Source organism: Colossoma macropomum, unplaced genomic scaffold (assembly GCF_904425465.1).
Source record: "Colossoma macropomum unplaced genomic scaffold, Colossoma_macropomum, whole genome shotgun sequence".
NCBI classification, from domain to species: domain Eukaryota; kingdom Metazoa; phylum Chordata; class Actinopteri; order Characiformes; family Serrasalmidae; genus Colossoma; species Colossoma macropomum.
In genome coordinates, this window is record NW_023494801.1 from 31,386,563 (window position 1) to 31,530,741 (window position 144,179).

The 144,179-nt window shown below is 39.2% G+C and overlaps 2 protein-coding genes across 3 annotated transcripts in view; both read left to right on the forward strand.

The window, feature by feature from the left end:
- srl (sarcalumenin) overlaps positions 1-3,576 on the forward strand; it is an 18,861-nt gene extending 15,285 nt beyond the window's left edge. For both annotated transcript variants that reach the window (XM_036590282.1, XM_036590283.1), the window contains 3 exons: positions 961-1,077; positions 1,179-1,412; positions 2,520-3,576. In XM_036590282.1, the coding sequence (XP_036446175.1) occupies positions 961-1,077; positions 1,179-1,412; positions 2,520-3,331 (1,163 nt within the window). In that variant the 3' untranslated portion in view covers positions 3,332-3,576. The remainder of the gene's footprint in view (positions 1-960; positions 1,078-1,178; positions 1,413-2,519) is intronic.
- A 27,466-nt stretch (positions 3,577-31,042) lies between these two features.
- On the forward strand, positions 31,043-103,572 carry LOC118821634 (adenylate cyclase type 9-like). The gene is made up of 10 exons (XM_036590340.1): positions 31,043-32,861; positions 90,235-90,410; positions 91,782-91,889; positions 92,032-92,261; positions 93,140-93,242; positions 93,692-93,900; positions 94,029-94,188; positions 97,979-98,121; positions 101,943-101,966; positions 102,099-103,572. The coding sequence occupies exons 1-10, from the start codon at positions 31,043-31,045 to the stop codon at positions 103,348-103,350; spliced, it is 4,224 nt and encodes a 1,407-aa protein (XP_036446233.1). The 3' UTR covers positions 103,351-103,572.
- The last annotated feature ends 40,607 nt before the right edge of the window (positions 103,573-144,179 follow it).

Consider the following 144,179-nt stretch of genomic DNA (forward strand, 5'->3'; position numbering starts at 1 on the left):
CATGCTTCCTTTAAAAAGAGGAAGATATTTAGAGATTTTTTCTAGCATAAGTTTCTTTACCCCGAACATTAAACTGCACAATAAAAATACGATTTTTTCTGTATACTGAAGCCAATAGAAGGATAAGACATGTGATAAGTTCGGGTGCCTGTTCTCTGAAGCTTAGGAGAACTGATCTGAATAATGGTTTTGATGGACTGTATGGCCAGTGATTGTGTAGTATTAATGTGACAGGTAGCAGGGTACAGCAAAGAAGATATTGTTTTCTCTGTGCTGAGTAACTCTAATTGCTCTTAAGATGTTACATTGTACATGCTTCCTCTCAGAGGCTGGACCTGCTTTTCTGATTTCATTCCACATTTAAAGGAATACTTTATGGATTAATGAATGAAAGCCAGTAAGGGGCAGTTAACATCAGGATGGCAATGTTGGCTGTATTTATAGTTGAAGTATTCTGGTAATGTTTCTGATCTTATTTAAGCCTTTTGTGTCCTTGACTTTCCATCGCATCATACTTGTAATTTTTTAACATTATTTGACACCTAGCTGAACCTAATAGTCCCCCAGGATTAGAATAATACAATTTCACTGAGCCCATGTTTATTTTGTCTGTTATTGTATTATGTTGCTTTTGCTTCATGTTAGTTTAATGTGCTTAAAAGTGTTAGCTGAGGCAGATGGCACATTTGCTCTGTGCTTTTGGTCGAGCATGGCAGGGAACATTTAAGACACTTACTCCTGATGATGTACATGGAGTGCATGAAGATGTGTATGTTCCCTGAAGCCTTGTGTTTTGTACTGCTTGCTTTGCTTGCTCTATATCATTGGTCTTGTGAAAGCAATTAGTATGTTGGCTCATGTTTTGGCAATGATGACCACTTGTTCTCGTTTTAGTAGACACCAGAATATGGCAAATTTCTGAAGAATGTTTATTTCATTCTCCACCTTTTTATTTTTCAGATGGAGAGATCACCTCCAAACCCATGGTGCTGTTCCTTGGCCCTTGGAGTGTAGGCAAGTCCTCCATGATCAACTATTTGCTGGGACTTCAGGACACTCCTTACCAACTATACACAGGTTCATTTCAGTCCACACATATATAGCCCTGTTTTGTATTTATCCTCTGATGTTTCCACCTATCTGTCATTATAATTACCTTCAAATGAACTTTCTTACAGGAGCTGAGCCCACTACATCTGAGTTTACTGTGATCATGCATGGTGAGAAGATCCGGTCTGTGGAGGGTATTGTAATGGCTGCTGACAGCTCTCGCTCCTTCTCACCACTGGAGAAATTTGGCCAGAACTTTCTGGAGAAGTTAATTGGCATTGAGATGCCTCACAAGCTCCTGGAGCGTGTTACCTTTGTGGACACTCCTGGAATCATTGAGAACCGCAAGCAGCAGGAGAGAGGTACTATAAAAAAACAAGGGTCAAAAGTCTTCTCCATGTATAGTTGTATGAAAAAGTTTCAAATCCCCTGGTCAAATTATAAGTTTTCTTGAGTTCCTAATTGACAATAAGATAATGCATCAGGATACAAACTTAAACTGTGTATTTATTTTCACTTAGAAAATCAACAAAATGTCATTTGAGTAGAGGCACCTAAATTTTTGTATATAACTAAATGCATAAGAAAAGACTTGATAGACTGAAGGATTTATACAACAACAACCACATTATTATTATTATTATTATTATTATTATTATTATTATTTATGAATCATTGTGATTATCAGTCAAATAAAAACATTTAAATTATGATTTAAAATTAACTGTGCATAAGTCTTTTATAAAGGAACTACAAAATACAAAATAATCCGGGAAAGACAAAATACAATAATAAATAAAGAGGAGGAAAAAGGTATCAAAGACAAAAAGAAAATGGCTACAGATTTACATTCCAATCAAGCAAATCATACCTGGCTTAATCAAGTACTTGTTTAATCATTTGGTCTCAGTCATCAAAGAACTGAATAGTTACGCTACTATGGGCTGGAATGGAAACCTGGTAGAATTAATTAGTATCCTGCAGTGTCAGGTGAAGGTAAGTCATCTCACTGACATTATCAATATGTGATGTAAAACTTAGATCAGAATCAAAAATAATGCTGGTGCCCACCAGAGGGCGATGGGTTCCCCCTTTGAGTCATGGTTTCTCTCAAGGTTTTTCTTGCCCCTGCGCTTGGGAAGTTTTCCCTGCCACTGGGGCTTGGACCCGGATTTTTTGTAAAGCTGCTTTGTGACAACACCTGTTGCAAACAGCGCCACATAAATAAACTTTGACTTGACTGTCCTAGGTTCTTCAGAAACCTATGAATCGACAATTCCTACTTTACTTTTTGGTTTCTCTCTTTCTGCATTTAATTACTTTCAGAAAATAATGATTCATCCAATTTATACTATACTAGCCAATCACAAGCACTGGTATGATCTAGCATCACCATCATTCACCAATGATCATTGTTCTAATTGTTCTTATAATGATAAACATTCCACCAACCTTCTTTATCTTCACAGGCTATCCATTTAATGATGTGTGTCAGTGGTTCATTGACCGTGCAGACCTGATCTTTGTGGTATTCGACCCCACCAAGCTGGATGTTGGCCTTGAGCTTGAGATGCTTTTCAGGCAACTGAAAGGTCGGGAGTCCCAGATCCGCATTATCCTCAACAAGGCAGACAGCCTGGCCACCCAGGATCTCATGCGTGTGTATGGTGCCCTGTTCTGGAGCTTGGCACCTCTTATCAATGTGACAGAACCCCCACGGGTGTATGTCAGCTCCTTCTGGCCCTACGACTATGCTCCTAACACCAGTCGTGAACTTTTCAAACGCGAGGAGATTTCCCTCCTAGAAGACCTGAACCAAGTGATTGAGAACCGCCTGGAAAACAAAATCGCCTTCATCCGTCAGCACGGCATCCGCGTGCGCATCCATGGCCTCCTTGTAGACCGTTACGTGCAGACATTCAAGGAGAAGATGAGTTTCTTCAGTGACCCTGAGTTAGTGTTCAAGGAAATCGTTGATGACCCAGACAAATTCTACATTTTCAAGTCTATTCTGGCAAAGACCAATGTTAGCAAGTTTGACTTGCCCAACCGTGATGCTTACCGTGACTTCTTTGGTATTAACCCAGTGACCAGTTTCAAGCAGCTCTCTGCCCAGTGTTCATACATAGGTGGCTGCCTGTTGGATAAGATTGAGAAGGCAATTACAGAAGATCTGCCTGGCCTTCTTAGCAGCATCAACTCCAGTAAGAACCCCACCTTGTCCTCCTGTGAGGCTACCGGCTGTGGGGAGAAGCCCAAGAATCGCTACCGACGAAACTGAGGTTAAGGTGTATAGAATGAAGGAGAGAGCAAGAAAAGTGGCAGTGGAGTGACAAACAAATCCTGTGCCAGACACAGTCCATCTCAGAGGCTAACGAGATTCAGTACAGAAGAATTGTTTTGGGTTATTTTTAAGTGGAGGTGGGGTGGGGTGGTGTCTTCGAGAAAACAGGACTTTGGAGATTCTAGAGAAATTACAAAGCAAGAGAAAATAAGTTTACCAAAATAAAACTCTCCATGTAGTTTTTGTAAACTGTATGCAGTTTGGAGGGAAAGGTGTACAAATGGAAAAAATATAGCTGACACACATAAAAGAAAAAAAATCCTGGGACAGACAAATTCAATATAAGCTGCCTTCAATGTGAATAAAATTTTAAAAATACAAATAAATAGCTGTCACAGTCATGTTTTGTATAAAATTTAGGTTGTAGTTTTGTAAACAATGTGTTTATGAAAAGAAAATTAGTAGGTCAGCTCATGACATTTTTTTCTTTCATAGGTGTGAATTTTGTCACTTTCACAGAAAAATTAGACTTGTGTCTTGCTGCTGTAAGATTCGTCTTGGTAAAACAAAACAAGAAAAAACTTTTCACTGAGCTGCATGTTCAGCTAGATGTAACTGATACTAACAGAGGACGTCACATTCTCATTTTCTGTTTGTTCTCTTTATAAACACTTTCAGGATAAAGTATATGTATTCACAGTTCTGTTTTCAGGTGTTTCCAGGTCTTCTGTAATGCTCACTGAAGGCCATTTCATTAGGACTTCTTTGTTTTCTGTGTTTTTGTGCCTACTTGGCTTAGATGTAATGTTAGTGATATGTAAAATTAGCCTTAGAGTATTATTTGCCCATGTATTTTAGCAGTAAGGAAGTGGGAAGTGAATAAACAGTACAATAGGAATCTTTTATGAACAGCAATAAAAGTGTTTACTATCATAAAACTGTCTGTTCATTCAGCATGAGGTCTTCGCAGTAAAGAGACACAGTTTGCATGAGTGGTCTTGTTAAATTTTTGCACAATTATAGGTGGGGGTGATGGAAGAGGCAGGTGCAAGCTGATAATACTGGTTAATATTATTTGTCCCTACCTGCTGGTGCAAGGCGAGGTAATCAAAACTCACATTTGATTCACACATTTCTGAGGTGTGCAAAAGTGACCACACTTCAAAGATTACAGAAAAATAAATATTTTTTTCATTTAAACAATATATGATAAGTCATGCCTAATATAACCAAGGGCATCAGTGTAAAAAATGCCTATTTTGATTTTTTGGTTTAATGTAACAATGACACAATTCAATCCATAGCATGGCTTTTTATTAGTATACTCACAGTATCACTAGCAATACATGCCAAGTTACAGGTTCTTCTCATCCTCCTGTCAATAAAGCTGGGTATCCAGTGATCCACTCTTTACAAATAGATGTAATTTTCTGTACTTCCATTCCAAATTATCTGTTGAAGATTTTTGAAGTAACATCTTCCAGGACTTAACTATAATGTCAGCTAAAAAAAGTTGCAGTTGCAATCATTCCTATATTTAGCACTGCGAAATCTCATAGGATGAAAGGATACCTGGGTAGAGGATTAGAAACCTACCTGCCCACTAAGCAAACTGAAATAATCACACATACTCATACACACTACACACCCCATATAGAGTTATTTTTGAAGTTTCAGATTGCCTTTGTTGTCTGAGGAGTCTAAAGAAAAACTCTGGTAGCTGCATTGCAGTAACATCTAACATTTACTGTTGTGTGTGTGTTGCATGAGAAACAATGTTAAAGAAAGCTGCCTCAAGTAATTACACAACAAGTGTGTTAGCTCTGCCTAGTACTGAAACTGTTGGGTAAGTGTGAGTTGCCTATATAACCTGGAGGTTAATCTTTGTGTGTCTTTGAGTGCATCATCATCCACATATTTCTCTGGTATTAATTAAGTAGCATGTGCCTGCCAAGAGACATTCATTCTGAGAGTAAAATAACCTATGTGCAGTGCCCAGATCTTCCCTTTTTGGACTAGACTAAGTTGCATTCATTTGGCACTGTCTCAGATCCCTGTGAGATTCTAAGCATGTTTGCCTATACCTCACAAAGATTCCACAAGGTTTATGATTAATTAATTAAACAAAAGGTAGGCACATAAAGTTTCCATTTACACTATATAGACAAAAGTATTGGGATACATACACATTACACCCACAGAAGCTTTTATGACATCCCATTCTAAAAGCATTAATATGGAGTTGGTTCCACTTTTTGCAGCTATAGCAGCTTACACTCTTCTGGGAAGCTTTCTACAGGATTTTGGAGTGTGTCTGTGGGAATTTTTGCCCATTCATCCAGAAGAGCATTTGTGAGGACCTTACCAAAAAAGTATACTTGAAGTTTTTATTAAGTAAACTTAAGTAAAGTTCAAGTATATTTCCCAAGTATACTTTATGTAGTAATTATAATACTATTAATGTACTAGTAGTATACTTGCAAGTGTACTATTTCAGTACTTTTTAGGACTAATTTGGCCCATTTTTTAGTTTATATAAGTATACTTTGAAGTATACCACAAGTAAAATTATATATATACATTGGCCTGACCATGTGTCTTTGGACTGTGGGACGAAACTGGTGTACCCGGAGGAAACTTCACACAGAAGGGACCCTGGTCACCCGTCCAGGGAATTCAACCCAGGCCCTTCTTGCTGTGAGGCAACAGCGCTGCCTGCTGTGCCGTAATGCTACTCTGTTGCATTAGAGACTGTAACTTTATACTTATTTATACTTTTCTTAAGTACATCTTGAACAAAGGATTAAGTACAAGTATAGGCTGAATGTATGTACAAATGTAAGTATAGGCCAAGTGTACTTAAGTATAATTTTGTGTAGTATATCTCTGATAAGTACATAAAAGTATACTAAAAATACTTTTCCAGTTTTTTTAGTTTGAAAGAAGTATACTAATAGCACACTTGATTAAACTTCTTTTTTGTAAGGGAGGTCAGACACTAATATTGGATAAAAGGGGCCTGGCTTGTAATCTCCACTCTAGTTCATCCTAAAGGTGTTTGATGGGGGTGAGGTCAGGGCTCTGTGCAGGTAAGTGACGTTCTTCCACACCAAACTCACCCAACCATGCCTTTATGGACCTTGCTTTGTGCACTGGGGCACAGCCATGCTGGAACAGAGACAGGCCTTCCACAAACTGTTACCTCATAGTTGGAAGCATACAATTGTCCAAAATGTCTTTCTATGCTGAAGCATTAAGATTTCCCTTCACTGGAACTAAGGGGCCTAAGCCAACTCCTGAAAAACAACTACACAGCATTATCACACCGCCACCGAACTTTACACTTGGCACAATGCAGTCAGGTAGGTACTGTTCTCCTGGCATTCGCCAAACCCAGACTTGTCCATTACTTGCGATAGAGAAGCATGATTTGTCATTCCACAGAATACATTTCCACTGCTCCAGAGTCCACTGGCAGTGTGCTCTACACCAGTCCCCCAAACACTTGCCATTGTACATTTTGATCTTAGGCTTGTGTGTAGCTGCTCGGCCATGGAAACCCAAGTTCCTAACACACAGTTCTTTTGCTGATGTTGCATCCAGAGGCATTTTGGAACATAACATTACACAATGTACACTTCCCCCAACTTCCTGCCATCTCATAGCTTATAACATTAGTTCAAACTGGCGTTACTACACAATGTACATTGTAGTTGTACAATTACAGACGGTAGTCCATCTGTTTTTCTGCATACTTTGTTAGCCCCCTTTTACCCTGTTCTTCAGTGGTCAGGACCCCCATGGACCCTCACAGAGCAGGTAATATTTGGGTGGTGGATCATTCTCAGCACTGCAGTAACACTGATGTGGTGGTGATGTGTCCAGCCAACAGCGTCCTGTGAGCAACGTCCTGTGAGCAACGTCCTGTGAGCAATGTCCTGTGACCACTGATGAAGGACTAGAGGATGACCAACACAAACTGTGCAGCAGCAGATGAGCTATCGTCTCTGACTTTACATCTACAAGGTGGACTGACAAGGTAGGAGTGTCTAATAGAGCGGACAGTGAATGTCAAGGTGGTGACTCAATATCTACTTCCTCCTTAAATTTCATAAACAATTTCCATATTTTACGAAAAATCTCATTTTCCTTTTTATCTTGTAAGTTATCCTTTCCAGGATTAGACAGGAAGACAACTCTTTCAGCCATGCATTCACCGAAGGTGCCGATATACTTTTCCAGTGTGTGCTAATCAGGCACTTAGCATATATTAGACAGAGGTCTACCATTTTGCTTTCATGTTTTGTAAGCGATAGGGTCTCTGGGTAAAAACCTAGAATACACAGTTTTGGACAAGTTGTTATTTCTTAGGAGAAAATCCTGGAAATGCCTTCAAAAGTTATGTATCTCTATACACTCCCATAAACAATGAAATAACGTTCCCTTTGTATGTCTGGGATATCTGGGTTCATTTTGCACAATTATTTTTGAAGTAATATAAGTTCTCATCAACCAGTTATACTGAATTTATTTAAGACCTGTATTTATTGAAAGATTATGAGTGTATAGGCAACTATATTTCCAATCTTCTTCACTAGTAGCACTTTGTAAATCATCACTCCATACTAGTTTCTTAGAATTTGTAGGCAATGTACAAACATATACCCTTTATATCTAAGCAGGTTCTGATTGCTATGGTGAAAGGTTCCATTGTTAAAATGAAGAGGTGGGGTGAAAGTGGACATCCCTGGTGTGTTCCTCGTGTTAATTCGAAAGGTGGAGATAAAATTGTTAGTGATGACTTCTGCTGTTGGCCTTGTGTACAAAGTTTTGACCCAGTGACAGAACTGAGTGCCACACCTAAACCGAGAGAGAACTTCAAACAGACATGGCAATTCGACTCTGTCGAATGCCTTTTCAGAGTCAGTGACAGAATACAGGAGTCTTCAGTTCCCTCTCGTTCATACAAAATGTTCAGGACCCATCTAATGTTATGAAAGGCCTGCCTATTTTGGACAAAGCCACACTGATCATCGTTTATAATAGAAGGTAGGTATTGCTCTAATCAGAGTGCTAAAACTTTAGAAATAATCTTAATATCTGAGTTTAAAAGAGATATTGGCCTGTAGGAGTCAAACTTCGTTGGTGTCTTATCTGGTTTAAGAACCACCATTATTAAAGCGGACCTGAGGCTGTACGGAAAGGATTCATTATACATGTCTAACAGTGGGGTAGCAATTTTGTCTTTAAAATGTTTGCAAATATCGATAGGTATACTATCTGGTCCAGCCACTCTTCCTCCATTTAGTAATAGCCTTTATGATTTCTTCTTTAGTAAGTGACATATTTAGCTTTTCTTTAACTTCTTCAGACAGTACTGGAATTTGGAGACCATCTAAGAATGTAGATTGTTCTGTTGAGTATTCAGGTGTTTCAGATTTATAGAGGGATTGATAGAACAATGCAAATGTGGTATTTTTTGTTTTAGGGTCTGTAGATATATTTCTTGATGGAGTTTGTATACTAGTAATCACCCTATTTGAATCCAGCTTTTTGATCTGCCACAACAGAAGTTTTCCTGCTTTCTCCTCCTGTTCACAAAAATTTAGTTTTAAACGTATAAGGCTGTGTTCTGCCTGTGCAAGAGAGAGCTCATTATATTGTGTTCTAAGAGAGGTAAGTTCTTTTTGTAGATACTGTGATCTTACTGTGTTTGTATAAACTTCAGATTCTTATAATATCTTTTTCTAAAGACAGCATTTTCAATTGGAATTTCTTGGTTTGTAAACTAGTATAGCTAATCATTTGGCTTCTTATATAACATTTAAATGCCTCCCATCGAGTGGAAGCCGAAGTTTCACTTTGGTTAATTTAAAAAAATAAATCAATGTGAGTCTCTATATACTTCATGAAGTCAGAATCAAAGAGCCAGTAGTTTCCATCTTGATGGGTTAGGTGCAAGTTTAGAAAAGTTTAAAGTAAGGGAAACTGCACCATGGTCAGAGATCACAATAGAGTGGTAATTACAGTCATGCACTAAAGGGAATAAATCTTTTGAAATTGGGAAATAATCAATTCGGGGGGGTGATTTTGTTGCAGAAGAACGGCAGGAATAAACTTTCTTATACTGGTATTTTCTTCTCCAGGGCTCACACAGATTCAGATCTTTCACATAGCAATGCATCACTTCCCTACACCGAGCATGGGTATTATCTATACCCGTGGATTTGTCCAAAATAGGGTCTAATGTACAATTAAAGTCTCCACTCATAAGTAATTTACCTGATAGAGAAGCTGCAGCTAGAAATAAGGTATCGTAAAATTTGGGTGAATCGTCATTTGGTCCGTAGACATTGACCAAATATATATCTGTTCCTATCAGTGAGCCTTGTACCATAAGAAATCTTCTATAATTATCTGGGGTAACTTTAGTCACTTGGAAAGGAAGTTAATTTTGGATTAATATAAGCACCATACGTGCACAGGATGAGTATGATGCGGCAAACACTGGACAAGGCCACCTCCTTCTTTTTTTCAGTAGATCCCCTGCTAACAGATGAGACTCTTGTAAAAATACTATTGAGGCATTACTATTTTTGATACATGTCATGACTTATTTTAATTTTGTGAGTCTGTCCAATAACTAGTTGTTTAAAGCCGTTGCATCTGTATTAACCTTTAGAAATGAGCAAAATAAATAAGTTAAAATTAATGTCAAAATGAGTGAGTAAAAGACAAAGTTGTAGGTCAATTTGTAAATTTTCAGTAGGGTTAGCTGAAACGGCGCTAGAACATTTGTACTCTGAGTAGAACAGCAAATTGCCCCCTTCCCTTCAATTATACTGTTTTGTGTTTGTGCTGTTATCCAGTGTCGACCAGAGGAGGATGGTGTCCCCTTTTGAGTCTGGTTCCTCTCGAGGTTTCTTCCTCCTGATGAAGGAGTTTTTCCTTGCCACTGTCGCCATGGCTTGCTCAATGGGGATGTGGACCCGGATTCTCTGTTAAGCTGCTTTGTGACAACATCTGTTGTAAAAGGTGCTATACAAATAAATTTGACTTGACTTGACTAGTTAACAAGCGAACAACTGGCATTAGCGATCTTATTATAAGGAACAGTCTTTAAACAAGCTGAACGTCGTACCACCCCCCAAAAGGGCTAAATGATAGGACAGGTCGTAAGTCACCAAGTAGCACCATCATCTAGTTTTGTGACATATAGCTTAAATAGACATCATATCGTTTGGTCCATCACAACATAAAGTAAAAATTGTCCTTTCTTCCTCATCAGGCTGACCCGAAAAAGAAAATAATAATAATAATAATAATAATAATAATAATAATAATAATAATATATGTATATTGTTCAATGATGACTGGTGCGGGGAATGTGGATGGGCCCAAAATCTCCAGTAGCCATTTCTCGAGGAAAGAGACCAGGTCATTCCACTCAGCTAACTGGGGTAGGTTGACGCGACGTACATTGGATCTTCTATTCCTATTTTCGAGATCATCAAGTGAAGGTGAGCTTATTCACTTTTTTCTCGAGGCTTATTACAGTTGTTTGCAGCTTGTCAACGTTGTCCTCTGTGTCACTGATTCGTTGCTCTGCCTGGAGTATTCTGCCTGAGAATTTGTCAATGTCTTTCTTTAAATCTTGCATGGCACACAGCATTCCTTCAAATTTAGCTGAATTCTCTCCTCATGTCCTTTATTGTGCTCAACAGCTCACTTTCCCCTTGAACTGCTGTCGTTTTGTCCTTCTCAGTTTCATCGTCGGTGACGGTTGCTTCATTATCATTTTCAGCCATATTTTCCAAGTTGTCAGTTCTCTTTTTTGTCACTCTTGGCATTTTGCCATTTAAATTGTTTCATCCTGTGATGGCAAAGTTAACAAAGTTATCCTACATGGTGCACAGAAGGTTAATTTTCTGCCGTTTTTTGGGAGCGCAAGACTCACATGTCCGCTCACCTTGCCACCATCTTGTCCACCCCCCTGGCACTCATTTTGGAACTCTTTAGTGAGTGCTTCCACAGAGTATGGGGACTTTGCACTTCAGTACTTGGTGGCTCCACTCTGTGGGTTTACGTTGTCTACCACTTAGTGGCTAAGCTGTTGTTGTTCCTAGGTGCTTCCATTTCACAGTAAAAGCACTGTCTATCGAGACTGCAAGGCTATGTGCTTAATTGTATTGCCCTAAGCCCTAATATTAAACGCTAGTGATAAATGCCACCTTACACATCTTTAACTAGCTTAGCTAAATAATATTTAAGGTCATGGATGAAGCCTAGTCACTTAAGTCAAATCAAGTCAAAGTTTGTTCATACCAATGCAACAGGCGTTGTCACAAAGTAGCTTTACAGAAAATCTGGGTCCAAGTCCTAATAAGTAAGCCAAGGTCAACAACAGATAGTGAAACAATTACACAACAAGGGCAATATATATAGACAATAAGATTTTACAATTAATATACAATATTGAATACACACACACACACACACTCACACACACACACACACACACACATTTTCTAAGCCGCTTATCCTGCTGGGTCACGGGGGGGTGCTGGAGCCTGTCACTGCGGTCATTGGGTGGAAGGCAGGAATATTGCACAAAAAAAGAAAAATGAAACCAGCCTGTCATTGGACAGAAGTGTTTAAATCAACCAATGATAACTGATGATTACTATTAGAGGCCTATCAGAGTAACAATAAAAAATGGATCTATGTAAATCATACTCATAGTAAGCCAGCACCTTGTGACCTAAGTAGGTGTGATAATTCATAATAAGAACTAACTTCACTCATGTACTGAAGGCGTGAGGCCATTTAGAGCTTTATACGTCTGTAGCAGAATGTTGTACTCAATGTGGAATTTAACTGGCAACCAATGTAGTGTTGATCAAACTAGGCTGATATGGTCAAAGATTCTAGTTCTTTTATGGAGTCAGCATTCTGGAATAAATGAAGCTTGTTACGGCTTTCGCTAAAACATTAAGACAGCAGGGTATTACAGTAATCCAGCCTCAAGGTAATAAAGGCATGAGATATCTTATCTGCATCCTGTAGAGACGCATCCTGAAGAGTGCATTTCTTAACTTCCTTAAGATGAAGGAAAGCTATTTTAGTAATATTGATTATATGTACATTGACAGATAAATCTATATCGATTGTGACGCCAAAGGTTTTTTACAGATGCTAAATACAGGGTTAAATTAGACAGTTTGTTTTCTAGCAGCTTTTGGACCAAGCAGAAGAACTTCTGTTTTTTTGTCCACATTGAATGGGAGGAAGTTACTTGACATCCAACAGTCTTTTACACAGTCTTCAATATTATCAAGGCAAAATTAATGGTTTGGTTTGCTGATATATACAATTATGTGCCCTCAGCATAACAGTGGAAATTGATGACATGTTTACTGATACCCGGAGGTAGCATCTGTAATGCAAATAATATAGATCCCAAAACATAGCCTTTGATATGAACAGATGATTCACGGTTTACATTCACAAACTAATAGCAATCAGTCAGGTAAGATCTTAACCAGGAAAGAGCTATTCCTTTTGTAAGTTTTCTAGCTTGTCTAGTGGGATAACGTGGTCTATCGTATCAAATGCTGCTCTCAGATCAGGCACAACTAGCAAAGATACATTTCCCTGGTCAGAGAATAATAAGAGATGGTTTACAGTTTTCAATAGTGCTTTCTCTGTACTTTGATGAGCAGGGCCATTTAAAAAGTGAGGGGGACACAGTTGTCAATACACCCCTCAAACCCAACACCCCACACTTGTAGGTTGAATATTACTACTATAAGCCTGTAGCAGTACCTGTATTTTAACAAGCCGATTACAGCAATATACAAACACGCAATATACAATATACAGCAATATACAAACATACCCCACAGAGAAGTTAACCAGCTCACATCTGGTCTAAAATTAGCCTTTCAAAGGTTTTAGCTAGACACATAACTTAGGTTATGCTCCAAAACAAGAAGCTGACCCATCGCTGACCTGTGGTGAGGTAGTTACTCAAAAAACATTCCATTCCAAATTACTACTTCTTTCAAAAATGGGATCACTTTACTTATTACCTCCACAGAAAAATAATGTCACATTTCTCATGACTTTACATCTGCATTACTTTCTAATCAATCTCACATGATTTAAAAGGCATCTCACCATCTCATAGGCTAAGTGGGAAATGTGGGAAGTAGGGCTGTAGTTAAGACCACCTTTGGCAAGTCCAAGACCATCATTAGTCGAGGCCAAGTCAAGACAAATCAAAGCGAGACAGTTTATACCAAGGGTGTAGGAGTGAGTTTGACATTGGGAGGTACACATTTGCTACTATGAATCTGCCAATGATCGTCACAGAGCTGAATAGCTGCTTGAAAACAATTCCGATAAGGCTTATGAGAAACTAAGCATATAGTATTATTTCTGTATATTGGTCTGAGAAACTAACATTAAACAGTATGGAGGCACTCGAAGAAGTGCTTACTTCTCTGACAAAACTAAAGTCGACTTCTTGTTCAAATTTTCCCACTCCACCTTAAATGCTGTGGCATTTAATAGTGCCAGAGTTTATTTGGATACTATAAGAATGAGTTCTGTTTTAGTACTATTTAGTGTGAGGAAGTTGTGCTTCATCCAGGTTTTAATTTCCGTTAGGCAGTTTTCTAGGTGAGTGAGGGGTGGGTTTCCAATAGATTTAGTGCTAAGGTAGATCTGTGTATCATCCGCATAGCAGTGAAAGTTCAGCATAAAGCTACGTACTATGTGACCAAGAGGAAGCATGTACACAATAAACAAAAGAGGTCCAGGGACTGACCCTTGAGGAACTTTCTGAGTAACATCATACCTAGGAAGCATGGCCACCAAGGGTAACAATGTACTTTCTATCAGTCAGATATGATTTGAACCAATCCAGGGTGGTGCCCCTAATGCCCAGATCATTTTGAACAGGAAAGAGAGGTTAGAGATGGGCCAATAATTACTGAGATCAAGACTAGGTTTTTTAATTATGGGTGTGATAGGAGCAGTCTTGTAAAGAAAGAGTATCTGTCACTGAAGAAGTGATTCATTGACAAGAATTGTGAGATGTGGGACTAGGGCAGTTAAAGATTTCAAAACATTTTTTCTCCCCTGCAGTATAATTTTGGGGGAGACAAATGTAGCTGTTTCCAATACTGGGTGCATGGCTCCTATGCCAATGGGCCCCCGTAGATTCTAACAGTGAATATAAAAATCCTGCTTATTAGCCTAACACTTTTCTACCTATGCCTATAAAGCAGAACTCTTGTGTGGCACTTTTGCTTTTAGAATATACTTTTTGCAGAGTCTGCAGTCTTTGTAAAAGAACAATGTCACAGCAGTGCATTTTGTACATGATTAAAAAGGGTAGGAGAATTTGGCCATTTATGCTAAGGACATCAAAATTATTTAATGGGACCTTTGTGGCAAACCTGGTAAAATAGCATTTAAGGGCTGCAAGAGTGAGTAACACAAAGCCTTACCATTAGTAGTAAATGTATGCTGGTAATGTATCATGATTTGAGGGTGAAAATTCTATAAAACTAGCCATAAAATTTTCCCTCAAAGTGCAATTAACTTTGTAACTTGCCATGTACATTTTGAATCCCTTCTCTCTTTTAGTCATCGGTGCTGATGAGGATGCCTGAATGATTAATTGTGATCTTTGGCAGAACCTACTAAAATCTCATGTAGAAAGTCATTGTGTAGTACCAGTTGAGACCAGCAGATGCTGTTATGCACACACTGCAAATACCATAAACTGCTGCATCTTGTCTACTAGCCCACAGGTGAAGAAATGGTTGATATTTGTGGTGTTAAAATGTGTAGATTATTTGGGTGTTGTCATGAACAAATTTTATGCGTTAGCACGAAATTCTTTTTACATGTTAATGTGGGTATTCTCATGTGTATTGGCTCCAAATGCCTGATATTTGTTGTTTGACATGGCACAAAATTTTGGGTTCTAAGGCTGCAACAAACTTATAAACAAAGAGTTTATAATTTATTCAAATTACCTCTTTTTTTTTAACCACATAAAAAGCAAATGAAATGACTAATTGCCCATCACCTTTAACCAAACATGTTAGCAATTTTGGTGTCTGTAACCACTGACATAACTGCCTAGATATTTTAATAGCCCAGGATTTAGGCTTTCCTTACATTCATAATAGCAAAATTAAAGAAATGCTGCTGCACTCACTGCAACGTTGATAAACTTCAACTTAATAAGATTGAAGTCCATGTAATAGACATAAAAGACTAGAAGTCGAGTAACTTCCCCCTACTCAACTCAGATAAAACAGAGGTTCTTCTTCTTGGGCCAAAAGCTGCTAGAAACAAACTGTCTAATTTAACACTTAAACCTAGTATCTTCTCAGTTGCATCAGGTACATCTGTAAAAACCCTTGGTGTCACAATCGATCCTGATCTGTCCTTCCATGCACATATAACCAATATTACTAGAATAGCTTTCCTCCATCTTTGCAGTATTGCCAAATTAAGAAATGAAATCTCTACACTGTCACTATACTACTAGAAAAGCTAGTTCATGCCTTTATTACCTCGAGGCAGGATTACTGTAATGCCCTGCTGTCCGGATGTTCCAGCAAAAGTCTTAACAAGCTTCAGTTATTCCAGAATGCTGCAGAGTCCTTACAAGAACTAGACAGTTTGACCATATAAGGCCAGTTTTATCAAACCTACACTGGTTGCCAGTTAAATCCATTAAGTACAAAATTCTTTTACTGACACATAAAGCTCTAAATGACGTCGCCCCTCAGTACCTTAACAAACCTAAGTGAACTTATCTCTTATTATAACCCATCATGCCTATTTAGATTACAAGGTGCTGGCTTGCTTGCTATTAGTACCTATAATTAGTAAAATTACATCAGGGGGTAGAGCCCTTTCAGAAAAACACCCTCAGCTTTGGAATAGTCAGTCAGTGTTTGGGATTAGACACAGCCTCAGTCTTTAAGTCTAGGCTGAAAACCTACTTCCTGCTGTACAACGCTGTGCAAACCTCACCTTCTGATGATACTGCTGCATGCACAGAATCAACCTACTTCATCATAGCCATTGCTTCACCTGCTTTTTCCTTTTTTTATATTTTTCATAATTTATACTAATGGTTAAAATTTATTCTATGTTCATATTGCTTGTGTTATTATTTTGCTTTTTGGTATCGACCAGAGGAGGACTGGTTCCCCTTTTGAGCCTTGGTTCCTCTCAAGGTTTCTTCCTCTTGGTCTTAGGGAGCTTTTCACTGCCACTGTCGCCATAGGCTTGCTCATGGTAGCTTGGACCTGGATTTTTTTTGTGAAGCTGCTTTGTGACAATGCCTGTTGTAAAAAGCGCTATATAAATAAACTTTGACTTGACTTGAAGCAAAGCCACACCACACTTGAGATGATTCCGATTGGCTCAGTCCTTGATGTTGGCAGGCTAGTCCCACCCCTGTCATGTAGTACGGCACACGGCTTGTGTCGCATTCTGGATACTGTACAGTATTCTACTGTTAAAGAGCAGCATGCAGTATTCAGTATATACTGACACAGTACACAGTATACAGTATGATATTTTGAACGCAGCCAGGGTTAAGCACCTGGTTAAACATACAGATGTGATGAATTCATTGATCTTTTATGGGCATTAATGTTGCGCAAAACCGATATTTGACAAAGGCAAAGGGTAATAAACAATCAGCTGTCTTTTCTGAGGGCTGTTTCAACAGGCTACACCTTTAAACTAGAAAGGGAAAGTTTGTGAACGAACTTTAAGTTGGCTTGAAAAGGCCAGTTAATTACATTAAAACAAGAAAAATTGTGTTCATTGTGTGTAGTATGGGGTGTGTTGAGTGTGTGTGGTGTGTTAATTGTGCGTGTGGTGTGTTGAGTGTGTGCTGTTTGTTTATTATGTGGGGTGTGATGAGTGTGTGTGGTGTGGGGTGCATATGAGGTGTGTTAATTTTGTGTGGTGCTGGGTGTGTTGAGTGTGTGTGGTGTGGGGTATGTTGAGTGTGTGCTGTGTGTTAATTGTGCATGGAGTGTTGAGTGTATGAGGTGTGTTAATTGTGTGTGGTGTTGGGTATGTTGAGTGTGTGTGGTGTGTGGTATGTTGAGCGTATGCTATGTTAATTGTGTGTGGTGGGGCTGTGCTGAGTGTGGGGTGTGTTGAGTGTGTGTGGTTTGTTGGTTATGTTGAGTGTGTGGTGTGTGTTAATTGTGTGGAGTATGTGTGATGTGGGGTGTGTTGAGTGTGTGCTGTGTGTTAATTGTGTGGAGTGTGTGTGGTGTGGGGTATGTTGAGTGTGTGCTGTGTGTTAATTGTGTGTGGTGTGTTGAGTGTATGAGGTGTGTTAATCATGTGTGGTGTTGGGTGTGTTGAGTGTGTGTGGTGTGGGGTATGTTGAGTGTGTGCTGTGTGTTTATTGTGTTGTGTGTGTGGTGTGTTCATTGTGTGTATGTGGGTGTGTTGAGTGTGTGGTGTGGGCTGTGCTGAGTTTGTGTGGTTTGTTAATTGTGTGCGGTGTGGGGTGTGTTAAGTGTTTGTGGTGTGTTTATTGGGTGTGGTGTGTGGTGTGTTGAGTTTGTGTGGAGTGTTTTTGTGTGTGGTGTGGGGTGTGTTAATTGTGTATTGTGTGTTTATTGTGTGTGGTGTGGGGTGTGTTGAGTGTGTATTGTGTGTTTATTGTGTGTGGTGTGTTTATTGTGTGTGATGTGGGATGTGTAAAGTGTGTGTGGAGTGTTGATTGTGTGCGGTGTGGGGTGTGCTGAGTGTGTATTGTGTGTTTATTGTGTGTGGTGTGGGGTGTGGTGTGGGGTGTGTTGAGTGTGTATTGTGTGTTTATTGTGTGTGGTGTGGGGTGTGCTGAGTGTGTGTTGTGTGTTTATTGTGAGTGGTGTGGGGTGTGATGAGTGTGTGTTGTGTGTTTATTGTGTGAGGTGTGGGGTGTGTTGAGTGTGTGTGGTGTGGTATGTGTTGAGTATGTGTTGTGTTCATTGTGTGTGGTGTGAGGTGTGTTTAGTGTGTGGTGTGTTTATTGTGTGAGGCATGGGGTGTGTTCCACCTTAAATTCTCTGCCACCTTAAATTTAGTTCTACATTAAGGAGAGTTCCACCTTAAATTCTGTGCCACCTTAAAAGAAGATCCACCTTAAATTCAGTGCCACCTTAAATTAAGTTCCACTTTAAAGTCTGTGCCACCTTAAATTTTGTGCTATGTTAATTGCAGTTCCACCTTAAATTCAGTGCCACCTTAAAAAAAGTTCCACCTTAACTTCTGTGCTATGTTAACTGAGTGTGGGGTGTGTTGAGTGTGTGTGGTTTGTTGGTTATGTTGAGTGTGTGGTGTGTGTTAATTGTGTGGAGTATGTGTGATGTGGGGTGTGTTGAGTGTGTGCTGTGTGTTAATTGTGTGGAGTGTGTGTGGTGTGGGGTATGTTGAGTGTGTGCTGTGTGTTAAATGTGTATGGTGTGTTGAGTGTATGAGGTGTGTTAATTGTGTGTGGTGTGGGGTGTGTTAAGTGTTTGTGGTGTGGGGTATGTTGAGTGTGTGCTGTGTGTTTATTGTGTTGAGTGTGTGGTGTGTTCATTGTGTGTATGTGGGTGTGTTGAGTGTGTGGTGTGGGCTGTGCTGAGTTTGTGTGGTTTGTTAATTGTGTGCGGTGTGGGGTGTGTTAAGTGTTTGTGGTGTGTTTATTGGGTGTGGTGTGTGGTGTGTTGAGTTTGTGTGGAGTGTTTTTGTGTGTGGTGTGGGGTGTGTTAATTGTGTATTGTGTGTTTATTGTGTGTGGTGTGGGGTGTGCTGAGTGTGTGTTGTGTGTTTATTGTGAGTGGTGTGGGGTGTGATGAGTGTTTGTTGTGTGTTTATTGTGTGAGGTGTGGGGTGTGTTGAGTATGTGTGGTGTGGTATGTGTTGAGTATGTGCTGTGTTCATTGTGTGTGGTGTGAGGTGTGTTGAGTGTGTGGTGTGTTTATTGTGTGAGGCGTGGGGTGTGTTCCACCTTAAATTCTCTGCCACCTTAAATTTAGTTCTACATTAAGGAGAGTTCCACCTTAAATTCTGTGCCACCTTAAAAGAAGATCCACCTTAAATTTATTACCACCTTAAAAAGAGTTCCACCCTAAATTCTTTGCCACTTTAAATTTATTGCTATGTTAACCGCAGTTCCACCTTAAATTAAGTGCCACCTTAAAAAATGTTCCACCTTAAACTCTGAGTCATCTTAATTTTGTTGCTACCTTAAACAGAGTTCCACCTTAAATTCTGAGCTGTCATTCGAAGTTCCACCTTAAATTCTGTGCCACCTTACATTTATTGCTATGGTATTTCAAGTTCGACCTTAAATTCTGTGCCACCTTAAATGTAGTGCTATGTTAATTAAAGGTCCACCTTAACTTCTGTGCCGCCTTAAGGAGAGTTCCACCTTAAATTCAGTGCTAACTTAAATACAGTTCCACCTTAATTTCAGTGCCAGCTTAAAGTCAGTGCTAAGTTAACAGCAGTTCCACCTTAAATTCAGTGCTACCTAAGTGCAATTCCACCTTAAAAGCTGTTCCACCGTAAAAAAATCATTAGTGTGCTGATACTGCTGAGCATTAGGCTGTGAGCCTATGGGTTCCGTGCGTGAATGTGTGTGTGGGAGGTGCCCATTGTGACATCACAAATTTGAATGTCGGCAACATTCCGCCCATTCATTCCCTATGGGAAAAAATATCAACTTTGAACGTTCATTTTCTGAAAACCGTATGTCGGATTCATTAGAAAAGCACAAGCAACCTAATGGGGTATAGTACTACGATCCTGCAAGTTTTGTGGTTCTAGCTCTAAAACTGTGGGACAAGAAACCTTTTATATTTTGAGCGTAGAATAATAATAATAACTAGAAAGGGAAAGTTTGTGAACAAACTTTAAGTTGGCTTGAAAAAGCCAGTTAATAATGTAAAAATATTTAAATAGTTGAAGACTGTTGATAGTTGTTAAATTATTGGTGAAATGTTGCTAAGCAGAAGCTACAGTATCTGTGGTGGATTCTAATTCATTGCTAGATGCTACCATGAATGAAGTTCCACCTTAAAGTCTGTGCCACCTGTTAATTTCAGTTCCACATTAAATTCTGTGCCAAATTAATTTTCGTGCTACCTTAAATGGAGTGCCACCTTAAATTCTGTTCCACCTTAAATTAGGTGCCACTTTTAAAAGAGATCCACCTTAAATTCTGTGCCACCCTAAATTTAGAGCTATGTTGATTGAAGTTCCACCTTAAATTTAATGCTATTTAATGATAATTCCACCTTAAATTCTATTCCACCTTAAATTTAGTGATATGTTAATAGCAGTTCCACTTTAAATGTAATGCTGTGTAATGATTATTCCACCTTAAGTTCTGTTCCAACTTAAATATAGTGATTGTTAATAGCAGTTCCACCTTAAATTTAATGCTATGTTAATTGAAGTTCCACCTTAAATTCTGTTCCACCTTAAATTTAGTGCTATGGTAATAGCGGTTCCACCTTAAATGTAATGCTATGTTAATTGAAGTTCCACCTTAAATTCTGTGCCATCATAAATTTAGTGCCACATTAATGGAAGTTCCACCTTAAATTCTGTGCCATCATAAATTTAGTGCCACGTTAAATGGAGGTTCCACCTTAAATTCTGTGCCATCATAAATTTAGTGCCACGTTAAATGGAGGTTCCACCTTAAATTCTGTTCCACTTTAAATTTAGTTATATGTTAATTGAAGTTCCACCTTAAATTCTGTGCCATGTTGAATTTGGTGCTATGTTAATTAAAGTTCCACCTTAAATTCTGTACCATCTTAAATTTAGTGCTATGTTAATTGAAGGTCCACCTTAAATTTATACTGTGTAATGATAATTCCACCTTAAATTCTGTTTCACCTTAAATTTAGTGACATGTTAATAGCAGTTCCACCTTAAATGTAATGCTATGTAATGATAATTCCACCTTAAGTTCTGTTCCATCTTAAATATAGTGATTGTTAATAGCAGATCCACCTTAAATTTAATGATATGTTAATTGAAGTTCCTCCCTAAATTCTGTTCCACCTTAAATTATGTGCTATGGTAATAGCGGTTCCACCTTAAATTTAATGCTATGTTAATTGAAGTTCCACCTTAAATTCTGTGCCATGTTAAATTTAGTGATATTTTAATTTAAGTTCCACCTTAACTACTGTGCCACCTTATTTTTACTGCCACCTTAAAGAGAGTTCCACCTTAAATTCTGTGCCTCCTTAAATTTTGTGCTATGTTTACTGAAGTTCCACCTTAAATTCAGTGCTTAAATAAATGCTGTTTCACCTTAATTTCAGTGCCAGCGTAAACTCAGTGCTACCTTAAAAGAAGTTCCACCTTAAATTAGTTGCTACCTAAGTGCAATTCCACCTTAAAAGCAGGTCCACCTTAAAAAATCATTATGTGTGCTGATACTGCTGAGCATTAGGCTGTGAGCATGTGAGACTAAGTGCTCGTGCATGAGTTTGTATGTGTGTGCATGTTGCCAACATTCCGCCCATTCATTTCCTATGTAAAAAAAATACCATCTTTTGAGCGATAATTTTACGAAAACCGCACTTCAGATTGGTCCAAAAAGCACACTATTCCCGTATATGAGGACGGGAATATGTTTGTGCAAAATTTGGTGGTTGTACGTCAAAAACTGCGGACCGTGAATAGTTTACAACATTTGAGTGTAGAATAATAATAATAACTAGAAAGGGAAAGTTTGTGAACGAACTTTAAGTTGGCTTGAAAAAGCCAGTTAATTACGTTAAAACGTTAAAATGAATGAAGACTGTTGATAGTTGTTAAAATGTTGCCAAAATGTTGTCAAGCAGAAGCTGCAGTATCCGTGGTGGAAGGAAATTCTTTGCTAGTTGCTACTGTGAATGAAGTTCCACCTTAAATTCTGTGCCACCTTGAATTTAAAAGAAATTAAAATGGTTAAAATGGTTAAAGTTAAAATGGTTGAAGACTGTTGTATGTATGCAGTATCCCTGGTGGATAGTAATTCTTGGCCAGTTGCTACTGTCAGTGAAGTTACACTTTAAATTTTGTGCCACCTTAATTTTAGTGCTGTTATTTGACGTTCCACCTTAAATTCTGTGCCACCTTAAATTTAGTGCTATGTTATTTGAAGTTCCACCTTAAATTCTGTGCCACCTTAATTTTAGTGCTACCTTAAAGAGAGTTCCAACTGAAATTATGTGCCGCCTTAAAAGAAGTTCCACCTTAAATTCTGTTCCACCTTAATTTTAGTGCTATGTTAATTTAAGTTCCACCTTAAATTCTGTGCCACCTTAAATTCAATGAAATGTTAATTGAAGTCCCACCTTAAATTATGTGCCACTTTAATTTTAGTTTTACCTTAAAGAGAGTTCCACCTTAAGTGCTGTGGCACCTCAAATTTAGTGCTATGTTAATTGCAGTGCCACCTTGAAAGAAGTTCCACCTTAATTTCTGTGCAATCTTAATTTTATTGCAATGTTAATTGAAGTTCCACCTTAAAATCTGTGCCATCTTAATTTTAGTGCTACTTTAAAGAGTTCCACCTTAAATTTCCACCTTAAATTCTGTGCCTCATTAAAGTTAGTCCTATGTTAATTGAAGTTCCACCTTTAATTCATTGCTAACTTTAATGCAGTTCCACCTTAATTTCAGTGTCAGTGTAAACTCAGTGCTACCTTAAAAGAAGTTCCACCTTAGAATTCAGTGCTACCTAAGTGCAATTCCATCTTAAAAGCTGTTCCACCTTAAAAAATCATTATGTGTGCTGATACTGCTGAGCAATAGGCTGTGAGCATGTGAGACATTTGGCTCTGTGCGTGAGTTTGTATGTGTGTGTGAGAGTGGTGGCCATTGTGACATCGTGTGGCATGCTGCCAACATTCCGCCCATTCATTTCCTATGGGAAAAAATATCGACTTTCAATGTTAATTTTCCGAAAACCGTACATCGGATTGCTTAGAAAAGCACAAGCAACCTAATCGGGTATAGGATGTACGATCCTGCAAAGATTCGTAAACTGCAAAGTTTTGAAAACTGTAGGAGGAGTAGCATTTAGTTTTTTGAGTATAGAATAACAATAATAATAAGAAGAAGATTACAAAGAACATTAAGTTGGCTTCTTCAAGCCAACTTCATAATAATAAGATTACGAAGAACAGTAAATTGGCTTTTTCAAGCTAACCTAATAATAATAAGATTACGAAGAACAGTAAGTTGGCTTTTTCAAGTCAACTTAATAAGAAGAAGAAGATTACGAAGAACAGTAAGTTGGCTTTTTCAAGCCAACTTAATAATAATAATAAGATTACGAAGAACAGTAAGTTAGCTTTTTCAAGCCAACTTAATAATAAGAAGATTACAAAGAACAGTAAGTTGGCTTTTTCAAGCCAACTTAATAAGAAGATTACGAAGAACAGTAAGTTGGCTTTTTCAAGCCAACTTAATGAAAAGAATAATATAAATCGGATAACAATATCGGATAACTATGCTAAAGCAAGGCGCAACCATAATAACTAGAAAAGTGCATTTCCTAAAGGAAACACGGAATGTTTGTGCCGCGGTTACTATGGAATTCTATAGGAGGAATGAGGGATGAAAAAAGTAAAATAGAGGAGTGTGGGTCAGTATGGCTGTGGATTAGAGCTTGGAGACCTGATCTGAAAGAGTACATGTACTTTGGAGGCTGTTGAGAAAAAGAGAGATTAGGGCTTTGTTGCGAAAGAAAATAAATGGGACTCTATGGAAGGAACGAGGGATGAAAAAACGACAAATAGATGATTGCGGGTCAGTGTGGCTGTGGAATAGAGCTTGGGAATGTGCCCCTGCATTTCGGTGTCTGTTGCACAATGGAAAAAACAGGGCTATGGTTTGGCCGAAAATGAATGGGATTCTAAGGGAGGAATGAAGGATGAAAAAACGACAAATAGATGATTGCGGGTCAGGCTAGCTGTGGATTAGAGCTTGGGGATGTGCCCTGAATGAGTACATGCATTTTGGTGACTCTCAGGCTAGGAAGTAATAGAGTTTGAGTGGTGGCAAAAATGAATGGGACCATATGGGTGGAACAAGGGATGAAAAAATGACAAATAGAGGAGTGCGGGTCAGTATGGCTATGGATTAGAGCTTGGGGATGTGTCCTGAGTGAGTACATGTAGTTTGTTTGCTGTCAGGTAAAGAAGCAATAGAGTTTGAGTGGTGGCGAAAATGAATGAATCTCGAAAGCTGCAGGACTAGTTACACGGCAAGGAAATGGTAGAAGAATAAAAAGAAGAAGAAGAACTAGAAAAGTGCATTTCCTAAAGGAAACGCGGAATGGTTGTGCAGCGGTTACTATGGACGTCTTTATGAGGAATGAGGGATGAAAAAACTACAAATAGTGCGGGTCCGTATGGCTATGGATTAGAGCTTGGGGATGTGCCCTGAGTGAGTACATGCATTTCGGTGGCTGTCAGGCAAAGACGTAATACAGTTTGAGTGGTGGCAAAATTGAATGAGACTCTATGGGAGGAACGAGGGATGAAAAAACGTCAAATATAGGAGGGCGAGTCAGTATCGCTGTGGATTACAGCTTGAGGATGTGCCCTGAGTGAGTACATGCATTTCGATGGATGTCGGGCAAAGACGTAATAGAGTTTGAGTGGTGGCGAAAATGAATGAGACTCAGTGGGACGAACGAGGGATGATTAAACAACAGAAAGAGGAGTGCAGGTCAGAATGACTTTGGATTGGAGTTAAGGGACCTGCCCTGAGTGAGTACATGTAGTTTGTTTGCCATTGGGTAAAGAAGCAATAGAGTTTGAGTGGTGGCGAAAATAAATGGGACTCTAAGGGAGGAATGAAGGATGAAAAAATCAGAAACAGAGGAGTGTGGGTCAGTATGGCTATGGATTACAGTTTGGGGATGTGCCCTGAGTGAGTACATGCATTTCCGTGGCTGTCGGGCAAAGAAGTAATAGAGTTTGAGTGGTGGCGAAAATGAATGGGACTCTATGGGAGGAACGAGGGATGAAATGACAACAAATAGAGGAGTGCAGGTCACTATGGCTATAGATTAGAAATTGGGGATGTGCCCTCAATGAGTACTTGAATGTTGGATGCTGTTGGGTAAAGTAAATAAATGGGACTCTATGGGAGGAGTGAGGGATGAAAAAATGAGAAACAGAAGAGTGTAGGTCAGTATGGCTATGGATTAGAGCTTGGGGATATGCCCTGAGTGAGTACATGCCTTTCAGTGGCTGTGGTGCAAAGAAGTAATAGAGTTTGAGTGGTGGCGAAAATGAATGGGGGGACTCTATGGGAGGAACGAGGGATGAAAAAACGCCAAATAGAAGAGTGCGGGTCAGGACGGCTGTGGATTAGAGCCTTTGGACCTGCCCTGAATGAGTACATGCATTTTAGTGACTGTCGGGCAAAGAAGTAATAGAGTTTGAGAGGTGGCGAAAATGAATGGGACTCAATGAGAGGAACGAGGGATGAAAAAACGCCAAATAGAGGAGTGCGGGTCAGTTCAGTATGGGGGTGGATTAGTTCTTGTGCTAGCTAAGCGCAATTCCACCTTAAAAGCAGTTCCACCTTAAAAAAATCATTATGTGTGCTGATACTGCTGAGCATTAGGCTGTGAGCATGTGAGACATTGGGTCAATGGGTGAGATTGGATGGGTGTGTGAGTTAAGGGCCCATTGTGACATCACGTCTGGCATGCTGCCAACACTCAATGTAAGTCTATGAGAGAAACGAAGAATGGAATAAAACGACAAACGACTGAGTGCGGGTCAGAACAAGAGTGGATTCATGCTCGGGGGCCTGCCCTGAGATAGTGTATCAAAAACGGTGTCGTTCAGGCAAACGGAAGTACCATAGATTGGCATGCAAATGTTCACCCCATTCATTCTCTATGGGAAAAAATTCAGCAAAATTCCCTTGCTACACAGAATCCGAGCATCCGATCAAAAAGCTGTATACTTGCTAAGGCAAGGCACAACCATAATAATAATAATACAAGTTGGGTAACAATATAGTTGCGCCTTGCTAAAGCAATGTATAATGCTAAAGCAAGGCGCAACCATAATAATAATATAAGTCGGATAACAACCATAATAATATCAATCGGATAACAGCATAGTAACCATAATAATAATATTATTATGATTATTAGTATAGTAACCATAATAATAATAATAAAGCAAGGTGCAACCATAACAATAATATAAGTTGGATAACAATATAGTAACCATAATAATATAAATTGGATAACAATATTGCTAAAGCAAGGCGCAACCATAGTAAGATTATGAAGAACAGTAAGTTGGCTTTTCCAAGCCAACTTATTAAGAAGAAGATTACAAAGAACAGTAAGTTGGCTTTTTCAAGCCAAATTAATAATAATAATGATAAGAAGAAGATTACGAAGAACAGTAAGTTGGCTTTTTCAAGCCAACTTAATTAAATTATTAACCACTGAAAATTTTTCAGGCACTCCTTTGAAAATAATCAAAAAGGGCACAACGCACGTCACGCACAACTCACTGACACCCCTCCTCCAATAGTACCAAATGTTACAACTGCAGAGCCGCAGCACCACTGCTTTAGCCCCCACACGTTCAACTCCCCACGCATTAGGTACTGCAGCACTTTCGGCTTTCAAGAATGCGGGGGAAAACAGTGGATTTAACTTCTACTATATTACTCTTAGTAGATGAAAAAAAACTTTTTTTAACAAAGATACTAAATGACTGGCGCCCGGTTGCTCTGACTTCCATCATAAGCAAGTGCTTTGAGAAGCTGGTCAGAGACTTTATCTGCTCCTCACTACCTGCCAGTCTGGACCCACTGTAGTTTGCATACAGACAGAACAGATCCACTGATGATGCAATAGCCCTGACTCTACACACTGCCCTCTCCCATCTGGGCAAAAAGAACACATATGTGAGAATGCTGTTTGTGGACTACAGCTCAGCGTTCAACGCCATTGTGCCCTCAAGGCTCAACATTAAGCTTCGGGATCTGGGTCTGAACAGTTCTCTGTGCAGCTGGATCCTGAATGTCCTGACCGGCTGACGCCAGGTGGTAAAGATGGGCAACATCACCTCCTCCTCACTGACCCGTAACACCAGGGCTCCTCAGGGCTGTGTGCTTTTCTCTCTTGTTCTCTCTGTACACACCCACGACTGCTCAGCTAGACACATCTCCAATGTCATCATCAAATTTGCAGATGACATCACAATTGTGGGCCTGATCTCCAATGACAACGAGGAGGCCTACAGAGAGGAGGTCAGCTTTCTGACACACTGGTGCCAGGAAATCAACCTCTCTCTCAATGTTAACAAGACCAAGGAGCTCATAGTGGACTTCAGGAAACAAGAGAGTGTGCACACCCCCATCACCATCAACGGAGCCGCTGTAGAGAGGGTCAGCAGCTTCGAGTTCCTCTGTGTTCACAGGTTTGGCATGAACCTCCAAATCCTCAGAATATTCTACACATGCACTGTGGAGAGTATTCTAACAGGCTCCATCACCACCTGGTATGGAAACTACACTGCCATTGAGCGGAAAGCTCTGCAGAGGGTCGTGCGGACAGCCCAGCACATCACCGGGGTCCAGCTCCCAAACCTCCTGCATTTATACACCAGCCGCTGCCTGAGGAAGACCAAGAGGATTCTAAAGGACTCCACCCACCCAAGCCACTGTCTGTTCTCACAGCTGCCGAGCGGGAGATGGTACAGAAGCATAAAGTCCAGAACCAGCCAGTTCCGAGATAGTTTCTTCCCCCGGGCCATCAGTAGTGCTGGTGTACCGGTCTATAGGCCCGTCACTGCACCTCTGAGTCATCATCTCCAGGGACATCATCTCCAGGGCCCGTCACTGCACCTCTGAGTCATCATCTCCAGGGACAATCTACACCCCATCCACATCTCATCAGACTCACCCTTATCCTCTGCACCTTCAATCTAGCAAATTTGTACTTACACATATAGATTGACATCTTGTACATCTCATATCCATATCTTGTATAATCTGGAAGATTTCTATATCAGTATCCTATCCCTGTGTACCTGCATCTCATTTATCTACCTCAGACTAACTGCACATAGGGAATGTGTACAACAGTACATTTCATAGTTTTATTTCATAACTTATTACTGTACAACTGTACATTGGAATAGTGCAATACTAGTGTATATTGTGTATATGTGTATATTCAGAGTCGGTGTATATATATATTTCTTCTTAGATATTTATATTTTTTGTATTTAAATTCTATAAGGGGGCTACGCACCTAAGATTTTCACTCACTTTCCACCTGTGTAAATGTGATGTGACAATAAACGTGATTTGATTTGAATTTGATGTGTATTAATGGTAACATTTTTGGTTCTTTCAATACCCAAGTGTGTTTTTGTACTGCAGGCTGTCATTCAGCGTGCTCAGATGTAAATCATTACTGATTGTCTGCTTGTTCACACGGCCAACCATGCTCAACCACGCTGCAGATTTCATGTTTTATTTCATGATCACATAGGCTAGATTTCAAATTACCCCCTAGTCCCTATGTAGTGCATTATGTTGGTTATAAAATAATTTTCGAATAGAAAGCCATCTATTTTAGCTATGCTCTACACTTCTAATTGTATAATATTCAGAGAACTGTGTGCAGAAGCCATCATTTCCTGACAGTGCACTATGTAGGGAGTAGGGAGTCATTTGAGATTTAGCTTAATTAGTATTTGAGGGTTTCTGAAAAGGTTATGCACTACATTCCCTGCCCTCCATGTAATTCAACACAAGAGCTGAGAGGTGTCTAAAAGCCCGGGTTTGTGAGTGCGGTACTGCGGCTCTGCAGTTCTCTTCCTCTCTCCTGCCGGACAAACGCGTTCTAGAACTGTCAGCCATTAATTTGACATTAAAATTTCACGGCAAGGCAGTTATAGTTTCTGAAGTTAGGCGCTGCAGTTGCTCTTCATCCGCTCCACGAGCTGCAATACGCCTTCGAGACCTCAGAACATCACCCTGGTTGGCTGGAATCTCAAATGACAAACATGACGTGTGTGTCACTTATGTTACCCAAAGGGCATTTACTCCTTCTGGCGGGTCGTTATTATTATTTTTTTTTTTTTTTGCATATAGTAGCTACATACGCAGAATGTGACCGACTTGACAGCAGTGTTTTTATACCCCACTGTGGCAGTGATCGGCAGTTCTCGTTAGCCATCAACGCCAAGTCGAAAACGAACGCGGTCTGTGTCTCACCCACAAGTCCCGCCCTCCTGCGCCAGGATTGGCTAATAATATCCTAGGATTAACTACTAACCAATCCTAACAAAAGTCGCGTTTAACGATTGAGCTATTGGCCAGCTCCTACGGCATGCGAGCGGATGAGAACCAAAAACACTTTCATTATATCGTAGTCGCTTTTCGTCTCGTCACATTTGGAGGCAAAGGATGTAGGATTCTGATTTTTGCAGCTGCGCAGCGATCAATGACCTCCTCAGCAGTGACACTATAAGCCAAATATTGCGGCATATATCAGCCTGTAATCGCCTGCAGTAGCCACTCGCCATATTGTGGGAAAAATGACCTGGGTAGCCTGCTTTATGCTGGAAGGAAACATCAGGCTCCAGGAGTGCAAAGCCATTATACAATCCGGAGGGGTCTAAGGAACGCAGTTGAATGTCACGCGAAAAAAAGGCAAATTAATTTGAATGAGCAGCTATACCCAAGGAGACATGGAACGTGGGCTGTGGAGCTTGCAGAGAGGTTCACCTTTATGAAGCAAACACTTCCCACGCTTTTTGCTTTTTGCTGATGTGGACGACTGTGGCGTGAGAAAGCTTAAGACTGAAGCAGTTACGACCACGAAGCAGTATTCAGAATTCAGAACCCCATAAATTGTTTATTTCAGGCGAAAGAATTGGCATATGTTGACATTTACGATTTTTGTGTTTTTTTTAAGCCGACAGTGTCACAAAAACGTAAGCGCTCTTTTGTATTGAAGATAATATGCATCCTTGCTCTGGATTCCTAGATCTTTGGATATGGAATGTGGATTCAGTAAAGGTCGGGTCTCTGTTGAGGGAAGACTGAATCGGCCCCATTCAGTGCATGAAGGATAAAAAGGTAACCGGGTTCTTTACAGAAGTGTTTCGCTTCCACACATTCAGCAGGAAGAATGGTTCTCAGTAAGCAACTGCGGAAGTAATAATATTGTTTAATAATAAGATTTTTATGTCGTATCGGATGTTTTTGCCTATTTCATTCTACATTGTGTCATAAAAGACTTATAAAAACTCAAGGTTGAAGCTAACAGATGTAGACAAGCCTTGACATCTCAGAACTGTACAGAAAGACACTTTATTTAAGATGTCTTTGGCCGTGTGGAAAAGTGTTTGGTTAACCTTAGGAAGACATAGGAGTTTTTTAATTTTGGCTTTAGAAGAACTTTGAGTCATAACAAGGAAAAGTTGTGGAATACATCTGCTGACGTCATGAGGTGGCATAAGGAACTATTTAAACTGCAACTGTCTGTATAAGTATCACAGGCTGTTCATCTGAGCTGTGTGTTTTCCTCTTTTTCATGTATTTATTTTTAATTTTCTGAAATTGGCTCCTAACTGGAGAACCCAATTGGTTAAAACCATCAGCATGGCTTCTCCACACCATCTTCAGCTACACAACAGTGAGGTGTGCTATGACTCCAGTGGGGATGGTGCAGTGTGTGTACGAATCAGCAGTATCAAACAGCCAAAACAGCAGCGCTGCTCTGAGAGCTTGGGCTCCAACACAATGTGCGGTTTTGTAGGAGGATCCAAATATTGCAAGTATAGCATTTCCTCCAGCTGTAGTTCAGGTGAGTCTGGCATTCGTAGGCCAGCTGTCAGAAGCCTACGAAATCAGAGGAAAATGCCCCAGCTATTTGAGAGGTCAGTTGGGCCATTCTGGAACCCGAAGTTTGATTCCAGTATTCTTGAGGATGCGTGTCGTAAGCACTGCTTTCCCCAGACACAGAGGCACTTCCGCTGTGTGCTCTTCTACTTAGCTGTGGCTAGTCTCCTTTGGGGGGTGTACTTTAGTGCCAATGCTGATCGATGTGACTATATCACCTTCTTAGTGCCCACAGCCTCCTTCCTGTTTTTCTGTTTTCTTCTGTTCCTCTTCACTTTCACCCGACACTATGCCCACTGCTACGATCAGGCCTCACTCCTGCTCATTATAGTGACATTTACTCTCACTCTAGTGCCACAGACCCAAACATCGGGCTTCAGGGACTTATACGCTTTGACATTAGGAGATGGAAATGATGCAGAGGACTTAAATGGCATTGAGGGCAAGAACCTTACCCTAGACACTGCCTCTCACGGAAGTTTTTTGGCCACATGCTTGTCTCCGGTAGGCACCTTCTCCCTTGGCATGGAGGTGCTTATGTTGCTCTATAGTGTCCTTCATGTTCGTCTCTATGCCTCAGTGCTGCTGGGTTTGCTGTACTCCGTTTTGTTCGAATCACTAGGTTGGATGCACTTAATCCATAAAAATAAATGGAACCATCCCAGCGAGGATCAGGCTGCTGACTGGGAAACCCTTCACTGGTTGGCCCCTGCCAAAGCCCTTTTACACTTGTGTGCTCATATTACTGGCATCCATCTTTTCATCATGTCTGAGGTGCGATCCCGCAGCACTTTCCTCAAGGTGGGCCAGGCCATCATGCACGGGAAAGATTTGGAAGTGGAAAAAGCACTCAAAGAGCGAATGATCCACTCTGTGATGCCTCGCAGGGTGGCAAATGAGCTTATGAAACAGAGTGATGAGGATGAAAACACAGTTAAGCGCTACTCAACAGGTACTGCCCTGGCATCTGTCTCCAGCCCCAGGGGCACCAAGCACAAGAAGACGTCCATTCCCCGTGGCCAGATAATTTTCCGACCCTTCAACATGAAACGCATGGAGCCAGTCAGCATCCTTTTTGCTGATATAGTCGGCTTCACCAAGATGAGTGCAAATAAGACAGCACATGCCCTGGTTGGTCTCTTAAATGACTTGTTTGGCCGCTTTGACCACCTGTGCGAACTAACATGTTGCGAGAAGATAAGCACATTAGGGGACTGTTACTACTGTGTGGCCGGCTGCCCTGAGCCCCGGCCCGACCATGCCTACTGCTGCATAGAGATGGGGCTAGGGATGATCCAGGCCATTGAGCAATTCTGTCAGGAGAAAAAGGAGATGGTTAACATGCGTGTGGGTGTCCACACAGGCACTGTGCTTTGTGGCATCCTGGGAATAAAGCGCTTCAAGTTTGATGTCTGGTCCAACGACGTCAACCTTGCTAACTTAATGGAACAGCTGGGTGTTGCTGGGAAGGTCCATCTGTCACAGGCCACTGCAAAATTCCTGGATGACCGGTATGTGCGGGAAGATGGGAGGATCACAGAAAGGATTGGCCAGAGTGTGGTTGCAGATCAGCTGAAAGGTAAGAGACTGGTTTGAATGAATTGTGATAAAGGATTACGGATTTCTACCTGGGTCTAAATTATGTTTTCTCAATTTTAGTATTTAATTTTTTTTTTTCTTCTGAAATCTATGTTTACACTTGGAAAGCAACGGTATATCTAAGACATGTTCTGGATACAGATAATACAAAGTCATTCACTATGGCCATGTGTACACCAGAGAGTCAACTGGAAATCATTTTCATTTTTCTTTGCCAATCAAATTAATTTTATATGTCTAGATATGGTAATCCCGTGTAGGTGGATTTAGCATATTATTAGCTCAATTTACAGCCTGTGTGCTCCTGTGATGTTTGCATGTTCTGTGATGTCCATTATATCATCTCTACTGGGGACAGTAGGAATAAACTAGCTGTTCCAGGAATTGGAGTGGACATGATAGAAAAATCTTGTCTGTGTGGGGATGAAGGTAGGTGAGTTTTCTGAGCTACCCTTTGTGTTGTGGATATAATGAGGCACACTCAAGGTTGTGTCTCCCTACTTCTCTTCATCTATCCTGCCATCAAGTAGTAACTGCCCTACTATCCTGAATATTGCTGTTTTACTTTCTTTGCTGTCCTTGATTTCCCTACTCTGAATTAAACTATGTCTGTTGCAGTGTATAGTTCTTTTTTCTGCACTTGCAAGCTAAAATAAATGACAAGCTGTAATAATTGGTTGTTGGATTGGATACATGTTTCTTAGACATACCAGAAGTAACAACTTACATTTCTCCAGTGTTTTTCCAACATTTTTCATAAGTTATTGCATAACAAGACATAACCTTTTTTCCACTACATCTGCTAAATTTTCCTGCTGCTCAGACCACTTGGTGTAATGCATATCTTTTGCCACTGTGTCTCGAAAAATTACCGTATGTGGGCCCTGTTGGGTATTGTTGTGTTGAGTGTTTGTGTGGTGGGGAATAAGAGCTGTTTTTGTATGAGGAGTGTATAGACCATTTTTTCACACCAGCTAAAAGGTGCTGTGAAAATGACAAAATCATGAATTTCTTTTTCTCCCAGCAGTGCACAGAGGTGGGTCATAACTTGTTACAGTTACATACACAGAAGTAAAATTTCAATGGTTTTGTATTTTCCTGAGTTTTTTTTTTTATAAAAAATCTTTTACCTTTACAAAGCATTTGAGAGAAAAGAATTATCTTTTTACTCAGTTATATTTAGTTACTCACATTTAGTTACTGATTCATTGCTTCTGTTTTCATTTCATTCTGTTGTGTTGGTAAAAGTATCTGTGCTGCTTTGCAATTTTCTCTGACCTTTTGATGTTTATCATTTTATTTTTGACCAAGAGTGCATCAGAAAGAGTAACAGCAATTAACAAACTTCATTTCTAATACTGATTGATGCTGGATATACTAAGAACTTCCTCTGCACTTCTATAACTACCTCAATACTTAAGTAGTTTTTTTGTACTTCAGGTTGTTTGTTGGAAAATACTCTTACTTTTGCTTGAGTATGGGATTTTTTTCTCTTATTTCTGGCAGTGCAAAAATCTCTTTGCTGTAGGATTTCCCTTCACTGGAAATAAGGGACACAGCCCAAACTATTAAAAAACAGCCCCAGAGGCTGTATTACAGAAACTGCTTAAGTCTGAAATCTTATCTGGTTAGTCACCACAACAACTTCAGTTAGCACCGAATTTAAGACAGAAGCTATTACAGAGCAACAGTTCTGAAGTTCATAATCTCATCCCAACTCCAGATAAGAAAACAGTATGACAGAAACATAACTAAATACTAAATAACTAAATAACCTAAATTCTGTCCTAACTATAAGACAACCCTAGAGGTGTCTTAACTTCTGTTTTAACCGTTTCTATCATTTTTTGCAGTAACAGGCAGCATAGTTTACTATAACTGGCATAATGACGTTACATCTATCCACACTGAAAAAGGTTGTTAATGTTGATGAAAACTCATCATTTAAAATATTACAGTGATGGCAAATAATGAGGAGACAGAGCTGAACATGTAGGAATAACGTTAGTATGGTCAGCTAAAGCATTTGGGGAAACTGAAACTGGGGAATGGCGACGCTCTGATGAACAGAATGGACAACTGTCCTTGGTAACAATAGCCAGCGTTGATTTTGATTACGTGTTTACATTTATGGTAGGTACTAGGGCTATTAATAAGTAACAGACATGACAGTTGATTGTCGACTTCCATGGAGTACTTTAAGATTTCCTAACTTGAGATAAGATGCTGTAAGATAAGATTCCGAAATTAAGATATGCTTCTGTAATACAAATTTGTGAAAAAAATTTATCTTGACCTGTCAGATCTTAAGACAAAAAGATAGGAAGTTACTGTAATATGGCCCCAGTACAATATTTTCTCCTCCACCAGACCTCACAGGCAAAGTGCCTTCAAGCAGGCAGCATTCTCCTGGCATCCACCTAGAGTCTAGATTTGTCTAGGTTTGTCTGACAAACTGCTAGATGGTGTAGTGTGATTCACTGCTCCAGAGATCACACTTACACTGCTATAGAGTGCTCCAGAGGGTGTGCTCTAAACCACTTCAGTCAATGCTTGCCATTGTTTTATGGATCTTAGGCTTGTGTGAAGCTGCTCTACGTTGAGAACCCAACACGTGAAGCTCCTGAACAGTTCTTGTGCTGACTAGGCTTCCAGATGCAGTTTGGAATTTCATAGTGAGCCAGATTAAGCCATTCTGTGGCTCTAGGCTATGAAAAAAAATTGGCTACATAAAAAATGGTGATAGCTGAATGGGGTTATCGACTTAGGTGTGGTGACTGCAGTGAGATTTTCAGGTGTCTGAAGTGAAACTGGATTTTATCAAATTTTGCATTTGCATGTGCTTATCCTTTGATGGACTGCTTAAAACACTAATTTGAACCATGACTCATAGTCTTTAGAATTCTTAAACCAGCTCACCCACTGCTCACACACAAAAGAAAACTCACTCAGTGTCCCATCCACTGGCGATTCTAGTATTTTTTAAGGAGGGGCCATAATGGGGCCATTCAAATTCAAAGAGCTTTATAATTATCTCTAAACACATTTGTTGTTAAGGGAACACTTTATTAAGCATCAACTACACTACTGATATAGCTCATTCCATATATTATTCAGCATATTTTACATTCAGTGGCAGTTGTGGTAAAACATCTGATCATAAGGCTAATAATGATAATAATAATAATAATAATAATAATAATGACAAACAACTACCATATTCAGATATGCAGGCTTGTGAGCAGTGAAAAAGGTGAGAAAGTTCAGAAACCAGCCCCTGTTGAGAGGTCTGGAGGCTTGGTTTTCCAAGAGAAAAATTTAGTGATTTTAACAGGAAAATTAAGCATTCTTTTGCACTTTGAGAATAAAATCCATTAAAAGAAGGAATTGTTATAGAAAGATTCAGGTACTTGAGTTAAACACCTATGCCAATGTAAGTATTGTTTAAAAGTGTATTGCTTTTAGGTATGAGACTTGTTTGTTTAAAAACCTATTGCTTACCATTGCTTAATAATAATCTCAGTGGACAGTCCACATAAATTGATAGGTTCTACATCGATTTCAGACAAAACCAAAGTGGTAACTGCTTGTCTTAAGTGCATCAATTGATAATGTACACATATCAAAACATATTTGTACATATTAATGTACACAGTTTTCCACCACCATTTGAAAGCTTTTGACAAATCATATATGTAAAAACTAAACCAACTTTTAAAGGTGTCTAAAACTACTCTGTAAGTGTAATAAGTGACTATAATCTGCTCCTGAGAATGGTGATTCTTCTTCAGAATTCTCCTTGGTGACAGCAAGGGTCAAAATTAAAAACTCAGCAGATAATGAGGAGCTAAAGTTGACTCAAGTACAATTTGCTATTTGGTTTAACTTTAGCTCCTAATTATCTGCTGAATTTTAAATTTTGACCCTTGCTGTCACCAAGGAGAATTCTGAAGAAGAATCACCATTCTTCTCAACACTTGAGTCATGATGAATGTGGCACGTTGTGCTTGTAGGATGGAGTGGTATGAAAGCAGTCTTGGTATGAAAGCAATCTTGGAGCAAGTGAGAACCCCACCTCTCCCCATCTTCACTCCCCAAAGTGCTGCTCTCCTCTCACTTTGCACCACTCATTCTGTCTGCATTAGTGGCATAAAAGAGGCAAAAAAATATATGTATAGTGTCTTCTCAATATACAATAGGACTGAATTGGTTGTCATGCAAAAAGAACAAATATAGGTGTTTTTCTGAGTGCGTAGGTAGTTTTCCCTGAGAGCTTGAGAAAAGACCCAAAAGCTTTATTTAAAAAAAAAAATAGCCAAGTACTAAACAAAATGAAGGATATATGATTTTTTATTAGAAATTTGATATACTGACTTGCTGTAGAGGTGGCACCTAGGGCTGGCCCAAGTAATCTTTATACTTGACAATTTGTTATGTTGGTGTTTGTTTCACTATTTAGAAGATTTTCCTAAATGACAATACATTTTTATCAGTAAAGTCATTGTTAATAAATGAAACATGTTAAAAATAAATTCATGATGGGCATCTATGTCATGTCACCTCACCCCAGTGTGCAACAAACTGCATTGCCTTCCTTCACATGTGTGGAAGCGCTTAAAATAATCAGTCAATAAGAAAAATGCTCAGTGTAAAACTTGAAGTGAAAGGTTGCTGTGCCATTGAGGCACGACAAGTTTTATGATTCATTTTGAATATGTAAGTATAGTGATGCTTATCTAAGTATCTTATCCGAGTACTTATATGAGAACCGCTTGGTACTGCCAGTATCTATGGAGATTGCTTATCCATGTGATTGTATGATTTAATTCAACTACTAGCAATGGTTGTGGCTGACATATCCAAACCCACTAATATGAAGAGGTGTCTTTTGGCAAGGCAGTGCATCTTAAACCTTTTTAAAGGGAAATCTACAGTTACTATCAGATCTCTGTCCTTTGGTAACATTGTATTCAGTGCTCAGTGAAAAAAATAGACACTAATTAATATTTAGTATTTTCTTCACATTGGTCCTTATGCAGTACATCTTTTATTATCTCGTTATTATTTTAATGCACTGTCAATATTGCTTCTGCATACTATAGTATAAATTTTTAGCTAATAGCCAAATCAATGTGTGTTAAAATAGAGTTTAATGATTAAGCATGTATTTCCCTCTGCATTGATCTCTGCAGCCCTGTTTGTGCCCAAAGTGCTTGCTACAAAGGCTAATAATATGGCAAGCCCTGACCTTCACAAGGAAAGGAACAGCTAGCGTTCTAAGGAGTGTGGAAATGAGCATGGAAGTGTGCTTCTCTGTGAAAATGGAAGAGGATAAAATAGAACATGCTCTGTCAGTAGCCCTCAGGATGCAGTCATTCAGCTTGGCTCTTGCTGCAGTTCCAGGCTAGCCAGTTGAACAAAAGGATATATTTATACATGGCCATGATTGCTGCAGTAGTTGGTGCCAGTTGTCACTAAGGTACACTATGAGTCAGATAGAAGGGTGGGGTGAGTTGGGAACAGTGAGAATAGATAGAAAAGTAACATATTTGAGAGGCTTAATAATGTATCATACCTTCTCAATGCTATGCAGTGCAGCAACAATGGTGTATGGCCATGGGGGTGCCACAGCTGCAGGGGACAACCAGAACACCCCCTCTTAGAAAAGCGCACAGTGTTGCTCAGTATTATTCTTTTCACAGTGCAGAACTTTTCAACAAGCAATACTAAAAGTGATTTGTTCTTTTTTGTTCTAAACACCGTTTTGCAGTGTGCTTCATTTCAAATTGATGACTGAAACTCTTTTTGAATTGATAGCTGAACAAGGCTTGTAAGTCTAGGTCACTTTCCCATTTTAATCACTGGTCATTCTTTTTCAATAACTTGAACTTTTAGGGCAAAGTAATATTATGGCTGTGGCAGAGGTTTGTTGTTCTTGATGGATTAATGGTTAATTCACAGTGAGTATGTAAGCATGATTGATCACAGGTGAATCTGGCTCAGGTGAATCTGTTTATGAAGTCTTTTCTTAGAGACACAATAGAAATTGGCTGTAGAGATATTTTAATATCCACAAGTATAGTACTTGGACATTTATTAGACATATAATATTCATGTGTGATCTTTTAAAAATATATTATTTGTACTATAATGCATGCAGCTTCCTAACTGTAATACTTTGCATATTAAACTACTGGCTTAACCATAAATTGTAATATGTGATATTAATAAGACAAGCGATTGGTAGATAATCAGTGTATAATGTGGATGCCAGTAAGGCACAGCATTCACACTTTTTACTCTTTTCTATTTTAGAAATGCAAAGTTCAATGCATTGCCTTTAAAAAGGGCTCATTCATGAGGTCTTTGTGTTCATACAGATGGCACAGTACAAAGAGCCTCCTCCTCAGCCAAACACACATCTCATCATCCTTTCTCATCATGCTGCTTCCAGGGTATGGACTTTCCATGGAAACTTACTTTTGTTGTTGTTTTCTCCCCCCAAGGCATCTGACCACTGTTCCTGTAGTCTCTTTTAACTGTACATGTAAAGAATGGCATAGATACACAAGCATAATTCTAACTGTGATTCATGAAAAAAAAAGTTTTATTTTGAAAATGGAAGTGACATCATACCACTCAGGCACTGAGTTTTGTCCCTCAAAACTCAGCATCAGAGCAAGAAGCGGGCTTGTGGGAGATGCCACAGGTCAACAATCACTCTGAAGGAGTTAAGTGGCTGAGACTGAAGTGAAGGTGCACCACTCAATGATATCCAGAGCTCTGCATACAACTTGCCTGTATGGGAGAGTGGCTAGAAAGAAGCCATTACAGAATAAAAAACGTCAACGCACGCTTGGACCCAGCTAAAATGTGAGATATGGTTTTGTGGTCAGATGAGACAAAAAAGAGCTTTTTGGCCAAATTTAAAACACTATTTAAGCACAAACAGTGTCTATTCCTCAACGAACACTATCCCTACAGTGAAGTGTGGGGGCAGCAGCATCATGTTCTGGAAATGCTTTTCCTCAGTGGTCACTAGGCATCTTGTTAAAATTCAAGGACAGATGGAGGGTACAAAATACATTGACATACTGCAAGACAACCTGCTTTAGTCTTTTAAAAAACTAAAGCTTGGGCAACATCTTATGTTTTAGTAGGACAGTGATACCAAGCACAAGGCCACAGATTCTCAATTGGATTGGACTTGGCCATTATAGGACATTGACATTTTTGCTGTTCAACCACTCCTAACGCAGGCCTGTAATGGTGTAGTTCTCTTGAAACATCTCTTCACATTGTTGCAATTTCCACTGAATCATTAGTCATCCATTTTAATTTGTTTGATTAGTTTTTGTAATGAACTCTTGAGTAACTCTCCTGTTTGTCTTTCAGCTATGTCCAGCATCTGAAATCAGTTTTTGCTGTGTTCTCCAAATCATATTTTGGAAATGTTTTTGTTTTTGTTTTTCTGTCTCTGCTTCATTTGAAGCTTGCACTTCAGAAGTTGGTGATCTGTTCTGCAATCAGTTTCAGGCCATGTCTGTGCAATTTAAATGGTGCTGTTCCATCCCCTGGTGCAAAGAATACAGTCTATTTGGTTTTGGTGAACTCCTTCGGAGGGAATAGGCGTAGGAACTGGGGGCTATGCTGAAAACAGCTGCATTTGTTCCACTCAAAAATTATTCCATGGGGGAACATGTTTTGACTGCAAATCAGACAGTCTTCCCATTTCATGCTACCTTGTGTGTTTGGTTGTTAAGGCTTGTGTTGAGTTGCCTGTTCAAAAATAAAGAGCTTTTGCCTAAAATGCTGTGTTTGAATATCCTCTAATCTCCAGCTTCACTGGCCTTAGCATTCGCCTTGTTGGAGTCTGGTTGGTAGTGAGGTTAGCTTAATAGCAACAGCAGCTGATTTTAGCTATGAAAATTGCTTGTGTGTAACTTCTTGTTACAGTAGCCTATTAGGAGGGTTTGGGTTAGCTACCCTTAACATTAGCTTATACTCAAGTTGTCAAAGAAAACACCCTGAAACGTCAAGTAATGTTAGCCTCTGGCTGCGTCCCTAACTGCATACTGCTACACCAAATAGTATATAAAAAAAAAAATACACCACCGTTAGAAGTGCTTTCAGTAGTGTTGTATGTAAAGTTTTAAAGTGTGTTGTTTGGGACGCAGCCGCAATGTCTTGTCTCAGTCTTGTAACCCTAGAACCACCTCAGTGTTAACCTTAACGTAGATTGTTTTGTGTCATTTCAGCATAATGCCACCAAAAAAAGATAAATAAAACCATCACAGGACACAACGTCTTTTGTTTTGTTTAGTTTTGTCAAGAATAGCTTTAAGCCCTATTCGTTTCTCGGTGGGGTAATGCTAGTTTACCTTAGGACATCTGAAATGTTCAAAACATTTAATTTTGCCCTTTTGTTTACCTTCATGTTTCCATCTTAAGTGAATGCAGTGTCATTAGCCTCACCATTAGCTTGGGAATTCAAGCCAACTTTATAGCATAAAATAAAAATACAAAATAGTTGTAACCGTGAAACAGGACAGTAAATATCACATAATGGCCTGGTTTAAGCCACAGAGAACAATAAGGTTGAAGTCAGCTTCCTGATCACCAGCTTCTTGTTCGAATGCCTGTTCCACCTTAAATTGTGCTGTAGTTACATTCTGGCGCTAATAACTGCCGCACCATTTAAGGTGGACCGGGAAATATGAGTATGAGAAGGTGATTTCAGCTTTATCAGGGAACATAAGTAAATGCTTCTTCGAGTGTCTCCGTAATGTTCAATGCCAGTTTCTTAGATCAATACACAAAAATAATATATGCTTAGTTTCTCCCAAGCCTCTTCAGAATTGTTTTCAAGCAGCTATTTATCTCTGTGACTGTCGTTGGCAGATACCCCCACCCCCTTCTCCCCGTCACACTCACTCCTACGCCCTTGTGTCTAGATGTAAAGAAGCTGTCTTGGTTGCTTAAAAAATTTATTAGTAATAAAATGAAAGTAACTGTGTTTCCCTCCTGTATTTTCAACCTATTATTCCAGTCTTCCATCACCAACAGTATGTCCTGTTTGTAGGTCTCATCAGTTTCATTTAAAAAATCATAAAATCATCTTCACTTGTCGCTGTTGTTGGGGCACAAACTTGTATGACTGTAATGTTCAATGGTTATGCATGAATTCAGATTAACATCAGTCGGTCAGTCATTAAATTGCATTATTGTATAATTGTATTCAAAACTGGTCTTGTTCACGTCCTTATTGATGATGAAAGCCAGTACATTTCTTCTTTGTTATTCATGGCCTGAGTAGTAGATGGTGTGTGAAAGTTTCCTAATCAGGTCTCTTTAAGATTGCTGATTCCTAGGATATTGATGTGTATTTATTATTATTATTATTATTATTATTATTATTACAATCCCAATTCCAAAAAAGTTGGGATGCTGTGTAAAATGTAAATAAATATAAATAAAAAGAGAATGCAATGATTTGCAAATCTCATTAACCCATATTTTATTCATATCTTCCTGTACCTGTTGTGTAAATGCCAGTAGGCTACCTGCTTCTACTAACAGCCTTTGTTTAGTGAGCATGGGGCCGGCAAGTCAGCCTTCGTCTGATCAAGTGAGCAGCTAAAAAACACTCGATGTTATCATTTGAATTCATTCATGGATTGGTGGACTTTGAGAGAGAAGTTTTTGACAAGTTTGCCCAGATGAAAGATCGTCGTGCATCTTTTCTTTTCAAGCAGTGGACATCATTGGTGAGTCATTTTGCATTATTACAAGTCGTGTTAGTTGTAATGCCTGGGAAGCATGTGTTTCCGTGCTCTGATATGTTGCTTTGGCTATGTAGTTGGATATGTACCAGACCACAATGATCGTACACTGCTATATAACTCTGGATTTGTAATGCGATGCTGTATAACAAGGTTTGGTAAGATGTAATGTCGTTATCAATTTATTCATATTCCTGTCTCCATTTCCACTAACTCCTGCATCACGTTACGATAATTTGTGATTTCATTGATGGGGTGCACTTGTGTTTGGATCAGGTTTGTGTGTAGTTTTATTGGTGAGTTGGCTGCTGCCCCTAGATGCCACTGACTTCAGCCTATGTCTATCTTGAATTTTACAGGACTACCATTCACTGTTAAGTGTGACTGAGTATTTGCTGTACATTGAATTGACTATACTGTGCATTGGGAAGACTTTCCTGTCACTTCTTCTAAATAATTTGTCCTCTTAGTACCGTTTTTCTCTCTGATGTAGTTTGTTTTTCCTCTTTAGTGTCACTTTTATAACTGTTTTCTTTTCAAGTGTCCTACCTTTCCACATTCTCCAGGAAACTTACTAACTTTACTTACTGCTTACTTACTAACTAACTCAATTTTGCAGCAAGGTCATTTTCACCATGTCAGTAGCATTTCCCAGGCACCCCCTTCACTACTTATCTGCATTCCCAAGCATAAACATTTTTGGGGGGCAAGTGTACAAGGAAAGAAGGGCAATGTGAAATATGGATTAAACTTGACTTTTAAACTTTAATTTACAGCAAACGTTTTCTTCATTCAAAATGCAAACTTTGAGAAGAGTCTTAAGAACATGGGTACTCCAGCACCCAACGCCTACCATGAGCTTATCCGTAGTATGTCAGAAAGCAGACCGGCTGACGCCGAAGTAGTGCATTGTTTACTTTCTGAAGAAGTTCAGAGTGATGCATCTGAAAGGAGTGTCCAAAAAAGAGCTGGTTTGATGAAGAGGACAGTCACAAATGAACATGTTGAGTTGGCTGTTGCCACTGCTGTGTGAGAGGTATAAACAGGCTATAATTGTTCTTTTCTTGGTTCCATAAAGCTTTACTTATGAAGAGGCCCGTGTTGTTCTGTCACGTCTATTTCAGCTAATTCTTTCATTCCTTTACGTAGACGGGGCCAACTTTTGGCCACAAATTAATGACAGAATGTCTGTCATCTAAAGGTCTTCATGCATCAGAAGTAAGAATGGGAAGAATATTGCGAGCTACACATCAGACACAGTGCCAGGTGAGGTGCCAGACTGATGTTATCCAGTGTCCCCAATGACCACATAGGAAACAAAGAAAGACTGACTAGACACAAATATAAGACTCATGCCTTTTCATATTATTTCCACATGACAATGTGGCAAATAAGCAAAAGATTTTATAGCCATTCACCGTTTAGAAGTTGGTTTTAACTTATTTGCATATAGTGTGTATGTTTGGAAATCAGTGCCGGCTGAAATTCTCAGGTTGCTATAATATGGATAAACCCCCTAGTCTTACGTTTTATTCATGAATAGGCAAGCATAAATCACTGCAGTAAGCACGACATTTAGTGCCTGTGTTTGTGTGTTAAGTCTGAGTGTGATATTACTGTTAATGCAGTGTTTTAATAACAGTTCTCATAATCAAGTGAAAATGATTAACTAGACATAAACTCATATAATAATATAATATTTGTAAGCCTGGATCTGTAACCTTTTTTGCTCTCATCTCCTGAAAAAAGGCCTGTGACACTTTCTCATTGTTTCTCACTCAGGGTGCAAGAAATCTCAATCCTGTGCCTTACAGTGCTGAGTATGTGGGGCACAAAATCCATTTGGATCAAAAGGAAAAGTTTGGGATGTTTGGGGTGACCCACGTACTTGCAGTTAATGGATTCAACAGCAAAATTGTAGGGTATTCTACAATGCCTGTCAAGAATAATCTCATATGGAAAAGTCTACAGGTAATTGGCCATCATTTGGTTACAAATTGACATAAACAATGCAACAGGCTCACTGTACTAACCACAACCATTTCATACCATGGACTTAAAAACTGTGTCAGTTAAAGTTGCAATAGATTTATTAATCCCATTGAGAAATATTGTCCCTGTTTTTTTGCAGACGTGCAGTTCTGTCCTGTAGATTATGGGACCAAGTATGAGTTGATAATGGGAAAGAATTTTATCTGCCACTTTTAATGTAAGAATATCTTGTGAACTACAGACACAATCAATCACAACTTCTTTATCTGCAAACTCAGTCAACAAAGGTGATTTTGGTTGTGTCCAAAGCATTCCCACATCTACAGCACATTCATTTAGTTCTGGGCCTGTATTCACAAAGCATTTCAGTGTAGGAGTGCTGATCTGGGATCAGATTTCTCTCTTATTTACTATGACTTTACTGACAGAAACAGATCCTAGATCAATACTCCTACTCAGAGAAGCCTGGGCCCTGATGTGATGTGAAGTTTATTATTTTGTTTATACCAATAGTATTGTTGTTATTTTGTTAATGTTTATTTGACATAAAGTAAAATTTTCCTCCAACAGAACCACATAGTTGAGAGAATGTGGCCAGAAGTAAATAATCGGGTTAATTACCCAGTCAAGGAGGCTCTAATTCAGTTAATGGACAAAGATGAACTAGACATGGAAGATAATGTGACCAGATACTGCATGTCTAACCTGTTTTGCCGTGTTGCCCATCTTGGACTTACCAGGGTAGTCCAAGCATGGAATGCACAAAAGATTCCAGGTGAATGAGTCCAATTAAATGTTAGTTTCTTACTTTGGCACATCTTATAAAATACATTATAATCTTTGTATATTAAGAAGAAATTACTGTCAAAATCCTATTACAAACATCCATCCCAGGGAAAGGAATACCAAATGTTTTAGGTAGACATGGCTGCCACACAAAACTTTCAGTAGATCTCCTACCAGATGCCCCAGTTGCAGCAGATCAGTACCAAAAGGAAGTAGGCTCTTCACTGACAAAATTGTAATCATTTGCTGTAGACTTTTTTCCCTTAGATACAGACAAAGAAGACATATGTCAAGATGCTTTGAAAAAGTACCTGATATAATTTTGGACCACCTGAGAATATCATATTGAAAGCTTTTTTTATCTGGAATAAACACACCATCACTAGAATAAATACTAATATACAATTTGATTTTATGTCAGTTTTATTAGATTAACCATTTCCAATTTTGTCCTTGACAAATCATTGTATTTGTAATTACAATTCACTGCCTGGTTTAGATAAACAATCCTTCATTAACTGTTCTTTAAATTTAATCAAGTGTGCTTATGATGGAATTTAACAAATCCCTAAAATAGACAAAGAAGGTAAGAACCAGACCTTTGTTCTTCTAATTCAGTTCTTCTAACCTACCTATTAATAACCTTTTTGAGTTAAAGGCATTCCTGTTACCTTCTGCTGTATTTAAATTTAAGGGTATATAGAAGGGGTTACATATCCACAAAGAGCTGGTGGAGCTGCAGGTTTTCATTCCTACCAAGCAGAAGCACATATCTGTTTAAATATTGAGACTAGCTGATTAAATCAGTGGAATCAGGTGTGCTTCTGCTTGACTGGAATAAAAGCCTGTAGTCACACCGGCCCTTTATGCTTGAGAACATGTCTTAATTAAATTGAACATAATAATTAATATGTGTGTCAAGTATGCATGTTGGAAAAACTGCCAACAAACATTAAATGCCTAATTGACACTAAAATAACCACTTCCTACAATTAAGTTACTTACCTTTGCACACCACACAAGCCACCTTCATGGTTTTTGCCTGCCCGTCAGTAACAAACTGAATGGCTTTAATGCTGCCGGCTAGTTCTGCAAGGACCTTGATTGATTTGGTCACCTCCACTGGTGCTGCCACTTTGGCTTATTACAATAGAAAATAACAAAAAATGTCATTAATGAAGTGTATCATTAAAACCAAAGTTAATTCTTCAATTGGAAATGTAACGTTAGCTACAGAAGGCTGTCGACTAACTCTTGCTGTACATTTCAAATGAGGAGTAACATTTAAATTAACATTAATGTAAACATTAAGGAAACTACAAACCCATTTCCAAAAAAGTTGGGACGCTGTGTAAAATGTAAATAAAAACAAAATGCAATGATATGCAACTCACTTAAACCCTATATTTAATTGAAAACAGTACGAAGTCAACATATCAAACATTGAATCTGAGACATCTTATTGTTTTTTGAAAAATATATGTCCATTTTAAATTTGATGCCAACAACATGAAAAGTTGGGACAGGGGCAACAAAAAGGCTGGTAAAGTTGTGTAATGCTAAAAAAACACCTGGTGGTTAATTGGCAACAGGTCAGTAACATGATTGAGTATAAAAGAGCATCCCAGAGAGCCTGAATCTTTCAGAAGTAAAGATGAGGAGGGGTTCACCACTCTGTGAAAGACTGCACGATCAAATAGTGCAACAATTCAAGAATAATGTTTCTCAACATAAAATAGCAAATAACTTTTGCTTTTCATAATCTAAGATACATAATAACATTAAAAGATTCAGAGAATCTTAAGAAATCTCTGTATGCAAGGGACAAAGACAAAAACCAGTATTTGCTGGCAATGATCTGAGGCAGCACTGCATTAAAACAGATATGATTCTGTAGAGGAAATCACTGAATGGGCTCAGAAACACTTCTGAAAACCACTGTCTGTAAAAACAGTTCATCACTGCATCCACAAATGCAAGTTAAAACTCTAAAATGCGAAGAAGAAATCATATATAAACAGGATCCAGAAATGCCACCATCTTCTTTGGGCTCAAGCCCATTTAAAATGGACTGAGGTGAAGTGGAAAAGTGTCCTGTGGTCCGCCAAATATAAATCTGAAATTCTTTTTGGAAATCATGGAAACTGTGTCCTCTGGGCTAAAGACCACTTGGCTTGTTATCAGTGCACAGTTCAAAAGCCAGTATTCATGATGGTATAGGGGTGCATTAGTGCACATGCCATGGGTGATGTGCACACCTGTGAAGGCACCATTAATGCTGAATGATATATACATTTTTTGGCAACATATGCTGCCATCCAGATGACATCTTTTTCAGGGAAGGCCTTGTTTATATCAGCAAGACAATGCCAAACCACATTCTGCATGTATTACAACAGCATTGCTCCATATTAAAAGTCACTGAAGCATTTGGTGCATTATGAAATGAAAAATAAGACCCCGAACTGATGAGCAGCTGAAATCCTATATCAAACAAGAACAGGAAAACATTTCACTTTCAAAACTGCAGCAGTCGGTCTCCTCAGTTCCCAAACACTTACAGAGTGCTGTTAAAAGAAGATAAAACACAGTGGTAAACATCCCCCGTCCCAACTTTTTTGGAACGTGTTGTTGGTATCAAATTCAAAATGGGCATGTATTTTTCAAAAAACAATAACATTTTTCAGTTTCAACATTTGTTATGTTGTCTTTGAAAGGAATGTACACGGAGATGCTGTGCCTCACTGAAACAGATTTAAAAGAATGGACAATAAAATACAATTACACAATCGACTTAAAGTGCACTTGCACAGTGTGAGAGCGAAAGACCTCCTCCGGGTTCTAACTGTGCATGTGCGGTGGTGTCTTGAAAACAAAACTTGGATGATGGCAAAGATGTGAAAGCATAAATTTCCAGATCACACATAGCATGTGATAAAAGACAGTACTAATAATAAATGAAAGTGAAATGGCACATTTTGGAGGGGATGTTAAAGAACAGTAGCAAGGTCATTTGCTTCATGGTTTTATGCAGTAGATGTTCATTAAAGACCAATGTAATTGTGAAATACCTGGAAGATGCCCAAGGGCAACACCCATTTTAATCAGTTTTCAAAATTGTCTTTGCAAAATTTAGTTTTTATGTAGTATTTAAACCTATGAATGATTCATTTCTGCATGGATAAATGTGAGGCTACATCCTGAGTTCAAAATTTCATCACAAAAAATTAATTGCAAAGGCTCTTTTAACCCCATATTTTCTTTTTTTTCATTTGCATTAAGCTTTTTTCAGAACAGGGACAGCTATGTCTCTAAATAAAGAGGAGGCATAACATTTACAAAGACGTTACCATTATCATCTAATATTGGACCCTAGCCACCATTTTCCATCATAATGATAAGCAGTGTGCTTTGATATTTTCAAGGACTATGTGCTGTAAAAAAATGTTGTCTCCTGGTGTTCTCATTCCTTTCATGATCTTTTCTGCAGCTGAAATGTAGAAAATAATATTCTAATGGCTAGTAGGACTGGGTATTTGTCTGCAAGAGGTTCTGAGCATAAAAAAGAAAAAGGGGAGAATATACCTCTCAAACAGGATACAGGCTTCCTGGAACATTTCTCTGTTTCTTTGTATTGTATTTGTTAGTCAAATACCTAATGTTCAAAAGATGTTCAAACCAAGAAGGAGTCATGGCACATATATAGTTGCCCAACAGGACAGCTTGTGAGGGTCGCCGTCTGTTACTGTTCCCTGTCATTGCAGTATACACCTAGCTAAAGGAACAGTTTGTTGAAAACTTAAATTTACATGATTTTCTATTTACCCCAAAAGCAGTTGATCAGCCAAAACATGTTTGGTGTCAAGTTTTGCTTCTTTAGTTTAGAACTGGAGCTGTTAGGCTTATGATGCTAAAAAACACAAAGTAAAATGTCTCAAAAACAGTTTTCACAAATTCACCCTACGTAAACTGGTTTAGAAAAAAAAAGAATTTGGTAAAATGGTATGAACAGACCTTATTTACACACGCAAGCTAAAATTTGAGAGCTTAGAACCAATGGGACGCAAGTGACATTTTGAGTGAAATGGATATCTTTCTCACACTCTCTCTCTCTCTCTTTCTTTACATATATATGTGTTGTGTTCATATTGTCACCAGATGCGCCCATGTTTTATATTCAGAATGGAATTAAAAATGTCACTTAATGTAGAAAAAATTTTTTTTGAATGCATGATAAAATATTGTTCATTAAGTAGACTGTCATTCATGTGTGTATAAAATTTAATTGTTAAAGGCTGAAATAAGTACACAAAGTCAGATCAAATTATGGTCATTTTTTGTTTTGGCCCTCCTGTAAAATTGGTGAAATGTCACTTAACACGCCTTTTGGTTCTAAGCCCTAATTGGAACTACATACACTATATTGCCAGAAGTATTCGCTCGTCTGCCTTCACACGCATATGAACTTGAGTGACATCCCATTCTTAATCCATAGGGTTTAATATGATGTCGGCCCACCCTTTGCAGCTATAACAGCTTCAACTCTTCTGGGAAGGCTTTCCACAAGGTTTAGGAGTGTGTTTATGGGAATTTTTGACCATTCCTCCAGAAGTGTATTTGTGAGGTCAGACACTGATGTTGGATGAGAAGGCCTGGCTCGCAGTCTCCGCTCTAATTCATCTCAAAGGTGTTCTATCGGGTTGAAGTCAGGCCAGTCAAGTTCTTCCACACCAAACTTGCTCATCCATGTCTTTATGGACCTTGCTTTGTGCACTGGTGCGCAGTCATGTTGGAACAGGAAGGGGCCATCCCCAAACTGTTCCCACAAAGTTGGGAGCATGAAATTGTCCAAAATCTCTTGGTCTGCTGATTAAGAGTTCCTTTCACTGGAACTAAGGGGCCGAGCCCAACTCCTGAAAAACAACCCCATACCATAATCCCCCCTCCACCAAACTTTACACTTGGCACAATGCAGTCAGACAAGTACCATTCTCCTGGCAACTGCCAAACCCAGACTCGTCCATCGGATTGCCAGACAGAGAAGCATGATTCGTCACTCCAGAGAACCTGTCTTCACTGCTCTGGAGTACAGTGGCGGTGCTTTACACCACTGCATTCAACGCTTTGCATTGCGCTTGGTGATGTAAGGCTTGGATGCAGCTGCTCGGCCATGGAAACCCATTCCATGAAGCTCTCTACGCACTGTTCTTGAGCTAATCTGAAGGCCACGTGAAGTTTGGAGGTCTGTAGTGATTGACTCTGCAGAAAGTTGGCGACCTCTGCGCACTATGCGCCTCAGCATCCGATGACCACGCTCTGTCATTTTACGTGGGCTACCACTCTGTGGCTGTCATTCCCAATCGCTTCTAATTTGTTATAATACCACTGACAGTTGACTGTGGAATATTTAGTAGCGAGGAAATTCACGACTGGACTTGTTGCTCCTGAGAGCAACCCATTCTTTCACAAATCTTTGTAGAAGCAGTCTGCATGCCTAGGTGCTTGGTTTTATACACCTGTGTCTATGGAAGCGATTGGAACACCTGAATCCAATGATTTGGATGGGTGAGTGAATACTTTTGGCAATATAGTGTACCATCTGCATAATGTCCTGCTTTCCAGTACTATTGTGCTTTCAAACTCCAGGAGGATGTAGCGCAGGGGCTTGTCACTATGGAGGTACATAGTGTTTGCATATTAATGCCTAAGGTTTGCTTAATGTAAGACAGCCAGAAATTGCATGCTGAAAAATGAAAATTAGATGTTACAATCCATTTTGCAAAAACAGAACAAATAAAATTTAAAGGTACTCTGAAGGGCTGGGTGATTAATCAGTTTTATTTTCAATTACGATTTTGGCTTCTAACAATTATGAAAACAAGATGATCGAGATAAAATTATTATTGTGCCGCATTCCATTGCACATTGATGCTCTCGTTTTGTCTTGTGTTGTAAATCCAGCGCACCCCTTTCCTTTACAGTGCTTAAAAGCCCAAACTCATCTCTTCAATCTATTTAGGTCTAATTTATTTTAATTTATTATTTTAACATATTTTTTGTAATTGTTAGTAGGTTGTGGAAGTGCCCTTAAACATAGTTGATCTTATTTATTTTGATCTTATTCATCTTGTTTTATATGAATATGTATGTTTTTCAGTTTAATTATATTTCATGTTCAAGGAAATTACCAAAATAATTGTGATTATGATTTTTGGCATAATGGAGCGGCCCTAGTGCACTGGGACTTTACCACCATTTTCTTACTCATGCAGACACATGCAAACTGTGACTCTTGGCAGTGAACCACAAACTAACAAGAGACATTCAGTAATTTTATCATGCAAATCTGTGTATGTGGTGATCATATTACACCTGACCGTTAGAAGGAAGGTCTCTAGTGGGATATTGTAAAATCTACAGCTGTACCAAGTAAACTTTTATGTATGACACCTCAAAGACATGAATCTGGAGTAAGCGCTGTTTGCTTTTTCTCTGTCTTTGTATAGGCTACATTCACAAGGACCTTTTGACATCTGTCCAAAAAAAATTGATGATGTTACTGTTCTATTGTGGGTTGAGATCAATGTGAGCGAGAAACTCATGTAATTGTGAAACCTATTTTTTTTTTAATAGAATGAAGCATAAATACATGTTAATTTTAATTTACCTGACTGACTGACTGATGCTTTAGACTAACCTATTTTGTAATTAGTATTAACTGTCATATAATTAGTAATAAGAACCATATTCATAAAAAATAACCATAATAAGAACCAGTATTGCATTCCTGTTCCAACTGAAATTTCACTTTCAAGGTTTTGGCAGCAAAGTATATCAGTCTGTTTGCCAAAGCAGTTTTACATTGCTTACCAATTAAGGCAGCTGCAAATTTTTCAGCTGCTGTGGATAGACCATCTTGGGAAAAAAGATATACTGGTCTTGCAGAATTTGCCACGAACAATTAATTTTTTGCGCATGCACATCAGAAATTGCTTCATGGTGTTGGTCATAGCTACAAGTATCCTGATCGCAGATACCAATACTGTGTTTAGGGGCCAGTGTCGGTGTCAGTGCAACTCTATTTAAAAGTATTGTAGTCCATCCAAGGCTTATTGAGAGAATTTATTCCATTTGTCCTTAATGGCTCCCCCTTTTTTAGCTACATGGAGAATGTCTTTTGTAGTTCATACTAAGCATTAAGATGGTCGAAACCACATTAACTTGTCTGAGTTGAGACCTGGATGCGATTTGAGCAGGTTGAGAGTTTTGGGAATGTTCTTGTGGAAATAATTTCATATACTATTTACTTGCACTGTTTGTTAGCAACATTTGCCCCATAATAGCTCCAGTTCAAAACCAAAGAAGCAAAAATTTTACACCAAACATGTCTTGTCTGAATGACTGCTTGTGTGACTTTTTTGCCAAACTATTCCTTAAAATGAACTTCATAGCATACTCCTTTGGGTAAGTGCTACATATAATGCATTTTTTTTTTTTTGTATGAAGGAGAAATGCATTAGCATAACCTCAAAGTAACAGTAAATCATGTACAGTCAAATTTAATCACCATGTATGGCTAGGTAATACTAATACTTTTATGACTGTATTGACTTCTCTGTGTAAATAAAATTTAAATGTTAATTAAAATAACTGGAATATCCCCCACTTTATTTTATGTTCACTTTTTCTATATTGGTCTAAATCTCTTCATGGCTCTTAGTTGAGTGGGTTTCCCTGCTCCCAACACAACTGATTCAACTACTCAGCTTGTTGTTCCTTTGTGACTTGTTTTGGGAGCTGGGATAAACTAAAATGTGCAGGACAGCGGGTACCCCAGGACTAAGGTTGAGCACCAGTAAAAAAGTTAGGGTACTAAACTGGCTTGCCTGCACTCCAGACATGTCACCCACTGAAAGCATTTGGCACTTTATGAAACAAGAAATACGACAAAAAGACCCTGTCTAGATGAGAGGGACATAGTTAGAAAAACAAATTAACCAAAGGCTCGACTAAACAGGTAAGTTTTTAGCCTAGACTTAAAGATAGAGGCTGTGTCTGAGTCCCGAACACAGACTGGTAGGTTATTCCAAAGCTGGGGGGCTTTGTATGAAAAGGCTCTTCCCCCTGACGTAACTTTATTTATTCTGGGTACTAATAATGAGCAGCACCTTGTGATCTAAGTGGGCGTGTCGGTTGATAGTAGGAAATAAGGTCACTGAGGTACTGAGGAGCAAGGCCATTCAGAGCTTTATACGTCAGCAGAAGAATTTTGTACTCAATGCGGAATTTAACTGGCAACCAATGTAAGGTACACAAAATTGGGCTAATGTGGTCGAATTTCCTGGTTTTGGTGAGAACTCTGGCTGCAGCGTTCTGGACTAACTGAAGCTTGTTAAGGTTTTGGCTGGAACAACCAGAAAGCAGAGCGTTACAGTAATCTAACCTGGACGTGATGAAGGCGTGAACTAAAGTTTCTGCATCCTGCAGCGACAGTGCATTTCTTAATTTAGCGATGTTACGCAGGTGGAGGAAAGCTATTCTGGTAATATTGGTAATATGCTGATCGAAGGCCAGACAGGGATCAATCGTGACACCAAGACTTTTTACAGATGTGCCTGGTGCAATTGAGAAACTATCGAGATTAAGAGTAAACGTAGGCAGATTATCCCTAGCAGCTTTTGGACCAAGAAGAAGAACTTCTGTTTTGTCCGAATTTAGTAAAAGGAAGTTGCTTGACATCCAGTCTTTAATGTCTTTTACACAGTCCTCTATCTTATTAAGTTCAGTTTTGTCCTCTGGTTTAGCTGAAATATATAATTGTGTATCATCGGCATAGCAGTGGAAACTGATGCCATGTTTTCTAATGATGGTACCTAGTGGTAGCATATATAAGGTAAATAACATGGGTCCTAAGACAGAGCCCTGTGGAACACCATACTTTACTCTTGTGAGAGCTGATGGTTCACCATTTACATTAACAAACTCATAGTGATCACTAAGGTAAGATTTGAACCACGAAAGAGCTTTACCTGTCACTCCTACTAGTTTCTCAAGCCTGTCTAATAGAATGGTCTATTGTGTCAAATGCTGCACTAAGATCGAGTAAAACCAGTAAGGATATGTTTCCTTTGTCAGCGGATAATAAAAGATCATTTACAATTGTCACTAACACTGTTTCGGTACTATGGTGAGGCCTGAAGCCAGACTGAAATTTTTCATATATATCACTCCTATGCAGATGGGAGCATAATTGTTTTGCCACTGCTTTCTCTAAAAAATTTTGATAAAAAGGGAAGATTTGAAATAGGTCTATAGTTTGATAGCTCAGAGGGGTCAAGACTAGGTTTCTTTATTAAGGGTTTAATTACACCTAATTTAAGAGATTTTGGAACATACCCAAGGCTGAGAGAAGAGTTTATTATAATTAGAAAGGGCTTAGTTATTTCTGGCAAAACATCTTTAAGTAAACCTGTAGGAATAGGATCTAGTATACAAGTTGTTGTTTTTGTAGAAGAAATAATTTGGACGAGCTGTTTGTTGGAGTAAAGTAAAAGACTCCAGCGTCTCTGTAGTGGTTATACTGCACTCTAGATCTAGATTAGGTTTATAGGACGCTGTACTGCAATGCTGCGCATTTTGAATTTTGTGCCTAATCAATTCAATTTTATTATTGAAGAAGTTCATGAAGTCAATGCTGCTGTAGGCTGATCGTATCTGGGCTTCAGTAGCTGCTTGATTATTAGTTAATTTAGAGATAGTACTGAATAGTAGCCTAGGATTATTCTTGTTATTTCCAATCAATGACGAGAGATAGGCTGAACGTGCTGACTTTAGTGCTTTTCTGTAGTCTATAAGACTCTCCTTCCAGGCAGAATGGAAAACCTCAAGTTTAGTCTGACGCCATTTATGCTCTAATCGCCTAACAGTCTGTTTCATAGCTCGAGTATGGTCATTGTACCATGGAGCGAGCCTTTTCTACCGTATTCTTTTACTTTTTAATGGAGCCACATTATCTAAAGTGGAGCGAAAAGTGTCTTCCAAACATTTAGTCAGTATATCTAATTCATTGGGTTCAGACGGACAACTAATTAAGGACGAAAGATCTGGAAGGTTTTTAATAAAGCTATTGGGTGTAGACGATGTTATAGTACGTTTAACACTATAGCGTGTGGATGGACATATATTACGACTAAAACTGATTTCATATGAGATTAAGTAGTGGTCTGACACTGCTGTGGTCTGAGGAAGGATGGCCAAATGCTTAATGTCTATACCTAAGGTCAATATTAAGTCTAGAGTGTGGTTACGGTAATGAGTAGGCCCCATAATATTTTGAGTGAAGCCAAAACAGTCTAAAATAGATATGAATGCCTTACTTAGCGGATCCTGTGGTTTGTCTATGTGGATATTAAAATCTCCAACAATTATTACTTTATTCGAGATTGTTATTAAACTAGATAACAGGTCAGTAAATTCCTGTAAAAACTCAGAGTAAGGCCCCGGTGGCCTGTAGATTATGATAAGTGAGAATGAGCTCTCATTTGTTCCTCGACTGCTAACGTTGAGAAACTGAATTTCAAAGGAAGAGAAACTACGGTCTGCTTTCTGGTTTAGTCCTAAAGTATTGGTGTAAATGGTTGCTATGCCTCCACCCCGACCGTATAAGCGAGGACTATGTACATAGCTATAGCCTGTTGGCGTGGCTTCATTTAAAGTCAAGTACTCTTCAGGTCTAATCCACGTCTCTGTTAGACACAGTGCATCAAAGTCGTGATCAGTAATAATTTCATTAACAATGACGGCTTTATGTGTGAGAGATCTTATGTTAAGCAGTCCTAGTTTTAGACCAAAGGTGCGGTCATGGCAGAGTGGTACAACTGGTCTGATATTAATCAAGTTACTAGAGCAAACACATCGAGGCTTTTTGATACTTTGTTTTATTCGGGGAACAGACACAGTCTCTATTGGGAGAAACCTATGAGCATTTATATTTATAGAATAAGCTTTTATATCAGCACTTGCCTTATTTACACTATAAGTGCTAGTAGTCGTCTTATTTTCAGTACTAACACTAGCATTAAAAGCTGTAGCGTTTCTATTTTTGGCGCTACTTACGTGGCCTTTGCTGTGTAGTCAGTGGATGGCCCTCTCGATGTTCTGTGAGAGGACAACAGATACTACATGACTGGGGTGGAGGCCGTCCCTCCGGAAGAGCGCTGGCTGTTCCCAAAACGAGGCCCAGTTGTCCACGTATCCCAAGCCGTTGAAGGCGCACCAGCCGCGGAGTCAGGACTGGAGCGCGAACAGCCTGCTGAACCGCTCGGATCCCCTCCTGTAGGTGGGAAGCGGTCCGGAGATGACGATCCTGGTGTGCGGAAAGACGAGGCCGGCGCCACCACCGAGGGGGAAACTTCCCGGGCGGCTTCGAGCATCGACTTCTGCCGAAGGAGCTCGTCCTGCTTCTTCAGTAGGGCGGTGATCTGCAGATCCAGCCGGGCCAACTCTGTGCTCAGGGTCTGGAGGGCGCGTTCCTGGGCGGACGCCATGGTGGATGGGCTGAGGGAGTAACTGTGAGAAAGATAGAAGGAGAGGGGGAGAAGACAAAATAAGAGGGAGAGGCGTGAGGGGGTTAGCGGCCTGCTAACTGCAGAATTTTTAACTAATTTTCAAGTAAAGTTTGGACGCTGCTTGGTCTGAGGTTCTAAGGTGTGCTGCTCGCTCGCAGTGACGTGCTCTCTGTCGCTCGCAGTGACCTAACAGAGTGTTGTTAAAAGAAGAGATGATGAAACACAGTGGTAAACATGCCACTGTCCCAACGTGGAATGTGTTGCTGCCATCAAATTCAAAATGGGCATATATTTTCAAAAACCAATAACATTTGTTGTCTTTGTACTATATTTGAATAAATATAGGGTTTAAATGATTTGCACATCATTGCATTTTGTTTTCAATTACATTTTGCACAGCATCTCAACTTTTTTGGAAGTGGGGTTGTAGATATTTAATCAAATGTCAAACACAGCATAGCCATTCTACAGTGGCACATCAAAATATAGTGTTGCCCTGAAAATATATTAAATTAAATATCCACTAAAAGTAGAAAAACTCATAAAAACTAAGTGTCTCTAAAGTGGGCTGGACTGACACTAATAGAGTAAATGATTTCTTTAAAGTTAAGATGAACTATTTTCATGTGTAATCTGTCTATGTTATATATATATATATATATATATATATATATATATATGAATTGGTATGCACCAGTATCTTCACTCTTTGTTGATTGTGGTTTGGCTTCCTGGAGCTGTAGCCTTTAATAGCTGAAAGTTGAATGCTCGGATAAGAGGTTGTCTATCATAACGCAGTCACGACACATGACGAACACTGCAGTTGTTCTTTTTATAATTGTTCTTTTTGAGAGTTGTAGAGTGGAGTTGACACTGAGAATCTCTCAACATTGGCTCCCCAGGTGAGGTAGACAGGATAGGCACAGGGATCCACATTGTCAGGTGATTATGGTGGATGGGAGGAAGAGTAGGGAACTAGACTGAAGTGTTACACTCATGTCCTCTTTTCCTTTGGAGATAAAGGACATGAAGTGCACAACACAAAGTGTACAACAATACAGTTGGTAATAGATGGGTCAGGCTATTCTACTGGCACAAACTGCTGAAAGAAGTGGGAACACAGAATATATTTCAGGTTATAACTTTTATTAATGAATTATGTTACTAATTGTCAAATATCACAGAAAGAGAAGATTAGAAAATGTATCCAGCGTAATTTCCAAAAGTAGAAGCTTATTGAATTAGGGCTTAACTTTGTGGTTTTAAAAATAATTTGAGTGATTATTCCCCAGAACAGTCAATGACATGCAACACTTTGAAATGTTATTGTAAAGTGGAGGGGACACACAGAAGAAATGTAGACAATTTGGTATTTACACTCATTATTTATGCTTTTATTTAGAATTGACTTGACAGCCAGAGTACAATAGAGGAAAATTGCTCTTTTTGCCAGAGGGAGGAAATATGCTTTTTAAACCTGTAGCATGGCCAAGGCCAGCTGCAGAACCCCTGCTGGGGGTTATGAATCAAGGGCGGTATTACAGAACCTTTCTATCTTTTTGTCTTAAGATCTGACAGAGCTGTTGTTCTGTAATAGTCTGAAGTTAATAGATGTGTAAGATTGTGCACACTGTGATGTGTGTAAGAAAACTATTCGCTACTGTGGCAACACCACCAGTTTATACAAACATATGAAAAACCATAAAAAAAGAAAAGTCTGAGCTGCAAAAGAAATGAAAGAAGGAGGAGGGAAATATCTCAGACAGACCTAGACCCGTGGCACAGAGATGGAGGTCACTGGCAGAGTCCTTTCAGAAAGGCAAAGATTAACCAGGTAGTTTATATAGTTCATAATCATTAATCACCATTAACCACTTAATCCAGAAAAGGTTGTGGTAGCAGTTGGGAGAGCAGAGAATCCCAGAATCCAGCTCGTTCTTGGGGACCCCAAGCCGCTCCCAGGCCAACTTGAAGATATAATCCCTCCAGCATTACAGTGACTGCTTACTGCTGCCGCCTGTCCTAGCCTGCGACCGATCTCACGATCCCTCTTCCCATCACTCGTGAACAAGACCCCGAGATACTTTAACTTCTCCATCTGGAGCAAGTCCTTTCCCCTTACCTGGAGTGGGCATGCTATCCGAGCTAGGACCATGGACTCAGACTTGGAGGTGCTGATCCGCATACCAACCGCTTCACACTCAGCTGCAAACTGCTCCAGTGAGTGCTAGAGGCATCCATGCGATCCAGCCAAAGAATAACATCATTTGCAAATAGCAGAGACGCCACCCTTCGGCCTTCACACATAATGCCCTCCTGACCTCGGCTATGCCTTGACACCCTGTCCATGAATATCACAAACAGGAGTGGAGACAAGGCACAACCTTGGCGGGGATCAATGCTAACAGTGAACGAGCTTGACTTAATTCCGAGTGTACGAATACAATACTCTCACTCCGGGAGTACAGAGTTTGAAGGGCCCAGAGTAGTAGCCCCGGCACCCCATACTCCCAGAGGACCTCCCACAAGATATCTTGGGGAACATGGTCGTAAGCCTTCTCCAAGTCCACAAAATGTACGTAGACTGCATTGGCAAACTCCCATGCCCCCTCAACAATCTATGAGAGGGTGAAAACCTGGTCCATTGTTCCACGGCCAGGGCGGAATCCCCATTGTTTCTCCTCAATCTGTGGTTCGACTATTAGTCAGAGTCTCCTTTTCTTATAAATAGGCACCACCACCCCAGTCTGCCAGTCCAAGGATACTGTTCCTGAGGTCCATGCAATATTGCAGATGCGCGTCAGCTATGACAGCCCCACATCATCCAGAGCCTTCCAGATAAATCTCATCCACCCCGGTGTCTTGCCACTGAGGAGCTTGCCAAGAACTTAGTGACCTCCACCAGGGAAATGGAGCCTGACACGCCAGAAGCCTCTAGGCCTGACTCCCATGAGGGAGGCAAGTCTCGGATTAAGGAGTTCCTCATAGTGCTCCTTCCACCCACTGATAATATCCTCATTTGAAGTTAGAGTTCCTCCACCGCTGCTGAATACAGCTTGGGCGAAGCCGCCCCGATCACTCTTGAGTCGCCGGACAGTTGTCCAGAACCTCCTTAAGGCTGACTGAAAGTTTTTTTCCATGGCCTCGCCGATCTCCTGCCATGCCCTGGATTTTGCTTCCACCACCATTGCCTCTGCCACCTTTTTTACCTGCTGAGTCGGGAGTCTTTCAGGCCATCCAGTCCCCAAAGGCCTCTTTCTTCAGCTTGACGGCCTCCCTCACCACTGGAGTCCACCAGGGAGTTTTTGGGTTACCACCCTGACAGGCACCAACAAGATTTTGGCCACAGCTACGCCTAGCAGCTTCCACAGTGGAGATTTTAAACAGGGTCCATTCAGACTCCATATCCCCTACCTCCTCCGAGAAAGATGAGAAAACATGAGAAAGGCTCTCCCGGAGGTGGGAGTTAAAATCATTCTGAACAGGGGCCTCTGACAGTCGTTCCCAGCACATCCTCGCTATTTGCTTGGGCCTACCGGCTCTGACCATCAGTCTTCCCAGCCATCTGATCCAATTTACCACCAGATGGTGATTGGTTGACAGCTCAGCACCTCTCTTCACTCGAGTGTCCAGAACATGTGGTCCCAAGTCAGATGAAATGACAACAAAGTCGATCATTGACCTTTGACCCAAGGAGCTCTGGTAGCATGTACACTTATGAACATCTTTGTGTTCAAACTTGGCATTCGTTATAGACAATCCATGCCCAGCACACAAGTCCAATAACAATTCACCATTCGAGTTTAGATCAGGCAGGCCATTCTTTCCAATCACACTTCTCCAGGTCTCCCAGTCACTGCCAACATGAGCATTGATGCCTGCCAGCAAGACTGTGGAGTCTGTGGAGCCCTTTCCAGAACCCCACCAGAACTTTGGAGCCTTTTCCAGAACCCCGCCCACTCACAGAATACTCCAACCTGTTGTTTGTTGCATAAGCACAAACAACAGTCAGAGTTTTCCTCTCAGCGATTTTAATTCGCATTGAGGCAACGCTCTCGTCCACCGGGACCAACTCCAACTGCATGGCAGCCAGTTGGGGACTTGTGAGTATCCCCACACCCTACCGGCACCTCTCACCCTGTGCAACTCCTGAGTAGTAGGGAACAACCCCTTTCAAGGAGTTCAAGGAGTTCCAGATACTGTGGGTGGAGGTTAGCCCAACTATATCTAGTTGGTACTTCTCAACCTCCAGCACAAGCTCTGGCTCCTTCCCCCCCAGTGAGGTTACATTCCATGTACCAAGAGCCAGTTTCTGCCGCAGGGGTCTATGCGGCCAAGGGCCTTCCTGCCATTTCCCACTGCCTATACGATACTGCACCAGTCCCCCATGCTGGACCTTGCGGGTGGAGGGCCCTCATGGTCCCTCCACATTGCCTTTTTGGGCTGAACCCAGCCGGGTTATGTGGGCTGCCCGGCCACCAAGCGCTCGCAGAGGAACACTCACCCCAGGCCTGGCTCCAGAGGTAGGTCCCGGTAACCCTCTCCCGGGCAAGGTACACAATTTTCTGCGTCCCTTTGTCATGGAGGACTTTTGGGTCGAGTTAGGCTGGGACCTGTTCACCTTGAGAGACCCTACCAGGAGCATATTGCTCCAGACGACTTAGCTCTGAAGATCCCTAGACCACAAAAGCCCTTCCGCCACAGCAAGGCTTTATATTGTGGTATATTATATAATTTTTTCTGAACAAAAACCTCTGACTGAAAAAGAACTTAAGTTTTAAAACATCCGTTTTCCAGTAATAATTTTGTATGCTTTTTTTATTTTACAAAAAACCAGAGTAGTGCAACAAAAGAGGGAAATTGTTTTCTTATTATTTAATTGTTCCTGAACAAAAACCCCAGGCTGAAGGAAAGAAAAATGTAAGTTTTAAAACATTCATTGTTCTCCAGTAGTAATTTTGATGACGGTAGCTCACACTCCCAAACACGGTACCTAACTGAACTGCTCCAGCACATTACATTATTATTTACATTATTATAATTTGTGTTGTTTCTGTTTGTTCTAATGTTTATATTAAATGTAATTAATTTAATTAATTAGCTTGTTTAATATTCATTTAGAGTAAGTGATAAATTTCAGTGTTTTTATGTGTTCTATCATAATAGTATTTGATTCTTGTATAATTAAAATTGTAGCTTGTTAAATATTCAGTTACACCAAGTAACTTAAACATCCTTTCAATTGTTTTAATTAAAAACAAAAACAGTGCCACTCATTTTTAGCTGATGCACATTATATACACACATACAGACATACACACACGCATATATACACACACTTCTTGTTTCAGTTACAATTTGTATTTATGTATTTATCTCATACTCCTAATACCCCCATTAATTCTATGATAGCGTTTAGAATCCATATACTTTATTCATGTAGCGCTTTTTACAAAAGGTCTTGTCACAAAGCAGCTTTACAGAAAAATCTGGGTCTAAGCCCCCATGAGCAAGCCAATGGCGACGGTGGCAAGGAAAAACTTCCTAAGAGGAAGAAACCTTGAGAGGAACCAAGACTCAGAAGGGGAACCCATCCTTCTCTGGTCGAAACTGGTTAGCAAACAGCTGGTTGGTCTACAATATTAAAATACAGAAGCGGGAAAAAAAGGTGAAGCAATCGTTATAATTAAATAGACTGAGTCTGTGCAGTAGCAGCAGCAGTATAATCAGCAATGTCAGTTTATGCAGGTGAGGTTTTCACAGTATTGTACAGCGTGAAACTCCTTGGTGGTCAAAACGGTCCAGAAGGCTGGCAAACAGTAGGTACCCGATCAAAGCAGAAGAAGCAACAGCATCAGGCCGCACAGGATGGGCAAAAGAAAACACAGAGAGTTAGTTCTGTAAAGAGTGACTGATTACAGTTTACAGGGTTAACAGAGTGCAGCAGAGACTCTGACAGGTCTAGTTATCACAACCTAACAAAGAGGGAGAGCCAGAAAAGTAACAGAGACATGAGGATACCTAAGATGTCAGTGCCCCTTCGCTCCACCATCAGCAAACTTGAGTGAATGCATGAGAGCAGCGGGATGACAGCAGCAACACTCCCAGTTTACCATAATACTCTATGTCTATGAACCTCCGGATCTGCACCTTTTATCTAACAGGAAAAAATAATTACCAAAAGCTTAACTAAACAAGTAGGTTTTTAGCCTAGACTTAAAGACTGAGGCTGTGTTTGAGTCCCGAACACTGACTGGAAGATTATTCCGAAGCGAGGGGGCTTTAAATGAGAAGGCTCTACCCTCTGATGTAACTTTATTAATTCTAGGTACTAATAGTAAGCCAGCACCTTGTGATCTAAGTAGGCGTAATGGTTCATAATAAGAGAGAAGTTCACTTAGGTGCAGAGGCCGTTTAGAGCTTTATATGTCAGTAAAAGAATATTGTAATCAATGCGAAATTTAACCAGTATAGGTTTGGTAAAACTGGACTGATATGGTCAAACTTTCTGGTTTTTGTGAGGACTCTGGCTGCAGCATTCTGGACTATTTGAAGCTTGTTAAGGCTTTTGCTAGAACATCCAGACAGCAGGGCATTGTAGTAATCCAGCCTTGAGGTAATAAATGCATTTAATGCAATAAATGCTTTTCTGCATCCTGTAGAGACAGTGAATTTCTTAATTTAGCAATATTGCGGAGATGCAGGAAAGCTATTCTAGTAATATTTGTTATATGTGCATGGGAGGACAGATTGGGATCTATTGTGACAGCAAGATTTTTTACAGATGTACCTCAAGCAACTGAGAGTTAAATTAGACAGTTTGTTTCCAGCAGCTTCTGGACCAAGAAGAAGAACCTCTGTTTTATCTGAGTTGAGTAGGAGAAAGATACTCGACATCTGGTCTTTTATGTCTTTTATGTCTTTCATATAGTTCTCAATCTTGTTAAGTTGAAGTTTATCATCTTGTTTGGTTGACATATATAACGATTCATCAGCGGAGAAGTGGAAATTAATGCCGTGTTTACTGATAATGGTACCCAGTGGTAGCATGTACAGGGTAATTCAAAAAGATTCATCCAATTTTAAAGCGTCATATTTTTAGAACCATAAGGCGCCTAGGAACCACTTACCAATTGAAAGAGGGGGTCATAGAGTTTCTGACTGTCACCGGAAGATGGCTGCCTTCAGTCTGCAAGAAGATGACGACCCCTGAGCAGAAAGCGTTTTGCATTCTCCACTTCAATAAGAGTGAATCCATCATAACTGTACAACATGATTTTCGTCAGCAGTGACTAGCAAAGATACATTTCCTAGGTCAGAGATTGATAAAAGATCTTTTACAATTTTCATTAGTGCTGTCTCTGTACTATGATGTGGCCTAAAACCAGACTGAAATTTGTCATACATATGATTCTTATGTAAATAGGAACGTAATTGTTTTGCCACAACTTTTTCCAAGATCTTTTTTATAAAGGGAAGATTCGAGTCTATAATTTGATAGTTTGATAGAGTAACAATCTAATCAGTTGGCACAATGTGGTGAACCCCCAAAGCATTAAGCAGGTTAAATATACATACTATACAAAAAGACATCCCACTTGTTTTCCAACTAAAACAGACTACAGTGAACTGACTTTTTCTGAGCGCTTCCCTGTCCGTCTTCTTTATAGTTGACATTATGATTGCCATCTTTCAGCCAGGAAATCACCAGTCCAACTGCTCCGTCAGAGGGGAACTTATAAACTCAGAGTAAAAAATGTATTTTCTATATATATCAAATTTAGTCGCTATGCTGACATAGTTAAGGTTAGTGTGCCGCTGTGATTTAACTGTGGCTCAAACAGGCTACTACATAATCAGAAATATTACTAAGGAAATTACAACAAAACATCATTCCATACTCACCCACACATAATTCCATGTATATATTAAGTAGCTTGTGATAGTTATCAAGCAGTACACGATCATTGTGGTCTGCAACTACATATCCAAAGCAACATTTCAGAGCAGGGAAACACATGCTTTTTGGGCATTAGGAATAAAATGCCTTGTAATAATGCAAAATGACTCACCAGTGACGTTCACTGCTCATGACAGTCTTTCATCTGGGCAAACTTGTCAGAAACATTTCTCTCAAAGTCCACCAATCTATGTATGAATTCATTTTCAACCGATAGCATAGCAAATACATATAGCCTCTGTTGCCCCATGATGTTGTGTGTAAAAGGTAAAAGTTTCAATCAACTGCTTTCGTGTTGGCCAGTCTTTCTGAATATGTTTCAAATCATTGAATCCTTTCCAAGTTGCCCACCCAGAAAAAAGAGCAGGCAAGGAAAGCAAAACGGTCCCAAACATTTAATCTTTAATTTCTGCTCTGGTATTTATTTGGATGGTCCATTTTTGACAGTAAATGGACTATATATTAACTATCAGTCAAATGTCAAAAGCTATTCTACGACCATCAGTTTATACTGCCATAAATGTTATCAATGTATAATATACAGACAGTGAGATGACTGTCAACTACCTCTCAATATCTTTTCTACAGCAAGTGAGCTGTATATCAATACGTTCTCAGCTACATCTAGCAACATTCTATCTATTGATTATCAACTAAGTGTCATAAGACATCTATGTATTTCTTTTAAACCTATCAATTGACTCTCAACTTTATGTATATTAACTATACAGCACAAAATCGACATGGTCACCTGGCATGTCAGTTGACTTTCAACTTTATGTATCTCCACTATATCTCATGCTTGTTGACACTCCAAAAGATTAGATTTAAGATTTAAGTGTATTTTAATTGTCATTTGGACCATCCCTTATATAAATACAAAATACTTAAATACTAAAACTAAAATAGCCTAAGAGAGTAAAACTCATTGTTACTGATTTCTGAAAAGCTTACCGGAAGGGACCTTGATGGCCTAACATACAAGCTCCTTGATTTAAATACTTTGTGGATCATAAATCCATTGAGCTCCTGGCCTTCACGTAACTTGTAAACAAGCATGTTTCTGCAGGGCATGAGCAATTCCAGGCTTATGAAAAAGAGAGGCACAGAAAATTAGTTCATATTAGTTCATTTTTCACACTTCAGTATTTCAATATTTACAGAACAAATAATGAGAACTTTATAAATAACATACAATAACACGACATAAGGTCAAATGTGCCTATGTATTTATAAACAAAGTGCAAAAATTTCACATTCAACACACATGCAGCATAATCAAACAGCGTTCCTTGGGTGTGTCAATAAATCACAGTGAGTATAGGCCATATACCAATCCTTACTGTAACTGCTGCACCAACTGTACTGTGGTATTTATGCCACTGGTAGTTGTAATACACTCTTTAAAAATGGTTCTTCAAGAGTTCTATAGCAAAGATAATGGTTCTACATAGAACCATAAGCACTGAAAGAACTCTTTGTATGATTAAAGGATTCTTCACATCATCAAAGCGTTCTTCAGATTAATGGAGAATGTGCTGTAGAGGTTTCTATTTAGAACCTTTCTTTAAAGGGTTCTATATAGCACTAAAAATGATCCTTATATTGTGATGTCAAGCTTGTAACACTTTTTGGGTGCTATATAGAACTTTCTTCAAAAAGGTTTTATATAGAACCAGCTGCAGCACATTCTCCATCAATCTGAAGAACCCCTTCATGGTGCGAAGAATCCTTTAATCATACAGAGGGTTATTTGAGTGCCTATGGTTTGACATGGAACCATTTTCTTTGCTGAAGAACCATCTTTAAGAGTGTACATGGTTTTATCCTAAACAAGCATTAAGTGACAGACTGTTAACAGTATAATTAGGGGTGGCCCATAAAGCAAAAACATCATATCACAATACTTTTTCATGATATATGATCTGCATCACATTATTTTGAGACATTGACATGAAACACTAGTGGCACTACATTTAAAAACAACCATCAAAAAACCTCACTAAATTCACTAATATGCGCTCTCTTTGTAATTGAAACATGGTGTTGGTCACTTTTCCACAATACGCTTAGAAAAGCACATTGTTTATGATAATTTATCACACTAATGATTAAAGACCATTATATTGCCCACCTCTACGTATAATGTTGCTAGCTATCTATATTTAGAAAGCAGACTAATGTACCTCACATCCTCAGGAATCTTGTCTTTAAATGCATCTCTAATTTCATGGATGACAGTCCTGTAGTCCCATGTTTTTCTCATTTCAAATGCGCTCAAAATATGTCCACCCTCATGAAGTTTGGTTCACATCCCATACTTGCACACAGATCCCCATGTAGGGTGAGGAAGCAATATCACATCTTTGTTGAAAGTTGTGTGATGCTGGATAGTAGAGATCAATTAGAAAGATAGCAGACATTAAATTTAGTAACTTAACAAGTTAAAGTTTTAGAGTATTTTGGGCAGTTACATGAATGGAATGTGTGAAGAGTTTTAAAAAAGTGAAATCAGTAATGCAAAAATAGGCTATTTTAGCAAATATAAAAGAGCAGCTATATACTCCAAACCCCGACACAGCCTAGTTAATTCCAACAGTAACAGATAACATTACTTTTGAAATATTAATACAAGCTGCTTAAAATTGTCAGTGATTTTGCTTTAGCATGCATATTTAACTAACCAAAAAAGGAAGTTATTCATATCACAGGTTTTCTCACAGTCACTTTTTCAAAACTCTTCACAAAGCAACAGTCCATAGAACAAACCATGAAGTTTTGGTTTTCTGTAGTTTAAACACAAAATGCATGTTACACAGTCTCAAACTCCCGCAACTGTGCATTTCTATAGCTAATTTTTGCAAATGCTTACATGCAATATTTCAAAATATTTCAACATTACACTAAGTCAAAGTGTAAAATGAAAAATGAACAGCAATTTGCCAAGTCAAAAATACTGCAGGCCATCGAACAAACACTGGCAATGGCTAACGTTAGTTAGGTGGTACATTGTTGGTAAGACAAGTAAACTAATTGACCTATTTAAGTTTGCTTTTTCGAATTTAGGGATACAGACGACTGCAATGAAATGAACATGCAAAAAATTATTCACCTTCGTTGCGGCCTTGAAGCCCATCCAGATAAAAACTGCTGTGTTTGGTATCGTGGTGCTGGGATTTGGCAGATTTTCCCCAACAGCATCTAGTTTGTTCTAGCACCATCATTAATTCTTCCCGCAGTGTTGAAAAAACGACACAGCTCCTCGTGTTGCATTGGCAGCTGGTTGTTGCTGCTGTCGCAACGCATTTGCCATAGTGTTGACATCTTCAGGTGAATTTAATATATTTGTTAAGAGACCAATAGCCTCATTAACCGGGGTCTGAGGTCTTGGTTCCATTTAACGTGTCCTACAGGGATTTCCACTTGTTAGGACATTAACCACACGTGGGGGAGGGGCATATTTTACAATAAACTGATCAAAAACTGCTAATTTAAACAACTGTCTAGGCCAGGGGTGCACAGTTCCGGTCCTGGAGCAGCACAGTTTGGTGATTTTCTGCTCCAACACCTGATCACACTTACCTGTTAATTACCAGGTTTAATGGGTGTGTTTGAGCACGGAGTTATGCACCCCTGGTCTAGGCTAATCAGAAAACGTGACAATCAACTTCTCTCTACACTCTATCAAGCTCTCTCACATTCACTATCAAGAGTGCCTTAAAGTTTGATAGTGAATGTGAGAGAGTTTGATAGTGAGTGTGAGAGGTTTGATAGCGAGTGTGAGAGTTTGACTGTGTGTGTAAGAGGTTCAATAGTGTGTATGAGAGAGTTTGATAGTGAGTGTGAGAGGCAAGTTAGAATTTTGGCCTAAAGTGCCTCTCATAGGCTTGCATCTTCAATCCTGCAGCCATCTACCTAATGTAAGTGTAATCTTGCTATCGTCATACAACAAATTACAAAGAGAAATTTCGGAACACAACATTAAGCCACTTTGTATATCCAAAATGAATGAATTTGTCCAGTGTTACTGAAAGTTAATAGCAGAAAAACACTTAATTAACACAATTAACACAATTAACAGTGTTGTCACTGTTTTGAACGGCGGTAGAAAGTGACTCTCCAGCTGGGCGGGAGTCCTAGCAGCCAGTCATAGCGCATCTTTGAGAGCCATGTGAGTGTAAGAGACTGTCATAGGTTCAGTCCAGCTAATGGAATAAGAGTGTGCCTATGCCAACGTCAAAATTCACTACGGTGGTAAAGTAGCCAAGTTTCTTGAGTGGAAACAACTGACACAATGCGTCTAATAAGAAGATGAATGAAAGAGGTTTATGTGAAAGAAACTAAAAAATCGTCCTATAATCTAATCAAGTGCACGCAAAAGAAAAAAATACTAAAAGGTGCTTTCAGATGCAAAAGCTGTACGAAGAAGATGAAGGTGGTGCATTTCCATTGCACTGACAATTTCATATGGTAAGTTGAGATTAATTTTGTCTCATACGAATTCCCTGTGAATTCATAAGTGTCTGCAGTGAACAAAGTTACATTAGCTTATAAACCTATAAATACTAAATTCTAAATATGTACTAGTCTTATCTTAATATCAAGGACTCCAAACCAATATTTAGGTCATATCAAACAGCATAATTCTCTGTCTCTGTTTATATATGGTACTATGTAAAGTACTGTGTGTTGATATTTTAAAAGATAGTAAGAAGGTTTGGTTCCCAGTTTGTCTTTGGATGAAATGTGTGTATGATATTATAATAATAACTGTACTGGTGATGATTGGCGACCTGACTAGGGTGTAGTCAGTAGTCTAGGTGTAGTGCCTTCCCCCCAATGACAGCTGGGATAGGCTCCAGCATCCCACCACAACCCAGAAGGATAAGCAGTTTAGCTGATTCTTATTATTAAACAATTAACTGAATTTTCTATATGTATTCTAGTGCTGTATGGTGTGTTCAGAAGCAGACAACTACTTATTACCAAACAATTGAAGTACCTACTCCACATACTATATAGGTGCACTTTGTAGTTCTACAATTACAGACTGTAGTCCATCTGTTTCTCTGCATACTTTGTTAGAGCCCTTTTACCCTGTTCTTCAGTGGTCGGGACCCCCATGAACCCTCACAGAGCAGGTACTATTTGGGTGGTGGATCATTCTCAGCACTACAGTAACACTGATGTGGTGATGGTGTGTTAGTGTGTGTTGTGCTGGTATGAGTGGATCAGACATAGCAGCGCTGCTGGAGTTTTTAAACACTGTGTCCACTCACTGTCCACTCCTAGACACTCCTACCTTGTCAGTCCACCTTGTAGATGTAAAGTCAGAGATGATAGCTCATCTACTGATGCATAGTTTGTGTTGGTCATCCTCTAGTCCTTCATCAGTGGTCACAGGACGCTGCCCACAGGACGCTGTGGCTGGATATTTTTGGTTGGTGGACTATTCTCAGTCCAGCAGTGACACTGAGGTGTTCAAAAGCTCCAGCAGCACTGCTGTGTCTGATCCACTCAGACCAGCGCAACACACACTAACACACCACCACTACATCAGTGTTACCGCAGTGCTGAGAATGTCCATGAAGGTCCATGGGGGTCCTGACCACTCAAGAGCAGGGTAAAAGGGGGCTAACAAAGTATGCAGAGAAACAGATGGACTATAGTCTGTAATTGTAGAACAATAAAGTGCACCTATATAGTAAGTGGAGCTGATAAAATGGACAATGAGCGTAGAAACGAGGACATAATGTTTTGCCTGATCAGTGTACATACATTGGTGAGTCTTTACATTTCAGTAATATACATGGCCAATCGATATATGATATTGAGGTTTCCATCATGATTCATGAATTTTTTGTACAAGTCTAACTTACATGTTTACATTTTGTAGGTTCTCACAAGGCTTGCAAATGCAACAGGTGGATATGATTCAAGATGGAATCACAAAGAGCACCACAACTCTCTCCATGATGTCCAAAAAACAAAAATCAGTGTTAGAAGCCTGAAAAAGTATTGTAAGAAGAAAGGACAAAGAGTCGGGGGAGCTAACATCCTTGTTCAAATTGATGAAAACAAGTTCTGTCACAAGAGAAAGGTATGCATGCTCCATACCCAGTTTACATGGCCTTAGAGCAGGGGTGTCCAGTCTTATCTATAAAGGGAACACATGGCTTCAGTGTGCTATGTAAAAAATTGGTTGGTCAAAATCTAAATACTATTTGATCATGTGTGCTTCTGCTTTGTTAGAATGAGACCCTGCTGCCACATCAACCCTTTGTGGATGAGATTGGTTACCCTTGGTTTATATTCACAGTTGCTTTTAATCTGAAATTGTGCTGCATAGGGCTGCACCATACATCATAATTATTGTTATCGTGATATGAGTTTCCACAATCAACACATCATTAAGAATTGTGATGACAGCACAAATGACCTCACACATGCAGTGATATAATTAGATTAATTAGATTGCCAGCAACATAACGTTGCAAGCCCAACAAGTACTGCTTGCTCACGTGGGGAAAAGTAACTTAACCATTCAGATGAACAGCCATGAACTACTAGCCTATAAAAATGTTTGAAATGTGATGATTATTCTCTCTCAGTCTGGTATGGTAAAATGTATGAAGCAGTAGTGGCTAATGTCATAACAAATCTGCATCATCATAAGGAGCTTTTTAAGGCATTAACTCTACAAAAAGACGGTTCTTCAAGGGTTCTTTAGTAAAGACAGTGGTTCTATATAGAACCATGAACAGTCAAATGCTTAAATGGTTCTTTGCATGGTGAAATAGTCCTTCATATTGTTTGAGAATGTGTTCTACATGGTTATATATAGCATCAAACTCTACTTTTGTTACTTTTGTTGTTTGTAACAATACAAGAACGCTTTTTGGTGCAATATAGAACCCTTTTCAAATAGGTTTTATACCATGCAAAGACATTTTTAAGCATGCAAAAGGTTCTTTGAGTGTTCATGGTTCTATATAAAACCAGTCTTTACGAAAGAATCCTTGAAGAAACATATTTTTTTAAGATTCGATATTCATTTTCTAAGGCCTGTATTGAAAAAGGGGTGCTGTCAGTAGTAATATATCTATTGATGTATCATTAAAGCAGTGATTCCAATCAGTGACACTGTATGTCCTTGTGCACAAAAATGTCATTGCAATTCTGATATATTTATTTTGCATAGTAGTGAATGTTTTTTGCATTTTTATTTATTTTGCCATTTGTTTAAAGCAGAGGTTAGTTAGATTTCTGTTTACACAGCAAAAAAAGTCTGTACTTGCAGCACATTTAGTCAGAGGCACACGATTCTAATAGTAGTTTATCAATTTTCATAGTTTTAATGATATCCATCAGCTTTATCAAACATCGTATTTTATGTCCATACTGTGCAGCCCTAGTGCTGCTCTTTGAGTATGATTTATAATGATAACACTCAAATTATTTATATAGTAAAGTTGTGTAGCTGGCATTGTATTTCATGATGTGATACTAAAAGTGCTGATTTGAATGTTGACTTTGTGCAAAAAGGAGATGTGGCATATGAGAGGAAACAGGTCTGAGAAATCTTTGAGAAAGCATCTCTGCTTCATAGAGTGGACTTACTGATTGGGCAGGACACATAAACATGGGGTGCTTGGTAGACTTTTTAAGGGTATCATAAGTGCATACCCTTAAATAAGAAGCATTTCCATTATCTCTGACACAGTTCTGTTCAAAGGCCCATATACTAGAAAAACAACTTTCCCTAGCTTTTTGAAATACAGGAGTTTGATGTAGTTTGCAAACATTGTTAAAGTTTCAAAATGTATCATGCACTCTTCAGTCTATACAATTCACATATGGAAACCATGCCGCAAAACAACCTGTTTTAAATGCAGTCATCACCAACTCATTTACATATATACACATTTACAGCCTATACAAGTTTAGCTCTTTTTTACGCTGAAGTTCTATGGAGGCTGTTTAAATCTAAAAGCTAAAGAAAGATTGGTAAATGTTCATGTCAAAATGAAAAAATGGAAGCTCACAAATGTGATAAGTGGAACTTGGGCAGGGGGGAGGTGTTGATGGCATAGAACACATTAAAATGCTTGCTTTTGCAAACTTGCTTTTCTTCCTGTTGTTTTTCCTGTAGTGTCTGTTTTTTCTAAAAAGAAAATCTGTAGCACGCTTAAAGGGAATTCCATTGATTTGTCAGAATTTCTGTTTAATTAAAAGGTTAAGATGTAAACAGAGTCATTCAGAGAGGTTTGGTGTGAAACGCTCTGTTTTAAAGAAACTTGTTGGCCCAGAATTGTTCATAGTGGAGGTAATGGGAACGAGACGTCCACCTCTAGAAGCTCCCTCACAGAAAGTTATTACCTGAAATTGTTATAAATACAGTGCATGATGTCTGAGACATTGTTTTGCAACAGTTTTGAGAAGAATTTGGTCTCAAATGTATTTTTAAATCAAATCATTTTGGAGGGATGCATGCAGGGCAAAATAGTCCTCCAAGAAAACTTATTTTAGATTTTCCACTATTTTACCATCATCAACATGCTATATAAAAACTCAGAAGATGTGTGTAGGTTCACTGCTGGATTTGGAAAGTAAATAAAATGTCTATATTTGTATTGTAGTCATGGCGACCCCTGGTTCCTATCACCACCACTGTAAAGAAATCTGAACCATTTCACACCAAACCACTCTGAATTACTCTGTTTACATCTCACACACTGAATTTTTAAAAAAAATAAAAATTGGTGGAATTCCCCTTTTACATCTCAATGTTACTTCAGATGTAATTCAAAGTGTTTAGTGTTTCAGGAAATGAGAAAACAGCCAATGCTGTAGAGAGAATCTCGTTTTGCAGTTTTGACATTTTTGATATTTAACTGACATGTATCTGTGCATATGTTGAAATGTGGATGCAACTAAACACCTCTCACTTTTTTCAGTGGTCCAAATGTACATTTTGATACTATAAGCAAGTGAATTTTTTAGAGATTCAGTGGATAGATAACTTACTCTTTGTTGATTGTCAAAAGAAATGCAACATACACCATGTTGAGAGTTAACTGATCTGTGGCTGATAATAAAAACAATGCTGCACTGTTAAGGTTGACTGTGTTTTACTTTATTTGGATGGTCCAAATGACAATTAAAAGACACTTAAAATATGATCTTTTGGAGTGTCAACAAGCATGAGATATAGTGGAGATACATAAAGTTGAGAGTCAAATGACACTCAGTTGACAGTAAAAAAAGACATGACGTTCTCTTAAGGATGTCAGTGTTTTACTTTATTTGGATACATAAAGTTGAGAGTCAACTGTCACGCAGGTGACCATGTCAATTTTGTGCTGTATAGTTAAGATACATAAAGTTGAGAGTCAACTGACACGCAGTTGATCATATCAATTTTATGCCGCTAAACATTATTAGGAGGTTTAAAAGAGATACATGGATGTCTTATTACACTTAGTTGATAATCAATAGATAGAATGTTGCTATATGTAGCTGAGAATGTATTGATATACAGCTCACTTGCTATAGAAAAGATGTTGAGAGGTAGTTGACAGTCATCATACTGTCTGTATATTATAAACTGATAACATAGAATAGCTTTTGACATTTGATTGATAATTAATATATGGTCTGGCTACTGGCATTTCCCCAACAGGTACAGGAAGATAATTTGAATGCATCGGACAGTGCTACCATTGTCATATTTAATAAATGTGCCACAATGTTAGTTACAAAGAAAAAAAAAATATATGTAAGTTATTATACTGAATTATTGATCACGTCGTGCACTGCTCTACAGCGGCATCTAATGTAGAGATGCCCCTGTAACAGAACCCTTTTTGGTGCTATATAGAACCATTGTCAAAAAGGTTCTATACAGAACCATATACAACACATTCTCTATCAGACTGAAGAACCATTTCACCATGCAAAGAACCATGTAATCATGAACTGGTTCTATATAGAATTCAAGGCTCTAAATAGAACCATTGAAGAACCGTCTTTTTAGGTTGTGTTGTGGCTTTTCATAAATAGCTTCTTGTCACAGGATCACTGTTGGCTGGCTGTTTTGAGATGGTGGACCACTCCCAACCTAGCAGTGACACTGCTGTGTATGATACACTTGTACCATGTCAGTGTCATTGCTGTGCTTAGAATGGACTACCACTCAAATAATATCTGGACCAGTAGTCAAAAACTAATGGGAAAACAAACTGTTAAAGTAGCAACAGATGGGCTATAGTCTGTAAATGTACACCTACAAAAAACATCTGTATCCCTAAAAATAAGAGTCCCAGCACCCCTAAAAATAAGAGAAAAAGTCCTTTTAATTGCTTACTTTTCCCCCGCCCCGCTTTCCCCGAAGCCGTGCAGTAGCTGCGCTGAACGCACGTGCGCACACACACAAACACGCGCGCACTAGAGCCAGTTACAGTGTAACTGTTTGGCGGTGGCTCCAGTAAATAGCGCAGACGAGGATTTCATATCACTCAGCACAAACAAATTACAATCAGCAGTCCTCATTTTTGCTGCACTGAATTACAGATTCCCCTCCCCTTTTTCCCCCTCAGTCCTCTTCAGTCGTCAGTTGACTTTGACTGTAAAACTTGCTGCTGCTTTTGAGGTAAGGTATGTTTTTTATTTTAAATATTTGCACATTTATTAGAATTACGATCAGGTATCTTGGATTTTATCGTTTAACTTTTAATATGTTATTCAGTTTGACAAGCAAATAAGCTGAATGGTGGAGTTGCTAGAGGGGCGGACGTCAGTGCTAGCTAACCTAGAATGTTAGCTGAGGTAGTGAGTCAAAATGTCTAATTCCAACCTAAAATAACATTCGAAATTTCTCTTTAATTATGTTTAATAATGACATACTCTTAATCTTACATTATCTCCCTCGCCCGGCTGTGTAACTAGCTAGCTTAGCTGGGTTGTACTGTAAGAGGCAACTGGTAAAATTCATTGGAAAATGTGAAAATGTTCTAAGAGCAGCTTTAATATTTCTGCCTGTTTTAGGAAAAAAACGTAATGTAAGAAACATCCATTAGCTGGAATCCAAAGTAACCCTATATTGTGGTGTGGAGCTAGCCAGCTAACGTTAGCTAACTAGCTAAGCTGTATTAGCCGTGCAAGCACTAACGTTAGTTTAACCACCTTATTTTTTATTTGCTTTTTTGTAGTGTCGGATTTTACTATTTTTTACTTAAAAAATGGTAGGTTAACGTTACTTTTAATTATTTTTTTCTTGAAACTGCTGAAATAACAAAAAACAGTAACACAGTCCTCGTATTTGGTTAAAAGTGTGTAAAATAACCCTCAGAAACATAACGGGTTTCCCTTTGCTTAATCTTTTATTAGACGAAGCTTCAGCTCTCACACTCCTGCTCCCGCGGCCGCTTCAGACTCAGGGTCAGTCTCAAAATTCTCAAAATTGCGAAAAGAAAGTGTTTCTGCTATCATTACTAGCATTATTATTATTGTCTTTGTATGTACATCTGCTGATGTGTTCAGAAGCATCAGCAGAGCTATTTACAGAGATACTAAAGCTACTACTACTAGTAATAATAATAATAATAATAATAATAATAATAATAGCTTCACTTGTTTCGTGTTGTAATTTTGAGACGGTCTCTGACTCTGAAGCAGACGCGGACAAGCACAGTGATAGAGTTGAACCTTTTGGCAAAAATAAAATAATAGAAAAAAGAACAAGAAAATAATGGCGTTCAGTACAAACTGGGTTTGTTGTGTTTGTTATCTTTACCGTCCGATGTGGTGTGTGTAGCCTGATTGTGTGAAAGCTGAGACATGGCCGTGGTGGTCTGAGGTGATCCTAAAACGGTCACAGTAACGTAGCCGGTGTTTTTAAACATACATGCAGCTGCCTGCAGCACCGAGAACTACCGCAGCTCTGTCATGTTCACGTGTCGGAATACTGTTTCACGCTATGGTTTGCATTAAATAAACCAATAAAGGAACGTGTTTTACCGTCATTATGGGCTGTTACTGCGGTAGCTCGGTAACTCTTACCGGGCTCAGGCCAAGGCCCGACATATAAAATGGACGCGCCTAATTAAAAAACATCCCCCTTTCTTTTTTCCTGCTCAGCGGTCTACAGTCATCCGTTGATATTGACCTATAAAGTTTGCTGCTGACTTTGAGGTAAGTTAATCATTACTTTCGATATCTGCACATATGTGATCAGGTATCACAAATTATTACATTTGTTTAAATTATTACATTTATTTTTAAATATTTTATTCAATTTGACAATCAAATAAGCTTAATGGTAGAGGAGTACAGACAATTTTAGTTCTGTTAAAACAAATTACCGTTAGCGTCTTCTCTTTGATTGTCTTTAAGTTAAAAACAAATTTTGCCTCTCCGCCAGGGCCAGCCTCCTACACCTCTCCGCCAGGGCCAGCCTCCTACACCTCTCCCCGCCAGGGCCAGTCTCCTACACCTGTTTGCAAGGGTCAGCCTTCTACATCTCTCTGCCAGGGCCAGCCTCTTTCACGCCCTTTTTTTAGCAACTTTATCTAGACTGGCCTCTGTTGTTTTCCTCTGTAACCAACCTCTTTCACCACTTCTTTATATCCAACTTCCTCCATGTCTGCTATAGGGTGAACATTCTTCTAAGCTTTCTCCCACCCTTTGAAAGGTCATGACCCCAATAAAACTGTGGGCTGCAAATATTGGCTGATTTGGGCCAACCAATGACTTGGTCGGACTCTTAATGGGACAGTAGTGCCAGTACTCCTCTGGCAGCAGACTCATTCTTATCATGTATTTTCAGTGTTGTAATTGTAATGGCTATTACAATTTCAGTATACATCAAAAAATCTAGATTCATTCATTACTCAATTACTAAAATAATCGATAGTGACAGCCCTGTTTTAAATAAAGTTATTAATATGTTGGATAGACGAAAACAGTTAAGAACTTTTTTTTTCCTGCTTTCTTGCTGCAGCACCAGTCATTGCATGGATTTGTTCAATTTCATCAGCAGCACACTTGGTTCAGTTTAATGTAGGGTTGGCTGAAGCAGGTACTGGATGGTAACTGTAAATAATGGGCTTCCTCAATGAGAGCTTGAAAAAGGGCTTGTAAAGATCGTGACCATTCAGTTCACCGTTCAGCTGTCGACCGCAGCAGTGATGAACTGTAAGAATTTTAAGTGATTTGAATTCCAGAACATGGATTAGAGCCCAACCAATATGAAAACTGTGACTGATACCAGTAATGATTGTTAAGAGGCTGGAAATTATGTTAACACTTAACAATATTTGCTGGTATTATTTTATATTGTAGTATTTTATATTGTATTGTTTTATACTCCAATTCATTTTAGTTGAACTGTGCTTCACTGATACAATTGTCACTTCTCAATGGTCACACTTCTTAATTTGACATTGTAAAACTCAGCATGGTAGTATTTAGTATTCAGATTGCCAGTTACCCTTTATTATTGTGATGACATGAGCAGAGTTTATCAGTCTCTATCAGTGTTAAAGTCTGTTTTTTGTCAGTTTATTACAATTGAAAGTAAAGCAGCTAATTATCGCTTCTTTAATGGCAGGATTTTTTGCTGATAAGTCTACACCTGGCATTGTATTTTTTCTTGTTTGAATTCATTTTTCAAAAAAATGCTGTGTTGAAAACATAATGATATTCAATAAACTTTTTTTTGAGGTATTTGGTTTTATGTTTCCCTTTTTGAAATGACCGTTTTCTGAAAACATTCATTATTAATGATTTGTGAATAATTATGTGGGATATGGAGCTGTTGTTGACTCTGGAACGGATCCGGTGCAGATGCAACAAGTCAGCGCGGGATCCGTTCCAGAGACAGCTGCTTATAACAACTTGAGCTTGGACCTCTTCTGAACTGGGTTTGTGCCACATTCGGGCCAGATATGAAGATAATATTCAGACCTGCACCAATTCAGGGCCAGATGTAACGCTGTTCTTTGCTCATCTGGGCCAGTTTTTAATCTGTTTTGGCGCAGATCCGTAAAACGGATCAGTTCCGGTATTGGGCCGTTGTGCAAAAAGACACCGGGCCAGCTCTGCTTTGCGGATCCGGACCGGATGCAGCGCTACATTTGGCCCTAATCAGGCGCAGTGTACATTTGTTGTCTGGGTTTGGTACTTTCGCTTGTGTGTATGATCTGTGTTTTGACTTTTGGACTGTTTTCTGACTACGATCTCTGTTTTTCCCCTTTTGACTACGGAAACCACCTTCACTCATCGTCCACACACGTCTGGTTTTCTGTCCGAGCGTTACAACGGTATGTATATTTCATGAAGAATGGACTAAAGAATGACCCAAAATTACTTGGAAAAAAGTCTGGTTCAATTGACTTACATTAAAAATAAAGTTTCCTTCTCCTGTGGAGTTATCATTTTGGAGATGCAACGTTTTCTTCCGACAATAGTGATGGTATGAACGGTAACAAAATTGGGTTTTTATAAATTGCTGTACAGTTTTGAATGAAGTGTTTCATTTGCTGAGGTGTTCGGCTACTTGTGTGTGTGTGTGTAGCTGTATAAACTGTGTGTAGTGGTTGCACAAAATGAGCCCTGTTTTCAAAATCGTGCTTAAGCAATCGTGAAAAACTGTACTCACTGAACGTTACTTACTAGAGCACAGCGACGGTTTCTCTAAGCTTCACACGCGCTATTTGTTATTTCATTTTAGTCATTATTCTGGTATTTCATGGTCATATCTAAAATGAAAAAGCTAATAGAGAAAAGAAAATCCAAGCTTCCCTTTGGCTTTGTCTTTTTTCTTGAAATGCATAATACGTGTCAAAACTACAATGAAAATGCAATGTTTACGTTCTTGTTTCCTTTTCATAGCAATAGGCTCCATATCTGACAAAATGAAAATGCAAAATGGATAAATCAACAGCAAAGTGATGTTTGCAATTCAGTTTTCAGCATGGACTCGCTTTAAGTGTCAAAATAAAAAAGCAAATGCAAACGAACACAGGCACCATCTTTACTTTTCATTTCCCACTTTGTTTTCTCATTTTCAACTTGACCAACATGCAAATATATGTTAATAAATACTAGGCGTGCCTACGGTATACATTTTAGGACATCCTCAGACCTCAGCCTCGGGAACACCAACGTCATGTCTCAGATCTGGTATAACTGAATATCAGACTAAACGCCGTCAGACCAAACAGCCTCAGAAAAAAGGTATCAGACCAAACACAAGCTTGGTTGAGCATATGCTGGTGCGTATAACTTAGAAAATTATTGTGTATTCTCATATAACATTTACAAAGTGTTTTGAGGGTAAATTAAATCAGATATGGCTCACCTCTCTCCACACAAACCGCTACTTGTAATGATTGAGGCAATTTTGTATGATGGTGTTCCATTTTAGATATGGCCATGAAACACTAGAATAATGACTAAAATGAAATGACAAATATCTGTTTTATATTTCCCCACAGCCCAGAAGGATAAGCGCCTTATGTGTGTGTGTGTGTGTGTGTGTGTTTGTTTGTGTGTGTGTGTTTTAGATTTATTTTCATTTTTGTCACAAATGACTGGTGCTTATGTAAAAAATGAAATTGTAAATATAATTTTGCCGTATTTGCGCAGATGTTTGCAAAAAGAAATAGCAAAAAGAGGTTTGCATTTACATTTTTATTGTTTTTTTTATTTCTTTTTTGGCTGGATTTGCCTTCCATATGTTCGCAAACCTCTTTAACTTCTCCAGCCTTCGCTCAATGGACACAGCATAGTTTGTTACTGCCACCTACTGGCGACTAAGGTTCTGTGTTTCAAATCTTGCCAGAGAACGTTACAATTTTCTGTTTGAATTTAGGTGGATTAAAGCAATTTAGTGGATTAGTTTCAGCAAAATGGGCCAACCACTTATAAATCTAACTTCTGTTTCTACTTTTAATAATTTAAGTAGCATTTAAGGAGCATTTATAACATTTTCCATTTTAAAACAAACATTGTTTCCTGTTGCAGATTGTAAATCATTTACTATAAGACTGATATTTTTTTAAATGTTAAATTTTCAGTTTATTTTATTATTTACTAATTTTTAGCAACACCTTACCAACCACTTAAAATAACATATGAACTGCTCAGCAATACCATAGCAACTGTAATGTTTCAATTTTAATGTTAGTAGCTGTCTTTTCCAAGCCAACTTAAAGTTTGTTCACAAACTTTCCCTTTCTAGTTTTATTATTTTATTTTGCAATCATTTCATTTATTTGAGTAATTAAAAATTTTATTTGATCTTATTTCTATTAATGTTCATTTTATTTTAACTTATTATTTTTACAATCCTTTTGCTTCAAACCCTTTTACTTCCTTCAAGTTTTAATTTGTTTTATTTATCCTTTTGTGTTGAAATGTATTATCTGGTTTTAACTATTATATTATGGAAGCATATCAGTATCAACATTAAAAAGAAAAAATATATAATATGTAATATGTAAAATGGCAATGTATTTGTATGTTTTTCCCACTCATTTCCCACTCATGTATGCAATGTTGAGCTCAAAATAAAACTTAAATACCACAATTTTATTTTACCATTTGATATACTAGTATTGACATTTCATTCACTTAAGATTTAGATGCTTCATGTGTAGCTTTATTTAAATTAAAATGTATTTCCAGAACTACATATTTATGCTTAATGTGATTATGCAATAACTGTGTCAAAATTTGTTTATTTGTGCAGATACACACACACACACACACACACACACACACACACACACACACACATTCACACCTAGGGGCAATTTAGTATGTCCAATTAACCTGACTGCATGTCTTTGGACTGTGGGAGGAAATGATGATTAAAGTAGAATTTGTCTTATATGCATTATCACTTTCTAATAATGCATTTATTGGAAATTTAAACTGCACTATCAAAGAGAGCATAAAGCTTGAAAGACAGCAAAATTCAAATGTAAATGGGAAACAGCGCCTCTCCTGTTTTCAATTACATGTTCTGCCTACTGAGCTCATTTTGTGTCAAAATGTATTTTTAAAAATGCAATGACAAGATTGCACTTTTCATTTTCATAGACTGCCCAACCTGTCCATCATCCAATCGGGGCGGGGCTACAGTATACTCAGCGGAAAAGGCTTTATCTAAAAACATGGCGGCCGAAGAGTTTATAGCCAATCTTACGTTAGCAGATGAGGTGAAGAAGAGAGATAGCCACTTATGATTTTAATGTCTTTATACACAGCTCCATGAGAAAGTGTGGTCAAGTTTTCTGGTCTATCATTTTGGTTGATAAAATGAGGCGGAAATTGGCTTCCTTCTCGAATTTTCTAGTCCATCTTAAACAATGTAGCAGTTACATTCTGGTGTTCCAATGCGCCTGACTGTTACAGCAGCACCATTTAATGCCAGCCACACCAAACAACTTTACAAGGCATTTCACTGGTGCAGACAAATTTCCCATGTCGGAATAAAATCATGAGGTTTTTATATTTGTTTTTTGACGCTTTGAAAACACCACTTCATTGTAAAACGCAGTGTCTTTGTGAATTATAGCTAATGCGGCCGACACACCTTAAGCAAAGTAAATGTGGCACGAAAAGAGAAACGCAAGCGATTTCACTGCATTTGGAGATGCGTGTAATGTTTCCTGTTTATGTCAGGGTTTTTTTTTTTATTGATGCAATTATTCAAAACAATTATAACACACATCACCACAACATACACCACTGCTACACTAAATGGGTAAAATAACACCAACCAAAAATACTCTAAAAAGCAAAATGAAAGTTAGACAAATAATAGATACATAAAAAAAAAAAAACTTAATGATCATCAGACATTAGGGTGTCACGCATTCGGCTAGTCAGCCAACGAACTACATTCCCTAGAATACACTGGGGAATCAGGAGACGGAGCTATTTCCTTCGCTGGCCAGTAATGACTTAGACTCCATTTCCCAGAATCCTCAGCCAGCTCACATAACTCCGCAGAGTTGCTCATCATCCTATTACCGTTCAACATCACCTGAATACTAATACTGTGCACCTGTGTATTTGTCACATGACTCAGATAGATAGTATTTTAGCCCGGGCTATAGCTAGAATCATTGCGAGGTATTGCTTTCCTTAGAGAAACTACTGAGCGTTCTTCCTGTTATCCATCGTGTGTATGACCTGCTTTCCGTTTTCTCTGACTGTTTTTGGATTTGCTCCTGTGTACTTTTGCCTGGTTTATTGGATTTATGGTTTTGACCCATCGCCCGTTTTTTGGACTTCGCTCTGTTTTCCCCTTGTCTGTTATGGTAGCCATTTCTCTACTACTGTTTATATTGGAACTGACCCATGCCTGTTTGCTGACTACGTTATACTTGCCTGAATCCACAAGTAAAACTTTGTGTTTTTTAACCGCGAGCGTCTGCTGACTGGTCATATGTTACATAGGGGAATTAAAATATATTGCAAAGTTCCAGATGTCTGAGGAAAGTGTTGCTATTTTTATCATTTAACATTTTAAGAGGGGTAATCAAATATTCTCTTTCTATTGTAAAAACTTACATTCTAGGAATTAAATTAGAAAATTTGTTTTATGAACAAAATGTTTGGCATATACAATAAAATAGTAGACAACATATTCAAGAGCAGTATCAGAATCTGTGTAATAACAAAAGATATCTTTCATGGTGAAGGTGTGACCTTGATTTACAGAAAAAAAAGAAAGCTGAAACCAGAAAAGAGACGCAAATATACAGTAATAAAACAAGTCAACTATTGATTCACTTTTTTTTTTTCACATAAGGTATGTGATTCATCTGTGTCTGTAAATTTTGACAAGAGAGAATTACAGGGATATATTTTATGGAGAATTTTGAAATGTATCTCTCTAGTCTTGTTGGGAATACAAAACTGTAAAGTAAAAAATGTAAGTAGCCAAGATTTTTACCAGTCAATGTCTGAGATAAGGAAAGAATTTCCCTCTCGGGGTAATATTATGTCTGTACTGAAATAAGATTTGAATATACGTATTAATACATATTTTGTCAAAAATAGAGACTCCATTAAAGACCATGGTGTCTTATATAGAGTCTTTTATAGATTTGTCTGCAAAGCAAAGATAACTTTTCATCAAAAGAAACAAACCAGATGGGATTGCTTTGCATACAGAGATAAACTTCATAAAAATGATGGGAAAGTATATTTTTTCATAAATTGTTTATACGCAAGAAAGCTACCATCATCATTAAACAAATCCTTTAAATGAGCAATACTGTTGTCATGCCAAAGTGACAGAAATAATTATTTTCCTTTGATAACAATGTCTTTATTATTCCTAGGCATGGATTTATTAAGAGAAAATTTGTGCATGTAGCACAGTTTCCAGGCTAATAGAGTTTGCTGGTGGAAATGAGAAAGTTTTATGGGTAATCGAGAGGGTAAGTAATTACATCTCAAAAGCAGATCACCAGACACCAGTTTTCCTAAAGAAATGGTGGGGGGATGAAGTACCACATAGAATCTGCATCCTGCAAACATCTTCTCAACCAGTTCACTTGGAATACATTATTGACAACAAAAAAGTCTAAGCTTTCCATTCCACCTTCCAATTTTTGCAGGACATCAGAGCTTTTTAGTTGATGATGCTTGTTCTTCCATACAAAATTTAAAAAACATTTTTTCTCAGAAATGTATAGATATAAAGCTGGATCTCTCTGAAGCCAGTTATTAAAAATGTAGTTTTGTAGATGTAGTTTCTCCTAGCCTACAAGAAAAATTGCTGCCTGACAATGAGATCTTTGCTAACATGTATACCCAGGTATTTCACACTATTCTTAACCATGGTGCTTTTTTAACCTGAGTACAAATACTCGCATTTGTTTAGGTTTAAATGCAAGCCAGAGGCAAGAGAAAAAGTTTTAATAGTCTCGAGAGTGATTGGCATTTGGTTCTTATTTTTTAAAAAAACAAAGTCATATCATCTGTTAGCTGAGAGATTTTAATTTCCTTTTCAAAAATTGAGATACCTTTCATTAGAGGACACTTGTGAATAGTAATAGCAAGTAATTTGACAGACAGAATGAAGAGAATGAGAAAACATGAAATTGGCCATCCTTGTTGAACACCATGACCAAGTTTAAATCTTTTAGACGTATGCTTATTAATAATAACAGAGCTATTTATATAATTATGAAACATGTCAATTACAGACAGGAAACTATCACAAAAACCAAATAACTTTAAAGATTTGAATAAGAATTCATGTTCAGTTGTGTCAAAGTCTAGAAAAACAATGAGACAGTCTGAATCAATAAGATGTGAATAGTAAATTATATCTAGAACTAAGCGTATATTATTGCTTATATGGCGCCCATTCATTAAGCCAGTTTGATATTCATGAACAATATTGTGTAGGCTGTTTTAAGTCTGTTAGCATACGTTAATACCAGTAGCTTAATCAATATTTAATAATATGGTTGGTCTCCAATTTTCTATGGAAAATAAATCTTTTAGAATCAAGGAGATGATGTCTTGCTTCATAGTGGTTGTCATATTGAAATTTGTTATGTAGTGTTTAAGAAGAGCAAAAAGAGGCTTCTCTAACAAATCCCCAAAATTAAGATATCTACCATAAGACCGTCTGGAACAGGGGACTTTCCTTTTTTCATCAATTTCATGGACTCTTTTAGCTCCCGTATGAAAAAATCTGACTAACAAATCTCCTTAAACTCTTCAGAAATTATGCCTACCCCTCCACTGACCTGCTGCAAAAAACTGTCACAATAGGAAAGGCTAAAATTAGTCTTATATAATGATTCATAGAATGCTCATATCTGGATATCTGTTTAGTATTTTGACATAGTTTGTCGTTGATTTTCGAACTGGACAATGACTTACTTCTAAAATGTCTTTTTTCCAAAGCAAAAAACTAACTAGTATGCACCACAGTATATGCACCATATCGACTGCATTCTCAAGCTTGCTCTTGATTCAAGGGGAGATCATGCCAAAGATATCAATTACAACTTTCTTGATATCTTCATTTTCATTCTCTTTCGCACCATAGATTTTCATGCACCTCTGATGACTGTAACGTTGCAATTCGTAAAGCTTGGTGTTCTGCAGCTTAAGGGTGCAAAACTCTACTTCAAGATTCGCAAGCTTCTTGGAATGTGCACTCACTTCTGTTAACAGCTTTTGTACAGTCAGTAAGAGACTGCACCGCTGCTGTAGTAGCATTGGCTTTCTTTTCGATGGAGGACAGTTTCTGAAGAGAAGCTTCTTGTTTTTTCATGAGGCGCTCAATCTCGAACATGAGGTCGTCCATGTCAACACTTCTCTGAACAGCTCTTACACTATATTGCCAAAAGTATTCACTCACCCATCCAAATCATTGAATTCAGGTGTTCCAATCACTTCCATGGCCACAGGTGTATAAAACCAAGCACCTAGGCATGCAGACTGCTTCTACAAAGATTTGTGAAAGAATGGGTTGCTCGCACGAGCTCAGTGAATTCCAGCATGGTACTAAATATTCCACAGTCAACTGTCAGTGGTATTATAACAAAGTGGAAGCGACTGGTAACAACAGCAACTCAGCCACAAAGTGGCAGCCCACGTAAAATGACAGAGCGTGGTCATCGGATGCTGAGGCGCATAGTGCGCAGAGGTCGCCAACTTTCTGCAGAGTCAATCGCTACAGACCTCCAAACTACATGTGGCCTTCAGATTAGCTCAAGAACAGTGCATAGAGAGCTTCATGGAATGTGTTTCCATGGCCGAGCAGCTGCATCCAAGCCTTACATCACCAAGCACAATGCAAAGCTTCGGATGCAGTGGTGTAAAGCATGCTGCCACTGTACTCCAGAGCAGTGGAGACGTGTTCTCTGGAGTGACAAATCATGCTTCTCTGTCTGGCAATCCGATGGATGAGTCTGGGTTTGGCGGTTGCCAGGAGAACGGTACTTGTCTGAGTGCATTGTGCCAAGTGTAAAGTTTGGTAGAGGGGGGATTATGATGTGGGGTTGTTTTTCAGGAGTTGGGCTTGGCCCCTTAGTTCCAGTGAAAAGAACTCTTAATGCTTCAGCAGACCAAGAGATTTTGGACAATATCATGCTCTCAACTTTGTGGGAACAGTTCGGGGATGGCCCCTTCCTGTTCCAACATGACTGCGCACCAGTGCACAAAGCAAGGTCCATAAAGACATGAATGAGCGAGTTTGGTGTGGAAGAACTTGACTGGCCTGCACAAAGTCCTGACCTCAAACTGATAGAATGCCTTTGGGATGAATAAGAGCAGAGACTGCGAGCCAGGCCTTCTCATTCAACATCAGTGTCTGACCTCACACTTCTGGAAGAATGGTAAAATATTCCCATAAACACACTGCTAAACCTTGTGGAAAGCCTTCCTAGAAGAGTTGAAGCTGTTATAGCTGCAAAGGGTGGGCCAACATCATATTAAACCCTATGGATTAAGAATGGGATGTCACTCAAGTTTCTATATATATATATATATTTTTTTTTTTCATGAAAATTGGTCACACAGCTGAATGGTAACCGCAACCCCGAAAAAGCTTGAGAGACAGCTTAAACGACATGTTAACACAGCACCATCTTGGTCTAACAAAATCATAAGTGTCTTGCTAGAGTTGCGTCACGCTCGCGTCATCTCGATCGTTTAGTGTTAGGCGGTCAGGATTACTGTTTTAAGTCAGTCTTTTTGTCATCTTGACACTGCAATAACCAGTGGTGGACAGTAATGAAGTAAATATAATTTGTTACTGTACTTCAGTAGTTTTTTCGTGTATCTGTACTTTACTGAAGTATTTCCAATTTTGGTGACGTTTTACTTTCACTCCACTACATTTCAAAGTCAAATATCTTACTTTTTACTCCACTACATTATGCGAAATCTGTTGTTCCTTTTGGCTTATGTGTGCATAAAAACTAAAGAAGCGCGAAGCAAGCACACCAATCAGGGTACAGCACACACTTTGTTTTGAACTTGTTTTGACCGGTTGGACATACCTACCCAGTGCAAGCATACGGTTCAACGTCAGTGCAACAGCGTAAAACTTTGGGAGTGCCTATTCCTACATAAATGATAGAAGAAACTCCTGACTCTATCCTAACTTTGTGTAAATAGACCACAATATAGAAATATGTACACATATGCAGTTGTGACTGGCATATTTCTTTTTTTCTGAATTTATACAAACACTATTTCATTTTATAGTAAATTTGTTTTGGCTAGTTTACGTTTATTAACAGAGACCTACAGATGCAATATAGTAAAGGAAAACTCATTTGTGAACCTGTGTTTAAAGCAAGTTTTTATTAAACTTGTTTAAATTTAAACTAATTTTTATTTAAACTAAGTTGCAAATAAATGTTAAACTAAAACTTTACTTGTTCACAAAAGGTTATTTCATGGCCACTTGGTTCTACCTAATGGAAATTGTTTGGAAATTGTTTAACGTGATCGGTTAAACTTGGTATACACATAGATGATAAGCTTCTCTTTCTGTTTTTCTGTGTTCATGGTGATGAATGTGAGAGTAACAGAGCACTTGCATCCCTCCAAAACTTTTGATCAATAAACAAACACACACATGTGAAATTTAGTTCACTTTAGTCCCTGCAGTCCACCATCCAAACCAAAGGAAAAAGATGAAAAAAAAAAAAACCTGTGCTGCTGTCGTTGGAAAATGAACTGGGTATGATAACAGCCTGATGTTCTTCAAAAATGTTAGCTAACAAATATTGCTGTCTAAGCCTGCAGTTACTAAAGCAGCATCAAAACAACTACTGGCACTGTTCATGATCAGGTTCAGAGGTGGGTAGAGGAGCTTAAATCAGTACTCAAGCAAATGAATTGATACTTGCATAAAGTTAAAGTTAAACTACCTTCCCCAAAACAACTTGAGTAGAAATACAAAAGAAGCAGGTCAAAAATCTACTAAGTACTGCAGTGGATCTTCTTGCTACATCCAGCATTTATCAGCAGCTCTATATTTTTTTGGTCTAAAATACAAAGCTCCAAAGTCAGAGATGTAACTGATCACAAAGCAGTACAAGTATTGCCACCATCAAAACATATTGAAATTAAACACAAATAATGGAATTAGTAACTAAATACGAACGGCTAAAATGTAACAGAGTAAAAAGATTCCTTTATTCTCTTCAGTACAAGTAAAAGTAATATGATTTGAAAATACTCTGGGGAGTAAAAATCCATCAATAGTTTACTTAAGTACATGTACTTGAGTAAATGCAACTAGTTACTACCCACATCTGAATAGGTTCATAGAGACAATGGCAATTTTAGTCAGTGGCCTAGTTGCATTGTGTCACTCAGCCAGCTGCTTTTTTTTTTAAACATGTTTTGCCCCACCACTTTAGGAGGTGTGGGTCAATCAATCAACCTTTATGTTCACCCTGAACTGATTAAATTAAATTAAACTGATCAGGGTGAATATAAAGGTTGATTGATTGACTGATATATTTTTAGTGACAGATTGAAGATCATTGTTTAGGGTGTCAGCTAGAGAGTCAGCAACACAGACTTGAGTCGCATGTTGGCATCTTGACTTGGCTCATGAAATTTCAGCTTGAGAAAAAAATCATAAATAAAACTGATCAAATTAGAACTGCCTGAAGCTGTGTGGAACTTGACAGATTTTAGTAGGGGTTTACTTTTGGTCAATACAATGCCTGTGGCTAATAATAATACAAAACTAAGACTCGATTTCGATCTATTCAGTAAATACGTGAGTCTACTTAGGTACACAAAAGTACTTGCGTACACACAAATTTTGCATAAAGCAGACATGATTTTTTTAAATGGTAGCCTTATTATATTTATGTGCTAAAAAATATAAAATTGAACACAAATTAGTTATACCATTTGAATGTAATAGTAAAGGCCAGCGCAGAGGAGCAAAGGAATTAAATATTTGTGATTCTCATTATCATTCAAATGGTTTGTAAATTTATACTTTGGTGCTTTGTTGAAGGCCAGTTTGGTCTGGAAAAAATAGAGCCTGTAGCCATCTAATATTTCTATAATTTATTAGCTTATTGATTATTATTCCATTTATCAACTGACCATATTGTTTTCTTTGGATCCTCCCCTTTTGCCACTGCCATTATTTCTTCATTTTCATCAAACTGTTAGTGTGACAAGCATTTTAATATAAACTGCTGGGACTTTCTGGATGATGGTGAGCATGTGTTTTGCCTACAGGCCTGAAGACCTACCTGATCTCTGGGAGAAAGATGGAACGCTCTCAGTGCAGCTGCTCACATCTAGGCTTCACTGAAGCTGCGCAAGAGGAGTCTCTGAGCAGCAATCTACACACCCAAAGTCCTGACCTCCCAGGTTCAGCCTCGGCACTGCTACCCAGTGCAGACAGAGCTAAGGTCAGTCTTTGGTCTTGGGACCATGGAGAAAACATATCTCTTCCATTTTGTGGGTTTGTTTAACTTATTATGAGTAGAATATATCTGAATGTTCTGCAGTCTATGACATTACTTTGTTGTGTTTAATTTCATTTTTTGCATTTACTAAGTTTGTTATACTAAAGAGGGTTTACAAGCTGTTCTCTAAACAATTGGTGTTATTTTATGGGAAGCTTTGTTCAGTGAAGCTGTTATGCCATTGCTATAATGTACAGTAAGTGAGTTGATTAAAGACAACTAAAAACACATCAGTAACTGAATGTGCTAAGCAAATCAGGTTCGGTTGAGGGTCTGTCACATCATAATACTTTCACATTCTATTTTTGTTCCATTAACTGTTAGATCTGTTGCACATTTTGAAATTATAACACAAATATTGGGGTTTGCATCTAAATCAGCATTACTTATTTTTCAGAAATCTTTCAGAGTTTTGCATGTCTTCTGGTTGGATATTTGTGAATTTTAATGTTTGTAGTCCATTCTGATTTTCTGATTTTCCTTAAAATATCCATCAATGTTTATTATTTAAATTATTCCATCATATGCTGACTTAATGATGCACTGGCATGACTAAATATCCCCATGACTATTTTTTTTTATTTGTTCAGCCCATGCCACAGTCAGCGAGCAGCAATTCTTACTATTTCCAAGTTTGTAACTACAGATTTTATTGCCATTATACACACCTAATCTACATTACTTGTCTAAAAGTGTGTGGACACTTCTTCTAGTTAGTGAGATGGCTGTTACAGCCACACCTATTGTTAACAGATGCATAAAATCAAGCATATATCCCTGCAATCTTCATAGGTATAGCATGCACAGTGCCAGGCACTGACTGGAGTGTTGTAAGGCACACCATCATTGGACATCATGGAAATGTGTTCTCCGTAGTGAAGAATCAGGCTTCATCATCTAACAGTCTGATGTGCAAATCTTGGTGTGGTGGATACCCAAATGCAAGCCATGTTACAAAATATGGAAAGCCTTCCCCAAAGATTGGAGGCTATTAAAGCTTTGATCTGAAGGTTGGATCAACTCAATACTAATGACCATAGTTTTAGAAAGAGATGTTCAGTAAACACAAATGAATGTGTGTTCACATACTTTTAGCCATGACATGCTGTGTGATGAAACACAACATTTAAATCTATACACTATATACACTATATTGTCTATACACTATATACACTATATTGTCAAATATGTGTCATTTGCCATGACTTTTTTTTGTTCCCTTTTTATACCAGAAAACTTAACGTTTCCAGATTCTCTTTTTTAGCTTCCATATGTAATTTCATTTCATCTTCTGATTTGTCTCAATCCCTCCAGTCTCCTTGTCCCTCATGCAATGTGGTCCTGATTTCTGCAGAGGATCTGAACTTTGAGAAAGGAGCTGTTCATAATGCTAGTAGTGATGAAAAGACCAAAGACACAAAGGTAAAGCTCCAATTCCTCTCATGAATTTAAAGTTCTTGCTTTAGTACCAAAAGATGATGTATTATTTGGCCCAAATTACCACAGATGAATTAATTTGCAACAGCTGTATATTTTTCATTTTTAAAACCTGGATCTCCCTCAGATGACTTTAAACAGGAACTCACTGACCATGAATGGCCTCCTTAGCCCCCACCGAGAGGAGGCTCTGGCCAACAGCCATGCTTTGCTGTGTAATATTCTACATGAGAAGGAGAAAAAGCGAGGAGGAGGCGTGGTCACCACAATGAACCACTCTGCCCTCATTCCACTGCGCTCCAAGAACTTCAGAGAGAGGAGTGATGCACATTTTGTGGATGTTATAAAGGAGGACAGGTAGGATCGGATTTTTTTTTTACTGGGTATATAAAGAGTTCTCTGGCCTGGAGACCACAAGAGCACAACTGGCTAAGTTTTCACTTAATGTTCTCTCTCCCTATTGATGTATAATGATGCTTGCCAAAGAAATGAGAATAAATAATGTGCCGTGTTCAGTTTCAAGCATTGTGAAGCTATCTCAAGTGTTGTGGAAACAGCAGCTCGAGGTGATGAAGTAATTGGCTTTAACTCGATCAAGTTAGTAGCTGCTGTGTGTCTACAGCTGGTGGGAATTGGCTATACTGTTGTGATAAAAATCAGGGAATTACTAAAACAGAAAAGAAAAGAACATTGCAATCACATGAGTTTATCTATGCTGAAAAATATGACATTATAAAGTGGGTTCTGCAAAGGTATACTTATGATAGCATTGCTTGCATTGTATTATCTACAAATGACATTGGAAGGTTCATTGAAAATCTGCAATGTATTTCTACAACTGTAGTTTAATCTGCTAAAATGTATAGAGGAATGTTTATAGAATAACTTGATTCTGTATGGGACTACAAGCTATTGCTTAATTTGGTAAAATTAAATGTATAATAATCTGTAAAACACATTTTTTGTCCACTTTTTTTTTCAAGAATGGCTCCGGTTAATAGTAGAAATCAGAATTGCAGCAGATTGCATTTTAATGCAAATGAAAATAGCATTTTACTTTATGCTCCCCTCAGTGGCTTTAAACCGCTAGTCATCTATGTGTTTGTAGAGAAATGTGTCTTTTGATAACCTGCACCAACTTACCTGATTAAAGCTTTATTTCATTCAATCATTTGAAAACCTGCTCATCACTATTTTGTGTTTCAGTACATTGGTTTTTTTTCTAAATTTTCCAGTCTGATGAAGGATTACTTCTCTAAGCCCCCCATCACCAAGCTGAGCCACAACTTTTTAGATAAATCCTTGGAAACATCTTACAGGACCAGCTACCAGGAGGAGGTGAATACCTGTCTAGTTTCCTGTCTGCCTGTCTTTTACTTAATGTCTCATTGCTTTCAGTCTCTTTTTATGCACCTCTGACAATAGCTAAACTATACTCATGTTTGTTGGACCAACATAGATTTGGAGCTCTCACAAAACACAAGTGCCAAACACTGGTTATTCAGGGACAGTGTTAGGAGAAAAATCACTGCAGGGCTACTGGAGCCTATAAAAAGCCCATTTCCAAATTTTCAGTCTGTGCTGCCCTCTGCTGGAGCAGATTTAGAAGAAGGCTTGACTTTAAATGCTTTCAAAAAGGCTTAGCTGATTGTTCACATCTACTTCTCTCTCCTTTCCTTCCTTTCTTCCTTTCTTCTTTCCTTCCTTCATCCCTTTCTTCCATCCTCTCTCTCTCCTTCCCCTCCTTTCTCCATCCCTCCCTCCCTTCCTCTCTGTCTCCTTTGCAGGTGAAGACACAGTCCCCTGTCCAGACCTTTGCTAGTCCGACATTCAGCTCTTTCCTGGACATGCTTTTGTGCTGCTTTGTCCTTCTAGTTCTCTCATTGTCCTGTTTCCTCCAGCCTCTGGTTACCCACCAGTCCTTGCCAGTTGATGCGCTCATTGTGACTGCAGTGACTGTCATGATAGAATGTCTGGCACTTGTACTGGCTATTCAGTAAGTAAGAAAACTGGGTAAAATGGTTATGAGATGTATTAATGATGGAATGTGTTCTTCCTTTAGAACTTTTCTTAATGTTAGTCATAAATGGGGTTTTACACTATCACTCTGTTTTTACTTTTTAGGAGAGCCTTTTTTCTGGACAAGGTGTTGAATTGCACCAGAACCCTGCTGTGGTTTACCTCTGGCTGGGTCCCCCGCCATCTGATTGGAGCAGTACTTGTTTCATTACCTGCTGTGACGGTCTTTTCCCACATTACATACAATATGCACCCCTCCATTCAGGTGGGCATGTGCCTAGACCACAGGGGCAGTATAAATGCAGTATAAAGATATGGGTACAACCCCATTTCCAAAAAAGATGGGATGCTGTGCAAAATATATGTACAATATATATGTGTTTTGGCAATATAACATGTATATATTGTCGTTTTCAGGGAAGGCCTTGCTTCTTTCAGCAAGACAATGTAAACCACATTCTGCATGTATTACAACAGCATTGCTCTGTATTAAAAGAGGCTGGGTGATAAACTGGCCTGCCTGCAGTCCAGCCCTGTCACCCACTGAAACATTTGGTGCATTATGAAATGAAAAATACGATCCTATATCAAAAAAAGAATGAGAAAATATTTCACTTTCAAAACTACATCAATTGGTCTCCTCAGTTCCCAAATGCTTACACAGTGTTGTTAAAGAGGTGATGAAACACAGTGTTAAACATACCCCTGTCCCAACTTTTTTGGAACATGTTGTTGGCATCAATATCAAAATGGGCATATATTTTTCTTTTCTTTTCATATATTTCTCAGTTTCAACATTTGATGTTGTCTTTGTAGTATTTGTCTTTAAAAATATGGTTTACATGATTTGCATATTATTATCATATATTTTTATTTACATTTTGCACAGCGTCCCAACTTTTTTGGAAATGGGTTTGTAAAAAAGCATATTAAAAGTAAATCACCACTGAAAAATTCTTTGATCAGTATTCTGCACTTCTGGACGTACTCTGTTTGAAACAGAGCTGCCTTGATGCATTGTTGCCCATGGTAACAACAAGAATAATTAAAATATATAGCAGTAATATATTTACCAGACTAGTAATGTGAAAATCTTACAGGATACAGTATTAATATCCTTTTGGAGATACTCACCAAAGTCCTATTTAAACATGAATTTTGTCCATTTAACAATTTTTACAATATGTGTTCTCTCTTTAAAATTAGTGCCTCAACTATATTAGCAGTCTGTGTTATGTTGGCCATGTCGACTAATCCTTACCAGACAGTGAGACAGCTGCAAGAAAGTCCCATTGTAGAAAGTACTGAGGATGGAATGGAGGAGGTTTGCTCTCTTCATCCATCATAGGAAGTGACTTTCTTGGCCATGCAGGTATTGTTGAGTGTCTAGGTGAGGGTGTCAGCGTTTTGCACACAGAGGAACTTTTGACTCTCTCCACAGTTAAAACATTGATGTGCAGCAGAGAGTGGTCACCACAGGCCCACAATCAAAACAATCAAAGTCAAATCAAAGTTAAACACCGTCAGGATTCATGTCTCTCATTTATCAAGATTAAGAGAAAGATTATTGTCCCTGCACCACTCTGCAAGCCTTTCACTTCCTGCCTGTATGCTGACTCATCACTGTTGGTAATGATGCCCACGCTTGTAGTATCATCAGCAAACCTTATGTGATTTGAATTATGCTTTGCTCCACAGTCGTGAGTCAGCAGTGTGAATAGCAGGGGACTGAGCACACAGCCCTGGGGAGTACCAATGTTCAGTATGTTGTGCTGGAGATGGTGTTGCCAATCCTGACAGACTGAGGTCTCCCTTGCAGAGGGAGGTGTTCAGGCCCAGCAAGCTTATTTCCAATGAGTTGCTATGGAATAGTGGGCTGAACGCTGACTCAAAGTCTATGCATAGCATTTTCACATAATCGTCCTTTATGCTTAAGTGGGTCAGGGAGAGGTGAATAGCAGAGAATATGAAATCCTCTGTAGACCAGTTGGGGCGATACACAAACTGAAATAGATCCAGAGTGGAACACTACTCTTTATGTGTTTTATCACCAACTGCTTAAAGCACTTCATGATGATCAGAGTGAGCACACTACAAACCATTAGTCATTGTGACAGAACATAGACAATTTCAGGAAAATACTGAAGATGTCTGTTAGGCCATCCACAAGCTGGTCAGCACATCCCCTGAGCACCTGGTCAGTCCTGCCGACATCTCTATTTTGGTTGGTGCTACCAGCGCAACACACACTAACACACCACCACCACAACAGTATTACTGCAGTGCTGAGAATGATCCACCACCCAAATAGTACCTGCTCGGTGAGGGTCCATTGGGGTCCTGACCACTGAAGAACAGGGTAAAAGGGGGATAACAAAGTACGCAGAGAAACAGATGGATACAATCTGTAACTGTACAACTACAAAGTGCACCTATATAGTAAGTGGAGCTGATATATATATATATATATATATATATATATACACACACACACACACATAGAGCCCCCTTGTGTGTTTACGACAAAATCTAAACAGCAACTAATCTAATTCTTGTGTTATGCCTAATCAAAATCCTGATACTCTTTACATCATTTCTGAAGATCCATTTCATTTCCATCACCTATCCACTGTTGTGAGACAAGAGAGATTCTTGTTGAGAGAGAGATTCTTCCTTGTGTAGCATGGCACACCCTGCAGCCCAGTCCCCCAAAAAAGTGACATAAAGTAAGGGAATATAGGGAAACTAGCATTTGCCAGAAGAACCCTGCACCATGAACAAAACTGGGAACGTTTAACGGTTCTTCATTATTATTTAGAAAAAATAATGATGTTCAGAAGGTAAAACATCAAAATATCTTTTATATGTCCTGTTTACATTTAAATAAAGGTCAAAGTGAATTGACAAATTCGAATCACTGCTTTCTATTTTATCTAAGTATTAGACTAGATTTCTCTTTTCTATTAGCACTATTTCACAACCCAGGCCTTCAAATGCACAAATGTCAAATGATCAAGTGTTTTTTCAGTGCTTGTTTAGTTCTAGTGCACACAGTGATGCTGGTTAGAGTACAGATTTTGAGTTTGTAGTGAATTAGTAGAATGTGTTGACTTAGTAAAGAGAAACAGAGAAAATAAGCAAACATATTGTCATTAGTAACAATCTGTTAAAGAATGAGGTGAGGTATGATGCATGTATGAGAGAGATATTGTAAGGAATCTGAGAGTCAGTAGCAGCCCAAGGAAACATGTAGGCATGTATATATTGAAAGAAAGGAAAGCAAACTAAACTTATTTAACAATCCAATGGTGTATCGTGTCACTTTGCAGTCACTCACTTCCCAAAATACTGGCCGTTCATCTTCAGTACTCAGACACGTTGGCTCTAATGTTATGCATTTTCCCCAAAAAGTTGGTTTTCTAAAGTTGATATTTTTTAGATACCTGAACAAGTAATTGCATGTTTTTAATTTCAGGCTGAAGTTGATCCAAGACATTGTTTAGTTGTCTCCAAGACCTAGTTTAGTTAGTAATGGTCTGTGAATTCACTCAGCACAAGTCCACCTGGCTTTTTCTAGAGTGTATGCGAACTCTGACAATAATACCATAGATGTCACAATGCATCTGTCTGTAGGTACATCAGTGGTATTTATCTGTTTTACATCACCACACTCATTCACAGGTTTAGACTTGTAACTGTATTGTCCACGACTGAATATTGAAAACAGCTGTGTTGCTGTTGAGTGAGATCAGAACTTTATTGGTTTTCCAGCTCACCAACAAATATTGGATTTTGACTGTTGGGTTTATTGATAATTAACTTTTATTTGCTATATATAATTGGTCCACTGAAAAATAAATAAATGTTCATCTTTGAATAACCAAAATACCAGTGTAGCGGGGTGTAATATAAGCAGACTAATTAAGAGTGGCACACAATGAAGACAACAGTTTCAGTCTGTTTAAACTTCAATCATGTGGTGAATTTAGTTGGTAATATATGATACAAAGGCTGTTAAAAGAAGTCTGAAAAACACTCTCACTTCTGTTCTCCAGTTCACTGTATTCATCTGCTGTACGGTCATTATAACCATCATCCAGTACTGTAACTTCTGCCAACTGAGTTTTTGGATGCGCTCATCCTTGGCAACCATGGTGGGGCTTGTGCTTCTTGTGGTACTTTGGAGTCACCCTAGCAGGTTGGAGACTCAAGAATTTGCAAACATTCTTTTCACAACTTTGGTGTTTTGAGCTGAATTGTATTTTTAATTTTTTTATGTCCTGGATTTTTATTCATATTTAAAAATAACCCATTTAATTTATGTTAATAAGTGTTATATCACTACTGCACTATATTATACTGCCGTGTTCTTCCTCTGCAGTTTGAGTGTAGTTTGAGAGAGTACACCATATTAAAGTACACTGATGTGCCAAAAGTCATTGTGGAGCAATACATAAATTGATTATGAAGGGGACGGCTTGGGAACAGCCACACCTGTGTAAGTTGTGAGGTGTTATCTTGTGAGTGACCACTGGCCAGCGTGCTGATGGCAAGGCAACATGAATTATCAGAGTTCGAACGAGGTATGATAGTGGGTGACCGAAAGACCGGACGTTCCATTTCCGAAGTTGTCTTCGATCCACAGTGTCATTTGTGTACCGCGGATACGTCATAGAAGGCAATACCACACACAGTGGACAGTGCAATGGCCACCCATGGGTGCTTTATGATCCTGACCGGTGGCGTCTGGCTAGAATTGTCTGTGTGAACAGACAAGCAACTCTGGCAGAAATCACTTCCAAATTCAATGCAGGAAACCCCACACACATATTTTGCAGGTCAGTGTAGCGTTCTTTAGCTTCCATGGTGTACGGGAGCAGAAGACCCACCAGAGTGCCTCTGTTAACACCAGCTAGGCTTGTGAGGTTGCTAACTGGACCCTAGAGAACTGGCCAAATGTGGCATGATCCCAAAACAAATGTACCAGTTTTTTTGGGCTGTTGATAGGGTTCGTGTGTGGTGCAAACCCAATGAAGCCATGGACCCCATTTGTCAACAAGGCACTGTGCAGGCTGGTGATGGTGGTTTCATACTGGTGTGGGGTGTGTTTTCATGGCATGTATTGGGTGCGTTGGTCCATCTAAACATGTCATGACTGGTGACCACTATGTTTCACTGACCATTGCAGTCCTTCATGGACTTCATGTACCAAATCAAATCAAATCAAATTTATTTGTATAGCGCTTTTTACAACTGATGTTGTCACAAAGCAGCTTCACAGAAATCCGTTTAGAACAAAGTTTCAACATGAAATGTAAATCCTCCAGGTGAGCAAGCCAGGGGCGACAGTGGCAAGGAAAAACTCCCTCAGAGCTGAGGAAGAAACCTTGGGAGGAACCAAGGCTCACATGGGGGGACCCGTCCTCCTCTGGTCAAACTACGTACAAAATTATTATTCTACTAATATTAATAGTAGTAGTAGTAGTAGTAGTAATAGTTAGGAGGTAGTAATAGTTAGGAGGTAGTAATAGTTAGGAGACTTCAGTGTAGAGTGGGCAGCCAGTCCAAGGCAGGTGGCGGTGACTGGGTTGTGGGTAACTGGTCAGAAGCGGGTAGCCGGAGAGCTCTACAACTCATCCAGCAGTGTCCGGCCGGACAGGTGGGCAGTCGTTTTCTCGGAAGAAAGGTAGGGAAATGGAGTTAGTTTAGTTCTGTATGGGTGTATGTATAGTAGTATGTAAAACATTTCCAGAGTGTGGCTAATGACTCCGGCAGATCTGACTATAACAGCTTAACTAAAAGGAGCGAACCAAAAGGGCACACAGACACGGGAGCACCCTGAAACAATTTGGCATCCCTCCGCTCCACCTTCCACAAACCTGAGTGTTCGCGTGCGAGCGGCGAGACGACAGCACCAGCGTCTCAGTTTACTATAATTCCCTGCGTCCATGGACCCCTTCTTCTGCTGCCTTTATCCAAGGGGAAACATTAGCTACCAAAAGCTAAACTAAACAAGTGAGTTTTCAGCCTAGATTTGAATATTGCGACTGAGTCTGAGTCCCGAACATTTTCTGGAAGATCATTCCAGAGTTTGGGGGCTTTCTAAGAAAAGGCTCTTCCCCCAGATGAAACCTTCTGAATTCTGGGAACTATTAAAAAGCCAGCACTCTGTGATCTGAGTAATCGTGGTGGCTCGTAACGGGAAATAAGGTCTTGCAGGTACTCAGGAGCGAGCCCATGTAGGGCTTTATACGTCAATAAAAGAATTTTGTAATCAATACGGAATTTAACAGGCAGCCAATGGAGTGATGATAGAACTGGACTGATATGATCAAATTTTCTAGTTTTAGTGAGAACCCTGGCTGCAGCATTTTGAACTAGTTGAAGTTTACTTAAATTCCTGCTGGTGCATCCTGATAGTAGTGCGTTACAGTAATCTAGCCTTGAGGTAATAAAGGCATGTACTAATGTTTCTGCATCACGCAGTGATAAGGCATTTCTTATTCTGGCGATATTGCGAAGATGTACAAAAGCTGTCCTAGTGATACTGTCTATGTGTTGATCGAATGATAAATCTGGATCGAGTATTACACCAAGATTTTTTGCTGCTGAACCTGGTATAACAGGAAAGTCAGCGAGATTTAAAGTTAAACCTGATAATTTATTTCTTGCCACTTTTGGACCCAGAAGGAGAACCTCTGTTTTGTTACTGTTTAGGAGGAGGAAGTTACGTGACATCCAACCTTTCACATCTTTTACACAGTCCTCTATTTTCTTTAACCTGTATTTGTCATCAGGCTTGGCTGATATGTATAATTGCGTATCGTCTGCGTAACAATGAAAGTTAATGCCATGGCTACTTATAACTGTGCCTAACGGTAACATGTATAATGTAAATAATAATGGTCCTAAAATAGAGCCTTGCGGAATTCCAGATCTTACTTGTGAATAATTGGAAGATAAGTCATTTACCTGTACGAACTGATAACGTTCCGTTAAGTAACATTTGAACCACGATAGGGCTGTCTCTGTGATTCCAACCATGTTTTCTAACCTTTCTAGGAGAATATTGTGGTCTATCGTATCGAAAGCTGCACTGAGGTCAAGTAGCACCAACAGGGATATGTAGCCTTGATCAGAGGCAAGAAGAAGATCATTTGTTATCTTAACTAGAGCTGTCTCAGTGCTGTGATGTGGCCTGAATCCAGATTGGAATTTCTCAAATATGTGGTTCTTATGTAGATATGAACTAAGTTGTTGGGCTACGGCTTTTTCTAAGATCTTAGATATAAATGGCAGGTTAGATATAGGCCTGTAATTAGACAATACGCTAGCATCAAGGTTTGGTTTCTTGATCAGAGGCTTAATAACTGCTAGTTTAAAAGCTCTGGGTACATGGCCCAGGCTAAGGGACGAGTTTACTATAGTTAAAAGAGGATTAATGATAACTGGTAGTACTTCTTTGAGTAATTTTGAGGGGATTGCATCAAGTGTGCAGGTTGTACAATTTGCAGAGGAGATAATCTTCTCTAGTTCTAGCTGTGGGAGTGGGTAGAAATTTTCAAGCCTTTCTTCTGCAGCTATGTTATGTTTTATATCAGCCATGTCAGATGACAGCCAAGCCATGTCAGATGACAGCCAAGCCATGTCAGATGACCACCACAGTGAAGGGATATTCCAGCAGAATAAAGTATTCTGAAGAGTTCCAACGAATGGTGTGACCTGCATTGAGCCCAATCAAGCATTTGTGGGATATGGTGGAGAGGTCCATTCACACCCGAGATCCGGCACCTACAAATACCATGGAGCTGTGGGTGGCTATCCAGACACCATGGCTCAACATCCTTCAAGACAGCCAGGCTTGAGAGGGTCCTACATGATATTAGTTCCTGTCCAATGACTTCTGGCACATCAGTGTGCATTCTCCATTGCTTTTATACTCCCTAATCCTGATTTGTATAATTATTTTAAAGAAATAGAATGGTTATTGCTGTTTCCTCTGTTGTTCCCATATTTCAGTGCATGGGAAAGGTTCTTCCTCAGGTGAGTGTTAAAATTTAACGTGAGAAATGAAGGTTACTGTTTACTAATTTTTGATTCTGACATTTTATACCTTTAGTTCTCCTACTAAGTTAAGTGGATGACTTCTGTTTTGTTTTTCTGTCTTTTCTCCAGATCCGTTGGCTCCAATGACAACAACAGCAGTGTAGTTCAGTCTTCCATGGACCCTGGGCTCAATTTCCAGAATGTGCTGGGGAGTGAAGCTGTGCTGTCCTTCTTTCTGCTGTTGCTTCTTGTCTGGTTCCTTAACCGTGAGTTTGAAGTAAGCTATAGACTCCACTACCATGGCAACATGGAAGCCGACCAGCACCGAATTAAGATCCAGAACATGAAGGACCAGGCGGACTGGCTCCTGCGTAATATCATCCCAATCCATGTGGCAGACCAGCTCAAGGTGACCCAGAGCTATTCAAAAAATCATGATAATGCGGGTGTCATTTTTGGCAGCATTGTCAACTTCAGTGAGTTCTATGAGGAGAGCTATGAGGGCGGCAAGGAGTGCTATCGTGTGCTCAATGAGCTCATTGGTGACTTTGATGAGCTTCTGCGTAAACCTGACTTCTCCACTATTGAAAAGATCAAGACCATTGGTGCCACATACATGGCAGCATCAGGTCTCAACACACAACACTGTAGTGACCAGGCACATCCGCACGCTCACCTTCGTGCTTTGTTCGACTTTGCCCTGGAGATGATGCGTGTGGTGGATGATTTTAATAAAAATATGCTGGGCTTCAAGTTCAAACTGCGAATTGGATTTAACCATGGGCCTCTCACTGCAGGAGTCATAGGCACAACAAAACTACTGTATGACATCTGGGGGGATACGGTGAATATCGCAAGCCGAATGGACACAACTGGAGTAGAGTGTTGTGTTCAGGTTAGTGAGGAGAGCTACTGTGTTCTTAGTGGAATGGACTACGAATTTGACTATCGGGGCACAGTCAATGTGAAGGGCAAAGGCCAAATGAAAACTTTTCTGTACCCAAAGAGTGGGGACAGCGGACCTGTTCCTGAGTACCAGCTTTCTGTCTCACCAGAGATCCGAGCACAGTTGGATGGCAGCATTGGTCGGTCCCCCACTGATGAGATTGCAAACACGGTGTCTGCTGCCAGTAGTAATGGCATGGGTATGTCTGTTTCTGTTAGCTCAGGGCTTGTGAGGCAGGGAGGTGCTGTCAAAGAGTTTAATCACAAAACAGCTGGCAATTGGGCTCTTTCTACAGAGTCAAAAACCCAACATTCTGCATCTGCTGGTCGCTTAAGTTCTGTTCCAGAGACTAGCATAAGTGGAGGTCTGACAGTATTCGTGAAACAAACAGACCCTAACTTAATTACTCCTTCTCTGAGTCCCTGTCAGATTTAAACTAGTGAAACAGAGACAGTAGTGAAGGACAAAGAACAAGGGTCTATTTTGAAACGGACCCAACTTTAACACTAAGCAGTTACACAATACACAATACTCTTTATTGTTGCCTCCAAACCTTAAAATATGCACTGGAAAAAATCCTGTAAATGTTACAGTAAACAACAGGCAGCAGAGTTTCCAGCCTGTTTTTACCTTTGATAAGATAAATGCATTCTCACAAAAAGAATTTTACCGTAATCTGCTGTATTTAAGGATACAGGAGATTGTTGCAGGATTTTTTCTGTAAATTTACAGCAGTTTTTTTTTACAGTGTGGTCTTGCATCCCTGCTTGCTTGCAGAACAGGTCTGCATGGGAGTCTATGTGCATAGGCTTGTGAGGCTATCCTATGTTGCCTTGCTGTAAAACACCATGGTGTAGGGTTAGCTTAGCTGTAGATAAGTCCATTCCCACTCATACTTTGCCTGTTGTGCTTATAAGTCTACTGCTCACTTCATATTACATTAGCTCTCAACATTGTTTACCTCTGTTAAATAAAGTGTCTTTCAATTAAGTGCCTGAGGACATTTTGAGCCAGAGGCACTTTTGAAAGTGGAAACGTTTTAGTAGAAGTTTATATTTTGCCATTTTTATCTTTTTATTGTTTTCGTGTTGTCACTAATTTTATGGTTTAAGAAGCTGCCATTAGAATTCTGATCTTAAACTGTTTATTGTGTAGAAAATATCAAAAAGAAGGTAAAGGATCTAGCAGTATTAGCAAAGATCACTAATTTGATCTGATAACATAATTTCAGATCATCCTTAACTAGTGTGTAGGTTATGCTATACTTTTATATATTTGTAAAGTTCAGCATGTGTACTGCTATAGGAGTTTACCTTCTTACTTGACTACTTGAAAATACATCAGTCTCTGACTGACTGACTTCAGCACAATTATTGCTGGTCTACTCTGGTGAAATATCAATGTTTATTTCTTCTACCACTGATAAAAAGGTGAAAGAGATTAGTCTTTGACATTGCAGGCATGAAATAATTAAACCATTGTTTTCTGTTTTGCTAGACGATTTTTTTTAAGTAGGTAAAGTTTAGAGTTCATTAATGAATGTGGCTTGCTAATGTTACAGTGAACTTTTGAATGTTTTGTGTGTTATTATGGACCAAGATTACCTATTCTGTTATTGAAAAAATTATCAAAAGATTATGAAAAATAAGCATTTTGTGTGTAAGACATTAATGAGCTGCTGATGCTGTGATTAAATGACATATGTGAGAATATACACAACCATTTGGAGAACATTAATTTGGGCTTGTATGGATAAAATTTGTGCACAAACCTGCAGGGCACCAAAAATGGAATTTTTAGTTAAGCGAGTTTGTAAATAGTTTCAGAATTGTCATGCATATCCAAGCAAAGTGTAATGGAATAATGCTGGCATATTGCTATTTTTTGTCAAAAAGCACATTTTTGTCTAAAACTGCGATTGCACTACCACCTCCTCAGACCTACTCTTAGCACAAACACAAGCACAAAATGGTGTTTTCCTACCTGAATACCTGAACCACTCTGGAGGTAATTTTCCCTGGTAAGAAACTAATCATATTTTCTACAATGTTTCCAAACATGTTTGATAACATTTCCAAGTAATTAACAACTTCTGCTTGTTCACCCACTCAGCTGATTAACCAATCTATTTAAAAGACACAGATTGGTCTTGGCCAATCTCCACATCATGGCTAATCTAACTGCTAAAGTTTTATTTACATTTTGCATGGCATAGCACTATTACCACACAGTTTTACGTGTGAGCACATCCACACTGGCCAGGGTGAAACATAGGAATGTGTAGAAGTGATGCTTTCTGTGTGGTAGTGTGTTTCAATTTCTATATAAAAGATGCATAAGCCTTGATTAATTGCTGGATGCACTGTATTTTTTTTCTAAGTCAAGTTTATATCTGTAGTACTTTTTACAACAACCATTGAAACAAAGCACCTTTATAGAAAATCTGTGTCCAAGCCACAAAGAACAAGCCAAGGATGACAGTGACAAGGAAAATGTCCCTAAGAGCAAGAGGAAAAAAAAATTGAGAAGAACTATGACTCAAAAGGGGAACCCATCCTCATCTGGTCAACACTGGATAACAAAACAATAACACAATAAGCGCAATATAAATAGAGAATAGGATTTTTACAATTAATATACAATATTGAATACAGAAACTGAAAACGAAACCAACCTGTCATTGGACAGAAGTATTTAGATTAACCAATCATAAATAATGACAACTGTTAGTGGCCTATCAGAGTAACAATGAGAAATGCACCTATGAAAATCAGTTACTGTTTCCAGTGAAAACCAGTGAGAGCAATAGTGAGAGTTTCATTTATGAACATCTGGAATTGGCTCTGGAGTGATTAAAACACAGAGGACAGGGGACACTTGAATCTATTCTTTCTTTATTGAAGAATCTGGTCAACAAGGCACATGGTTCACAGTCCTGTTTTACACAAACATGAGGTAATTCACACAGACTGGATGTACACAGTCTGGTTGGTTTAAATTCACTACCATACAGAAAATAAACCAAGCCATATCATCAGCAATCAAATACAAACTCAAGAAAGAAATCTATAACACAAATCTTAAATAAAACGAACCATTTCAATGAATATAACAAACTAACATTATAAACATTTAACTCGTGTCAACATACCTAACTCAATATGGTCAATTTACCTCACGCATCCACACTGTGTAAGGACAAACACAGTCTGCTCATGCAGCCAGCTGGTGAAAGCAGCAGAGACACGGGGTTTAGAGATAGATGCAGAGGAAGGGGCGGAGCTACTGCTCCTCAGGTGAGAGCAGTTTACTAAAGCAAATGGGGAGAGCTTAGTGGGACAGAAAACCAGGAACAGCCTTAGAGTTTCTTTGAGATATATTTGCATGGATATGAGGAGAGCTCATCCTATTGTGAGGCAGGTGAAACAATGTTTATGATTCAATAGTTTGAGCCTGTGCAGATACAAGTATCATCAGGAGGGTGAGTGGCATCCAGGTGGGGCTTTTTGCACAGCACTGGACAGCAGAAACCTCCATGGTGGTCAAACAGATGCAGAAGGTGGGCGAGCAAGGGGCATCCAATCAAGGCAGACGAATCAACAGCATGAGACCTCAAGGGATGGGCAGCTATTCAACTTGGCAAAGAAATATCCAGACAGTTAGTTCTGTTTGGAGTGACTGAAAAGAATATATAGTGTCAACAGAGTTACTCCAGCAGTCCTAGCTACTAAAGCCTAACTAAAAAGAGAGAGCCAGAAGGTAGCAAAACCATGATGGCTCCCTAAGATGTCAGCACACCTCCACTCCACTGTAAACAAACTTGAGTGAGCATATATGTCATATTATCACAGTGTAGCAGTAGAAATTGGTGCATAGCATATATAATGTGAATGATAGAGCTCCTACAACAGAGCCTTGTGGAGCACCATACTTTTGTACAAACAGATGATTCACCATTTACCTTCACAAACTGATAATAATCAGTCAGGTAAGATCCAAACCAGGAAAGAGCCATCCCTGTTACTCCTACAAGGTTTTCTAGCCAGTGTAGTAGGATAGCCTATCATATCAAATGCTGCACTGAGATCAAGAACAACCACCAAAGATACCTTTTGGAAAATACTAAAAAATTGTTTACAGGTTTCACTAGTGCTGTCTCTGTACTATGAGACCTAAATTCAGACTTAAAGTTTTCATGTACGGTAAAACGGTAAGATGTCTGGCAGCAAAAGTTGCCAAACAGTTCCCATAAATTTACATTAAAATACTGTACAGTGGACTACTGTAAAATTACAACTTTTCCCTGTAAATATTCTGTGTAATTTTACGACCAACATTTAGCAGAATTACAAATTTTCATTGTTAAAAAAACATCTCTAGAATGTATTAAAGTCACTGAGGTACTGCATAAATACACTTAAAATCTACAATTTGAAGGTTGCTATCTTTTAAATAACAGTGTAATTGTTATTTTATAGAAGTATTTAATTAATCTACAACATACACCTGTCAAAGTACAGATTTTTTAAAAGCAAAATAAAGAAAAGTTATTTCAGTTAACGGTCACTTTGTCTTCTAAATCCTATTAAAACATTTTCAACAGACATAATCTGTCAATAAATGTTAAATATAATAAAAAATTATATAATAAAAAACTATCATGAAAAAATACATCTAAAGTTTAGTTGTTCCAAAAGTTTTAAGTTTAATTTAACATCAAATAATCTATTGAACACTTTCCAATTAATTTACACTGCTTGGGATGTAATAATATTTTAAAGTTTCTGTTAAAACTACCTTAGTACCTTAGATCTACATTTTTTTTACAAAAAAGTCCTATAGTATATATTTTTGTGGTCATTTTGTTATATTCCAGTTTACATTTCAATTACATGAACATTACATGACAATTGCATAACTCCAGGCTTTGGACACTGCAGGCTTTTTCTCCCAATGATCTTGTTAGCTTCCATTAAAGCAGTGACCACTGCCTCATCTGTAAAAAAGAAAATCAAAAATTTTCAGTTTTAGCCTGTAACCTGACACATCCTGTGCACTTTTCAATCAATTTAGCATACATATTGTAATGTAAAATGCAAAAAATCTGAAATCATGATGACTGCTGTTGTTTCTGTTATCATCAGTAATTGTAGTATTAAAGAGTAACTACATATTAAGACCTTTTTTTCATTAATAGCTGAAATGTATTGGTCTGTAAAAATAAAATATGCACACATCTTTCCAAACTGTAAAAATATCAGTTCCGCCTCTGCAGCGCCCCTCTGGTTCAACTCTGCTATAGGCGCGGATGACCTGTCTTCTTACTTTGGTCACAGTATGCAAATCAGTCTACCAGTGTTACCGCCCCCTGATGACACTCCCACCCCTGTCACGCCCCCTAAATATGAGAATCACACGAGACTAGAGCGAGGGAGAAGTCCGGCGCAGTTTTGAATTGTTTTCTATACATATCGTCTCATCGGATTTAGCTTGTTATGCAGTGTTCTAGTTAGTTATTATTGTTAGTTCGGAGTTATTGTGTTTGTAGATATTGTAGTTCTTAGCCTTTTACTCTTAGCTAGGTTATGTTATCTCGTCAGTTAGCTAACTATATTTACTATTTAGTGTTTCAAGTTTAGTTTTTTAAATTGTTCACTGCGCGGCCACTTCACCACCACTTTTATAAGTGACCACCACTTTGCCGGCAGTGTTATTAGCGGCCGCTCTGCACCTGACAGGTTTATTAGCCACTTCCCCTGGGGCATATTTTGTGGTAGCTGTCACATCATCTGCACAGCTACGATGAAGGATTTCTAAAGGGATTTGCCATGGGCTCTATGTTTGTGGCGCTTAGAGTTTAGGGATTTTAGGAGATAAGGAATTACTTGAACCCGCTACATTCCTTAATAAGTTGCATCCTACAAGCATTGCAGGCTATAATTTTTTTACGAAGTTAATTGGAAAAAATGTCTAAATAATAGTAACCCATCACATATGAATGTATAGCTTCACTAAAATGCTGTGTAGTTCTGTTAGCCGCGTTATTTTGGTTTTGTACAGAGAATATTTAGTGATGTGGCAACTAAAATTTACTTCTTCCTGTGATGGTTGTTCGATTGATGGGATGATTTTTGATTTTTCTGAATTTTTCATTTCAGAGATTTTTCTGAATTTTTATCATTTCATTTGACTCATCAGTGAATTATCCAGCACTATATTATTTTTATTTTTTAAAGTGCTTCTGCTTTTTTTCAGGTGCATTTATTCTGTCCTGTTCACAGAAGTATTCTGCCACCTGAGAAATTTGGTAGATTGGTGTAGGGGGACCAAAGTCAGAAGCCCCTCAAAAGGCTGAGACTGAGAATGAAGTGAGAGATTTGAAGGCATGAAAAAATACACGATACCTGTAAAAAGACATGGTAAATGCTGAATTTGCGTTATAGTTCTTAAACATTATATATTAAATGAAATAGTAAATATTAACTATATACAGTTGTATTGAGTTATTGACATTAATAAATCCAAAGATGTAAACAAAAAAGTAAAAGAAAAAATGTAAAAAGTAAAAAAAAAAAGTCATAGATAGAATAAACATGATATAATTCAAGTGTTCTTTATTTAATTGACACTAACAAACATAAATTAATAACTTTGAAGTTAATACAAATTCACTTCAAAAGGTTTCGAAAGTATTTTGGTCATTTTCATACATTTTCAAATGTACTTCATAAATACATTTACATACATGTATTTTTCTATAGTACATTTCTATGTGTAATATTTCCTCATAAATTTCAACATAAGTGTATTTTATAATATATTTACTAATATTATTAACATGGCAATATATTTTGGAATGCATTTTTGTGTTTGGAATGTATTTTGGTGTGGATTGCAATTTATTTGAAAAGTAAATGTAAATTTAAAAGTCACAGAGCAGTGACGGTGAAGTAACTAGCGGTGAAGTGGCCACGCAGTGGCGGTGAAGTGGCTGCTCAGTGGCGGCCGCTAACCCTGCATTCACACTGGCAGCAATGCGATGCGACAAAACGGCCGGAGTTCATTCATTTTCAATGGGAGCTGGCGATTTCCCGCGGGGTGGCGTGAACGGTGGCAACGCGAACTGGGCGGAGTCAGCGACGGGACAAAGTTGAGTGGAGTTTAACTTTATGCAAATAAGGAGCGAAGTGATGTGGCAACTACCAATAGGAATTGAGCATTGAGCAGCGTAATAAGTGCTTTATCTCCGCCACTGTGAAACGGTACGGTCCTTTTTTGGTTTCTAGATAATTGTTCCTAATAGAGATAGAATAATGCTGGCAGTGCTTTCGCCGCAAATAGAGTAATCACAAAGACCAAATAGCGTTTTCCTCACAAACTGACTGCACAGACACACTAAATAAAAACAAAGCACACAAACTATTTCTCACCGGGATTTTTAGCAGGAATGCATCTGATTTGCGATTGGCATGAAATCAACGGTCCGCTTGAGGTCAGAAACACCCACAGGCGATGAAAGATCAGCGATTTGGGCGACAAGAGGCGAAAAGTCACTGCCGGTGTGAAGGTAGGGTAATAAAAGTGGCCACGATGTGGCTGCTCAGTGGCAGCCGCTAATAAAAGTGGAAGCCACTTCCGCCCGTCACCCGGCACGCAGAGATCCAACTTCTACTCGGGTGCGGTCTGATAATAATATAATGCCATATGTGGATGATGCCATTTGATAGTTTTTTTTCTCTGATAAAGAGTTGGTGCAATTTTTCACCACATTTTTCAAATGTCAGCGAGGATAAGTTAGCCCTTAGCTAGATAAAAATACAGCCAATGTACAGCTAACGTAGCAAATAAAGTTACTATCGCAGTAGGTTTACAGAAAGTGAATGCCAAGTCATATTTTAGGGATGGGCATTTCAAGTAATTCTGTGGTCGAGTACTCAAATGAAACTAGGACAGCGTTTTAGGGCTATTGTTAATGAAAAAAATAGTTGACTTTGAGAATAAAGTCGTTATATTTCGAGAAAAATAGTAATATTTCAAGAATAAAGTCGTAATATTTTGAGAAAAAAATCTTAATATTTCCAGGATAAAGTGGGCTAACTGTAGAGGGGCTGCCATGACGCGTTGGGGTCTCTTTGCTGTACTAGTGACGGCGAAGACGCTGAGCGTGCCAGAGTTCCACACACTCCGGTCTCCTTGTGGATCTATCATTTTGATCATCATTCTCATTGTCTGTGAAAGTTTCCTGCACAGCCGTTTCAGCCGTTTCTTATACTTACAAAAGTATGGTGCTGATCTGCCAGGAGAGACAAGGAGCCTGAATATTTCTTTATGGGTGAAATCGATATGAATGAATAACTCCGCCAACTCGACGCCCCTCATTTTAACACGAGGAAGTGCTGACTTCCCTTTGCAAAGCCTTTGGCCACAATATTGCAATGGTTCCTGGTAATATCCATCTTTAATGTCGTAATTCTACGACTTTTTCGTGAAATATTATGACTTTGTGTCTTTTTATTTGTATTAACAGTGCTCCTAAAGCGCCATCATACGAAACCGCCTGAAAACGAAGAAGAAAACGAACTTGTGCTAGCTAACGTTAGCAGTAACCTGCATTTGCACCACACCATGCCGGCCGTGTTAACCATGAGCCTTTCGGTGCAAGATACAGTCGCTGTACTACAAACATTATGAAGTTCACGGCACCTGCAATCATCCAATAGTTATGCTCTGCATAGGTTTAGCTAGCTAGCTGGCTACTTTAGCTGACACTGCAAAACACAGGAAAAATGGAGTCAACTCGAAACATTTGTCATTTTTATCAGATGGAAACTATTAGATGGCATCCTCTACATATGTCAGTTCTTTATCGCATTGCGCGGCCAAACTCGCACTCTCTCTGACGATAGGAAACTTAGCTTATTAACACTTCAGTCATCTTAGACTATTTAGGTGAGAAATATTAGGATTTTTTTAGATTTTGCCAAATTTGCGGATTTCGAGTGGTATTTTGCGAGTCAGCTTGGTGGTTACGTGAGGTTTACTCATGCTTATCCCTATATTATTTAATTACAAAAAGAAAAAGAACAATAAGAAAGTAATAGTATAATAACGTTTTCTTTTTAGGCGAAAAACTACAGAGACATGACATGTCAGGTTGATTTAACTAGCCTGCATAATGTCTTTGTCCAGGAACATAGGAAATCATCTAGAAAGCCTAAAGGTAGGTGCAGAGATTTAGAGCTCACTTGTCAACTGATTGTGCATTGTATAGATCTTAAAATCTGCATTATTATTATTTCTGTTATGAAATGTGTGGCTACTCAGGCAAGAGTACATAACAATAGTGTGGCATGTGAGATCAGTTCTCTTGAAGCCATTCATGAAAACTTTTAGTACCTTGAACTTGCTGAGGAGACCTGGGCTTGACCTTGACCCTGATGATTTTGTATGCAAGAATAATCTATTTATTAGATGCTGCTCATAAACTTGTTAAACCACAGAGATAAAGAACTTAATGAATTTATTTTCAGTGATTAGAGCTTCTCATACTATACATTTTATTGCATTTAGATTCAGTCGAATGAATAATTAAGTCATATTTTAAAACAGCTGCAGGCCATGTTCACACCCTCATGGATCTGCTGTTTGACTATGTGGCAGAAGGGCTTCATTCCTATCACGAGCTCCTAAGCCAGGTGCTTGTTCCTAAAGATCTCTGTATTCATTATGTTTGACCCAACAAAGTGAGGCAGCACCTGTCCTTATTTCAGCCTGCACCAGCAAGAGCATCAACCTGTCCTCAGGCCAGTCTGCACCAGCAAGAACCTCCACCTCTCCTTAGGCTGGCCAGCACCAACAAGAGCCTCCACCTGTCCTTATGCCAGCATGTACCAGCAAGAGCCTCCACCTGTCCTTATGCCAGCATGCACCAACAAAAGCCTCCACCTGTGCTTATGCCAGCGTGTACCAGCAAGAGCCTACTCCTGCCCTCAAGCCTGCCTGCATCAGGGAGCAACGAATAAAGTATAAACCAAGGTAAAAAATAAAAGTAGTCAGGTAACGTTTTACTACTTTTTATTTTTAAAGCACAATGTTCATGAACACACTTTAACAATTCATAAATGTAAATAATTTCAATTGGTGCACAGCTTTGAAATTGTGCATGGTTACATGGACTAATTTGAAATTCATAATGTGAGAGGACATGCGCTAAGTGAGCTGTCGTTGTGGTCGAAGTCGAGTTGGACTTCTGTCAAATATCAAGGAAATTAAGAGTCCAGATAATTTTGATTCAGCTTCAGTTATTTCCCTGTCAAAGGAGCATACCTTTGATAGCAGGCCAAGTCATATTATACCTCTCAAGGTATAACATATACCTAGTTTGAAGCTACTGTGTTCGTGTTAGTGAGACAGAGGAGCATATGAGAATAACTCCTCTAATTAATAAAACACTGAAGCCTGCAATTGTCTATTAAAATAAACATATCCACAAAACGAATTTGCCAATAATTGTTCCATTCAAGATCAAGCAGGGGAAGAAATCGTGTGTAAGCTCCATCATTATCAGGAAACTCCTCTAATTTGCAAAGGAGGGTATGACCACATGCTGATCTAAATAAACCCAGCACTGCCCCACGAAATTGAGTATGCAAGATGTATAACAACTGTAAAGAACCCAATTAGTTTGGATTAGCTTGGCCACCTAAGTTACCTCCAGCAAATGTTCATAAAAGTTAAGAGCTTTGTACAGTGCCCACAAGAAGTCTGCCATAGCTTGATATCAACATTACTGAAACTTAGACAATGTTTAAAGAAATCCACTTTATTTCTTTGAAATTCAATACATCTAAGAAATCAGGACTTGTGTTTTACTGAATGTATATCTTGCTGAACAAATAATTAGAAGCCAGCTGTCAGGGTTTTAGTGAATTTCCAACCATTCTGACGTCTCTCTCACTCGCTGCTAATCATTTTCTGATGCTAACTCTTCGGCAGCTTGAGTCAGTGGCTCAAAGTGGTAAGGCTAAAGACACCCTGCCTGATCAGAAACACCTTCCCTCATCAAAGATGTGGATGGTGGTGAAGAAAAATCGTCATCTTCGTAAGACCTAGTGGTATTTGATCCTGCCACTCTCCATATTTTCTGGTAGCTAACATTAGCTAGCTGTAAAAACAAAGCAGCCCAGTCCATCCGGTTTCCCTCCCAGCCCCACCTCCAAACCTGTAGATCACTGCAATGCCCCTCCCAAAGTGCCCCTCCTATTTTTGAACATTTTTCAAACATGAGCTAGAAGTGGAGTTAGCTAAAACTAGGGGGTGTAGTTACTCTTTAAGTAACTGGAGTTCCCTTAACTTTGTGATCGAGAAGGAATATAAGGGCACTGCTTTAATATAAGAGCACCCCTCTGGCCGACGCTTGGCATTGGGCATGATGACCATAAGCTCATGTATGGCTGCTCCAAAGCATCCCATTGAGAGTGCTTTTTTTATAGAGATTATGCAAGCTGTGCACGCAATTCAATGCCTGCACCTTAAAGTAGCTGAATTCTCTGATCACAAGGTGTGTCTACAAATTTTCTAACATTTAATGTACCCTTTCTTCTGTGTGTTGGAATTTGCAGGCATTATCATCACTGAAATATTTTTATTGCAATTCCCTTTTTGACTAATCAGATCACAAGTGCCGTAAACAAATTTTTTAAATTATTAAATATATCATGACGTACATAAGTTGTAGATTACTTCAAAATCAAATAATGTAAGTTATATCAAAATTAATTTTTCAAAAAGATTACTACTCATTTTCACTCATTCTGATATAAATGTATTATTCATTTTGCCTATGTTTGTTTTATTTTTTTCTGATATATTTTTTGCTTCTGCAATCACCCTTTTTGCTTCTGAAATCTTTCTTTTGCTTCTGTTTTTTGGCACTTTTTAATAGGGGGTAGGTCTTAGAAGAGGCCGTTCACCTGCAGTCTCTATTGGTCAACTGATTTGGAGTGACAGGTCTTTTTTTGTTACTTTGTAGAAACAAGCTACTGCCAGGGGAGAGAGTTGAGAAATAAACATACAAAAAATCAAGCAGAAAATAAGAAAATAAATTAATTATGATAATAAAACAAACTAGTACAGAGAAATATCAGTTAATTCAAGGAGACAGAAATAGTACAAAATTATAACAAGGACTATTTGCATAAAATGCCAAAATCAGAGCAGAGGTTCCAAGTTTTCACAGCTTTCTTATTACAGAAAGAAGATAAGGTTTTCACATAGTATTCAACATCTTTGATATAGTGAGAAAAAAGGGGTGTACTCTTTTGCACCTTACATTTATAAATATAATACTTTGCCAGCAAAATAAGGAGATTACTTAAAATATTAATTTTTCAAATCATTTTGGTAATTTGTAAACTCAAATAAAACATTTTCAAAATAATGTTCAAATTCACTATAAATGAATAAAGCTACAAATATTTTGGCTTCTGGGTATAGGCAGGGAAAGTACAACTTATATAAATGGATACCTTAAACCATGACACCAAAAGGGATTTTACTGGATACATTTGGTGAATATGCTTGTAAGAAACCTCCTTGACTTTAGTTACCAGTAAATACTTATTGGGAAGCGTCCAAACCTTCTTCCAACAGATATCTGTAACAGATTTGCTCCAAATTGCAATCACATGTGGAACAGAAACATTATCATTCTGGAACAAAGCACAAATCTTCTGATTGTTTTTTGCTTGAAAACATATCTTCCGTATTGGTTTGTTAATTGGATCAAATGAGGATTTTACTAAACATAGCATTAAACACAATGGCGTATTGTTTGGGACTAATAGGAATTTTGTGAAAGTGTAAAAACTCTTCATAGGTAAATAAATAACCTTCTTTATTAAACAACTGACTAACCAATACAAGTTCATTTCTAAACCAATTTTCAAAGAACAGTGACTTCCTTTTGAAGCATATGAGCTTATTATTCTAGATGAAATAACCAGTTGGGAAAAAATTGTGCTTGTAGAGAAGAGACCAGGCCAAAAGTACTTGTTTATGGAAATTAGAAAGACAAATGGGAATCTCAATGTTATATATAAAGTTCCAGATTGAGTCTTGGTTTTTTAAGTATTCCTTAATCCAGTTTTTTTTTAAGAGTCTGATTAAAAAGTTCTAAAATCAAGAAACTCCAGCCACACTCCACATATTTTTTAATATAATGAATCCTATTTTTCCAGATAAAATTATAAAGCAATTGATCAATCTCCTCACAAAGATTTATCTACATCCAAGGAAATGGCTGCACATGTAAGCCTAGAAATGCCCTCAGCCTTAGAGAGCAATATCGTGCCTCTGAGCGACAAGTCCCTCTGTAGCCATTGATTATACCTTTTCTTAACTTTTTCAATAGATGGTACAACATTTAAGTCACACCTAGCTTTTTGGTTTTTAAATAATTTCTAGACCGAGCTATTTAGCTACAGGTGCTTGTCACTAGGGGCGGCACGGTGGCGCAGTGGGTAGCGCTGTCGCCTCACAGCAAGAATGGCCTGGGTTCGATTCCCGGCCGGGCGACCAGGGTCATTTCTGTGTGGAGTTTGCATGTTCTCCCCGTGTCTGCGTGGGTTTCCTCCGGGTTCTCCGGTTTCCTCCCACAGTCCAAAAACATGTAGTCAGGCCAATTGGACGTGCTAAATTGCCCCTAGGTGAGTGAGTGTGTGACTGTGTATGTCTGTTTGTCTGCCCTGTGATGGACTGGCGACCTGTCCAGGGTGTATCCTGCCTTCCGCCCAATGACAGCTGGGATAGGCTCCAGCACCCCACCGCGACCCAGTAGGATAAGCGGTTTAGATGATGTATGTATGTATGCTTGTCACTAATTAGCTATACCGTCGCTAGAAGGTAGTGAAATGGGTGACTTTTGTAGATGACAGCTAATTTTATGAATATACATTGTTATTAACCTTGATGTGATTGAGGTATAGTTTCAGCAGAGTTAATAACTGGCTTACTGTAGTGTTTTTAAACAAAGCCGATAATTAATGGAATTAACGGAAAGTTAATGGAACACTAGTTAGTAATTTAAACATATGTTCTGAATTTAAAACATTAAAATAGTGAAGCTGCAAATTAATTTGCTAAAGCTGAACTGAAAGTGACTAAATGTATGCCCCTTTTCCAGTTCATACATTAGGCTCAAGATGTTATGGCTGGATATTTTTGGTTAATGGACTATTCTTAGTCCAGCAGTGGCACTGAGGTGTTTCAAAACTCCAGCAGCACTGCTCTGTCTGATCCACTTGTACCAGCACAACACACACTAACACACCACCACCTGTTACTGCAAATTAGGTGACTGTTAATTTCTGTTTAAGCTAAATTTGATCTTTTCACCAGCAGCATGCAAATTATGACAACAGCGAGCCTTTTGGTGCAAGATATATCTGTTGGCTTGGAAAAAGTTAAAAACCAACTAATTTGATAGTTGAATAACCTATCAATAACCTATTGATTACTGAAACGAATAATCATTAATTTGGATAATGAATCACTCAATTACCAAACAACGTATGTAGCTCTCAGCTTTTAAATTTAGCTTGAGATTGTTTACGCATGTGCTAACTAACAATGAAGCCAATTAAGATGAATAACTTATTCCAAAATTCACTGTTTTAATGAACTTGCTAATATAGGCAATAAATAAATAAATAACTTGCTAATACACAAGGTAAATAAAACTCCAATATCTTTTTCCTGTCAAAATTTAAAACCAAGGATGTGCAAAGCAACAGCAATAAAATGTAACAAAACTAAATCAGTTTTTTTTTCCCTTAAGTAAATAAAAAATAATCTAAATTTAAATTTTAAATTTAAGCTGTGCATTCTGTGCTTTGTGCATTTTGTTTTCTGTCCACACTCTGTGGCAACTAAATTCTACAGTCACAGGTCTTTATTGAAACGAAGGAAAGTCAGCATCTCTACACGCTCTTGTGAGAGGCTTTCTTACGGAGGCTGACAAGACCCTATTCAAAGTACAATTTAAAACACTTTGCAAACTCATAAACACGCTGCAACACAGAAAATACTTTCAACATGAATACACCTAAACTACATTTCTCAAATGCACTGCAAATGCAGAAAACACTTTTGTCTTTTTTTCATCACAATTTTTTTCCACGAGTCACAACACAACGGAAATGTTTCTGGAAGACTCAAATGGTTCAAAGGGAATGAAAAATCTCTGAAAGAAGTAGATAAAGACCACAGACACTCGGACACTCACATCGCAAGTTCATGGTTAGCCTGGCTGGCTAGTTTGCCGTCTGACATGTCACTGCTGTACTGGGGTAGTTATTTGGTATTACAAGTTAAACTTTTACAGTTACATTCTACAGATAATTCCCCATTACGATACAGTGATAGTGATCTGCTCAAATAAAAGTTAACTTACCTTTACGGAGAATGTTTGTGCTACATAGAATTTAAAAGTCTGAATGGCTTGATCCTCTGAAGAAACATCTCCTTTGTGTTGTGACTGGCTTATCAGCGTTTCTGAAGTTGCATATGCTTTCTGTATTTGCAGCGTTTATGAAATGTAATGTTGGTGAGAAATGCATGTCCTCCGGCGCTGCTCGAGGTGGCTGACTGTTCCAGCAGCTCCGTGCGTCTTCTGTTTTATGTAAATAGTGTCTTTTACCCACTTGTCTTTCTTTTGTGGATATCGAGGCCTGATCTAAAGTTGTTATACAACTTTTTAAAAACTTTTATTGACTTTTTAATGGATCGTTCAACTGAATTTTTGGACTGCGACTGCACTGCGCATTCTCGCTCTGTCTACACGAGGAATCAGCTGATCACTGAGGAAGCCAGCGGCTTTGTTTACATCGCAGCAGCTGGTGATTCCAGCGGAACTGAGACGTCCTTTCCGGGGCTGCAGAGCGGGAGAGATACAGCAGGCAAAGAAACGGAGATACAAACCAAACCTTACTGCAACAATTTTGGGGAATGTATGGTCACTGGCTAATGAAGTGGACGAACTGTCTGCTCTAACACAGACACAATGGGAATACTGGGAATGCAGCATTTTGTGCTTTACAGAGTCCCGTGCGTACCAGACTCCCATGTTCATCTGAATGGTTTTACTTCTTTAATGGGGGACAGAGATCACAAACAAACTGATAAGAAGAAGGGAGGTGGGCTAGCTGTGTTTGTGAATAACAGATGTTGTAATCCCGGTCACATCACAGTTAAAGAAGTAATCTGTAATCTTATGCGCCCGTACTACGTGCCATGCGATTTTTCCCACGCCATCCTGTGCACTGTGTACATTCCACCTTCAGCCAACGCGGACACAGCATATGACGTCATCCACTCGACCATTGCGACAGTGCAAAACCAGAGCATTCATTGCAGCGTCTTGAGACTTCAACCACATTTCCCTCTCATCATGTCTGCCCACTTTCAGCCGGTTTGTGGACTGCAAGACGAGAGAGAATAAGACACTGGACTTGCTGTATGCCAATGTTAAAGAGGCATATAAATCTACAGCTCTCCCCCACTGGGCCGTTGGCACTGGGCAATGAGGAAATCGTCACCTGAGGCTGTAGAATCACGGAGGGGCTGTCTTGAGGCTGCACAATGGGATGCCCTATGTAAATCACATGGTGAGGACATTGATGCAGTAACATCATGCATTACTGACTACATAAACTTCTGTGTGGACTGTTGTGTCGGGATGTGTGGAGAGGCCTAAAAGACGTCACTGGCTTCAACCAACGCAGCCCTGTTCCAGTAGAGGGTAAGCGTGAATGGGCGAATGAGTTAAACAATTCTTTGTGCAGTTTGACCATGGCTCCTCTCCTGCTCTATTTTGTCTGTCTCCTACACAGATTAACACACCTGCACAACAATGCCATAGGCCATCCACACCCTCACCTTCCACAGCCATTCAAACCTGTGACCATCAGCAACCATTGTCTGCAATGAACGCCTCTCATCCAACCCCCACAATTGGAATGCCCAGTGATGGTACATTCACTGCTGATCAAGTGAAGAAGGAACTGAAAAACTCAAGATGAGCAAAGCAGCGGCACCTGATGGCATTGAACCTAGGGTGCTGAAACTGTGTGCAGAGCAGCTGTGTGGAATTCTTCAGCACATCTTTAATCTGAGCTGCAGCCTGAAGAGAGTCGCAGTTATGTGGAAAACATCTTGTGTAGTTCCTGTCCCCAAGAAAAGGCAACTGATAGCACTGAATGACTATCAACCTGTTGCACTAACATCCCATTTAATGAAGACACTTAAAAGGCTGATGCTAGCTCATCTGAGATCTCTGGTCAGAACAGCTCTCGACCCTCTGCAGTTTGCATACCAGGATGGCATTGGAGTGGACAGAACATACTCTCACCTGGACACATTGGACAGCACTGTAAGGATCATGTTCTTCGATTTATCCAGTGCATTCAACACCATACAGCCTGTGCTGTTAGGGGAGAAGCTACGGCTGATGCAGGTGGATGAATCTATTATCTCATGGATAATGGACTATCTGACTGGATGACCTCAGTATGTGCAACTGCATGGCTGTGTCTCTGACAAGGCTCTGTGCAGTGTTGGGGCACCCCAGGAGACTGTATTAATCCCATTCCTGTTCAGCCTGTACACCTTTGACTTCAGGTACAACACAGAGTCATGTCATCTGCAAAAATTCTCTGAGGACATGGCCATGGTGGGGTGCATGAGGAATGGACAGGAGGAGGAATACAGGAAGCTGGTGAAGGACTTTGTTGACTAGTGTGCTGAACCAGCTGCAACTAAACATCAGTAAGACTAAGGAGATGGTGTTGGACTTTAGGAAGTCCAAACCTGCCTTGTCACCAGTCACCATTGATGGGGTAGACGTGGAGGTGGTGGGGACATACAAGTAGCTGGGTGTGCACCTAGACAACAAACTGGACTGGAAGTGTAACACTCACATTGTGTAAAAGAAAGGCCAAAGCCGCCTGAACTTCCTGAGGAGGCTGAGGTCTTTTGGTGTGTGCACGAAGCTCCTATGGACATTCTAACAGTTTGTTGTAGCGAGTGCTTTATTCTATGCTGTTGTGTGCTGGGGCAGCAGCATTGACAAAAGTGCCCTGAACAAATTAAACAAACTTGTTCGGAAGGCCGGCTCTATTGTTGGAGTCAAGCTGGACTCTTTGGAGGCTGTGGCAGAACAAAGGACTCTCAACAAGCTGTTAGCCATCTAGGACAACACCTCACACCCCCTGCATGCTACACTGGATAAATAGAGAAGCACATTCAGTGGCAGACTGCTACAACTGTGCTGTGTTAAAGAGTGTAAGATCTTTCTTACCCACTATATAAGGCTCTACAATGAGACTCCTTACTGTAAAGATGGTACTGATCTCTTGCTGTCTGTACTGTACCACATCACTATATCTCCTCTCTTGTTAATATACACTGTGCAGTATATCATAACCTTCTACTGTAAAGACAGTGCTATGCACTTTAGACTGTAAACACTGCTGATTTTCATAGTTATGCTTATATTCATTGTGTTGTAACTTGCAATACCTGCAATACATTGTGCAATACCTGCTCTCATGTAAATACAACAAAACTTATATGCTAGGTAAATATGCAATAGATTTATTATTCCTACTTTTTCATAGTTTAATTTATATCTATGAATGACAGTCAATAACTCGAATGCCTGGATTGCAACACTATACAAACAAGGCTTCACCTGTAGGCCTGTCACAACTATTACATAATTGCCTGATTGCAGTTATTTGAGATTATCACAGTTATTTAAACTGTATTTAAGCTCCAGTTATTTTCAGCTGACTTGAAATAAATAAATGAGTAAGTGAATAAAAACAGGAAATGCAAGTTCTGAAAACAACAAAACGTTTGACTGGGTGCTATAACATGCTTAGGGGGATGTTTGTGTATTTGTTTGTTTATTAGCTAGTTAGCTAACAATCATTTTAGCCTGTATTTTAGCAGTTTGCTCCAGGATTTTACTTTAATAGCTTTTATGATTGTCGTAGGCCTGTTCACACAGTTGGTATCATATGCCTAGTGTTGAACCAGAGGGGCGCTGCAGATGTGGAACTGTCCATGATCACTTTTACAGTTTGGAAAGATCAGAGCGTTCAAGTTCAAATTTTAAGCAAGGCTGGTACATTATATTAATACAGAGAAGTGCATTTCAGCTGTTATGAAAAAAGGTCTTAGGTTGTAGTTACTCCTTAAGGGGTTACAACTTATGGCTACATTGAAACAATTTTATTCTTAGAAACATTTAGTAAATTTTAGTAGCTTGTAAACTCATAGTGGCAGTTTATGCTGAAACTAGGCTACAGTCAATCTTTTGTTTAGCTGGTGCAGCTGACTACTAGGCAGAAATAACTCCCTGGAACCCCAGAACCTTGAACAACTTCTAAAAGCCTCAGTACCGAGTATAATTTCTACTAAAATCTAGCCATACAAAGCTATGTTAATTGATTAGTGAACGAACTGGTAATTGTAGGTAGTCTACAGCTGTAATTATTCTTGAATCAGTCAAGTCTTTTTGGCCTAATTTTGTTTTAATAGGCTTTGACTTAATTTTTTTTAAATAGGTATTTGAGAGTATGTTGCAATTCAAGGCAGCAAAAGTTCTAGGGCCTCCGTTTCTTTTAATTTCTTTCTTTTTAATGTATTTTGGAATATTTTTTCTGTAGTTTTGATTGTTTTACGCTTATTTACTATTCAGTTTGAAAAAATAAAATTACCTTGTCTCTTGAGAGAGAAGTTAGCAGTCACTCAACCTGTTGTAGGATGGCCTGAAAACAGTACAAACAGCAGTTACACTGTGAAAAGTAAGCAGTAAACTGTATCACAGTCATCTCCATTGCTACACTTAAATTTGCAAAACCCCTCTGCTAAAAAAGAAGCACAGTGATGCATATGAGCATTTAGACAAATCAGAACTCTTTTGGAACAATGTACCCTTGTCAGATGTAACAAAAATATAACTCTTTGGCAGTTATTCAGATTACATTAATTGTAGTTAAATTGATTTTTGGACTAGTAATTGAATATAGTCTAGAGCTGTTCTGATTTATGGCAGCAGGATTTATAGAGCCCAAACTCCACTTTTTTTTCTCAAATTCACTTAACTTCTTATGGTTTTTGTCTTTTGGATTTATTCTTCTGTGATTTGCATTTTTACCGTTCTTTTTCTGCACAAAGTATGATAAAACAATAAGTAAACCTCAGTTTCTCCTATTTACTTCAAATTTATTACAGGAAAAAACACACTCTTCTTAGTGCATTAGCTTGTAGCTAACATATAGACAGTGTTTTGTTATGGTTGATGTATTAGTTCATGGCTAGCATGTTAACTAAGGACTAACATATTGCCCTGTGGCTGGCATGATATATTGTGCCTGCAATGGCATATCCACTCACCCTGCACACACATCACCCTGCACACACATCACCCTTTTGTCAGTCAGTGGAAGTAGAAGGAAGCTCTTAAATGATTGTGTGCTGTGTTGAGCTGGATCTGAATATTTGACTATTTGGTTATTTGTTCAATGGGTAGGAATTATAGTTTTAATTTTCGGAATTGGATATTGTTTTTGTTTTTTTGGTTTTTTTTTTTGACTAAATGCAGGCAGTCAATAAGGGGTGAACTGTGTAATAGGGGTGCGACGATTATTTGACTTAGCCAACTAAAATTGACAACCAAATTAGTTGGCAACTAATAGGCTATATGCACAAACTTCTTCCGGATTTCATTCAGCCAGCTCGCCGGCTTCCTGCAAAACGGGAAGTTGGCAATATTTATGAGCTGCCGGCAGTTGCTGTGCTGTCTAAAGCTGTTTAGGATGTCTTTTTACTCAAGATGTTTACAAGATCTCCCGCACTTCACCGTTAATGAAGTTCACCGGATTGTCAGAGTTACATCCGTTTCCTCTGCTGGTAAGAGAGAGAAAGGCTTCAAGCTTTATGTCTCCAGTTACATCGACAATTATGAGGGTAAGTATGTGAGGGCTAACACAAAGTATTGCAGCTTTCGGTTCAGTTAGCAAGTCAGCTACCTTAACATTAGTTATGCTGTGTTTATGTATTAGAAGTAACGTTATAACCTTGAATATTTCAATGAATGTTGTCATTCAGATGCACCTGTATTTTCCTTTATTCCTCAGTTTCTAATAAAGATCAAGTGACAGGAGAGGTCAGCGTGAGGGCAATATGCTATCGTTCGATGAGAAAGACAGAGAAGCCACACAGTTTGAGAGTAGGGTTATAGTTAGCTAGCTAGCTGCAGAGTACCAGAGCAAATGTAATTTATTTATTTGGTATATTTCATTGATCTAATTGAAACAAGAAGTTTCTTGAAGACCCTTGGAATAACACATCTGATATTCCTTGGCTTTGAAGTGTATAATATGCCAACTCAATCATACCTTTGTCTTGAGCATTTTCTGTATTATCTGATTGTTGCTAGTTTTCAGGATGGAGGAACTACATAAAGTTACCAGTAAACATACAGTAAACATAACACAAAGGGTATGGTTTCGACATTTCACAACAAGACAGTTTCTGCGTTGAAACTGTAAATGAATTTAAATCCTTAATCTTCAAGAAACTGGTTGCACCTTTCCTTTGATATTCTGTTGTCTTACTGAGATGCATAATGTTATTCAGTAAATATCACTCAGTCAACTGATAACACTTGTTTACTTGCAGTTACTATGCAGTATGTCTCATTATTATGTGCATGTTTACCATTCTGTTGTAGGTTGTATTAGAAGACTCCAAGCCTGTGGTTTTGACCCGCTGCCAGTGCTCTTGTGTTCTGGGACAGCTTTATGCAACCACGCTGTTGCTTTGCTGTACCAGACAGCACATTATTCCCAGCTGGGAATACATGCAGTTCCTCCAGTCCATAGCTGCACAGAGAAGGAGCAGTCTTGGCACAAACCTCGAACAATGGTAATGATTACATTTTGAATTTTGATGGTTCAAGTAATATAATTTATTACATGATTTTGTTCATTTTTATATTGCCAGGGTATAAAACCAGGCCCTGTGGAAAGCATGTCTGTAGTTTCAGCAAGGCCTAAAGAAAGGAAGGTGGCTGAGGGAGTGAGGTGAGATATAAAACATTTATCATCCACAGAGGCTGGTCTGTTAATGATTAAATGATTATTGGAACAATGTGTATTAGATCAATGCAGAATTTTGCTTTGAACTTCAGTAGAATGATCAATACGGCAAACTTAAACAGAAACGTACACTGCTGGAACTTGCTGCATACCTAAAATTCTTGTATTCTGTGCAGGAGCACTGTTTTCAAAGGTGTTACTGGGGATCTCCCTGATATTTCAGTGCTTCGAGTGGCAGAGGTTTATGCTGGTTTCAACAAAGATGTCGCACCCTTGATTACACTAATGGAGATGTCCCCCAGTATTTCATTGGTTGACTCAGCCTTCAGTCAAGTTCAGGCAGGTAGTGTCCTTTCTTATCAGCAGCCACCAAAGAAATCCTCTCACATCACACGGCATAAGGATGCTCCGCCTCACCCACTTTTGCCGTTGAAGGACTACTATCTTGAGCAAACTCGTTTGTACCCAGTGAGCAGGAGATGTTGCACCTATTGTCATTGGCAGTGACATCTGAGATGGCTCACAGGATTGAGAAGGCAACAAGGGTGCAGAGCTCATCGCGAGAGTGGCATGAACTCCGGAGGCCACGTGTGACTGCTTCACACTTAAGAGATTTGCCACGTTAGGGGGCAGAGTTCAGCGGAAAATCTTGCTGAAAGAATTTTGAAGGGCACTCACCAGACAGCTGACATGAGACGGGGGCTGGCAATGGAGGCTGCTGCTGTTGAAGAATACTGTAGCCTGAGAAACGTAAATTTCCCACCTTGCAGTTTCCTTGTACATCCAGATGCCCCTTGGTTGGGGGCCTCTCCTGATGGTCTCATTTATGATCCTAGCAAATACCCACCTTATGGCCTCCTTGAGGTTAAATGCCCAAATATCAGGTGTTATTTTGACTGCCCTTATCTTGTTGCTGAGAATGGCATTCTTGCTCTGAAGCACCAGCATGCTTATTACTGGCAGATTCAGGGTCAGCTGCTGATCTCAGGGCTGGAATGGTGTGACTTTGTGATTTATACCTGAAAGAAGTTAATGTGCTGTGTTGTGTGTGTGAAGGTGCTGAAGTTGTATTTTAGGCTGCCTATTTTTGTGTTTCTCTTTATATGGTCATGTTGTCACACCTGTTACTTGTCCTGTATAAGCTGGGTCTAATCTTGGCATCAGTCCAGCTATAAAACTGTGACAGTCCATTGTCTTACGGGCTGGCTGGCTGTCTGGAACCTGTGCGCACAACGAATAAACTTCATTTGTCCAGACAACAGACCTAGTTCCCTGGTTCGTTGGGGTTTGGATTCTATCATACCCATGATGACATGTTCATCGAGCGAATTCACATAGATAGCCAAGTTTTTTTATGTGTATTTGCATAAGTGTCTTTCTTAAAATATTATATAAATTACGCTATGGCCCCTTTTTAGCGGTTTTTCATTAAAACATACTTAGAGGTGGGGGGTGGTATTTCACAAAGTTGGATTTCTCATTTAGCCAGATAACTGCCAGATAAGCCCGAAGTTGAGAAGTGTACAATAAGAATTTCCGTCAGTTTTTGTCCTATTGGCAGGCTTGAATTTGAGCTTAAGTTATCTGGCTAAACCAAGAAATCCTGTTTTGTGAAATACTTCCTTGGTTTTGTTTGATGCAATGTCATATCATTGTTTTTGTTGTTCACCAGGTGATATTCCCAGTGGTAATTTTGTTTGCCTATTTGTTAATTAACATTTTAAATGTATCTAGTTTCATGTAATGTAGAGTTCATAATGTTTACACAAGGTATTCATTCTGCCAGCACATTTGCATTTGTTTCTTCAGAGTACTTGTACAGTACATATGAAGCATACTGTAATATTCATTTTCATTATTGATTATTTTCAAGTTAAGATCAAAATTAGACATTTATGAGAGTAAACCTACAGAAATACAAGCAATGGTAAACTGTGTAGACATTTATTTGCACTGTTTTTAACTACTGTAGTTCACTGTAAGAAACAAATTCTCTCATGTATGAAATACTAACTTTGATACATATGTAGAACAGAACATATTTTATGATTTGAATTTGATCATTCTTGTGTGTATAGTGTTGTGTAAAAATAACTAAAATATGTAAATAAATAACTAAAATAAATATACATTTTTGCAATGCCATTGTTTGACATTACAACACATGAAAAAAGTCATAAGTGCAGACATGTAAATCAAAAATATCGCTGCTGTTGGAAGAAAACCTTCTGAAATGGGGTCTCCATTTTTGTCGTTTTTCACTTTTTGACAATCTGAAAATGGCTGTTTACCTTTACATTGTATGTACATTTCATGATGAATGGACAAAAAGACACAGCCCAAAATGACTTAGAAAAAATTCTGGTTCCATTGACTTATATTAAAAGTAAAATAGGTTTTTTTCTTTCTCCTGTAAAGTTACCATTTTGGAGATACAAGATTTTCTTCTGATAACAGTGATAAGTCCAATTCCTCCATATGTACACCATGTAATTTTGTAAGTACATTCAAATAGAAAAACATAAGCAAGCAAGTTACTTGAACATCAGTAACTTCTTACAGGGTAACTTTAGAATAATTTGCTCTTTGTGTGTAAACTTTGCTCACTGACCTTTTGTCCATTCTTTGACTAAAGGTCCATTCTTGTAGTTCACCAGTAGACAGGCGACAGTGTAAAGCTTTTTAATAGTTCCCGTGATGCTCAGAGGGATAACTGTATCAAAGAGCTTGTGCTCTTTCGCGTATCAGTCTCACCACGTGAACCCGAAGTCGGGCAATTGACTGTGTCTCCCTGACCTCAGAGGCTGGCATCTGGGATCTCCTGGACAGGAAAGTAGGTCTGTGGACTTTACATGGCACACAGTCATCCACAAGAAAGCCTTTGTCCACCATTATGGCCATCCCTGGTGTTAGCATCTGCACAATCCTTGACTGCTTCAGAAGTTGTTTGTCGCTGATGGAACCTGCGTACAAGGCAGAGATGAAGGTGACTGCACCATGAGGTGCTATGCCAATCAAGCCCTTGAAAGTGCAGTGAGACTTGTAGCTTGAGAACACCTCACTTTGCAAGAGAAGAGAAGATGGTGTTTGACAGCGTAGTTCGGTGCAATCAATGATGACTTGTGTATCTGCATAGTCCTTGAATTCATCTGGTAGGTGAGCCTTGACTGCATTCTCAGACACCTATATGCATACAGATCCAAGCACTGTGTACAGGTAATTTGCCCATGTTATCAGAATTCGACTGACAGTGGACTGACTGATGTTAAATCTGTGGGCCAGGTCCCTCTGTTTCAGTCCCAGGGAGAGATAGGTCATAAATTAAAAAAAAAAAAAAATCATCTATGGGTTGCAGGGATTGTGACTGGAACAGAATAAAAACTAAATCCATAAATCACATGAATATGAGCAAAATCATTTTCATATAAAAATCACATTGGTTTATCTAATTAGTTTATAAGACTTACTGCATGACAAGGAATGTGGACTTTTTGGATGCTGCCCTTGCTCTGGTGACACGCAACATGTTGCTAGTCGATGGTTCTATAAGGCTCCAAAATGCCAAAAGATGGTTGTATGTTGCAAACCTGAGTGATGTAGAAAATCTTAGTTATAATGATTTGTGAGAATATCATCTTAGTAGGGTAAAAAAAATAGTGAGTAAGAGCAAGTTATCAGACCCTGTGCTGAGTTCAGATGTTTTTGCCTAGTTCAGATGGATGTTTAGTTTGACTAAGACCCGCTTAGACCAGTGTTTCTCAAACCTGGCCCATTGTCCTGCACTTTTTCGTGTTTTCCCTGCTCCCAACAAACCTGATACAAGTAATTAACTTATTAACAGCCCATTATTGAGTTAAAGGGGCTGTGCTACAGTAGGAAAAGCACTAAAATGTGCATGGCAGTGGGCATCCAGGACCAGGGTTGAGAAACACTGGCTTAGATCATTTGCAAAGCAGCTATTAGCAAAAGCGGATACTTCATCATGCCTCTGCACCAACATTCTAGTTGAGCATGGTATGTATTTTATTTCTACCACGTCATCGTTTCAACTTAGGACAAATGCCGCAGTTTACCAAATATAAATAAAAACTTAATTCTTAACCTACCTTGTATAGAAGCGCATGTCAGCATCAGAAGATGCAAATCTCCTCAAACAGAAGCATTGTCTCACCGATAAATCTTCTATTTGCGACCTAACTTCTCTAACTCTTCACACAGGTCATCAGCCTGCTGGAGTGCTAGATCGAGGGCTGCAGGATCGGGGACGGCGCAATAATCGTGGTCAGCCAGGTAATTCTCTTCCACTGCCTCCTGATCACCCCCAGGTTCGTCAGACGGCCGTTTTCTCCTTTGCCAAACGCTTGGTCTCGGTACTACGACAGTGTAGTTGTTCCTTTGAAACAGAACTGGAACAGCTCCCTTCCCCAAGTCTCCAACGTCTGTCAGCTTTCAGTGGTTCATTGAGATCCTCTTGAAAGAAATGTCGGCTGTGTAGCCACCCAGCCAGAAAGTAGTAAAGCCGACTGATTGTTTATTAACATTTTAATGCCATATCAAACACACTGTAAGAGCTATGGAAAACCAAAAACAGAAAAAACATTTTCATGAAGAAAACAAAACAGCAAAACAATCAACAATACAGCATTTCACATACATATGAGTGATTCTAGACAATCATAACCGAACAGTTTCAACAGAGTTTTAAGCTAATTAGCATTACAAAATCGTAGCTTTGAACGTGAATTAGAATGTATATAGAAAACTACATGCATTATAAACAAAATACCTTGTTCCCGCTCTAGCTAGGGGCTCAATCTGCCGTTTCCTCTTCCACTTCACGTCTCCCAAGTTCCCTGTTGTGTCCAGAATTCGCGCCGGCGCCCGTGACCCGGCCGCGAGTTTCACATCCTTTACAAAACGCGCGATATCAAAATAAGAGTTCGTACATATTTCACAAAAAGAAAATTAGTGTGGGACAGAAATATTCTAAAGATGAACTAAAACCATATTAATTTAAACATCTCTTACAGGCTGCACACCCTTGTATGGTTGGTAACAACGAACTTATCCCGACGAATATTTAAAATCCACTTTTTATGCGTGTCTTGATCCCCCGGAAAGGTATGAAAGCTAAGTACTTAGCAGAAGCCTCACAAAGTGGTACACAGCAGTGTTCTGCTGTATAGCCAATACATTGCTGCTTTTTAAACGGTCTAAAATTCATGTTCACTAACGGATTTATTATCTGGTAGGTTATATACACAACTGCAAAACAAACAAACAGAAAAGTGTTAAAATTTATTTACAGAAAGGAATTGCAGTCAACGATGGGCGAGCTGTTTTCTACTGTAAATGGCGAGCCGGAAGTAAACAAGCTGGCTTGTTTTTAAGCGGAAATACGTAGAAACCACCCTGTGCATAGAGCCTATTTAGTAGTCGATTAGTTGGTGACGTCATTACGCGTCGTTCTCGCGCTCACCAGAGCGGTACAGAGAGAGCAGCGTCAACGGAAGTTCAAAACGCTTGAGGGTCACGTGACTCATGTAGTCTCCAGCAGGGCCGTGCAGCGAGAGAGAGAGTTGCGTCAACTCCGTTCACTCCAATGGACCATTTTTTTTTACAGCAATGGCGGATCGTGGAGCCTCTCTATAGTTCCCGGAAGTTAGCAACAAATACTAGCAGCGCGGCTGAGTTGCAGCAGAATAGACCGGTTGTGATGCACTTAAAAGGGTATGTCAGTGGATTATCCTCGACTAAATTAGTAGATTTAAGGAAAATTAACAGATAACAGATTAGGCTAGGGTACAGAGTGAAGTTAGGAACCCATAATGTTAACCATAAACAGCCTAGTAATGGTAAAATCCCTGCTCTTAATGTCGTTTCATCCACCGTTGTTGAATCTTAGTAAATATGTGCATAGTAAAACGACAAGATATATAAAATGTTTATTTGTGTACAAACAAATATAAATAGATGTGTTTATTATGTCCTGTCTGGATGTGATGTATTTTAATGTACGCTTTTTAATACAGGTTTTTTCATATGCAAGCCAAACAAATTTTTTTTCTCCTTTCGGAAAGTCATAGAGTTTACAGTAGTCATCAAGTCATTAAGATTATCTAGGCCTTGGGATTACTGAAACAACCATTAATTAAAGATGTATTTATGTTAATTATATTTGTTTATGTTGAAAATGAATCTGATCTCAATTTTGAAACATTATTTCCCTTCCCCTCCCTCTAAGTATATCAATAAACATTAGGATATGACTGATCTTAACCACCATACAAGTTTAAGAACATAATATCTATAATACTGAAAAGTCAAAGCAATGAAAGAACGAAAACACACTTTGAAACCATGTTCACATTAACCTAACATGTCAACAAGGCAAATAACGACAGCTGTTTAATCCTCAAATAGTAGCGAATTTGAATTTAAAATATATCATATTGTTGTAACTACACACACACACGTTGGTTTTCTATATAAATATTGTAAATCAGTGCATTTATTGACTTTAAAGTACCGAAAGACGCAGTTCTGTTGCTGAGTGTTTATGGGTTTAAATTGCCTGCAGAGAACTTCCTTGAACTATCTGAAGTCTACATGAATCACGTAACCGTCAAGCATTTTGAACTTCCGTTGACACTACTCTCTCTCTATACGGCTCTGGAAGTTCTTGGCGGGCAATTTGAACGTGTAAACATAGAGAGACAGAACTGTGATTTGATTAATTTGTAGTCAATAAATGTTTTGATTTACAATATTGATATAGCACACTTACATGTTTATGCAGTTACTTCAATATGCTTTTTTTAAGTAAAATTGGCCACTAGGATTAGTGTGAACAGAAGCGTTACATGCCTTGTTGACATATTTTAGGCTACTGTTGCCATGATTACATAGAGTGTTGCTGTTGTTTATTGCTTTAATTCTTTTCTAGAATTATTGTTTTCTTAAACTTGTATGGTAGTCAAGAACAATCATATCCTAATGTTTGATATGTTTAGTGTGAGGGGAAGAAAAGGAATGTTTTAAAATTCAGATCTGATTAATTTTCTACTACTAACATATCCTTTATTCATGTTGCTTTCGGTAAACCCGTGATAACTAAGATAAGTAATCTTGATGACTAATGTAAACTTTATGGCTTTCAGAAAGGACAGAAGTGAGGAGCCAAATAAATTTCTCTTTGGCTTGCATATGCAGTAATCTGCCATTAAAAAGAGTACATTAAAATACATCACAAAACACATTTTATATGTTTGTACACATATAAACATATATTTTGTGTATCATATCTTTTTACTTTGCACTTATTTACTGCAATGAATTCATTAAATAAATCAGATATGAATAACATGTTAAGCAGTTTGTCTGTGCTGTCCTTGCATATAGTCTCCACCATGGTTTGCTGTGCTGCATGGGGATGCTCCAATCGCTCAGAGAAAGGAGTGAAAATGTACGGTTTCCCTGCTGACATGGAGAGGAGAAAAAAAATGGCTGGCTCAAGTCAGCAGCAGTAATCTTACCATTACTAGAGATTATAACAGCAAAAAAATATGTGAGGTAATCATATTTAAACACTGCTTTTGCACTTTTCACAAACAAAGACCACACCATTGGGAGACTTAATGTTTGGTTTATTAAAAATAAGCAACAGTGAAAAAATTGCAGGGTTGGTATAGGGTGAGGGTGCTGTCTCATTGCAGGCAGTCTTTAGGCTCCACTGAACGCCCATTTGGTACTTGTGCTGAACAGTGAGTGAGAGACAGAAAAAGAGGAGAAAGGGTTAGACACACCCGATGTGCAAAATACTAATATTTGGGGGTTCCCGTGTTGGCCAGCTACAAACTCACTCATCTTAGTGGCGCTAACACTAGTTTCAAGGGCAACACATTGTTTGGTTTAACAATTCATCTTATGGAAATGCTCATTTCTACTTTGGTAGCGAGTTGTAATCATCCACAGCTTTTGCTGCTGATGTTTAACAAAGTATGACAAGTGGCAATAGTTACTGATGTGTATGCGAATAGGCAAAACTGAGTTGTGTGTGGGAAGTTAACTCACGTCATTCTGCAGGCACATTTTGAGGCAGACCAGTTTGTCAAGACCAAAAAGGGCAAGATTAGGCTAAGAGCAGATGCTATTGCCACCATCTTTGTGCATCGCCCCATGATGAAAAAGAGGAGGGCGCTATGCCACGATGCACCACTGGACCTGTAAATATAGAGCCTATAGCTGCTGATCACATCTATAGTGTTACAGGTGGGTGACACAGGTATAATGAGTAAAAACTCTTAATAATTATAAGAGTTCTAATTTTTAAGTGACATAGTATTTTGAATATTTTAAAGTGCCATGTCTTCTAAATACATCAGTTTCAAAGATTGAAGAAAGAAGGGATGAGGAGACTGATGAAAGTGATAGTGAAGAAAGAGAAGACATGGCTAGTGAGGAGAGACAGGGAGAGCTAAAACCACCCAGTCAGCCAGCAGCCAGTCAGCTTACCAGTGAGCCAGCAGCCAGTCAATCAGATCTATTGAAAAAATTAAAGGGACAAGAGAAAGTCACCAAAAAAGCAAAGGCAGCACTAAGAAAACTAAGGAAGGAAAATGTCACTCTCAGGAATGCAATGAAAATTAGTGACAAAAAATTAAAGAAAACATTTTTGAAAGGCCAAATTAAGGCATTAAGCAGACTAACCACAAAAGGGATGACATGGAGCAATGATACAATTAAGAAGGCACTAAAAATTCACTTTGCTGCCGGTTCAACAGGTTACAAGACCCTGCAGGAATTGCAGATTCCCCTGCCAGGAATAAGAACCCTAAAAAGAAGGATGCTGTGTGTTAAATTTGAGCCTGGTGCGTTGACAGAGGTCTTTGATTTCCTAAAACTGACCCCATGTCCCACATCTGGTAAAAAATCTAAAAAGTGCCCTTGTCCGTGGACAGGTGTTCAGAATTCCTGAGGATGAAGGGATGGCATTAAAAATAGCTCCCCATCTATCAGCTGCAGCCATCGAACCAAGTCACTTTGAGAAGATGAAGGTTGGTCCTGCTCTAAATATATTCAGTAAAGCAACAAGTGCTGGGCTGAAATACATGGTGCAGCAAGAAAACCGCCCTCTGTCCTACATGACTACGGCATGGCTCCTGGAGCAAGTTGATCATTGGTTTGACCTTATGTCATCTCGCCATCCAATTACAGCCCTGAGCAGGCTCAAGATGGAGGAGGACCAAAAGGCCATCACCTTCCTCCAAGACATCGTCCATCTTTTCCGTGGGATAAAGATTGGTCAAAAGGGAGGCTGGAAGCCTATTCAGACTGGGATAATAATGGCAACATCATCAATTTTAGCCATACAGGAGGAGATGCTGACACAAGGACACAGGTTTGTGTTAACATCAAGGTTCACACAAGACTGCCTTGAAAATACATTCAGCTGTGTGAGGTCTAAAAATCCTGTCCCAACTCCAGTGGAATTCCATCATGCACTGCGAATCATATCTGTGGGGCAGTTCCTCACCACCATCAGGTCTGGGAGCTACCAGGAAGATGACGGCAGCTTTTTGGCAGACTTCCTGGATACAGTGGAGCAAAATATCACTCCGTCAGTCAAAGTGGAACAGCTGAGGCAGTGAACAGAGCTGCAACTGACCTCACAAAAACAGAGAAATGTGTTCTCTTCCACCTTATACGGCTCTGGCACTCACTAGGAGAGTTTTGACGTTGCCGCTCACTGGAGAGTTAACAACAGCGCGATGGCTGCATCAAGAACAAAATCCTCAAAACTGTGGAGCTAACCTTAGAAAAAAAAGGTTATCAGTTGTGCTTTTTGTAAGCCGACCTTAGCTGGCACGGGAGCACATCCTTCGTACTGTAGCTAGCATCTGAAGAGGAAACTTGTCGGCTCACTGGATGAAGAAGATATCTCAGGAAGATATGCCGAGTCCTGAACCGCATACTAGCACACTAAATAGTATGTAAAAATAGCGCATATAACAATAGAAGTGCACTTATTAGTGTAGTGTGTGAAGTCTAGAAGTGTGTGGTTTGGGACGCGGCGATAGTTGTGCTAGCGAACTAGTTAGCTAATGTTATTGCTAAAAGCCGTCCTGCTTCATGCTGTGAACCGAGCTGTAACATTTTCTATTTCGAAATGCATCTTCTCTGGAATTATTAACGGAGTTGGAACAGAGGCGCAAGTAACTATTATTCACAGCGACCCTGTTCACTTTCCAGATAACGTTTACAGTTTTAAACACTGCATCGTCGTCTTAACGTCGAGGCTACCGGTGCGTTCAGTTTCCACGAACACAGGAGAGCGTTTCCAAACAGGTTTCTGTTCTCCACGAACGTTTAGCTCCACTCGCTAACAGTTTAAGGAGGTAGTTGGCACAGAGTAGCTGGACAAAGGGTTACCGTTGAAAGCGTTTAGACTAAAATTGTTCATATTTAACTGTTCATAGAGTTCATAGATCCTTCCTGGATCGGGGCCTTGTTGAGGTGGAAGGGCTTGTGTGGTCTAGGGATCTTCAGAACTAAGTCGTCGGGAGCAGTATGCTCCTGGTAGTGTCTCCCAAGGCAAACAGGTCTGGAGTGAAGACCCAGACTAACCCGATCCAAAAATCCTCTATGAAAAATGTGCACAGACAATCGTGTACCCTGCCCAGGAGAGGGTCACCGGGACCTACCCCTGGAGCCAGGCCTGGGGGTAGCGTCCCCTGGCGAGCGCCTGGTGGCCGGGCAGCCCACAAAACCCGGCCGGGCTCAGCCTGAAGAGGCAACATGGGGAGACCATGTGGGCCCACCACCCGCAAGGTCCAGCATGGGGGAGTGGTGCAGTGCCGTATAGGCAGTGGGAGATTGCGGGGCGGCCCCTGGTGGCCTAGGCCCCTGCGGCAGAAACTGGCTCTTGGTACATGGAATGTAACCTCACTGGGGGGGAAGGAGCCAGAGCTTGTGCGGGAGGTTGAGAGGTACCAACTGGATATAGTTGGGCTCACCTCCACCCACAGTGTCGGCTCTGGAACCAAACTCCTTGATAGGGGTTGGACTCCTACTCCGGGGTTGCACAGGGTGAGAGGCGCTGGGCGGGTGTGGGGATACTCACGAGTCCCTGGCTGGCAGCTGTGCAGTTGGAGTTTGTCCCGGTGGACGAGAGGGTCGCCTCAATGCGAATTAAAATTGCAGAGAGGAAAACTCTGACTGTTGTGTGTGCTTATGCAGGCCGTCAAGCTGAAGAAAGAGGCCTTTAGGGACTGGATGGCCCGAAGGACTCCCGACTCAGCAGATAGGTACCGACAGGTGAAAAAGGTGGCAGCCGCAACGGTGGCAGAAGCAAAATCCAGGGCGTGGGAGGAGTTTGGAGAAGCCATGGAAAAAGACTTTCGGTCGGCCTCAAGGAGGTTCTGGACGACTGTCCAGTGACTCAGGAGCCGTTGGGGTGGCTGCGCCCAAGCTGTATTCGGCAGGGGTGGGGAAGCTCTGACTTCAAATGAGGATATTGTCGGTCGGTGGAAGGAGCACTTTGAGGAACTTCTTAATCCGGGAGATATGCCTCCCTCATGGGAGTCAGGGCCAGAGGCTTCTGGTGTGTCAAGCTCCATTTCCCTGTTGGAGGTCACTTAGGTAGTTGGCAAGCTCTTCAGTGGCAAGGCACCGGGGGTGGATGAGATTCGTCCGGAGATGCTTAAGGCTCTGGATATTGTGGGGCTGTCGTGGCTGGCACACCTCTGCAATATTGCATGGACCAAGGGAACGGTACCCTTGGACTGGCAGACCTGGGTGGTGGTCCCTATTTTTAAGAAAGGGGACCGGAGGGTGTGTGCCAACTATCGGGGAAAGTCTATGCCAAGGTGCTAGAAAGAAGACTTTGACATTTCGATAGTTGAACCTCGGATTGAGGAGGAACAATGCGGATTCTGTCCCGGCCATGGAACAGTGGACCAGCTTTTCACCCTCTCACGGATTGTTGAGGGGGCATGGGAATTTGCCAACCCAGTCTACATGTGTTTTGTGGATTTGGAGAAGGCTTATGACCATGTTCCCCGAGATATCTTGTCCGATTAAGTCGGACTCTTTCAGTGTTAGCGTTGGACTCCGCCAGGGTTGTGCCCTGTCTCCACTCCTGTTCGTGATATTCATGGACAGGGTGTCAAGGCGTAGCCGTGGTCAGGAGGGCATAATGTGTGGAGGCCGAAGGGGGGCGTCTCTGCTATTTACAGATGATGTTGTTCTTTTGGCTGGATCACATGGATGCCTCCAGCGCGCACTGGAGCAGTTTGCAGCTGAGTGTGAAGGGGTTGGTATGCGGATCAGCACCTCCGAGTCCATGGTCTTAGCCCGGAAAAGGATGGCATGCCCACTCCAGGTAAGGGGAAAGGACTTGCCCCAGGTGGAGGAGTTTAAATATCTCGGGGTCTTGTTCACGAGGGATGGGAAGAGGGATCGTGAGATCGACCGCAGGCTGGGACAGGCGGCAGCAGTAATGCGGTCGCTGTACTGGACTGTAGTGGTGAAGAGGGAGCTGAGCCGTAAGGCGAAGCTCTCTGTTTACCGGTTGGTCTACATCCCGACCCTCACCTATGGTCATGAGCTATGGGTAATGACCGAAAGAATGAGGTCGCGAATACAAGCGGCGGAAATGAGCTTTCTTCGCAGGGTGGTGGGCCACACTCTATTGGATAGGGTGAGGAGCTCGGCCATCCGGGAGGAGCTCGGCCATCCGGGAGGAGCTCGGTGTAGAGCCGCTACTCCTCCGCATTGAGAGGAGCCAGCTGAGGTGGTTCGGGCATCTGATCCGGATGCCCCCTGGACGCCTCCCGGTGGGGGTGTACCAGGCACGGCCTACCGGGACAAGACCCCGGGGTCGTCCTAGGACGCGCTGGAGGGATTATATCTCCAGGTTGGCCTGGGAGCGGCTTGGGGTCCCCGGGAATGAGCTGGAGAAAGTTGCGGGGGACAGGGTCTTCTGGGATTTTCTGCTCTCCCAACTGCTACCGCGACCCTAGCTGGACTAAGCAGTTAATGACAGTGATGATGATGATGATGATAGAGAACAAGTTTTCCACAAACGTTTGCCACTTGCCCATCCGCTCCATCAGAGCGCATCTTCTCTGCAGCGGGGAGTATCTGCTCTCAGAGGAGAGCAAGAATCTCACAGGAGCATGGAGAGATGCTGACTTTCCTCCGTTTCAATAAAGATCTATGATTCTAGAATGTAGTTGCAGTAAAGTGTAGACAGACAACAGAATGCACAGATCACAGACTGCACTGTTTATATTTAACATTTAAAAAATGTATTTGATTAAAGAACAACTGATTTAGTTTTGTTATATTTTATTGCTGCTACTTTGCACATCCTTCGTTGTAAATGTTGACAGGAAAAGTACATTGGAGTTTTTTTTATTTTCTGTATTAGCAGGAAAGTTCATTAAAACAGTGAATTCTTGAATGTTATTCATCTTTTAGTCTTCACTGTTAGTTGGCAAATATATAAAACAATCTCAAGCTAAATTTAAAAGCTAAAAACTACATAAAAGCTATTTGGTAATGTAGTGATTAGATAGATTATTTGACTATCAAATTAGTCATGTGTTGCAGCCCTACTGTGTAATAATGTAGTTTTACACTGTTGAAGAAAACACAGTGGTTCCACACAAACTGTTGAGTTTTATTTAAGGATGCGTTTGGCTCCTGCCTTGCCTCAAGCATTACATTTTTTTTTTCTTTTTTTAATACTGGCTCTAGCCTTTCTGTGACTAGGTTGGTTAGCTGCCAGCGGTAGACTGATGCTGATCTTCCTGAACTAAGCATAAACCAGTGTGAACAAAAGACTCCACGTTCGCTATAAGGGGTCCTTCTAAAAAATAAACCCAGAAAATAACACTGGGGAAAATTAACTCACGTAACATGTACCCCATTTTCTGAACTCGCTGCAGTACATTTTGTCAGTACATTTTAGTACTATATTTACTGAAGAGCTTAGCTGTTTGGGAACACTTTAAACTGAACTATGACAAAACACAAAGAGCTCCAAATATGCAATTAAATCTGGCCTACCATGACACCACAACAAGCATTTTGCACATCTGGACACTACTCCACACCTAGACACTTTATTTCCGTACCAATATATGCACATATTTATTCAGTATTGTCATTATATGCTGTTACCTGCACCTCCTTATACATTCATTATTGCACTGCCTTTTTATCTCAGGATAGACCATATTGCATATTTTTGTATTTTTTTAGTTGTATATATGCCTGTAGATAGGTTTTTTTGTATTGATTCTGCTTTTTATATTGTATCACCCTTATTATTATAATAACTGTCCTGTGTTGTGTGACTGCTACTGGCTGCTAAATTCCCTTCGGGATCAATGAAGTATCGATCTATCTATCTATTTTTTACTCATGTTCCGTTCAGGTTGTAAAAAGTTATAGCCTTAGGTGAATAGCTGACAGAATTTGGAACTGGAATTAGTCCCCGGGCCCCATTAAACACACCTGCCTTGCTGCTCCACCTTGCAGATGTAGTCAGAGACAGTAGCTCATCTGTTGCTGCAGAGTTTGTGTTTGTCATCCTCGAGTCTTTCATCACTGGCCACAGGACAATGTTGGCTGGATATTTTTAGTTGGTGGACTGTCCTCCAATGTTGGCCGATTTGAAGAAAAGAGTAAAAGGGAGCAGACAACGTACATAGAGAGGCAGATGGACTACAGTCTGTACTAGTAGAACTACAAAGTGCTTCTACATGGCAAGTTGAGCTGGTACAATGGACAAAGAGTGTAGACATAAGGAGGTGTACTTAATGAAGTGGCTGGTCAGTGTGTGTATCTATAGATATATTGTGCATTTTAATGAAAAGTGTGAGTATAAAATATTTGTATGGATATAACTAAGGTAGTGGTGGATAAATTAACATACATAATAATGAATACGAGCAATTGCATTGTGCAATATCAGTTATTAGGGTAGTGCAAAGGTCATAAGTAGTTCAAAGTGCAATTGTAATAGTTCCAATTCAGTAAAAAGGGGTTTGTATCACATCAAAGATGCCTTTATATGTACCTCTATGAAGCTGGCCCCCATGTAGTCATAAATGGAATAAAAATGGGTCCAAATAGCGCCAAAACAGTCTCATTCGTTTATGCTCATTTATGCTACTAAAATAAATGTTTGTGCTATTTTAATTTTCAAGTTACAGGCTAAATTTATTTTTTTATTTTTTTTTGCCCAGCCCCCCCCATCATTGTCCAAATCGCGCCAAAACAGTCTCATTCATTTGTGCTGCGTTTGTGCTGCTAAAAGAAATCTTTGTGCTATTTTAATTTTCAAGTTATTAAGTAATAAGATTTGATGTGTGACGTCACTCAGCCCCCCCATCATTGTCCAAATTGCGCCAAAAGGATCCCATTCATTTGTGCTTCGTTTGTGCCGTTAAAAGAAATGTTTGTGCTCTTTCATTTCTTAAGTTATTGGATAAACAGTTTTTGTCTTGAGCGATGGCATCATTTACCACATGACACTTGTTGATGATGAAGATCTAAGAAAGGCTTCATAATTGCATTGAGTAGAAGTCAAGAGCTGACTAAAAGTGATTATTAAAAATGACTACTTTGCTCTTTAAAAACCATTTTCAAAACAAATCAAGGGTTTTTCTTAGATTACATACTTAGTTTAAGGAATAAAACATTAATGTTGATCTAACTATCGATCTGTCTACCTATTTACCTAATCTTTTAGATTCATTTTATTTTTTATTTTTTATGGAAATCTTTTGATACTGGACAGGTCATAGTTAGGTTCGTGTTGAACCAAAAGGGAATATCCACAAAAATTCTAGAGTGATAAAGCCCACATTGGTCACTGTTAAAATCTGTTGTGTTCTTGGTGGTTATATTTTCCAATTCACACATTAACACAAGCTCACATGATACACTGAAAGACCAACAGCCATCTATGCAGGTGTATGTTGATTTTTATTTCCATGTTGAGGAACCACAAAAGTCTTTGAAGCAGGCCATGTTGGTAGATCCAGCACTTAAATTTCCCAGGCAGGTCAGACTAGTTATCTTTTTTAGCCACTCTTCAACTTGTTTTAGTCTGTACTGGAGATTTTTTTTATCTGTCAGGGTATCATACTGTTGACCAAGGCTTTATATTGAGTTCCCTTGTATGTTTGAGATCACTTCCTCATGAACAATTTAAGGTGAAAGAGAAGATTTGAGTAAGAAGCTAGCTAACTTTATTTTTCATTTTCTCTTTGCTCCGACACATTTGGGTAATGTCTTAATGAATGAGTTAGTATATTTCAGATATTGGTGATGTTTGATCCTCGCATTGAGTAATGTCAGCACTTTGTCACTGTTCCACTCTTTGCCCACAATTATTGCACCAGAATGAGAAACCTTGTCATTACAAAAAGCTTGACTAATCAGCCATCCAGGGTAGGCTAACCAAACCAGTTTCTTCCAGTTCCAAGAGCTGCACAGTGGAGTGTTTTTTTTTTTTATATGTTCATGATTATTACTGTGATGCATATCTGAGTCATATCTGGGGGGGTCACGTGATTTACTGGACAAGATGGTGGCCTAGTTTTTGTGCTCCGAGCCCCGCTCTAACAAACTACTTATTTTTACCCAAAAAATTCCAATCCTGTGTTTTTAAGAAACTGTGGCATTAAAATTAAAGGGAAATCGACCCAATATTGAGGCAATTGCTGAGTCTGTACTGGAGAAATAATGCACCTTCCTGGAACCACACCTTGCTCAAATCCAGCAGACATGGAAAGACATGGATGTGAAGTTAAGCGCCATTCAAGCTCAACTAGTCATGCTTGACGGCAAGTGTTGGCTCCATAAACTCAGGTTTTTGGCAAGCTGGAATCTGGTGTTAAGAGCAGTTCCAACATCCTGATTAGTCATGAAAAAATTCTCCAATCAATAGAGATTAAGGTGGTGGACACTGAGGACAGAAGTAGAAGAGGCAACACTTGCATAATTGGCCTAAGACCTCAAAGGCTTATATGTTATTCGGTTTCTCATATACCTGCTACCACAGTGGTTTCTCTCTTTGAGTATACTTCTAAATGAGATCATGCAAGCACATAAGATTTATAGCGACACTGCACGCAAACGAGGAGAATATCGGAGAAAAAGAATATTGAAAATCGAATTTTCAATGTTCTTCATTATATGACCCACAAAGCCATTTTAGTTATTATGTTGTGTAGCCAACCAGGGTCCTTTCTGTGTGGAGTTTGCAGGTTCTCCCCATGTCTGCGTGGGTTTCCTTCAGATGCTTGAGTTTCCTCTCACAGTCCAAAACATCCATACTGCCCAATGAGCACTGGGGGAGGCTCCCCCTGTGACCCAGGAGGATAAGTGGCTTAGACAGATAGAGTGTGTGTGTGTGTGTGTGTGTGTGTGTGTGTTATAATGGTTAACAATTAGTTTAAAATTGCTTTGCTGGAACTCAAACTGTGGCTGCCTCAAATCCATTCATGATCACGGTCCAAAACCGTTCTGGTTTTGTTGCGTGTGTTGCCTTGTTTGTATCATCAGAAGAGCGAATAGGGTTTACCTTGGTCACTTTGCTTTCACAGAAGTACTAAACAGGAGTTTCTGAGAATGGTTGATGTAAAAGTGTATATGAGGCCGAAAACAAACATCAACATAATCTTTAGCACCTGTGGTTGCAGACAGAGTTTCATGTCTTTAGTGAATGCGCCAGGAGAAACATCATTAAAAAGCGTCTGAGCTTGCTGTTTAGTTTGGAACGGTGAGCCGGGACTTTTAGTTTACTGAAGGGGAAAAAGGGTTAAGTCCGCTGAAAAACACGTCTCCATTCTCCATTAGACTCTGGATTCTTTCTTTTTTTTAGATGCAATTTATATGGAACTCTCAACAGCTTGAATTGAAGGTGGAGTAGGTGATTTATTTTAGAAACAGTTTTTGTTTCTCAAAATACTCTTTACATTCCAATAGCAATGAATAGATCAAATGCTTTGACAATAAAAAGAAAAAAGAATCATTATCTGTGAAGGCTAAAGGACTGTAAAAACCCTGTCCAGTCAGTTAATTCGGACCGAATGACCAACTGGACTCCTTTGCGCATATGCGGACTCTGTTATATGGCTCTGTACATGCACACAAGTTCACCTGAATGGCAGAGAAAGTTATACAGGCACCTACAGCAGGTTGCACAGCTAAAGAAAGACTAAAGTAGAAAAGTCTTTGTGAATAAAAAAAGGATAAAGCAAGAGGTCAAACCCGATTGAACATAGGTGTAGCTTTCCAACAATGGTAGAACCTGAAGAAGTTGAAAGGTCTGAAATGTTGCTGTTTTTCTGTTGGACAGGGAATTATCTGGTTTGTTTTGTTTATGGGGGAATTTGTTTTCCTGAATTGTGTCAACATAGCTAGCTAGGTAAGCTGTAGGTGTAAGCTCGCTAGCTGCATTTATCCTGTATGCAGTCTGTGTGGGTATATGTTCATAGGCCATGCGCACTCGTGACTTTGGATGGAGGGCTGAAAGTTGGGGGCGAGGTTTGTTTGGCTGGATTTTTTTCAAAAACTACACTTTTTGTTTACACTTCCTGGTTTCCAACTTGAGAGTGACTTCGTTAGCACCATAAAATCACTGATGTAGAGCTGTCGATGCTTTGAAAAGCTTTCCACCCTCATCAGCCAGCTGACAATTACCCATTGTTGGGGGGTGTCCTTTTGTAGCTGGTGATGTTCTGCAGGCACTTTCAGACAGTTGATGGCTCATTCGTGGACATCATACTACTTAGCTTGTTTGAATAGCTCTTTTTTGCAGCTCTGATTTCTTTGTTGAGTGTGTTCCTTGCCTGATTGTACAGAGCCCGATCTACACTCTTATACGCTGCTTCTTCAGACCGGCGCAACTGTTTCAGTCTGGCATTAAACCAGGGCTTGTCGTTGTTATATTTAATGCGAGTCCTGGTGGGAGCACAGGTGTCTTCACAAAAGCTGATGAAGGATGTCACATCCATGCAGTCCTGAAGCCTTTAGCCTCGGTGGTCCACTTCTTCACAGAGCTGACTACAGGTTTGG

Bases quoted from the DNA above. Each gene is read 5' to 3' on its own strand.
- LOC118821634 (XM_036590340.1), top strand. From the start codon at position 31,043: ATGGCTTCTCCACACCATCTTCAGCTACACAACAGTGAGGTGTGCTAT. The intron at 90,411-91,781 runs GTCAGTCTTTGG...CAATCCCTCCAG, and splicing joins CCAGTGCAGACAGAGCTAAG to TCTCCTTGTCCCTCATGCAA. The intron at 101,967-102,098 runs GTGAGTGTTAAA...TCTTTTCTCCAG, and splicing joins TGGGAAAGGTTCTTCCTCAG to ATCCGTTGGCTCCAATGACA.